At 30.1% G+C, this 122,962-nt stretch overlaps 9 protein-coding genes across 9 annotated transcripts; 6 read left to right on the forward strand and 3 right to left on the reverse strand.

Moving 5' to 3' along the window:
* The first annotated feature begins 6,408 nt into the window (after positions 1-6,408).
* Positions 6,409-10,127, forward strand: LOC126897886 (uncharacterized). Its single transcript, XM_050671829.1, has 3 exons — positions 6,409-7,090; positions 7,343-8,254; positions 9,913-10,127. Exons 1-3 carry the CDS (start codon positions 6,409-6,411, stop codon positions 10,125-10,127), a joined length of 1,809 nt encoding a protein of 602 aa, XP_050527786.1.
* Positions 10,128-19,764: 9,637 nt separating this feature from the next.
* Positions 19,765-20,327, forward strand: LOC126897888 (zinc finger MYM-type protein 5-like). The gene is made up of 2 exons (XM_050671830.1): positions 19,765-19,793; positions 19,868-20,327. The coding sequence occupies exons 1-2, from the start codon at positions 19,765-19,767 to the stop codon at positions 20,325-20,327; spliced, it is 489 nt and encodes a 162-aa protein (XP_050527787.1).
* A 145-nt stretch (positions 20,328-20,472) lies between these two features.
* Positions 20,473-22,581, forward strand: LOC126897889 (uncharacterized). The gene is made up of 2 exons (XM_050671832.1): positions 20,473-20,782; positions 22,055-22,581. Exons 1-2 carry the CDS (start codon positions 20,473-20,475, stop codon positions 22,579-22,581), a joined length of 837 nt encoding a protein of 278 aa, XP_050527789.1.
* Positions 22,582-28,170: 5,589 nt separating this feature from the next.
* Positions 28,171-30,104, forward strand: LOC126898806 (tigger transposable element-derived protein 4-like). The gene has a single exon (XM_050673173.1). It carries the CDS (start codon positions 28,548-28,550, stop codon positions 30,039-30,041), a length of 1,494 nt encoding a protein of 497 aa, XP_050529130.1. The 5' UTR covers positions 28,171-28,547; the 3' UTR covers positions 30,042-30,104.
* Positions 30,105-34,375: 4,271 nt separating this feature from the next.
* LOC126898855 (uncharacterized) lies at positions 34,376-38,673 on the reverse strand. The gene is made up of 2 exons (XM_050673261.1): positions 38,582-38,673; positions 34,376-34,887 (listed from the first exon to the last, which is right to left on the reverse strand). The coding sequence occupies exons 1-2, from the start codon at positions 38,621-38,623 to the stop codon at positions 34,414-34,416; spliced, it is 516 nt and encodes a 171-aa protein (XP_050529218.1). The 5' UTR covers positions 38,624-38,673; the 3' UTR covers positions 34,376-34,413.
* Positions 38,674-45,080: 6,407 nt separating this feature from the next.
* LOC126897890 (uncharacterized) lies at positions 45,081-46,199 on the forward strand. The gene has a single exon (XM_050671833.1). It carries the CDS (start codon positions 45,081-45,083, stop codon positions 46,197-46,199), a length of 1,119 nt encoding a protein of 372 aa, XP_050527790.1.
* Positions 46,200-56,661: 10,462 nt separating this feature from the next.
* Positions 56,662-57,048, reverse strand: LOC126897891 (uncharacterized). Its single transcript, XM_050671834.1, has 2 exons — positions 56,826-57,048; positions 56,662-56,750 (listed from the first exon to the last, which is right to left on the reverse strand). The coding sequence occupies exons 1-2, from the start codon at positions 57,040-57,042 to the stop codon at positions 56,662-56,664; spliced, it is 306 nt and encodes a 101-aa protein (XP_050527791.1). The 5' UTR covers positions 57,043-57,048.
* A 3,834-nt stretch (positions 57,049-60,882) lies between these two features.
* LOC126897892 (piggyBac transposable element-derived protein 3-like) lies at positions 60,883-64,284 on the forward strand. Its single transcript, XM_050671835.1, has 4 exons — positions 60,883-61,032; positions 62,111-62,341; positions 62,522-63,833; positions 64,232-64,284. The coding sequence occupies exons 1-4, from the start codon at positions 60,883-60,885 to the stop codon at positions 64,282-64,284; spliced, it is 1,746 nt and encodes a 581-aa protein (XP_050527792.1).
* Positions 64,285-65,890: 1,606 nt separating this feature from the next.
* LOC126897893 (protein GVQW3-like) lies at positions 65,891-66,439 on the reverse strand. Its single transcript, XM_050671837.1, has one exon. It carries the CDS (start codon positions 66,437-66,439, stop codon positions 65,891-65,893), a length of 549 nt encoding a protein of 182 aa, XP_050527794.1.
* Between the last annotated feature and the right edge of the window lie 56,523 nt (positions 66,440-122,962).

Raw genomic sequence — 122,962 nt, forward strand, 5'->3', positions numbered from 1 at the left:
GGTTAAAGCACATCGAACTAAAAATTAAAAAATAATTTTTAGTTTGATGTGCTTTAAAAGCGTGTTTTTTTAAGTTTTTTAAACTATATTTATATTATAGATGTTAGGTACCTACATTTTATCAGCTCAGGAGTCAATGATTTGCATACCAAAAGTGATATTGCTTGAAGAAGTGACTCTCAGCTATCTTATTTCGAGCTATTTTTTATGATGTATATACTAATGATATAAAATGTATTTGAGATTTTTGCTTTTCTTCTTGCTCTGTGAGCACCCAAAGTTATTTTTCATAATTCTAGGTCTAAGAATTTTGTAACAATTAACTGCATCAGTGAAAGTACAAATGTTTTTTATTTGAAGTATATACTGCAAAGTTAAGGATTTCTACCTCAAGGACACGTTATTAACCATTTTTTCCTATACATTTATTATCATTTTTCTAAATACAAGACCAAAACATGAACCACAAATTGAAACACCTGTCATAACGTCATCATCACATTCTACGGAAACTTATACTGATGATAATGATATTTGCAACTTCATAAATGCAAATTTACAAATTCTCAAAAAATTTAAGTTTTAGAGAAGTTATGGAAGCCGCCAGTAGAATATCTATTTTCTTTAAGTGGTAGTCGAAATTTGAAATTTCAATATCGATGGCTTAATCAATATAATTGGTTAACCTATTCAGCAAAACTGGAAGGCGCTTTTTGTAAATTTTGCGTTTTATTTCAATCAGTTGATGGTAACGTTGGATGCGGTAATTATCAGAAGTCTGGTCGGTTGTGCTCCGAAAAATTTTCAACCTGGAAACACGCCAAAAAAATCTTCAATTATCATAAGAAATACAAATATCATCTAAAAAACATCGAGAAAGCAGCGCTAGTCAGGAAAAGTAGAAAAAATAGATCTACAACTCAATGAAAAAACAAGAGATTATTGAGAACAGGAGAAATTTAAAACGTATTATTGAAACTGTACTAGTTTGTGAAAACAAGGGTTAGCTTTAAGGGGTCATGTTGACAGTGGACGAGTAATAATTGAAACAGAGAGTAAAGAAGATGAAGACCAGAATTAAGAAAACTTTAGAGAGCAGCTGAAATATAGAGCCTCTTGCTACTATGAAAACCTAAAAGAATTTTTGTGCAATAGTAAGAGCAATGCTATGTACACAAGTGTCCTCATTCAAAATGAAATAAATGACATATGCAACAGGTTAATTCTTGAAAATTTAAAGTCACAGATAAAATCATCTTTATATCTTTAAATTTAGGTCGATGAAACTGCTGACATTGCAGGCATTGAACAAATTTCCATATGTATTCGATTTATTGATTTGCCGGAATATACCATAAAAGAGCTATTTCTGCAATTAGTTCCTTTGCAAGATTTAACAGGAAGGGGAATAGTAACTGCAATTTAAAATTTCTTAAATTCATTAGGATTAAACTTGAAGGATGCGATGGAGCCGCAGCAATGTCTGGTAAATTTAATGGTGTTCAGGCACACATTCGAACTATATCTCACAGCTATATATGTTCACTGTGCTGCACATTCTTTGAATTTGACTGTGTTCAATTCATGTGGTTTATTCTTCATCAGAAACTACCTAGGAACTATTGCAAAACGTTATGAATTCTTTAATACACCCAAACGACAATTAGTTTTGAAAAATATTATAGGTGAAGCTGAAGATGGACTCAATCATCAAAAATTAAAGCGCTTGTGTGCTACAAGATGAGTTGAAAGATACAATTCTGTATCACTATTTCTGGAATTATACAATTTCATTATCCAGGCTCTAGAAGAAATCTCAACCGGAGCAGATAAGGAATCATCACAATCTGCTAATCTGTTAGCGTGTGCTATAAAAAAAGATCAGTTTATAATATCTCTTCTGGTAGTGAATCAAGTGTTCAGTATCAGTTTAGTTTAATGCAGATATTTACAACAAAGAAATATAGATTTAAAGCAAGCTGTTTAATTGACAGAAGCAACAATTTCTCAGCTGCTGAGAAATAATTATGACGAGGAATTCAGAGCTCTATTGGAAAAGCCAAAGAAATATTCAACTTCTTGCTGGAACCACCTCGTATTGTGAAATGTCAAACACATCAGTCAAACGTAAGTTCTTCTTCGGCTGAAAATTACTATAGGATATCAATCTACATACCATATTTAGATAATTTCATAAGTAATCTAAAGCAAAGATTTGAGAATCATGGAGAAATTTTAAGCTCATTTCAATGCCTTCTCCCTAAAAATGTAGAAAACTTAACAGAAGATGTTTGTAAGCAATTCAGAAACCTTATGACAGTATACAATAAAGATTTAAATGGCTGTTGGGATGAGCTCAAAACTGAACTACCATTTGGTATTCAATGTTAAAAAAAATTGAGAAGCTACCAAGTGAAGTACTTGATACACTAAAAATATGTGATGAAAAGATAACACCCAACATCAACATTTTGCTTCACATGTTGTTCGTGCTACCAGTATCCACGACAGAAAATGAGCGAAATTTTTCAACTCTAAAGCGATTGGAGAATTACTTACGAAATTCAATGTCTCAGGATCGCCTAAATGATTTGGCTCTTTTAAATATCTACCGGGGATTAACGCCTTCAATAGAGTTTATTTTAGATAAGTTGTCAGAAAAGCCAAGACGACTGGAAATTTGAGTAGAATTAAGTTTATAGTATATTGTTTTGTCAAAAATATAGTTTATCGTTTTAATTTTCTTTCCTTGCGTGAATCCTCCCCCCAAATTTAATTTCTGTGTACGCCACAGGCAACACTGGATATTTAAACATGCAACTCCAACAGATGAAAAAAGTCGAAATGTTAACGCGTGGTTGAAAAAGCATAGACATTCAATGCAACCTCAGTACGGAGACGTAGAAATTGAAGAACTACTGAGAATTTTAAACTCATTAAAATTTACAGACATATTTGTAAAAGAGTTACAAAAAAGTGACATTTTACAACAGTATATGCCACACGTAAATGTCATTAACATGGAAGATATTGGGTGCCCTCGTATAACATAACTATCAACAAATAGTTTTTATCCTTCATGTTTATTTCATATGAATTTAAATCCAACTTATTGTAGTTTTTATAAAATGTTTATGTTAAGAAATTGGTATATTAATAATTCTTAGTACTTAAAATATTGTTAAATTACACACTAATTAAATAATGTAATAAAATTGTATGATATATTTAAAAATAAAACTTATAAATAACATATAACATGTTTGTTGTTAATTAGCCTAAAAATTCATATATAATTAATTTGAGCATTATTATTGTGCTGAAAAAAAAGGATATAGTAAAGAATATTAGTACCACTTTACGTATAGAGGTATAAAACTATACACAGGTATAGTAATTACAAGTCATTAACGATAGTTTTTCATATACATACCCTATACTCTGCTCTAAAAATTTAATATTTTCAATTGTATTAATGGTGCCTATACATTGAAAGACTTCAAATATTATGCAAATCAAGTCGATTTTTGTTTGTAAATGTGTTGTTGCTGAAGCAGACTAACGGGAGTTATTTATTGAAAAATTCGTACAGATACAACCGCGAGTTCATGATGACGGGTATTACTATGATCCATTGGAAGAAGAAGAAATTGTTTTTTTATTTTTAGATGATGATTTATCACCAGATGCTGAACGAACCTATTCTGATCATGATCTAGAACTCTTACCAAGCAATTGATCATCAATGATTCCATTTAGAGATTCATTTTCGCTGCAATCATGGGAGTTGGAAGTATTAGAAATGCATCAGAACAACGATTCTGACAGATTTGTTAGACGTCATTTGTTTAGACCTTTATCAAATTTGTTGGGTCGGCTCACAGAACCGAACCGTCTGGGCGACTTGGTCCGTGCAAATTTTTTCTGTTACACTTATGAAGAGGTTACACTCGCAATGAATAAATGGAGAAGAAATTATGTATGGGCTAACTACAAAAAGGTTAATATTCGAATGGTAATGGACGGAAGAGCTGTGTCAACTCACTTTTTTGCGTGTAAAACAACTAATAGTCAATGTGCAGAAATGATAGAGGTAAAGGATCATCCTATTGAAACCGTCACATTACATAAAGAGGTATTCAGGCATGAAAGTACTCTGCTTGAAGTATGTGACTTCAAAAGGTGTGCATACTGTCTCAAACGATTACATATTTGGCTAAATTTTAATGATGTACAAAATATAATACGGCGTTTTGTCAGACCTGTCGACAATAACGATGATAACTACTATGTAATAATGTTGTTTGATTATTTATTTTCGTTTAATGAATAATATAAATATATTTATAGATAATTTTTTTTTTATTTAATATAATATCAACAATACATTTTTTATAATCATTATACTAAAAAAAAAGTGATAACAAGATCGGTAAATTTTTCTTAGCATTTTTTGAATTAAATAAAATAATTAAGTGTACTTTTTAATTTATTAACTCGCAGATGTATTCACGGTCTTTTGCTCTAACATTGTGAGTCAATTCAGTTCAATTTTTTGCGTATTAGTTCATAATTACCAAAATTTATATTACACAAATTGTAAGTACTTATTATTGTTATCAAGAACTCTCTCGTGGCTCATCCATTTCACTTTTCCTATCAGCTGTTATCTTGGTGACTTTAACGGTGGTCCACCAATTGACACACTCAAACTCTTTACTTTAAAACACATCGCTGTAGTTTAGGTTGCATTTCACTAACATCAGGATCTTCTTACGCCAATATACTTCCAGTAAAGATGACCTCTAATTCACCTAAAACTTCACAAATTTTAACCCGCTCTGCCTCTAATTCGTCTGCCAAATCGTCTAAAATACTTTCATCTTCTTCCACTACCCTGTCTTTGGAAGATTTTCATAAAACAATGAATGAGCTGCGTAAAACTCAGGAAGAGACTCTGTCTCAATGTAACCTACCGTGTCAGTCCCAAAGTAATAAATTTGCTGAGCTTAAGGCTGCCTTAGAGGTCTTAACTTTACAAGTTGCTGACCTCAAATCAGNTCAAAGTAATAAATTTGCTAAGCTTAAGGCTGCCTTAGAGGTCTTAACTTTACAAGTTGCTGACCTCAAATCAGAGAATACTGTTCTCAAAAATAATGTTGCTGACCTGACAAAACGTGTAAATTCCATTGAAACGTACAAAAGTAGTCCTTATTCTAATGATGATAGTGTCCAAGTAATACTGCAAGAAATCTCGGAAAGGGAAAAATGTTCTCGTAATATTATTGTTAGAGGANAAAACGTACAAAAGTAGTCCTCATTCTAATGATGATAGTGTCCAAGTAATACTGCAAGAAATCTCGGAAAGGGAAAAATGTACTCGTAATATTATTGTTAGAGGAATACCTGAATCTCCCTCTAGCTCATCATCTGATCGGATATCGAGTGACTCTTTGCGTCTGTCTGAAATTCTTCAACCCTTTCTTCCAGCAAACTCCTCAAGTTTAAAATCAATTAGACTTGGCAGGCCTAACGATAGGGGAGCTCGCCCACTTAAGGTATTTTTATCATCTAAAGAAATAGGAATTAAACTAATATCCGACTTCTACGTATATAAACGCAGTCATATCGCAAATAATTCAATGAACACAATATCTGTTACTCGTGATCGAACATCTAGAGAACGTGAATCTATTCGTCGGATATATAATGAATTTGATAGTCGTAAAAAAATGGTGAGACCAACATCATGATTAAGTATAAAGATGGCTTTCCTTCAATTGTAATAGCTTCTAGGTCAGCTCATTTTNCAATTAAACTAATATCCGACTTCTACGTATATAAACGCAGTCATATCGCAAATAATTCAATGAACACAATATCTGTTATTCGTGATCGAACATCTAGAGAACGTGAATCTATTCGTCGGATATATAATGAATTTGATAGTCGTAAAAAAAATGGTGAGACCAACATCATGATTAAGTATAAAGATGGCTTTCCTTCAATTGTAATAGCTTCTAGGTCAGCTCATTTTGGTAGTACCTCACTGGTCCAACCAAAAAACTAAATTGTTGTCTTCATCGTTTGTGTTATAATTATTCTTTTATCTCGTCAACTATTCAGTCATCTGTTGATGATGCTACCTTACTACTTGGATGCTGTGTTAACCATTCATCGACAGATAGGTTATTGATTAAATGCTGTCGCAATTGTCATGCCGCTACGTCTTCTTTTGATATGTTTTTTTTGGAATTCAATAAATTTATAAATAAAATGAACAAATCCGAAAATGTTAATTTTGGATACCATAAAATACATAAGAGCAATTGAAATATTTTTTACCAAAATGTACGTGGCCTAAAAACTAAACTTATAAATCTTAAAACCTCTATTCCTCTCTTTCACATGTATGACATTTTAGTCCTAACAGAAACTTGGTTGTCCCCTGATATCTCTAGTAGCGAACTTGATTTTACTGGTTACAATATAGTGAGGTTTGACCGAAATTCTAACAATAGCTCTCACTCCCGTGGTGATGGAGTACTCATTGCTTTTAAGTCCACATTTAAATCACTTCCTTTATCCTTAGATATCATTAATGTTGAACAATCATTTGTCCTATTGTACATTAATTCTACTTCCTTATTAATTGGAGCTGTGTATTTACCTCCGCAGTCTTCTTCTTCAGTTATTGATGCACATATTCTTTCAATTGAAACCATTCTCTTAAATTATAAGCCACAGTTTGTTTTTTTGTGTGGAGATTATAACATACCTAATGTTACTTGGTCTTCCGATAGTTTAGGACTTTCTGCCTCTGGCAGTTATAGTTCAATTTCTTCCTCTCTAATAGATTCTTTCTCTTATTTCAACTTTTTCCAGCTTAACTCCCATCCTAATAATCATGGTACAATTCTTGACCTTATATTTTCCAATTCTAATAATGTCACAGTAAACTTATCTTCAGAGACACTCGTATCTCCAGATCCCTACCACCCTCCTTTAGATATTAATTTTCCTTTTCAAACAACATCCTACACTGATAATACACACACTTACAAAGATTTTAAATGCGCCGATTATACTAGTATATCTCAATTCTTTAATTCCTTCAACTGGGAGGCTACCTCCATCTTTACTCAATCAATGATGCTGCCTCTGTTTTTAATGATGCAATCTTAAATTCCATTAATCTTTTTGTTCCAAATAAAATCTTTAAAACTCCCAAGTTCCCTCGTTGGGTAACACCCGCTCTAAAAAGACTTATTTTTCAAAAAAAAACAAGCTCATTTTAATTTTAAGCGAACAAAAAATCCCAATGATTATTTAATTTTTTCAGAGTTTAGAGCTAAATGCAAGCGTATTTCCAAACTAAATTACCAGTCCTACATCAATTACACTCAAAAAATACTTGCTCTTAATCCTTCTAAATTTTGGAAATTTACCAAAGATCTTAATAAACACTCTTCCATTCCTTCATCTGTGCATCACAATGGTGTAACCTCTTCCTCACCTACTGAATCCGCTAATCTATTTTCGAACCACTTTTCTTCTGTTTATAAAACCTCTCTTTCTTCTATTTCTGATCCGACTATTTATCCCGTCTATCCTTATAATCTACCTGCAAATTGTCTTTTTTCTATCGATGATATCCAAACTCTGTTGGGTTCTCTAAAAAACAATGTCTCTAATGGTCCTGACGGTAACTCAGCACAATTATTATATAACTGCCGTCTTTCTCTAGTATACCCTATATTTTTGCTTTTCAGGCGTTCTTTAGATGAAGGTATTTTTCCTGGAGTATGGAAGACTTGTTCCATCAACCCTATATTGAAATCCGGTGATCCGTGTCTTGTCTCTAATTACCGGCCAATTTCCATCCTGCCTCATATTGCCAAATTATTTGAATCTCTGGTCTATTCCAGTATAAAGCGAAGTCTTAACCATATCATCATTGATAAACAACATGGCTTCTCTCCAGGTAAATCTACCGTATCCTGCAATTTGTCCTTTACAACTTTTATTTTAAACAGCTTCGAAAAAGATTATCAAGTTGATGCTGTCTTTACGGACTTCAAAAAAGCTTTTGATACAATTGACCATCGTCTACTTGTATCTGAGCTTAAAATTCTTGGTAATGGTGACTCCTTACTTTCCTGGTTAGAGTCCTACCTTGCATCAAGAAAACAATATGATTTTGTCAATGGTGTTAGGTCCAACATTATTGAAGTTCCTTCGGGCGTCCCCCAAGGTGGACACCTCAGTCCTCTGTTGTTTATTATTTATGTAAACTCTATTAATAATTACCTTTCTAATTCCCATGTCCTCTTATTTGCAGATGACATGAAAATTTTTACAAAAGTAGCTTCTCCCTTTGATTGTTTGTTATTGCAAGCAGATCTTAATTCTTTTGTTTGCTGGATTAATCGGGTTAGCCTCTCACTTAATATAAGTAAATGTTATATTATGACATTTACCAGGAAGCGCGCTCCTATTTTATACTCCTACTCACTAGATAGTACACCCGACTCCTTCGCTATCTTTTGACGTTCATATTAACTTTATAGTAGGCAAAGCCTTAAAAGTTTTAGGATTTTTAAAACAACATACTAACCTCTTTACTTCTCCACATTGTTTACGTTCCCTCTATTTTTCACTCGTTCGCTCTAATTTAGAATACGGAGTGGTTGTCTGGCATCCTTATTTAGCTAAAGATCAACTCCGTATTGAAAGAGTACAGAATCGTTTTGTATCTTACGCCGCTTATTTACTCAAAATTACCCACTCCCCTCATGATTATTCCATTATTCGTTCCACACTTAATATCCCTACTCTTAGTTCCAGGCGATTTGATGCAGACCGATCATTTATCGATGCTCTCCTTAATGGTCTAATTGATGCACCAGACCTTTTGTCTTCTATATCCTTTCGTGTTCCATCCTATCCTACTAGAAATGACTTTCCCTTTCATGTTCCCCCTCATCATACCTCCTATAATAATAATAATCCAATACACAGAATGCTACGCTTTCTCAATAATACTTAGTTTTTTGGTTACATTTACTTTTAAAAAAATTTAACTGTCTTATATTAATTATATATTATATTTATCTTATAAATCTTAATTTATTGTCATCATTATTTTGTTGTCATAGTTTCTTACTCTATGTTTTACATATATGCATGTACATTATTTTTTTTTTTCTTCTTTTTGTTATATTATATTATATATTTAGGTTACCATAATATTATTCCTGTAAATTGCCGTTTGGCGTTAAATAATTAAAATAAAAAAAAATAAAAAAATAAAAATACTAATACATTACATTTTTGTAATCTGTTTATTATTTTTACATTAGTTTATAAGTTGCAACTACAAATCTTGAGTTTCAATGTTGTCTTCATTCCTAAAAAATAATACTATTTAATATATATTTAATAATTATGGTATACGTACTCAAGTTTATATCCCGTCTGGGTCCCGGGATAGAATTGGCCCAGAGCAATCCCTGCTTGTCGTAAGAGGCGACCAAAAGGGTCTGGGGAAGGGCAGCAGCTTTCCCAGTATTGGATGTAGGTGGAGATCAAGGAGATCGGTACAGCTACATACCAAACATTTGTAAGTGAAGATGGCAGTCATCTAAAGGGTAACAAAACTGCGAGGTGGAAGGAAACGGGAAACCATCACCTTATTATCCCTAGTATCTGCAGTTATAGATTGTGAACTCATTGTAAAAGATTCCGGACGTAAACTAGTCTCCCGTTCGGATGTCCTGGTGGAGACTGCCTTGAGTAAAACAAAACAAAACTATAAAAGAGTAGGCACATGGAATGTAAGATCCTTGAGAAGAAGCGGAAAGTTTGAAAATTTAAAACTAGAAATGAGAAGACTAAATATTGATATTATAGGGATAAGTGAAGTAAGATGGCCAGATCCCGGTGATTTTTGGAGTGATGAGTACAGATTCATTCATACAGGCTCGGAAAATGGACATACTGGGGTAGGCATCATCATGAATAAACAATGTGGAAAAAGTGTGATCAGCTACTATCAATGTACAGATAGGATCATCATGGTTAAAATTAATACCAAACCTGCTATTACAACAATTATCCAAATATAAATGCCAATATCATCACACAATGACGAAGAAGTTGATGAAACTTATGATAAAATAGATGGAATAATGACGATGACTAAAGCAGTGGAGAATGTTATAATCCTGGGCGACTGGAATGCAGCAGTAGGCGAAGGGAAAGAAAGTAACATAACGGGTAGTTATGGCTTGGGAACCAGAAATGAAATAGGGGAACGACTAATACATTTCTGTACACAACACAAATTGACAATTGCAAACACTTTTTTCCAACACCATAAAAGAAGATTATATACCAGGAAGAGGCCGGGAGATACAGTGAGATATCAAATCGATTATATTATTACTAAACAACGCTTTAAAAATCAAATTAAACAATGCAAAACTTATCCTGATGCTGATATTGACAGCGATCACAATCTAATTATTATGGAAACAAATCTAAAGTACAAAAATATTAAGAAAAGTGGATTCACAAAAAAATGGAATTTAGAAATGCTTAAAAAAGATGAGAAGAGAATAGAATTTAAAGAGAAATGTAAGAAAGCATTAAACAACATACAAATTGATAATTGTCAGTCGGAGGAATATAAATGGGAAAATATTAAGAAAATTCTAAAGATCCAGACAGAGGAAGTATTAGGAACCCAAAAAAAAGAGCCGAGAAAACCTTGGATGACAGACGAAATAGTTAAGCTAATAAAGGAAAGAAGAAGGTATAAAAATCAAATTAACACTCAAGAACAACAACAATACAAAAGAATACGAAATGAAGTGCAAAGGAAGATAAAAAAATGGCTAGATGAGCAATGTAAGGGAATAGAAGAATTTTTAAAAAAAGGAAGAAGTAACCTGGCGTTTTCAGAAACCAAAAAGCTTTTTCAAGAAAGGAAACAAAACGCAGGTACCCTAATATACAAAAACGGCGAATTATTACTAAAAGCTGATAAAAAGACTAAAAGATGGAAAGAATATCTGGAAGAATTATATGAGGATAATTCAACTATGATATTCGAGGAAGAAGATAATGTAGATGAGGATGATAAAGGTGATTATATCTTACAAGCCGAATTTGATCATGCGATGGACTTCCTTAAAAACAATAATGCGTATGGTGTAGATGAATTCCAGCAGAGTTACTTAAATACACAGACGTAGCTGTTAAAAAAGAACTGTACAAAATATGCAATGTGTAGTGTTTTGATGTTTATATTTATTACAAAATACTACAATTAAAATTTATAATAATTAATAATTTTTAATAATGAAAAATGATTTTATACAACATAAAAAAAGAGTACAAATAAAAAGTGTCACTGGATTGACGAACAGCGTGAGAATAAAAAAAATACACGGAGTGTTATCGTACTGCAGTACATCTAAAATAAAACATATAAACATATATAAAAGTATTCATTGTGACATGTTATTTAACATCTTTGTTAATGCCTACAAATGAAATATATTTAAAGGGAAGAGCCATTAGTGATTTCGAGAAGGGTATTGTGGTACTGATTCCAAAAAAGAAAGGAACGCAAAAATGTGAAGAGTACAAAACATTAAACCTCATCACACATGCCGCCAATATTATCACCAGAATAATCAAAAACAGGATAGATAAAAAGATAGAAGAAAATCTGGGTAAAGATCAATTCGGATTCAGAAAAAACATAGGAACAAGGGAGGCAATTTTAACACTGAGAATACTAATTGAAAAACAAATTAGAAGAAACAAAGATACATTTATAGCCTTTGTCGATTTAGAGAAGGCGTTTGATAATGTAAAGTGGAGTATATTATTCGATATTCTAAAATCAATTGGAATTAAGTATTACGACAGAAGATGCATATATAATTTATACAAAAATCAAACTTTATTAATACGTATAGATGGAAAAGAAGAAATAGCAAAAATTAAAAAGGGTGTACGACAGGGCTGTAACCTATCACCCATGCTGTTTAATCTATATATTGAAGAAGTAATNAAGGGGTGTAACCTATCACCCATGCTGTTTAATCTATACATTGAAGAAGTAATGAAAGAACTAAGAATAGAAGTAAAGCAAGGAGTTAGAATAGGGGAGAAACAATTAACGCTCTGAGATTTGCTGATGACATCGCTTTCTGCGCAGAAACAGAAAATGACCTGCAAAATATTTTAACTAAGATCAATAAAATATTATGGGACAAATATGGAATGCGATTAAATAAAAAAAAGACAAAGGGTATGGCGTGTAGCAAGACAAACCCTTCTCAACTTAATATATACATAGATAACGCACGCATAGAACAAGTCCAACACTTTAACTACTTAGGAAGTAAAATAACGGAAGATGGCCGTTGTAAAGATGAAATTCTAAGTAGAATAGCGCAAGCGAAGAGGGCTTTCCAGAATAAAAAACACCTACTAACCACCAATAGTATGGATTTAGAGGTAAGGAAAAGGTTCTTAAAAATATATATATGGAGTATTGCCTTATTAGGCTGTGAAACCTGGACAATCAGTGCAATAGAGAAAAGAAAACTAGAGGCCTTCGAATTGTGGTGTTATCGTAAAATGTTAATAATTAAATGGATTGATAGAATAACGAATGAAGCAGTATTAAATAGAATAAAAGAAAAGAAAATACTATGGCATACCATAAAAGTTAGAAGAGCTAAAATGATAGGACATCTACTACGCCATGAGAGTATAACAAAAACCGTCATAGAAAGCCACGTTGAAGGCCATATAGGAAGAGGAAGACCAAAGATGGAGTATATGAAACAAATAATAAGTGACACGGGGAAGAATAGTCATAAAGAACTAAAGGAATTGAGTAATGATAGGGAAGCATGGAGAACTGCAGCAAACCAATCTAAGGATGGAAGACTGGAAAAAAAAAACTCAAGTTTATAATTATTGTAAGCGTAGGTCCCCCTGTTGGTCGGGGTTAGAATAGACCATCGGTTGTTCCTGCCTGTCGTAAAAAGCGACTGAAAGGGACTTGTAGTAGGGCAGCAGCTACTACAATATTGGGTGTAGGTGCAGGTAACCTAGAATGGTAGAAACAGCTACACACCAAACAGCAGCCAACAGATACGGGAACTGTATAACTGGTGGCTGCACTGCGATACGGAAGGCAAGGGGAGACCACCGTATAAATCATCCCAAGAAATAGCAATAACATGAAATCTTCTAAAGTGAAATATTCCGGAGGTAAAATAGTCCCCCGATCGGATCTCCGGGTGGGGACTACTGGAGAAGAAGGAAATGTTAAGAATTGGAGAAGAATAGCTACTTGGAACGTTAGAACTATGTTGCAATGCGGAAAACTAGAAAACTTGAAAATAGAAATGGAAAGAATGAAGATTGATATCCTTGGCCTATCAGAAATGAGATGGCCAAGAGCTGGAGATCTATGGAGTGGGGAATATAGGTTGATACACACAGGAACAGCGGAAAATAACCCAGGAATTGGAGGGGTAGGCATAATAATGAGTAAGGCTATTGGGATAAAAGTTAAAGGATTTGTACAGTACAATGAAAGAATAATATTAGTCAAAATCGAAACGAAACCTAAGGATACAATCATAGTCCAAGTTTACATGCCTACTTCTAATAGCAGTGAGAAGGAAATGGAAGAAGTCTACGAAGGAATAGAAAAAGTCATTGAAAAAGTCAAAGGAGATGAAAATCTTATCATTATGGGTGATTGGAACGCTGTAGTAGGAAAAGAAAGCCTAGGGCACATAATAGGAAATTATGGTCTAGGAAACCGAAATGAAAGAGGAGACAGATTAATAGATTTCTGTTCAAAACACAAATTATTAATAACAAATACCTACTTCAATCACCATCCAAGAAGAAGATATACATGGAAAATGCCGGGAGACATAGGTAGATATCAAATAGATTATATTATGGTCAAGGAGAGATTTAGAAACCAAGTAAAAGACTGCAGAAGCTACCCAGGAGCAGACATAGATAGTGACCATAACTTATTAATGATGAAAAGTAACCTAAAGCTCAAGAAAATAGTATCAACAAGAAAAAATGATCGATGGCAAATAAATAAATTAAAAGAAGAAAAGGCAAATGATAAGTTTAAAGAACTTACGAACAATATAAATATAAATGAGAGAACCGATATAAACTATAGGTGGGGTATTATAAAGAGCACAGTGACAGAAGCAGCATCAAAAACTCTGAAAGAAAATAAAAAGACAGTACCTAGGAAAGAATGGATAACAACAGAGATAGCAAGTATGATAGAAGAAAGAAGAAAGCTTAAGAATGGAACTACTCTTGAAAGTCAGCGGAAATACAGAGAACTAAGAAATCGTGTAATACGAAAGTCAAAAGAAGCAAAGGAAATATTTTTAGAGGAAAAGTGCAAAGAAATAGAGATACAAATGAGGAATGGTAGCAGAGATGCAGCGTATAAATCAGTTAAAAATTTTTTTACCGATTATAAACCAAAAAGGGGGGCAATAGAGGATAACAACGGAGTAATTATTTACGAGGACAAACATAAAGGTAACATATGGAAGAAGTATCTAGAACAGCTATATGAGGGACCAGAACTCACGGGACAAGAAATAGAGCATGAAGAAGTAATGGATAATAACTCAAATTATAGTGTACTGAGAGAAGAATTTGATAAAGCACTTAGAGATCTAAAAAAGAAGAAGGCTGCAGGAATTGACGAAATCCAAGCAGAACTTTGGAAAGAATCTGGCGAAAACATGCGCAGTGAGCTTTTTAAACTCATAAAGGAGATATTTAACTCAGGAAAACTTCCTGTAGACTTTACTAAGTGTAAGATTATTCCTATTCCGAAAAAAGCAACCGCAAACAAATGTGATCAGTACCGTACAATTAGCTTGCTGACACATGTGTCAAAAATACTGACAATAATTATGTCAAGAAGAATGGAATATAAGATCGAAGCCATATTGTCAGAAGACCAGTTTGGATTCAGAAAAAACATGGGTACAAGGGAAGCAATACTGGCTTTAAGAATAATTATCGAGAAAAGAATTAGAAAAGATAAGCCTACATACATAGCTTTTGTGGATATAGAAAAAGCGTTCGACAATGTCAACTGGGCAATAATGTTCAAGATGCTTAAAAAAACAGGTATAGAATACACTGAAAGGAGACTACTCTTTAATCTATACCAGAAGGAAACAGCTGTTATACGATTTGGCGAAACTGAGGAAGAAGCACGCATAAGAAAAGGAGTAAGGCAGGGTTGTACTCTCTCACCTAGCATATTCAATGCATACATCCAGGAGGCAATTAACATAATAAGAGAGAAAATACATTTGGGTATAAAGATAAATGGCAGGAAAATCGATATGCTACGGTTCGCAGACGATATAGCAGTCATAGCTGAAAATGAAGAAGATTTGCAAAGGATGCTAAGGTGTATGGAAGAAACTCTGCTCAATGAACTGAGCATGAAAATAAATACGAAAAAGACCAAAGTTCTCGTATGCAGCAGGAGCAATAATATTACGACAAGAATACATCTGCAAAATAACCAAGAAATAAAGCAAGTAGAAGAGTTCGCATACTTGGGAAGCATAGTAAGTAAGGATGGCAGAAGTAAAAAAGAAATAGTAAAGCGAATATGCCAAGCTAAGATAGCATTTAACAAAAAGAGAGGACTTTTTACTTCAAAAAATATTAGCATACGTACCAGAATATATCTCCTGAAGACATACGTATGGAGTATAATGCTGTATGGCAGTGAGACGTGGACGATTGCCAAAGAAGAGCGAAGAAGAATAGAAGCTTTCGAGATGTGGTGTTTCAGAAGAATGCTCAAAATAAGTTGGACGGGCATGGTAACAAACGAGGAAGTATTAGAAAGAATGTCCGAGAGAAGAACTTTATGGAGCAGTATCAAGAAAAGGAGAAATGAATGGATTGGACATGTATTGAGACATGGTGGGTTGCTAGGATTGATTATAGAAGGCTGCGTGGAAGGAAAAAATGCTAGGGGAAGACCACGAATGGAATATATGCAACAAATAATAGAGGACCAAGGATGTACTTCTTATGAAGAGACAAAGAGGAAAGCAAGTAACAGGGAAGAGTGGAGAATTGCTACAAACCAATCTCAGGATTGAATACTGAAGAAGGTAAGCGTAGGTAGTAATACGGTCTTCTGATATAAACCGCTTATTATCCAAACGGTTGTTATTTCCATAGTCTTAATGGTGTATATTTGGTGTTGAGATGATCTGATTGACACATTTTCTCTGTATGTTGTATAAGTTGGGTACTTTACAACAGGACAATAAGGGTCCACGGCCTTCTCATAAATGTTGTTTACAACCATCGTGCCATATGTAGTCGCTGTTGCATGAGCTTTGCGCTTACTGCAGTCTCCTCTTCAGCATACAAACACCGTTTCAGGTCCTCGACTGTAAGATGATTTTTCACATCGTAAAAGGAACTACTTATCCTAAGATTCCACTTGACACGATCTCCCACATCTTCTTCGCTCACATCAGCTGTCTTCAAATCGCATTCAATAGCATCCCTCCATCTTTTTTTTTGTCTTCCTCTAACTCTTCTTCCTTCAACATTCATTTCTATAACTGTTCTTACAGCTTCCGATTCTTCTCTCCTCATAACATGACTAAACAATCTAAGTCTATTTTCTGTCATCTTATCCACGATTGACGCAACACCTATACTTCCTCTTATATGCTCGTTCCTTATCCTATCTTCTCTAGTCACTCCACTCATCTAACTAAGCATTTTCATCTCTGTTACACTTATTCTCTGCTCTACTTTCTTATCAACCGCCCAACACTATGAAACATACATCATAGCTAGCCTCGCAATTTCATTCTAAATTAAAAAACTATAATTAGTATTTATTCATATATTATATTTTAAAATCAAACAACTACTAATCAGGATATAATTAAAGAAATAAGAGTTCATGTTGCTTTTAAAATATTTCACCAATTTCTCTAAAGGAAACACTATCTACAGATTTGCATCGAAGCGTTTCTTATGATAGTGATTTTAATCACTGTCAGATATCATCTNAAAAAAAAAATTTGACCTCTGGACTTGTCTTCATGGTGAAAACGGCTACCGAATGCAATTTTTGTGTGAAAATTTTCGATTTTCCGTTTTTTTTTTTTTACTTTAAAGTGCTATAACTTTTTAAAAAATGTATGGATCAATACAATTTTTTCATGAGAAGTAGTATTTATATACATCTTTCATTGGATATACTTTTTTTTTAAATCAGACTATTTCCCTATATATGGAGGGGTTTCAAATATAAAAAATGCATATAGAAAGTAGAACTTTTTCAACTTAACTTTTGAAAGTGTTCCGGAAGGTCTGACACTTTTATATATATCTTAAATTGAAGCTTGTGTAATATACTTTAATTTGAAAAAAAAAAATTTGACCTCTGGACTTGTGTTCGTGGTGAAAGTTGACATCAAAGTTAATAATATGCTATTTTTGTGAAAAAATTCTTGATATTATATTTNAAATTACGGTTTTTGTAAAATAATTTGTTTTTATATAGATGCTTGATGTCTTTACTTATCATTTGCTATATTTTTTTTGTAAATTTGACCTTTTTTCTGCCCACAGGGGGGGATTTAAAATGACAACTTTTTCACAACAAATTTACTTTTTCTACATAACTTTCGAAAATGTTCCGGAAATACTGACACTTTTATATATATCTTAAATTAAAGTTAATGTAATGTACTTTAATTTGAAAAAAAAAATTTGGACTTGTCTTCGTGGTGAAAATGGCTACCGAATGCTATTTTTGTGTGAAAATTCTCGATTTTATTTTTTACATTTTTAACTTTATAATGCTATAACTTATTGAAAAGTTTAAAGATCCGCACAATTTTTTTATGACAAATAATATTTTTTAATAAACCCTTTTTCATTCGACATACTTTATCTTAATCGAGATATTAATAAGGAACCAGCAGATCAAGTAGCTTTTGGAATAAAACACCAATTTTTTTAAAATTAAACACTGTCTAAAGATTTGCATCGAAGCGTTTATTTTTGATAGTGATTTTAATCACTGTCAGATATCATTATACTTGATCCAACTATACCACGTCACCACTGTGCCGCGACCCCCCTGTGCTGGGTTTTTTTTATATCTGTTTCAGCATGAACAACAACAGCAACTCCAACCCAACACCCCCCACCTACCCTCTTTCGCGTTATGCGATTGATCACCACCAAACGCGATCACGCGCGAACAACCAGCTCGTCAGGACAAATAACGTAAGTATTTGCGGCCTTCATCGTGATAGGCGGTATAATGAGCTATTTGTTACCAATTGGTAATCGCGCCATGCGTATCCGATTCACTGAGTAGACCGACGGCTTGGTGGGGGGCTATTTGACACGGTACCGCGACGTTCTCTATACACGGAGCCCCGCGACCCGTGACACCTTTATCAGCCATCGCCCTACTACGTGCATATGGTAGTTTGACTGATCAACACCGCGTGCGATACGCCACGGTACAAAGTCCAGCAAGTGCCGCACGTCCATCTACGTGACACCGTACCGATTTGATCGCTCGCCGTCAACTACACAGTGCCGAACACGCAGCTACGAACATTTTGTGCCTTTCGTATATATATATATATATATATATATATTTGTCATCTTTAGTTTTACTGTGGTCTTTCTGATATTACGCCTTCCAGGGCAATATAAAGTTTTGTTCGAAACACCAATAAAATATTCCAACGTTCATTTTCGAACCATCCAAGTGTTGTGTTTTCTTTTCTTAGCATTATAACATCCCGCGAGTGCGGCAAAATACCGACCGCAGCAGCTTGTTGGTGGAACATTATTGCTAAATTAGAAATTATTAATACTAGTTTGAGTAATGCTTTAAAAAATTCTATGAAGATAAGAGGAAAAAATTTACTAGAAAATCCAATTTTTTTGGCAGGTTTGTTTACATATTTTGTATTATTATTGCTTATGTATAAAAAAAAAATGTATTTAATTTTTTTACAGCAAACTATTTAGATCCTAGATTTCAAAGTACTTTATCAGAAGATAATAAAATTGAAGCANATCGCACTTCAAAAAAAAAAAGTAGAGTATTACTTGACAATTTCATTTAAAATTAATTAGTTCTTGAAATTATATTTTTTAAATTTGTATATTTAAAAAATTCTGCTATTTGAACAGAAGTAATACATTTGAAATACAATTTCAAACATTATAAAGGTAAACGTCGAAATATTGTATTAAATTTATATGGATTATATATATCGATCAATTGGTTTACTAATTTCCCCATGTTCATTTTTCACTCAACTCGCATATGCACATACACTCGAGATACGCGATTAGGCAAGGCATGTTATTTTAATCGACGAATTTCGTAGAAAAATAGTCAAAATAATAAAACCATTTATTCACCGAAATAACAAACTGTTTGTACCGGTAATTTTTAGTATGTGTTCGTTTTTCGTGGTCGTTGGAGCTTAAATATCGGGTACCAAAATAAAATGAGTGGCCGATTACGTGATAAATATCGAAAATTTAAAAGTAGTGCTGAAAAGCGAAAACTTAAAAATGTTCAAAAAGAGCAGGATAAAATTTTAAAAAACTTTTTATGTAATTTTTTAAAAAAAGATCAAAATGATTGTGTTGCCGGAAGTAGTAGTCAAGTTAACATTAAAAATAACGAACAAAAATTATTGTTAAACAATATTACTATTGAAACAAAAGAATTACAATCCAGTAGCAAGACTGAACAGAATAAAGTAAATGAAAATCTTCAACAACTATCAAAAGATTTACTACTCCAAGAAGATACAGAGAACAAAAAAGTACAGGACGATGAAATTGATTATGACGATCCAGGTAAATGGCAAAATATTACAGATAAATTACGAGTTTATTTAATAGAGAACTCGTCTTCAAAAATTATAAATTATAATTTTCCATCAAACGACGAAGGTAGAAAATTCAGCATAACACATTATAATCGAATAATGGGCAACGGTGAAAAAGTGGTAAGAAATTGGCTTTTATATTCTAAATCTTTAAATCGAGTTTTTTGTCTCTATTGTCGTTTATTTTCTTCAAACTCAACTTCATCATTGGCGTCAGAAGGATTTTTTAATTGGAAACAGATAAGTGAACGTTTAAAAGAGCACGAATTATCTATTTCACATAATATAGCTCAAACACAGCCTTAATTTACTTCTGGGAGATATGGCATCATCCGTACCAGCTGCTATGACATTTTTTGGGGTAATTCAAAGAATTTATTCTATTTTTGCTGCCTCTACTGAAAGATGAACTATTCTTCTCAAATACGTTTCAGATTTTACACTAAAACCAATGTCAGATACTAGATGGGAATCTCGGGTCGAATCGGTTAAGCCTATCCGTTTTCAATTATGCCAAGTACATGACGCTTTAATTGAAATTAGTGAATCAATAAAGGATCCTAAAATAAAAAGTGAAAGCTCGTCATTAGCAAACTATGAATTTTGTTATGACTTTATTTTAAGTGTTGTTATTTNGGAATCAATAAAGGATCCAAAAATAAAAAGTGAAAGCTCGTCATTAGCAAACTATGAATTTTGTTATGACTTTATTTTAAGTGTTGTTATTTGGTACGAACTGTTATCTGCTATAAATAAAGTTAGTAAGAGTCTTCAGAGCAAAAATATGGAATTGAGTAATGCTGTACAGTTGTTAAGTGGTCTTTAGATTTTTTTTTTTAATTATAGTTATAAAGAGTTTGAGCCGTCAAAAATAATTGCGCAAAATGTATGTGAAGACCTTGATATTCAAGCAGTTTTTAAACAATCTAGAAATAAAAAAAAAGTTAGGCAGTTCAATTATGAAAGCAAATATTGAAACGTTTCTACGTTTGTTCTCTTTAAATATGAAAATACAACACAAATTGTTCGACTAATCGATTTGTTCTGATTTATTTTATATAAAGATGAATATATACATATATTAATAAACTAACTACTATATCAGTCTTATTTTAGAAACTATTTAATTTGGGGTGAAGTAGAAGTATAACCCTCTGGATCACGGTTGGTAACGAGTAGTTACGAACACCGTTGCAAAAGGTTAAAGGGATTTTTACAAAAAGACAGTTATCTCGATCACGGTTGATAACACGGAGGTTATGATCACCGTTGAAGATGAACTGTATTGTATAAGTGGTGGAATCTAACCCTTTGGATCACGGTTGGTAAAACGTTTATTACGAGCACCGTTGCAAAGGATTAAAGAGGAATATTTAGGAAAGACTAGCAATCTTGATCACGGTTGATAACACGATGGTTATAATCACCGTTGAAGATTATGACTAGCCTTTAAAGAAAAGAATATATAATTTTGATCACGGTTGGTAACGAATAGTTACAAACACCGTTGAAAATTATATATGTAATAAGAATTAAGATAACAGGAAAAAATAAAGAAAACTTACTCAATGGAAAGATGAATGGATGAAGACTAGTTGGCAATTAATATTGCAATCACTAGTACAACGACACAAAAAGATAACTAATGGAAAAACTATTAGAATTCTTAGAGAAACGAATAATTAATACGAGTAGTGACGGTGTACTTTATGCTACCCGTCACCACCGGGGTAGTGTAGAACAATTGCCCACATATTATTTATTTTTAAAATCTTCTAAAAACAAAAGAATATTTTAATTTCCTATTTTCGAGTTCTCGCTAAGACTGGTATATAAAATAATCATTACAATAAATATAATAAAAAAAATAATAGATAAATACTTTAATTTACATTTTTTGAATAAGGGTTGTCGAACAGCGCTGTCCAGCGGACTTTCTTGCAACTGTCAACCAATGATAAAGCAGTAGCGTAACGCTACAAGATGCACGTCTAAATTCAGCTGAGCAAAAATTTACGATGATTATTTTTTAGCCGTAATAGATCAAGCAATCGTATCAATTAATGAACGTTTTGAACAACTATCTCATCATTCAGAATATTTTGGATTTTTATATAATATTGAAAATTTAAAAACATTTGACAAAGAAACGTTAAGAAAACATTGTATGGATTTAGAAATTTTATTAAAAGATGGTGAAAATAATGATATAAATGGTATTGAACTTTTTGACGAATTAAAAATTTTTTGTAGAATTTTGAACAAACAAATGACTTCTATAGAATGTCTTAATTTAATAGAAACAACATGTGGCTCATTTCCAAACATTTCTATTGCATTGAGAATATTATTGACCCTTCCGATAACCACAGCAAGCGCAGAGAGAAGTTTCTCCAAGTTAAAAATCATAAAAAATTATTTAAGGACATCTATGACACAAAATCGTCTTTCTGATCTAGCAATTATTTCAATCGAACGTGATCTGTGTGAAAATTTAGATTATGACGATATTATTGAAAAGTTTGCCGAAATAAAAGCAAGAAAAATTGATTTTATGTAATTTAAATTGTTTTAACGAAGGTCAGTTTAAATAAGACATTGTTTTTTATTCTTTTAATATTATTAAATTAAAGCAAATTTTTGACTAATATTAAAAAGCCACTGTGGTAACTCATGAATTTTATTACAAAGGAGTCATAAATAATTTTACAATTTAAAATTCACAATAAATAGTTGTTTCATTTTTTTCTTTATAAGTTTTTAAAATTTGTATAAAAACATTTTTGTTGTATTTTTATTTATAATAATGATAAAAATGAAGTGTTGTTATCTATGTTTTGTTGATATAAAATTATTTGGACCTAGGTACTAGCCTGGTACTCCGGCTATTGATGAGCAAAAAAAAAAAATGGTCATTTTTGCCCCGAGCCTCGCAAATTGTAAGGACGGCCCTGTACTGTAGTCTTTCTGATATTACGCCTCCCAGGGCAATATACAGTTTTGTTCGAAACACCAATAAAATATTCCAACGTTCATTTTCGAACCATCCAAGTGTTGTGTTTTCTTTTCTTAGCATTATAACATCCCGCGAGTGCGGCAAAATACCGACCGCAGCAATTATAAAATAAATAGTTCGTAAGGTAGGAAACTACATCTTGGAAATATCCTCTGCGTGTGTACCCACCAGTCGTTAAGTACTATGCCAATTACCTACTGTGTAAGAACATTTATTACTATGTTCTTACCACTTATATTAAATACGTTTTATTTCTATTTATTTAATTCGTAATACATATTAATTAGCATAGAGGGAGATGCTGATGTGACAATTCTACTCGTCTGTAGCCCGGAACTACTGACGTCGAACTAACAAAGGGCAGTTGTGTTTGAGTGGCCGTTATAGACATAGTTTTCAATATTATTACTTTCGTCTTATTTATATTATTTATAACTTAACTTATTTTATTCAACGACCCATCTATCGCCAATTGTCATCATAGCCAACCAACTCCGTCTCACTTGGATATACCTACTAACCAACTGTACTAGGATTCAGGTCAGACGTATTGTACATTACATATAACTTATATTTACTAAACATCTAAAATATAACTTTACTTTGTCGTTGACATAAAACAATAGTCTAATTTTATTTAATAATCTATCCTCTGTAACTAAGGTACACGATTGCCTGTGTCTCCTTCAGGCAATTAAAACTCATTTAAGGAGATAGGGACGATATTTGGGCAGAGATTGGGTAGCTTCCGATTCTTGGTTTTGACCAAGATCCTCAACTATTAAACAAGCCCCTAACAATTGGTAACGTGTAGGTAGTTGGTGTAAAGGATAGTAAAAGGTATATTCAAACAATGTTTAATATATATATATAAAGAGTGATTGAAATCTGGTAAGACACTTATTTTCTCAGAAACTATTGATTATTTAAAATTTTTGTAAAAAGAAAATTTATTAAGTTTATAAAACTCTACAATAATATGAAGTTAAATAAATTTTTTTTATCCCTTCAAGGATAAAAATATGTATTTATAATTTTTTTAAACGGGAACCACTATTTTTGATTTGATATTATGATAGATAAAAAATTACAAACAATTTTGTTTTTTTAATTTTTTTTATCTGAATAATCATTTACGTTTTATAATTGTTTAAAGATTTTGTTTTCCAGAAAAAATATTGTCATTTATTACGTTTCATAATATCGGTGGCAGTGCAACCGGTATTTTTGTTAGATCCTTTAGTCTTACAAATCCATAGACTTAGCTATTAATAATACACCGAAAACCCGGTTGGGTTAAATTTGACCTAAAATCACTTAACTTTAACAAGCTGTAACGAACAAATGGTTAATCGAATAAAAAAAAATATAAGAACAAAATTGTTTGTAATTTTTTTTTCTATCATACTATAAAGTTAAAAACAAGGGTTCCCATTTAAGAAAATTATAAATAAGGGTTTTTATCCTTGAAGGGACGAAAAAAATAATGGTGTGACTACATATTATTGTAGAGTTTTTTGAACTTGATATATTTTCTCTATAATAAAATTTAAAATTCTCAATATTTTCTGAGAAAATGAGTGTCTTAACAGATTTCAAACACCCTCATATATATATATTAACGAGGTTAACTGTGTTCGCGCCAGCCAAGGCTTTACGCTGAGAAACACTAGGCCACCACAGTCTTGTTAATTAAATTTTGAATATAGATAGATATATTCTTATAATTATATTTTGAAAAATTCAGAGTAAATTTTAAGAATATCAATATCAATTATACAGAATTCATCGTAAATATTATTAGTAAAAATATAGTATAATATAAAGAGATTAAAAAATTATAAAAAAGAAAAGTAACAAATCATAATAGACGCAGGTCCCATTGTAGAGAATCTTAAATCCAATAAGCACACAAAAACTAATTAATCGAAACAAACGCAAGACACGATAAACAATTGTTATCACTGAAGGAAGAAATGACCATAAGAATAACTTATCAACTACAAAAGGAAATAAAAGTAAGTGCAGATATTTTAACGCAATGGAGGTATCGGAATCACCATTGTGCAGGAAGTGTGGAGTAGAAGAGGAAGACTCATTTCACATCATGTGCGGATGTGAGCCTTGTCCACACTAAGATCAAACTACTTGAATAAACCATTTCCTGAAAAAGAGGATATTAAAAACCTAAAACCCAGAGAGATACTTAATTTCGCCAGAAAGACAGGACTCTTTGGTCATCTTTAGAGGTGACTTTATGGTTGATAATGTATTAACACTTTGGTGATAACACTTAGGTGGGTAAACCGAATCAAGACAATTCGGTATGAGGTGCGCACAATGAACCAACAGGTCTGAGTGCATGGGCATTATGTCCACCTCAATAATAACTAAAACTAAAACTAAAGTGCAAATATTTATTTGCATGCTTTACTTCATAATATTTTACTATTTCATAACTAAATACAGTCCTACCACGAGATACCCACCATTTTTACCCTCTTTATATTTTAATATACATACCTCATACCTATACCATCTGCTATTAATTTTATCAATCTCAGCTCTTGTTTGACCGAGTTTGATGAACAATACGTCAAAAGATCCCAAAACTATCTAGTCGAAGACATTACCCTCAAAAATTGAAAAAAATTCGCACGTTTCCCGTAAACGGGGGAAACCCGCAATAAATTACAAATTTAAAAATCGCTAATTTTTGACATTTTTTCAATTTTTTTTACATAAAATGACTGTTTGCGCTTAGCAAAGTCTATCTTTAAATTGTGGTCACACTGATTGGTCACCCGCCGCTTCTTTTATCACTGGTCTAATTAGTCGGTCGGAGTAGCGGTTATGCGCTTAAAAATCTACTCTCACATTCTGTTTTAGATTGCCAAGCTGTCCAGTTGATGTTGTTTTATTTTCGATACTTGTGCCTAGTCGCCACTATTTTTAACTAAAATAATTGTCAATTATTATTAGTCAACGCTCTCGCTGTCATATTGTTGGCAATTTTGTAACGGTAATTCACAATAATATTGTAATTTGTAGAAAACTTTGCTTACAACTATTTCCTAACTTAAATTCTTAAATCAAGTTTTAGAAACCTCGTGGTTGATTTCAAATTTCTTATTAAATATTGGTCTATTGGTAATATAAGTTAATTATTACACATTTGTTGTTGTCATATCGAATATATATTGTAATAATACATTAAATAGTCAAGTCAAAATCTTAAATTATTGTTGAAATCATTTACTAGAGTTCTAATACTTCTTGGAGGTGGGTGGTAAACTTGTTCCAGTTGAATCTCAAAATTATTTTACTCATTGATAATACGTTATATAAAACTACCTATAATTATTAAAATCCATTTGTCGATCAGTCGCTAATATTTAATTTTTTGTTCACAATTTTTGTCTATACTCACATTTGTAATCCCTCAACTTAAATTTATTTTGTTTTCTCAGAAACTATATAGTTTCTCAATTTAAACATTCACATTAAACCTCACAAAATTGAATATTAGTTATTGATCTCACTATAGTTCCTTATATGACATACTCCATTACACCTTACAATCAAATAAGTATTAATTCTTTGAGTTGACAATTCATTAATTTTGGAACATTATATTAAAAATTTTAGTTGTAATGCACACATTTAAGCATGTTAAGTATATTTAATGTATTGTCAAATTTACTTATACATGTTGCTTGTGAACTCAATATCAGTTTGTAATTTGTTACTAGTTTTATAAGTCTATTTAATATACTTGCTTTCTGATTGTATGACTAGTTTAAAACAATAGTTTAACGCGTATCCAATAGCACGCACTAGCACTATATATATAATTATAAGTATAGTTTTACAATAACTATAAAGAGAAGAAAACCACTCGTAACAATGCGAACAAAGTAGCTCAATATTACGCGAGTCAATTATGATAGTCGTAATCGGTTGTTTTGTTTTATTTTAAAGAATTACCACAGTTATATAAAGGCACAGGTAAAATGTGATTTTTCCAAGTAGCACCCGAACACAAACTTAAAACTGAGAAAAGGTACACTACAAAACTCTAACCAGTTACGGTGTACGTCGAAAACGGAATTGACCGCAATATCAGTCATCCATATTCGGCGGCGGCCTTATCTCGGTGTCAAGGGCGGGGAGAAAACCGATTGTCATATTAATAGCTGGACGGCTGATATCGAGAGAGACACGGGTGAGCGCCAAACTAGAGCAAAAGGCGGTGCCGTGTCAAGTTTAATAATCATTTTGAAAATGCATATTGTTTTCTAGTGTACAAAATCAACCAATTCACTTGTAATCATAAAGTAACTTTGTTGTCCTAAATGTAGTTATTTACCTAGTTGTTGTCATTCAAAAAAAAAATTATTTACTTATAAGCATAGAAATAAATATCTTTAGTTAACCTTCTTTCTAGCTGTTGTCATTTAAATTTACCCTCTGTACAGTCCACTAAGAACATACAAAATAAATTTGGTAATTGCATCAGTGCCAAATATTGGTTTTACTTGTAATAGTGATACAACTGTTCACTCAGCGTTGACTTCACTCGAACAATTAAACTTTAAATACTCAATTAGTCTGTCAGTTAATGTAGTGCGCCTACAATGACTAATAAAATATATATTTTTTTATAGATATCTTAGGTATTTACCTATTTTTTGATATCTTTTTGTGAACATTTGACTCCTTACCAGCACATAGGAATGGTTTCAAAATGGCAACTTTTTCACAATAAATTAATTTTTGAAGATGTTCCAGAACTAACACTTTTATATATACCTTAAATTAAAGATTATGTAATATATTTTATTTTGAAAAAAAATTTGACCTCTGGATTTGTCTTCATGATGAAAATGACTACCGTCATTCCAAAATATGCTATTTTTAACACGCTTATATTAGTTTCACCTGTATGTATGTATGTTTGTAACTCTCAAAACGCCACGCGTTATCGCATATTTCGTCGTCTAGACTAGACTGTCATAACGCATTCAGCCCACCCCACGCCTCGCTCATCCTACGCCGGCAATACTATTCCTGTATATATTTATTTTTGGTTATCGTACCCGTACACACGTGCGTGTCATCAATATTATATATACAGTGAAATTCGCTTATAACGATGCCGTATACAACGATAATCCGGGTAAAACGATTCCAAGCGATGTATTTGGTTGGTTTTATATGTTATGTGTAGTATTTTTATTCGTATATAACGATATCGGTTATAACGATAATCCGGATATAGCGATGTTATTTTAAAACGAAAATTGGTTTTTATTGATCACCTATAGCGATTAATAATACAGTATTGTAGTAGTAAATTTGATTTCGTCCAAATCGATAATTCTTAATCTTATCTGTAACAGATAATGTGTCTTGTACGCCCGTACTGTATACAGCATACGTTTCTTACTCGTTTAGTCGCCGTTTTGATTGCTATCCGTTTAGACACGTTCCGAACTCCGTAGATAAAAATGTCAAATAAAAGAAGACGCTGTTTCACTATTGCTGAAAAAGTGAAAATAATTGAACGCTTAGAATGTGGTGTTTCTAATAAAGATCTTTGCCAAGAGCTAGGAATTAGTCAATCAACACTATCTACCATATGGAAATCAAAAGACCAAATAAAAAGCGTTTTTCAAAAAGACGTGACATCTAACAAAAGATTAAAATGTAGCCAACATCAAGACGTCGAACAGGCTCTTTTGGAATGGTTCAAAATACAACGATCTAAAAATATTCCAATAAGTGGTCCGATACTTCGAGAAAAAGCGACCGAATTCGGGAAGTGTTTTAATAAAATCGATTTTCAATGTTCTTCCTCTTGGATTACCCGTTTTCGTCAAAGACACAATATTGTTTTTGGAAAAATAAGCGGAGAATCGTCAAGCGTTCCTGTTGGTGTTTCGGAAAATTGGCTGGAACACGTTTGGCCTAATTTGCGTAAAAATTATGCAGATTGTGACATTTATAACGCTGATGAAACTGGATTGTTTTACCGTCTAACACCGTCTCAAACATTACGTTTTAAAGGGGAAACATGCAGTGGTGGTAAATTATCTAAAGAGCGACTCACGCTTCTTGTAGCCTCTAATATGACTGGTTCTTACAAAAAAAAATTGTTAGTAATTGGAAAATCTCAGACTCCGAGATGTTTTAAAAATGTCAAAAACTTGACAGTTGACTACAAAAGCAATAAAAAAGCATGGATGACCGGTGAAATATTTTCCGACTGGTTAAAAGAATGGGATAAACAACTAGCAAAGGAAAAACGACATATCTTATTGACTGTAGATAATTGTCCGGCTCATCCTCCTGTTCAAACTGATTTTATAAAGTTGGTTTTTCTCCCTCCAAACACGACCTCTGTGTTACAACCTATGGATCAAGGTATTATAAAAGCATTAAAAGTGAAATTTCGGGAAAAACTAGTACTCAAAATTATTAACCAAGAGGAACAGGGAAAAGATATTAAAATTTCAGTATTAGATGCAATTTTAATGATCTCCGATGCATGGAATGATGTTTCTACCACAACAATAAGAAACTGTTTCCACCACGCTGGATTCAAGGCTTTGGTAAACGACGAAACAGAAGTAGTAAGTGAAAATCATTTGGACACAGAGTGTTTTTCTGAAGAAAACATACAAAGTTTTGCGGAGGTTGACGATGCTCTTTTGACCAATGAAGAACCCAATGAAGAAGAAATTGTCAAGTCTATTTTGAATGCAAATAATGATGAAAGTGAACAAGCTGACGAAGAGAGCGAAGAAATCGTATTCAAATTACCATCTATTTCGGAAATGTATTTTTATATTGATCAGGTGCGTACTTTTGTTTCGGTAAACAGTGACATAAATACGCCAGAAGTATCAATGGCATTAAATAATATTTCTAATTTTGTTAAAAAATCTTATTCAAATTATAAACAAACTACTATTAAAGATTATTTTTCAAACAAATCGTAAACGTATACTATATATGTATTATAATCTGTACATTTATTAAAATTTAGTACCTTGAATGTTAAAATGTGTTTAATAAATCAATTTTTCAAAAAAATTATTTTTTTTTTATGATCCGGATATAACGAAGTTCGGTTATAACGATCAGATTCCCTAGGTCCCTAGAAGATCGCTATAAGCGAATTTCACTGTATATATAAATTTTTATTTTGACTGACCATTATCATCCGCGTGCATACGGCTTACGTATATATTCTTACCGCCGTTTATACCTCAGGTATAACGTTAGTCCGACCCGCCCGCCAACAAAACACGGCTGTACCTAATGCATGATACGTTTACGTACTTAAGTCGCTTTACATGTATATATATATATTCTAATTACTATTAAAAATATATATTAACACACTTTATTCTTATTTAAAAATATAGAACTCATTCATTCGATTACAAAGGATGAATCCAGTATCGTTATTTTTCGTCACTACCACCATGTTCCGGCAGTGGGTAATTTACGAGTCTGCTGCTTTCCTTGGATGTGGGAGCCGTTTCTCAGACTCCCTCCCCGGAATCAAACCCTGATTTCCCGTTACCCGTTACAACCATGATATTGATAGTAACTACTATCATAACATGAAACTAAAAAGTGAAAAATAAATATAGTTTTTTTAAACTATATTTATTTCATTAGGGCTCTAAAAATGTATCATNTATTTATTTCATAAGGACTCTAAAAATGTATCATTGTAAAGAGGCTTAAACAATAAGCGTTTAATCGCATGCGTACGCGTTTGAAAAATACGGAGATTAATCTCTTGATATTAGTTCCACAACTTAGGTATGTGGACTTTGGAGAGTGATACAACAGAACATGGTAAAATATTAAAAGAGATAGACCAGGGCTTTTTGGAATACCCCTTGGACTATATCAAACCGGTTCTTAAGAATAACATTCCCTACAAAGTGGAGATCACTATACGTAAAGAATGGAATATTAACCACCTGACTGAAAAAGGAGGATTTAAAAAATATTTTTAACTTATGCAATTAGTTCGATGTGCTTTAAATGCGTGTTTTTTTTTTGTTTTTTTAAACTATATTTATTGTGTTAAAATTCTGGATTTTGTATTTTATTTTAATTTAAAATAACTGACAAGAGGAGTACACATATTTTCATAAATATTATATAAATAAAATTGATATAGCATACTTTTTTACTTTAAAATGCTATAACTTTTTAAAAAATTTTTGGAAAAATACAATTTTTCATGAGAAGTAGTATTTATATACCTCTTTCAATCGACATACTTTTTTTTTAAATCGAACCATTTCCCTTTATACAATGGGGGTCAAAACTTTAAACATACGTATTTAAATTAGGACATTTTCAATTTAATTTTTGAAAGTACTCCGAAAATACTGACACTTTTATACATATTTTAAATAAAAGCTTATGTAATATACTTTAATTTAAAAAAAAAATTTGATTTCTGGATTTGTCTTATACAAAATATATGTTTTATACAAAATTATATATTGCAATTATTAATTTATTCAATGTTAAAAAAAAAATTTTTTTAACATATTCATTATAAATGATTTTTAATATGAAATCTACTATTATAATAATTTATTAAGTATTATAATTTTTAGCTTCGATGCGATGCTGAGAACGTATTAATTTTACTATAATATGTTTTTATTATTATTATTATTTTTTTTTGTGTGTCTGTGAACGCTCAATCTCAGCTCTCGCTGGACCGATTTTGATGAACAAGACGTCAAAAGATAACAAATCGTATCTAGTCAAAAACATTACCCTCAAAAATTGAATAAATTTCTCTAGTTCCCCGTAAATGGGGGGAAATCCACCCAAAAATTACAAATTTAGAAATCGCTAATTTTTGACATTTTTTAAATTTTTTTTACCTAAAATTGCCATAACATTTTTAAAAATGACCGAATCAATAAGAATTTTATTTTTATAAATACCTGAGGTATTTACCTATCATTTTGTATACTTTTGTGAACATTTAACTCTTTACCAGCCCACAGGAAGGGTTTCAATATAGTAACTTTTTTACAAAAAATTAACTTTTTAAAGTTAATATTTGAAAATATTCCGGAAAGACTAACATTTTTATATATATCTTAAATTAAAGTTTATGTAATATATTTTATTTTGAAAAAAAAATTGACCTCTGGATTTGTCTTCATGATGAAAATGACTACCGTCATTCCAAAATATGCTATTTTTGTGTTAAAATTCTGGGTTATATATTTTATTTTATTTTAAAATACCTGATAAGGGGAGTACATAAATATTATATAAATAAAAAATTAGCATAGAAAGTAAAATTTATTTAAACTTTTTTGCTTTTTTTAAGTCGTGAAAATAGCTTTGAAATTTGAACTAGCTAACATAGCCAATTTTTTCATCCGACGTTAACGACCTACGGTTGCTGAGTCGGTTAAACTTGTGTTTTACGCACTTGGAGTACAAGGTTCCAACCCGCGTATGGCAATGAATTTTTTTCTTTATTCTTTTTAAGTTGGAATAAATTTTCAACTGCTTTGATTTTTATCTCATTTAGATTCAATAACTTCAATAAAGATCAAGGATCCCATCACTGTAGTCGCCCCTTGCGAGAAGAAATTTCTTATTCATATTAAAATTATTTTACTATATTTTAGGTTTTAGCTTTGATAAAAAGCTGAGAAGGTATTTTTTTGTGACTATTATTTATTTTATTTAACTTGACCTACATTTTTCAACGATACGTCAAATTATAACAATTAGTTGAAGATATTACCCTCAAAAATTGAAAAAAAATTGTAGTCAATCAATAAAACAGTAACTTGTCCCATATTCTCCATACACAAAATTGAAATCATTCATTTCTAATGTTTTGAAAGTATTAATTGACGAATCTAGTTTGATATAATAGGTTTCAACTACAAAATTAAATCATTTTACTTTGTAATTTCATAATACTTTACTCTCTTTGTGTGTGCTACTACTAGATTATAATATTCCAAATTTTTTGTTGACATGTTTTATATAAATCATTTCTAAAAATAAATGATTGTTAGTTTCTCCTGAATTAATAATGGATTTTTACAATTAAAATCAAATTTTATAATACGCTCAATTGAGTAAGTTTTTTTAACAACTTTGTTTAGATTGATTTTTTTAGTTAAAATAAATCATTAAAATTAATTAAGTACTGAATACTTCAATTGTAGAATCTTTTTAAACACCAAAAGTTACTGGGAAATGATTACTATTATTTCTATTTCAGTTATCTATTACGATAAAAATCCAATAAAATATTGAGCTTTTCTGATAAATTTACTATAAATAATAATTATAAATTTTCTTGACTGCATATTAATCTTAACAATAAAATATTTTAATTCTCCTAAATTTTTTTATTTTACGATGTTAATTTCAAACTTGCAAATTGAGCTAAAAGTTATTGTAATAAATTAATTTATTTTTATTATAAACTTTCACTTTAAAGGATTAAAAAATATGTCATTTTCCTTATTTTTTACATATTAATAATCAAAATCAGTATTAATTTCAAACAATTTTATTTTTTTGTTATTTGTAAATACTTATTTTTTAATAATATTATTAATATTAAAACTTAGAAGTGATAGAAAAAGTCTAATTGCACATTTGAAAACATCGCAAAAAGTTGATTTAGAAAAGTATATTTTTGTTTCTGATGCAAGTTCCTTGTAGTCCAGTGTATAAAACTTATAACTTTATTATAAGTAACAAACTTTTTTTATTAAAAAGTATTGCGTCTAGTTCTTAAAATTTGTATACGCGTTAAAAGTAAAGAAATATACAACTACTTTATTATTTTTATAATATCTCCGTAAAAATTACAATATTAAATTAATGAATAACAATTTCATGCTAAATTTAATTACTAAAATTATTCTTTATACATATAATATAATTATAACTCAAATAACTAATCGGGATAAAATTAAGTGAATAAGAATTATTGTTTTTTTTTTTTAAATAATCTACCAATTTCTTAAAAGTAAACACTATCTACAGATTTGCATCGAAGCGTGTGTCTTATAATAGTAGTTTTAATTACTGTTAGATATCATCTATACTTGTCCCAACTATGCCACGTCCATACTGTGCTGCGACCTCACTGTGCTACCGTTTTTGTTTATTACATGTCACTTAATTTTTTTGTAAAAACAAAACGCATAATTTTCTAAAATATTAATTACGTAGCTATCAATTAAGATTGTATTTTGAATTACATAATTTATTAAAATACTTAAAATAAAAGAAGTAATTACGATTAGTTATCATACATTTTTATTGATTTATAGTTTAAAATTATTTATTTTTTGGTTTTAATGTATTAAACATATTTGTAGCTACAAGTTCTAAATCAATACTAGACCCAGATGATTTTTCTCCATTATGTCTTTCATGTCTGCCTAATACTATTTGCACGGGTTCAATGTCACTATTAGACTGGTTATATCTTCCTATTTTCTTTTCTTTTATTTGATGCATACGAAACAAATATTGACCATTGCGTTTGCTTACCTTCAATGTTGGCTTATCCATTTGGTTATTAAAATTTGGATTTAGACTTTTTTGAGCATCTATAGATTGCATAGAATATTTGTTTGGTTGATTTAAAATTATTCGATCGTTAATTCTCCTAATTTGTTTTGTATAAAGTTTGTTAGTTTGAGAATGTTTTTGAACTATTTCGTGATGTAGATTTCCATCTCTTTGCTCTGTTTCCATTAGAATTGCCACCTGCTTCTGAATACCGCCTGGTTTCCAATTTCTGTTAAACTAAGTATAAAATAGTAAAAGAATATTAATAATATAGTGTTTATTGCTCTTAGAAAAACCTATTAACATATAGTTACAATTTATAATATGTAATTAATGTACCTACATACTGTATCGAGTTTATATTTTGTATAACGCAATACGTACTTTTGTAACTAAAATACATTATAATAGAATTATAATAAAATAAATGTGTTAAAATATTGATGACATAAATTAAAAAAAAAAAATGTTTCACGAATAATTGCAAAGACGTACTTATAAATTTTAAATATTAGGGAAATTTCATTTTTAATATATTATTTTATATTTGAACGATGCGGCCTATTGTACTAACGCCTATTATATAGCAGTTTTCATATAATTCCACATAAATAATTATGTTTCTATAAAAATTGTTTTTCTTCTTCTTTTTCCTTACCCTAATCCCAACTACTTGGAATCTACCAACCATTATTCTAAACTACCACTTGACGCGATCTCCCACATAATGTACACTCACATCAGCCACCCATATTTATCATTCAATAACATCCCTCTATCTCTTTTATGGTCTACCTTCAACATTCATTGCTATAACTTCCGATTCTTCTCTCCTCATAACATGACCAAATCCTTCAAGTCTATTTTCTTTCACCTTATCTACGATTGACGCTACACCTTTACTCCCTCTTATATATATATATATATATATATATATATATATATATATATGTTTGTTCTTTATCCTATATTCTCTAGTCACTACAATCATCCATGTAATTATTATCATCTCTGCTAAATTCATTCTCTACTCTACTTTCTTGTCAACCGCCCAACACTCTGAACTATGACTGTATTAACTACAGTCTTATTTTGTCAAACTCGTACTATTATGTACTTTGTTTTACTCCTATTTATTTTTAATATCTTTTCTTCAAAAGCTGATCTCCACACCATTAATCTTTGATTAATTTCTTCCCTATTGTCACCTATTAATACTTTAGGGTCAATCCATACCAAATCATACAGAGTGGTCGCGCGACCATTTTAAATTTTTTTGAAATTTTTACACGAATTGTCTGGTATTTAAATAAAAAAAATTTTCAAAAAAAAATTAGGTGAAAGTAGATTTATGACCTGTCAAAATTTTGAAATTGCATTTCTTAAAAATATTCCTGAAATAAATATATTTATTTATACTAAAAATTTGAAATTTCATTACTTTTTCATTACGAGGTCTACTAACATGTCTATTAATTAACAATAGGATTTTTTAATTTTTAATTTATTTTTTTATGTAATTTTGAAAAATATTTTTTTTTGTTTTTATTAAAAAATAACATTTTTAAAATTAAAATTATTGATGAAATACAATTTTTTTTTACATCATATTAACATTATTCAGTATTTTAATTTTATTGTGTTTTAAAATTTTTGAATTTGGTCTTTTTTTAGTAACACAAGTATAAAAAAGTTCAAAATTCTAAAATAACGATTTTTAGGCAACTTTAACTTAGTTTTTCTCCTGTGGGACAGAAAATTAAATCATAAAAATTTCACACAATATTGTTACACATGTTGACTTTCTATGATAAAAATTTCAACTTTGGAATTTTACCGAAACCAACATAATCCGTAATGATCTACTTTATCAAATCGCGGTAAATGTATCAAACAGAAATATGTAGTTGTAGATGTTTATATTTAGATGTATCATTGCTTTTATTTAGTTTTTCTTTTTTGGATCACTATTAGATAAGTTTTTTCTTTAAAAGACTAGTGATTTACATAACTAATAGTTTTAACTCGTAAGTGGAATGTAACGTATATTATCATGTTTAGTTTGCCTCATTAAACATTTTTAATTTGCTCATATTCCTAGTGCAATTCTTAAAAAAGTCGAAGAAGTATCTTTTAATTTACGTGCTGAGTTAGAATCTATTCCTAAATTTATACCAAGCTCTAAAAATTTTCAAATTTCTAATTTATCGGAAAATGACGAATTAATTAAAAATTAAAAGAACAGATGATTGTTTCTTCAAAAGAAGATAAAGTGAAAATTATTAGTTTATTGCCCAATTCGTGGTCACGGGATAAAATCTGTAGAGAGTTTAATGTCTCTGAATATATAGTTCGAACAACTCTTGAGTTAGTTAAAAAAGAAGGAATTTTACCTCAACTTCAAAAAAAACTGATAATGTTATTAGTAATGAACTAATTGAGCTCGTTTTAAAATTTTATGACAATGATGAAAATAGTAGGATCTGCCCTGGTAAAAAAAATTATGTTAATATTAAAATAAATGGTTCAAACGAGCAATATCAAAAAAGTTTATTATTTTGCAATTTAAATGAGTTATATGTGAAATTTAAATTAGTGAATCCCAATTTGAAAATTGGAATATCTAAATTTTATACACGTAAACGTAAGTGATGTATATTGTCTGGATCTTCTGGCACATATAATGTGTGTGTCTGTGTTCACCATCAAAATGTAAAGCTTATGGTTGAAGGAGCTGATTTAGAAGCTGGTTATAAATACTATCTAAATTGTTTAGTTTGTAATATTGAAAATTATAATTGTATGATGGGAAAATGCGTGATATGTTTGAATTGTAGTGACAGTGTAAAAAAATGCTTTATGACAAATTAGATAATGGTCTAGAAAATATTGTATATAAACAATGGGTTAGTACAGATAGAGGTGATTTAGTAACTAATATTTTACCTGTTGATGATTTTATTGATTCATTTAGTGAAATATTGTGTAATTTAAAGATTCGTCATTACATATCAAAAATTCTAAAGAAAATTTATCAATAACAGATTGCATAGTTCTAGCCGATTTTTCGGAGAATTATAGTTTTATCATACAGGATGAAATACAAAATTATCATTTGGCTAATAAAAAGGCTACCATCCATCCTTTTGTTTATTATTACAAAGCTGATGTTGAAATTAAATGCTGATACTTATATGTTATGATAAAACCACTTTAAACATAATGTTAAAAATAAATACATAAATACCGGTATTTTGAAATTTCAACATTTTGACAGGTCATAAATCTACTTTCACCTAATTTTTTTTTGAAAATTTTTTTTATTTAAATACCAGACAATTCGTGTAAAAATTTCAAAAAAATTTTAAATGGTCGCGCGACCACTCTGTATGATTTGGTATGGATTGACCCTATATCATCAGCTAACAACATACACCACGGCAACTGTCCTTGTATTTCTCTAGTAATTTCATTCATCATTACAGAAAATAAGTAAGGGTGTTTGGGCGGGCTGCTACAAACTATACCAACCCGGCACCTATAACTTTATTTATAAGTGAACTGTATAAGGAAAAGATAAAGGATCTTCATACCAAAACGCAAAAACCCTCCCTATTCGGGAGTAGTGAAAGTAAGGGAGGAAGAGAGTTGTCAATTGATGCTAAACTCAACAAAAGACTTAAAGTAGAATCTTGGTGCACTTCTAGTCTTGCTCTAAATCCTTCTGTTACTCCTCCCACACTTTTTACTCTGATATCTATAATAGTCCTCTATTTTATTAATATATCTTTTAGAGACTCCTTTATTCATTAATGCTTATTTAAAACCTCTTTCAGTATTCTATTTTACACTGTTTTTCAAATTTATCAAAATTGTATTTGAAGATTTAAAAAGATTTTTGAATACGTTAGTAAAAAATAAATGCTCTTACTTGTACGTTTCCACTTTTCTCAATTGTCCATAACCATCCCATATTTTTTGGAACTAATACAGGACATTGAATACAATTTCTATGACCACAGTTTATACCTGGGTACACTGTGTGTGCTATTTTAGTAGCTTTTTTTGAAAATGTGGAAGAACTTTTATTAGATTTAGTCGAGCCGTAATATTTTGAACTTTTTCGTTTTTTAATTTTTTTGGAAGATTTTTTTGATTTAGAATTATTATTTATCAAAAGTTTTTCATTTAATTTAAGTGAATATTTTGATGTAGTCTTAGAAGAATGTACATTAGAAAGTAAAGATTTTTCCACTAAATTTTCTGTTTTTTGTTGCTGAACCTCATGGTTGAAAAAATTATCTGCCACTTTAAAATTCTGATCAATTTCTAACTTTTCTTGCTTATTGCATAAACAAAAATTATTCTTATTATTTTTCGCGATATTTTTGTTCAAATAATTCACAGAATGTAGAATAGAGTTTGAAGATGTTAGTTTAGGGCAAATACACTTTTTATCATAAATTTCTTGACCTCCTTTTTGTCTATCAACATGATGTTTACTTTGATCAAATTTGAAAGATAATTTATTATTATACAGGATTCTTTTAAACTCATTTATCAATATAACACAAGAACAACGATTGATCTGCTTTGTATATGATTTTTTTAACCTGAATATTAATAGAATTTGTAACACATGTCTTTTTTTTTTACAAATATTATGATTGAAAATAAAAATTATATTTATGTATATTCTAAATAATAATAATTTTTAACTGTGTAATCAAAATTTGCTAATTTTTTAAGGAATTATTAAAAAAATTTTATTTTTGTAATATGAAAAATTTCTTATTTGACAATAAATTCTATAATTTTTTTTTTTATCAGATTATTTATGTTCGATAGCTAAAAAAAAATAGATTGAACTAAAAATCTATTAATAATAATAATAATAATATAAAATTAATAATAATATCTATTAATAATATATATTATTATATTGTCATGTTAAAAATGGTTTCCATTTAAGAAAATTAAAGTTGAAGACTTATTGAATGGAATAGATTATGTAATTATAAGATTTATAAATTATTTCGTAATATAATAGTATATAATATATATTATCAGAGGATTTAATATAAGAGATTATATAATGGCAACGCGTCGATAGACGGGAAACAATGACTAAATGTTAAACATTTATACAAAAGGCTGTATGAGTGAAAACGACTTAATCGAGAAAGGAATGTGGCCATTTTGACCTTGTACTATACTAAAATAAATGAAAATATATTTTAAACTGTAATCTTAAATGCGCTTAATTAGTATTACTTTACCCAGTGTATTGTTTAAAAATACTAACAGTATTTTTTATCCCTAAAGGAAATTGATATTATTTAACTATTTAACTCCGAAAAGAATTTAAAATTCTCATTTTGTCAAAAGAATATTAAAATCAAGATAACATCATTCTGAAAATATTTCTAAAGAGTTATTATATGATTCTAAAATTTTACAACAATATTACTAGAAAATTGGTTGACCTCACTTCTTACGTTGTAAAAGTACATTAATACTTTGAAATATTACTTTAATATTATATACTTACGCTATGTATAATAATTTTCTAGTAAAGTTGACATAATATTTTAGAATCATTATGGATCATATAATAATAATAACTTAGAAGGGGAGGTTATGGGGACGAGATCACCATAGCTTTTTTTATCTTCCGGTAAACGCAGCGATCTATTGATTCAAGCCAGTCAAAATACTTTTTTCTTAATTTTTATCATTTATAAAATTGTATAATAAATAAATATTTTTATTTTAAAAGGCAATTTAAGAGTTTTTTATCCGTTTAGTGTGAATATTGGTAAAAAATTCAAAATAAAAAACTTTATACTCAATAAAGTTTAGATTTATATGATTTTTTGAAAATTTCTAAAATCAATTTGAAAAATACGTTATTTTTAGGTTTGCTGAATATCACCTTACTATGTGACAAACATTACACCAACAAATGTATACAAGGGTGGTCCTTATTTGATCAAATTTAAAAAATGGCATGGGAGAACTCTACATTTTATTCTAATGTTTGTTAATATGTTAGACTGATAGTTGTTTCAGCTGGTGATAACTCTCTACTCTAGCTGTTACGTTTTTGTTTTCATATTTCTCTCGCTGTCCGTCGTCTTCATATACGAAACGATCGGTTTGTCGATTTACTGACAAATTTAAGATTGACAGATAAATTGATAAGTGCGTGGTAATCTTGTCATCAAGTCGACGATTGACAAAGTTATACTTTGGAAGTATCGACTGGTCGACTGATAAACAGGTTGATACATGTATATATGTGTGTGTGAAGTAATTGATAAACCAACGTGATAATCCTTTTATTTTTGAATTAGTATTAATAGTAAGTTAATTGTGTGCATTCAGACGGTGTCATCTTTTATTAAAAATTAACATTTTTTTATTGTCTTTTAATGTAATTGTTTTCGAAATGACATTCGAATCGGGCAAACAGTTTTTAACAGAATTCATAGAAATTTACGAAAACCATCCAACTCTGTGGTAGATAAAAAGCAATAAAAATAAACATTTAAGAAATTTGGGGTTGGATGAACTAATGCAAAAATACAAAGATAAATATCCAAAAGCTGATCGTGACTTTGTGAGAAAAAAAATCATTAATTTAAGAACAAATTTCCAGCGAGAACTTGCAAAAGTAAAAATATTCAAACACACAGAAACATCACCAGACAACATATACATACCAACTTTATAATATTTTGATTTATTAATGTTGACTAGTGAGGAAGAAACTGGAAGAGTTGGTGTATCAAGTTTAAGTAATGCAATTGTGAGTAATGTTTGTACTGTTTATAGTTATTTTATTTATTTATTTATTTATTTATTTATTATAAATATTTATTTACAGAACGTTGATGAAAATGATACGGATATGCCACCTGGATACGAGTCTCCAGTTACTCCTAGAATAAATTCAGATAATTATGTGGAAAACTTTGTTACTCCGTTATCAAAAAAACAAAAAAGGAATTTCGTTGCAAAATAAAATGGAGTTTGTCGACCTTGTGAGTGAAGCATTGAAATCTATTAATGAACCAGTTAAAGAAGACGCCGAGTATTCAATTGTTGGAAAACGTTTTGCTTTGCAAAATGTGTCAAACTGAATATACTATAACTGAATATCAAACTTGGTAATCCTTCTGAACTATAGAAGTTGATAAATAAATCGACAATTTTGAAGTTCCGTGTATGGCAAATTGTAGATTGTCGATTTGTTGATCAATTTAAATTTCAACTAATCGACAAACCGATCGTTTCGTGTATGGGGGCCTTTGCGACCGTTTGTTCTTCCATTGTTTCTTTGTTATTCTCGCAGTCTTCGAGCACTGTCCTAATTTAACCTTATTCTACAAACATTTTATATTGTAAAGTTGAAGTTTGTTTGAGTTTTTTTGTTTGTTTTCCTTTTTGTCTGTATACTTGAACCGGCATTGCACCTTAATTATAACATCTAGCTTGTTATTAATTTAGTAATAATTTTAACAATTTGATTTATTATTGTTTATTTATACACCTCTTCTTCAAACAAAATCATATACAAAAAAATTTAGAATCAACTGATCGAACGTCTTTTCTCTTGTCGCCTATGTTTGGATAGGTTGGGTTAAATCTTTAACACTATTTGAATCCTTATCCATACAATGTTAATTAATGACCATTTGATTGTAAATATAATTTGAGTATAATTACAAGTTTATATAATGACCAAAATGTAAAGTACTGCATGCAAAATACTGTATTCTACACCTTTGAGTCACGTGAAGGAGTTAACCTAGAATACTCAAAATTTACCTCAAATTTTTTTTTACTACATTGAACAAAATGAGTTGTCCTATTCGATTTTTTAAAGTTGGTCAAATAATGAGCATCCTAATATATACGCATACAAAAATAAATCACGCGACATAGAATTCCATAACATTTTGTTTTTTTTATTAATATTATACACAAAACCTTTAATATATATATTGCTGTGCTACTGTTTAGTTTAAATTGACAAATTAAACTATAAACAGTAGCACAGCAAAATACATTTTTCTGGTTAATAAAATTATCTAAATTATAAATTATGAGCTTCATTATAAATTTTTGTAGTTCATTAGACATAATTGGACGAATATTTTTCATTTAAAATAATTACATTACTACATTTTTCAATATCAATTTCACGCTAAATTTGATCACTGTAATTATTCATATGCAGTTCAGTTCTATCTGTCGTATAGAACACATGTGTGTGTAGTGATTACTCGTAGTGTTAAATCGAATCTTATATCTTAGTCTTTGTTAATAATTTTATTTATATTGTATAATAAATGCTTAACATGTCCAGTAAACCGGGAACACCGTTAAAAAAATCAACATCGCCTAGTTCACTTCAAAAAGTGCTTTGTTTAAATGATATAATGAAAATGCTTAAATCAATGAAATCGTCCCAATACACTAAATTCAAAACAATTCAAGAGAAATTTATAAGCTAAGTGTCTTGAATAACTCATTTGAAAGCATAATAACATCTTTTAATAACCTTGTATCTGAGAATAAAATACTCAAAGATGAATTGAACAACTTACGTGACCGTGTATCATTATTGGAATCGTCAAAAATAACGACCAATATTGATATGTCCTCATCTGAGGTAATTAGGGAGGCTCAGTTGTGAATATCAAAAAGTAAAAACGTTGCGGTCTTTAATATGGAAAAATCACCAAATGAGACTAATGATAGTTCAAAAATGTTAGCAAATGATTTAATATCTCATTTAAACCTAGATTTTGCATAACATTAGCCAAACGTCTTGGCAATGCACAGTCTAAGAAACGGCCACTTCTTATTCAATTTGGGAATGAATCGGAAGCTTTTACAATGTTAAAAAACAAAATAAAACTTCAAAACACAAGTATTGTGAGTTAGTAATGGAAAAATATATTGATTAATGCCATCTAACTTTACTTCATCATTCACAATTGAAAAGTTTGAGGGAAGAGTTATTCCAGCGACGTCTTAAAGGTGAATCTAATATCGTTATTAGATATGTAAAAGGTATTCCTTCGATCCAGTCAAAAAACTAAAGTACTCCCCAACGGTTCAAAATATTAACCACACTCTTCGTATTCTAAACACAATTATAATTTAAATTTAAATCATCTGCATAAAAAAACTAAAAACTGTATAGATTGTAATAAAAAAATTATAAATAATTATCGGTCTCTTTTAGGTTATTATCAAAATGTACGTGGTTTACGGACAAAACTAGCAGAATTAAAATGTAATATTCCGCTATGCAAAGTCGACTTTTTTGTATTAACTGAAACGTGGCTAAATGATTAAATTTTGGATTCAGAGCTTAGCTTTGATAACTATATAGTCTATCGTGATAAAACCAGTTCATGTTTGAGAGGTGGTGGAGTAGCAATCTGTGTGAATAAATGTTTATTTTCAGAAATCATAAAGATCCCCACTGATAATGTTGAACAGTTGTTTGTAACTGTAAATAGTGGTGGTAATTTAAAATATATTATTGGTGCATGCTATATACCACCTGGAAGCTCAGTTAGTTTATTCAGCTCATGCTGATACTGTGCAGTCTATTTTATCTAGTGTTGTTTAAACCTACTTTACTTTTATTTTAATGGGAGATTATAACTTAGGTCATACAAATTCTATAATGATGACCATAGCATGATTTACGATGGCGCTCAATCAGTTAAAGTAGTTGTTATTTATGAGTGCTTTTCATCTTTAAACTTATATCAGGTCAACACAATCCCTAATATATAAGATTCATATCTGGATTTCATATTTTCTATTACAAATTTGATCACTGCCAATACCTCAACAGATATATTGGTGCCATTAGACCCATACCATCCGGCTTTGTTAGTTGAGTTACAATGTAGTAATAATTATCAGCATTAATGCCCCTTGAATTGGTATTACAATTTTAAACGTGGTAATTATTGTCAAATGTCTTATTATTTAAGTTCTATTGACTGGTCATTTTATATAACTATGATGACATTAATAGTGCGCTTGATAAATTTTATGAGATACTCTTACATTCTATTGAGTTATTCGTTCCTAAAGTTTATGCAAAGTAGTTTCCTTTCCAAAGTTGATTTTCAAAGGAACTTTGTCAATTTATACGTAAAAAAAATGCCCTTCACAAGTTTTTCAAAATTAAAAAAGACCAATCAATATACAATGAGTTCTCAGCTATTAGATCTAAATGTAAAAACCTATCAAAAAAATGTTATTCAGATTATATTAACCGTGTTCAAAATAATTTAATTGTTAACCCAAATTACTTTTGGAAATTTGTCAAAGATAACAGAAATAATAACTTACTTCCAAACTCTATGCATTTTGGAAATATAAAGTCAGACAATATGATCAATGTGTCTGAAATGTTTAGTGAGTTCTTTGCTTCTAATTATTCTGTTTCGAAACAAACCGTCCGAACAACCTATCCTAGTATTATTTTACCCTCCTCGTTTTGTATAGCCTCATGTGAGATCCCGGTTCTGAAATTGTTTGAAGAACTGCAACGAAATACGGGCACTACTTACGGTCCTGATCTTATCCCTGGTATCATTTTTAGTTCTTGTTGTTATCCGCTTACTCGTCCAATCCATTTTTTGTTTTCCTTGTCATTGTCTTCGGGTGTTTTTTCAGTACGATGGAAATCAAATTATATTACCCCTATTTTTAAATCAGGTGACAAGTCTGATGTGAGTAATTATAGACCTATTTCTAAATTAAGTGTGCTGCCGAAAATATTTGAGAAACTTCTAGAGCCCGAGTTATCATTAAGTTTTAAAAACGTGCTAAATAACTGCCAGCATGGCTTTCGTAGTTCTAAATCAACTATTACTAATCTGCTTGTGTTTTATACTAATATTGTTTCCACTGTTACAAATGGTGGTCGAGTAGATGCAATTTATACTGATATGAAAAAAGCGTTTGATACAGTAAATCACAAAGTATTAATTGATTTATCTCCATTACTTTTCTTAATTTTCATGAACGATCTTTCTGATGTCTTTCAACATTCAAGCTATTTGTGTTTTGCCGATGGTGTAAAAATTTATTCTAACATTCGTAGAGTTCATGACAGTCATAATCTCCAAGCAGACTTGTGCAGATTTTATAATTGGTGTGTTGTTAATGGTTTATGCTTGAATGTGTCTAAATGTGCTCAGATCACTTTTAGTCGTAAGCGTTCATATGAACTATATGCATATAATATAAATAGTATTAATCTCATAAATATTCCTCATATTAAAGACTTAGGTGTAATTCTTTCTTCGGATTTATCTTTTACTGAACACATTTCATTTATTTATAATAAAGCACTACGGATGTTAGGTTTTCTTAAGCGAAACTGCTGGGAGTTTTCTAATCCTATTTGTTTAAGAGTTATACATTTTTCTTTAGTGCGTTCCATAGTCGAATATGGGTCAATCATTTGGTTACCATATCAAGCTAATCTTACTAATAAACTGTAAAAATTACAAAAACGTTTTCTACGTATGTTAGTAGTAAAAGTAGGAAAATACGATATTAATGAAGTTGATTTAAATTTAGTAGCTTTAGATATTGGACTAACCAGTTTGAGTAAGAGGCGGAAAATGTTTGACGTTAGTTGGATCCATAGTTTATTAAATAATAAAATTGATTGTCCAGAAATTCTTGATATTATTCCTTTTAATGTTCCTTCAGTCCATTTACGGTCTCAAACGATGTTTTATGTTTCTCCTGTCCAACAGAACTATAATATTTTTGCTCCAGTCAATCGTATGTTATTAGAATGTAATGAAGTTAGTCATAAAGTGGATTTCTTTTTTAATTCTTTAAATATAATAAAAAGATCGATTATATAGTTAAGAATCTTTACTTATATTGTTTGTTTTTATAACTAATTGTATGTTCCAAATTTATTGATGTCTAGTTTAAGTTTTATTAACTGTACTCTTGCCCTTTGGGACGTTAATTTAGTTAATAAATATATATATTACACTTATAAATCATAAAACTTGTAACCAGGATAAAATTAAAAAAACTCAAATTGATGTTTCGATCCTCAGATCTTTATTTAAGCTTCATCGACTATTATAAAAAAACTATAGTTGCCATTTTAATCACTGTTAGTTATCATTTTTACTTGACCTAATTATGCCAAACCCAACAGTGTTTTTTGTTGTGAGTTTATAAATACATTAACTGGCAATACATAAAGTATATCTATTGACAGTCATAATTGACAATAAACACTCTATGACCGTGACATCTATATCATAAAAAACCAATTGGCTACCTGTATTTGTAATCCCTTTTGTATAATATATGTATATTAACTAAAGAAAACCAAAAAATCAATGTTTCAATTATATTTATTCTGTCAGTAATTGAATTGATTATGATAAAAATATCACTCTATATATAAACATATTTCTCGATAACATTTGAAGGGTACAGGGGAAAAACGGTATTAGTCCATTTTTGTTCAGGAGTGCAAAAACAAAGTTTATAGACTTCTACGCATCTAATATTAAACAAAAAAATACGCTTTATGAACTATTATTTTATTAAAATGTATTAACTTTGAAAAGTTATTGAAATAATTTGAAAAATTGTAATGATTATTATTGAAAAAAAAATAAAGATAAAGAGCATGGACTTCAATCTTATTTCACAAGTAAATCTGGATTATTATTTGACACGGCCACGGCGTTGTCACACGTTGACACCCCGCGGTCGTATCAGCTCCTTCTCAGCCACCGCTTCACTGTAAACGCGTTATCGTCGTGGTGTAAAGTCCAACAAATGCCTAGCGTCGAATACCCCGCCGCAATAATACGTCTAGTCAGTCTTCTTCGTGACACCTTTCACACCGATATACGCTGTCCACCGGATCAACCGAAACACCACCGCGATTTTGATTGACTTTTATTTTCTTTGTCAACGATTATTCAAAGTGATACTATTATTATTATTGTTCACATATTATTTTTGTGTTACAACTCTCATTCATTTCTTTATTAATCGGCTCGACTCCAAGTAGAACTGCAACCGGAGTTTACTTCATTTCTCACCATCTTTTACCTTATCATCTTAATAAGAAAAAAAATACACATTATTTTTCAACTCATACAAAAACATCAAATTATTTAAACATTTTTTTATTTCATTTTCAGCTTCATCCAAAGGAATATTTTTCATAAACTTGTCTTCACTGTTTTGAATACCTTCGTCTGCCTTGAGATTTGCATAGAATTTACGTTATTCTTCTTTCATTAAAAAATATTTTATTTATTTATTTCAATATTTATTTATTTTTGTAATATACAAGACACAATATAACAGAAAAAGAAAAAAAAAACAAATAAATATTGAGTACGACACAGACGGCAATGAGTACATAATATAAATACAAAATATCCAAATAATTAAATAAGTACAGGATACATAGAAGTTTAAATTATTAACATACAAAATTAATAATTAAAATCGCTACAAATAGATTTTAACTTGGTTAAATGGTTATTAAAGAAATCAAAATTTTTAATTAAATTGCAAAAATGTAGCATTCTATTGACCGGTGAATAATAACTATAATTCTGACGATATAAGTTAACATAAAATAAATTATTAGATCGGAGATAAAAATTAGGAACATTAAAGGGAATTAGACTTAAAATTTCTGGACAATCTACATTATTATTAAGGAGATTATAAATCCAAAAAACATCATTGCATTTTCTCCTGTAAGCAAGGGAAGTTAAACCAAGAGAGATTCCTATTTCATCGATCAACACATTATAATCCCTAGACTTAAAAGAAATTAAGTGTAAAAAACGTCTTTGTATAGATTCTATTCTATTAATTTCACCTATTTTATATGGACACCAAATAATAGATGCATATTCTAAAATTGATCTTACCAAAGAAATGTACAAGGTTTTGATACACAAAATATTATTGAATTCATTACAATTTCTTCTCAAAAGCCAAGTGTTCGTGAGGCTTTATTGTAAATATAATCTATATGGTTAGAAAAAGATAAATCGCTGGATAATATAACTCCTAAATCTTTAATACTATAAACATTAAGCAAATTACAACCATCAATCGTATACTGATTAATATTTACATTTTTAGAACGAGTAAATGTTATCTGATGACATTTATTTGTATTAACTACTAATCCATTTTTTTTACACTATAAACTGAATTTATCTAAATCTGATTGTAATTTACCATAATCATCAACTGATTGAATGGTCATAAATAACTTAAGATCATCCGCAAAAAGCAGATAGTTGCAGTGTTGAAAAATTCGACATAAATCATTAATAAAAACGATAAAAAGTAAAGGAGACAAATGGCCACCTTGTGGTACACCTGAAGTAACATTAATTATATTCGAAGTAAAATTACCTATTTTGATTTGTTGATTTCTATTTTTGAGAAAGGAAGAAAACCACGCAAGCATTGGATTACCTACACCCAAAAGTCTTAGCTTTTTTAACAAAATTGAATGATCAACTTTATCGAAAGCTTTTTTGAGATCAGTATACACAGTGTCTACGCGGCCTCCAGAGCTTATATCGGATATTAAAGTAGTGTAAAAAATAAGAAGATTTGTTATAGTTGATTTTGATGAACGGAATCCATGTTGATTATTAACTAAAATAGGTTGAAATGTATATGCAAGCTTAGGTAGTAATAATTTTTCAAATAACTTTGGTAAGACATTAAGCTTAGATATGGGGCGATAATTAGTTACCTCACTTCTATCACCAGATTTAAAAATAGGATATATAAAGCTAAATTTCCAAAGATCTGGAAAACAATCAGATGATAAAGAAAGGGAATAAAGGAAGTGAATCGGCCGGGCAAGAGCACAACGACAATTATTAAGAAATATTTCAGAAATTAAATCAGGTCCAGTTGAAGTGCTATTTTTAAGATGAGAAAGACCTTCATAAATATCTGATAAAGATAAATCACACTTGGAAAAATCAATTTTATCACCTTCGTAATTATCCAAAGACAACGGATCAGTATTATGTGCTGAGAATACTGAACCAAAATATTCACCAAAAATATTAGCAATGTCTCTCATATTATCAAAGCGCGAATTCTCGTACTTCATTACATTAGGTAGTCGGTTTACATTTTTACAATTCTTTATATATTTCCAAAAGTATTTAGGATTATTTATTAAACTGTTTTGAACTTTATTTAAATAATCAGAATAGCATTGCTTAGATAAAAATTTACAAGTTGCACGGGTAGATGAAAATTCATTATAGATTGACTGTAATCCATATTTTTTAAATTTTTTATGCAAATATTTTTTTTTGTGTATAAGGGACTTTAATTCTTTTGAAAACCATAGTGGAAAAGAAGATTTATAAGAGTAGATTTTAGGCACATTAGCATCTAACACTCTAGAGATTATTTCATAAAACTTACTTAATGCTGAGTTAATTTCATTTAAATTATAAAGACAAGACCAATCTACATCATTTAATAAATTAACTAATAAAGGAAAATTAGCATGGTTAAAGTCATAATACCATGTATTATTCTTATATCTTGAATTATAACTATCATAATTGTATAAATTACTAATTAATAATGATGGATGATACCTATCGGGAGAAACTAAATTATCATTAGACCGAGATACCAGAGTTGAATTATTATTAACAAAAACTAAATCTAAAGAATTATTAAAGTCGTTTAACACAGTATTATTTTGATATAAATTTAAAAACGAAAATTTGTTAAAGATTATATTAGCACCTGGTAGATTATGACCAGAATATATAAGACCAGTTTTAAATGAAGTAAATCTTTATGCTTCGCATTTTTTATGACAAGTTTCCCCTAATATATTGGTTTCAAGGCAAAGGTTTCTGTTGGATACACATCGGTCGAATATGCTGTCAAGAAATTGTTTTGTGATTATTCATGTTATCGTTGTGTTACATCGAGTTATTGTCGATTTTCTCTCTGTGTCACTACTGTCACCGCCATCTTAACGCTTTTTCTGCTATAAGCTCTATGGCGTTTTGCGAGCCAGTAGTTTTGTATTCGTTTTGTTGTAAAAGAAAATATCACCTTTGCGATTGTCCTACTCTGTGCGCTCAGTTTATCGCCATTGAGTCTATATATTTTCTGAGATACATCACAATACTGTTGACAGCATATTGTACACATTGGTCAGCTACTTGCATTCGACTTCAATTGATCCTTTCAATATTCAACATTATCATCAGCCGTTTCATTTAGCAGATAAGTATAATGCTTGTTCATTTATCTTTCTAACACTGACTTGTATAATTTATTATTTACTTAAATGATCGCCTTAGTGGCATTAGTATTAAGTGCCCCCTTCCCCCATCCACATTGGTGTATATAACATTTTATATTTCTTGTATAATACATTTAATTGTTATAATTATATTTTGTAAAATTCATTCTATATTCAAACATACAGTCCACTCACCTTATTACTTTTCCTCTACATAGCTAAAAACTTAAGAAAAAACAAAACCACGAACGTTAACGAACCCGCGTGAATACCACCGGGCGCTGCATTCAAACAGTTTCAACGATTTTGACGTGTCTTTTTTCCTCGTATGTTCGCTTTTGGGATTATCATAGTGCTAGCACACATTCCACTGTAATTATCTTTGTAGAATATAAGTGTACGGGACTCTATGAAATTCAATCACTCCGATAGGTCTTGTTTTGAGGTTACTTTTTTTGGAATAGCGTGATTGCAAGTGCTCCGTCCAGTTTTGGAATATTATATCTTTTTCACAATCAATTACAGTGAAGAGTGAAGGTTCCATTCGACTGGATAACAAAACCTCTCGCCAGTCATCTGGTGATTCGGTGTAGGAGTTACAATTTAACAAGATTGGCCTCGTATCGGTAAAACTGTTTTCACGAGATCAAAACGATCATTTTGAGTAACAAGATAATGGAAAAATCTGAAAATTGTAATGTTTTTATTTTGTCCTACGCAAGAATCGCAGAATTATCTGACGAACTTGTTCCTAAAAAAAATTTCGTATATAAAATTATGGAGCAAACGTCATCTGCCTCTGTCTTCGCGACAGATTCATCGTACGTGTAAAATATTGACTGTCCGCTCGAAAGAATATGAACATTAAATGTAATAAAGTTTAATTACCGTCTATAGTACACATCGTTGGTAGTTATATTAGGAGTGGGTAAGTTTTTTTGATAATCAATACTAATAGCTTCAAGTGTATCAGTTCGCATTATTTTTTCCTATAACTTCTTTTTAATTTGTAAAATTATTCAGCTTTTTCTAAATGTAAATTTTTTTCCAAAATTTTTTCATTCAACTCTTTTTTGATTTCAGTATGCACAAGTGGTGCTGACGAAGGGGTTACATTTTTAAGGTTTTCCGTAAGAGTGGCAATTTCAGCCTTTTGAGAATCCCATACACTGCATGTATCTTTACGAGGATAGCCGAAACTAATATTAAATTTTGTTTCAAAAATGTTATGAAATGATTCATATAAAATTTTATACTCAGATTTTTTGTTTACAAACATCGAGTGCAATAATTTTTATGTTTAGAGTTTCAGATAAATATATTTTTTTTTAATCTTTTAAAGAATAGTGAGACTTGTGACCTTTCAATGATTTTAGAAAATCATCTACTTTGTTAAGAATTTCATCTGAAAGTTTTCTGGGACGATTTTTATGTTTTCTCCTTTTTTCTATAGGTATGTTTCTCGTAATTGATAACGATTCCCTAAGAGTTAGTACGCGTTTCGCAGTAATACCATACAAAGTCATAAATGCTTTTATGCAGACTGGAGTGTCTTTGAACTTGTCATCGCAAAAAGCACGCACGCGGTAGGTATAACTAGCCGAATTGCACTGAGCATTATCGTCACTTAGTCGCGTCTCCTGCGCCTCTTCATAACAGGTAATACTGAAATAAGTCCGCAAAGGTATTTACTCTGGTTATTTTAGTTCTCTAGACTATTAAACTCTCTAATGATACGACACATTTCTTCATCAGAAATATTTTCGAAACAACGATAACGTTTACACTTACAGTCGGGTCCTAACTCATGTGTTGTAGCACGCAATTTTTTCAAAACATCCCGTTCTTCGCCCATTTTCCGCTCTTTTCTTAGATGGCCATTGCTCAATGTTAATATCATCATGAAAAACTAAATTTACTATCCATTATGAATAATTAAGAAATAAACACAAGAACTAACTGCCGATTATAGCGATAACAGCAAAAATAGTGACAAAAATGTAAAATCTATTATCGTATTTTGTATATTGTACGAAATACGTTACAGGAAAATACATGGTACAATAATTATAAATTACCAAATTATCAAGATAACGTTATAATACCACAGTATTCTGTATTATTATTGTAGTAGATACAACAGAAAGGGAAAAGATAAAATTTATTATTAATATTAAATATATATATTTAATATAAATATTTCGGAGTTGGTCTTCAAACTATTTTCCCCATAATCGCACTGACGACAATCTTTCTTCTCCAGTACATCTAATCTTTTCTATTTTATAACAGCGGACTGAAAGATTTTTTCACTTAATAGAATTCAAAAGTCAACACTACTCCTAATCTGCTATCAAATGATACTATAAATAAAAATTGATAAAATTGGACTACTACCGTTTTTCCTCTGTACTCATCATTTCTGAAATGTTATTTTATAAAACTAAATATATTATGATAAAAAATCATTTTGTATAGTTTTTTGAACCAAATAATTTTTCTCATTATCAACATTTTAAATATTTAATAGTATTTAAGATTCTGGGTGCTTATCAACATTATTTATGCTATATTATTTACCCATTTTTTATTTAAATATAATTATAGAAGTAGAAACGAAATTCGAGTTTGTAACGTCACAAATTCGAAGGTGGACCGTTTATGATTTTTTGTTATGTCTACTTATTTATTTTATCGCGCGAAAGAACCTTTTTCTGACACAGCGGTGTCAACCACTCATTATTTTGCCTCTGACCGCTAGATAAGGCGATAAAAGAGAAATATAATTAAAATCGAATTGTTTATCAGTATTGATCCCTTCCAAAAAGACTGGCCGTTATCGATATGAAATTGCCGTTAGATCGGTGTTGACTCTTCTCTATTCTTTCTTCTGTCATTGACCGTGCTGGGGTGCACACATTTGTTGTTTTATTGATATATTTTTCAATGATGGAGTAGAGCCGCCAACGGCGAACGGCCAGATCTTTTCAGCGAAGCATCCAGACCATCGGATGGGTCTCTTCGGAGACCGGGTATCGTTTTTTTTTTTATATTATATTTATGTAATGAGCTATATTTTATTAATTATTTTATTTCATTTTATTTTATTGTAAATTAACTTAATTTTGTTTATGTGTGGAGAGCACGTGTTTCCCTTTTCTTCTAGCCAACGCTAAGGAGCGAGTGTCCAGACCGCTCCTGGTGTTCTTTATTAAATTCCGGTTAACATTAACGGATGTGTTCCAATACCGTCCGTGATGTTTGTAATATTATTTGTATTGCCTTTATTTGTAGACATGGTTTTTGATGCATTCGCATTTTTGTCCATGTTTAACTTAATTTTCTTTTTTTAACAATTAAATTAAATTTCCTTATTAATTTCAACTGTAATATTTATTTTATTGCGCGAGTAACTTAATTACTCGCGTGTATTTCATTCCTATTCCTTAATCTAAACACGGGCTACGGTATGTTTTACATATCAACCACATACAACTTTGATTGTCATAATTGTGTTCTATAAACCACGAGGCATTATAGNTGTTTCTATAAACCACGAGGCATTATAGTAATTTATATATAAAACGACATATTAACTTAGATTATACTTTTAATTCACTTAAAATTAAATTCCACCTATGGTCCAGTAATCATATCTGATAGGTATGACACCTCGCCTAGGTGGTGGCGACCCTTGCTACTCTAGCTAGTCGTTATGCAAGTGGCAAACCACGTTGTTGTTACAGGCCGAATTACTAATCTAAAAAGCCCGCTTTTTATATCAATATATCAAGTTTAGAAATATAATGGAAAATATGTATTTTACGAATGACCTCCAACTTATTAATAGTGACATAACAAATTTCATTAAACTAAACTAACTAATATCTAGAGTTTATTCTGAAATTAAAGTCTATTCACTTTTCTTAGGAACATTTTTTTGGAGAAATTAGTTATAACATATTTCTAAAGTTATAAATAAATTAGTTTTATAATCGGGTCTCAAGATATTATACAGATCCCATATTATAACATTCCTTTAATTATTATGTTTCATTATAACATTGTATACTAGATATATAAAAAACCAAAATAAACTACCGAAGGAAATTTATAGCATTCTAAAATGTTTAAATGGTAAAAAAATAAATCTTCTGAAGCCTTATTAATATTATAAATTATTAAGCACTTAATTTAAATGCAGGAAATTTTTTATATTTATACATTATATTATATTATATTTTTAATTTTATTGAGAAATAATTATAATCAAGATAATAAATACAACCCTATTAAAAAAAATTAAATTTCTCACTTTTCACAACTTAAAAGTTTTTTGATATCAAAGTTAACGTTTGTTTTATAAATTTCTTGGCAATTGGATGTATCATAATATGTCATTAGCTGTTTAGATTGACAATGTCGTTCCTCAACTGGAAAGTCAAATGAGTTTTCCTTTAAAAATATTGGATTTGGTATATTTTTTTCTAGGTCTGGTAAACATAAATTTTTAATTCGACCTTCTCCTTGTGGTCCATGACATGTGAGTTTTAAATAAATTGCAATTTTTCCGATTAATTTAGTATTATCCATGCTGTTTATATCATATACTCCTCTAGTATGATGTGAATGTTTGGAGAATCCTTTTTCATAAAAATGATGAGCTACTGCGTCAACAAAACTAGAATATTTGTTTAAATATATTTGCCCTTTACCTATTTCTACCCATGTGCTATTATGATTTTCGTGTATTGTAAACTCTAAAGGATTTCTAAAAATTATTTAAAGATTTATAATTTTATTTTTTAACTACACTTCATGTTAAAAATGTAAAAATCAATATTTTAAAAAAATCGCCAGATTGATGACTTATATGCATTTATTAATTCTATTAAGTTAATCTGAGTGACCATCAGCCAGTTCAAATTTTTAATAATCAACTTGATAACTTATAACTGGAGGTCACAGTGATGGAATTACCGTTTTTCAAACAGTTATATAGATCTGATCTATTATGAATTTATAGTTTTATTCATTTTAAATTTTTTATCAATGTCCTCGTGCTAAAACGACTTGAAAATTTGAACTAGATTATTTATGTCCTGGCTAAAGCAGCAATCTATTGTTTATTTGGTAAAGCATCTACCTCGGTACGAGGTTCGAACCGCATGTGGCTAGTTGACTGTTCTATTTTTTTTATAGTAGTTAAATAATTCTATAATAAATAAATAATATTTTAATTTTAACATGACGTTTAATTATTTTTCCACGTGACCAATAGGTGGCTACGCTAGCCTAAAAATAATAAGGACTAATTAAGTTAGTTCAAATTTTCAATGTCTTTTTTTTTCGGTTTAGGTGGACAATTGTCAAATAATATAATGTAAATGCAACTATAAATTCAATGTAGATTAGATTCATATAACTTTTTGAAAATAAGTGATCCCATTACTGCGACCTCTCCTTTTTAGTAATGTGTTTTTCTATTTTATAGTTTTTAGCCCGTTTAAGAGGGATGGCCCCCTAAAACGATAAATATTTCTGCGTTACTATAAAATCCTACAAATAAGCTGTTTAAACTTTGGGTCCTTCAAAGTGGATCAGATGAAATTTATTAATGCATAGCTCTGATAACCAGTATTAAATTAAATTAATGTAATGATTTTATAGTATACATACATCTGTATAACTTTTATAAAATTTCTTGGTACGCTAGCAAAAACACAACTCATTCCTATTAATTAAATAGTAAATAATTAATAATATATTACATAATTACATATTGTAAAAAAGTATCATTATCATTTACCCCTATTCAGTGCATTTCTTTTTGACATGCCCTGAGAATCTATATGTTTGTCTGTTATACACATATTTGGTACATTACATACAGGCATTTTTTCTACAATGTATTTCTTAGCAAGACGATTAGCAATACTTATCAATGAATCTTTGGGTTTCAACCCGTCGTAGACTGTCAAACAAGATGTCTTTTGATCAGTTTCCTCTTTGTTAGTAATATCCATATCAAGCACATTACCTAGTCTAAATTTGATCAAAACTTTTGGTAATGGTTGAACGAAAAATTCTTCATTCTATAATAACAATGCAATATATATTCATTGGCTCTTAATTGGTGTTCTATTTTTGTAATATCTTATGCGATTTTATAAATATAACAAAGTTATTTTCGTAGTATTTAATCAAAAATAATAATAAAAAAATTATAGAAATATAAAATAAAGAAATAAATTATTAACGTTGATATTCGTTTTCAACATAAAGATTATTTAAAGTTCGAATTTTTTATTTTTCATATAAAAGTACATTACATAAGCTTTAATGTAAGATATATACTGCCGGCTAAAATTATTAGATCACACAATAACTTAAAGATTTTTTTCAAATAAGATTTGATATCTTGTTGGTTTTGAGTAAGGAATATAGAAAAACTCCGATTATCTTATTATACGCAGTGTTGAGAAGGAACTGGTTCCAAAAGGAACGGATTCCTGGAACGAGTTCTTTTTGAAGGAACGATGCTAGGAACTGCTTCCTTTTAAAATAAAGGAACGAGGAAAATGAACAAATTCCATTTTTTAAGGAACGTGAACGGAAATTACAGTTCCTAAAATTTTTTATAAACATGTTTTAGTGTAGTTTTCTTCGTATCTAGACATTAAAATATTAAGGTATTTTTAGTTGACTTTTGACAATGGAAGTCCCCTATATACCCAGCCGAGATCGTAGGCTGTTTAAATGAATCAATTGACTATAAATAGAGTTATTATCACATGTAGGTATACAGTAAATATTTAATATATGTGTACATATATTAAATAATGCACCGAATATTATCGTCGTTTCTTGTTAACTAATTTATGTTAAAGGTTTTGGGTTTTCTGATTTATTATTTCTAACTTATATGTAGACAATAGACATTGGTCGCGTTGACACAAGTCGTTAGCATTTACTACCTGCTTATAAATATAATTTTCGAATACTTTTAGATAAGGAATACTACAAATTTGTTTTGTATTCGACTGCTGATGAAAATCATTGATGACCGTTATCATGATCTCATTACCACAATTTTTTAAATAACTTGGTTACATAAAAGGAACGAAGAGTGGAACGAGTTCTTATTTGGAGGAACTGGATCTGGAACAAGTTCCTTCTTAATATAAAGAACTAGGATCTGGAACGAGTTCATATTTTAGAAAATGAACGGGGAACGGAACGAGTTCCATTTAAAAAGGAACTTTCCCAACACTGATTATACGCCATTATATTGTAAAAAAATAACAAAAATAAACTTTCACTAAAAAAATAACAAAATCCTGAAAAACGAAATTTTAGTTCACCCATGAAAAAAACTCTCAATACCTAGTGTTGCCACCCCTCGCTCGTATGACAGCTTCACACCGTCGCCTCATGCTTAAAATAAGCTCCCTTATGTCCCCTTGATCGATGTTGTTCCAAATCTCTGAAATGGCATTAGTAAGCCCGTCAAGGTCGCTCGGAGGATTTGGGAGCGCTCTAAATCGCCTTCCGATCATGTCCCATACATGTTCAATGGGGTTTAGGTCAGGACTATTAGCTGGCCAATTCATGGTCTCAATATTTTCACGACGAAGAAAATCTTGTGTCACCCGAGCTGTGTGTGGCCGTGCATTATCTTGCATAAAAATGAAGCCAGCACCAAAGTTTTCAGCATATGACACTACATGAGGTTCAAGAATGTCCGACATGTATCGGACAGCATTAATATTACCCCTCCGAAGCGCCACGAGCTCCGTACGTCCTCCCAAAGAGATGCCTCCCCAAAACATAACACTGCCTCCACCATGACGAATGTCTTCAATGAAGTTGCACTGTGCGTACCGTTCTCCAGGTCTCCGATAAACTCGAACGCGTCTATCTGAATGGTACAGGGAAAATCTTGACTCGTCGGTAAACAAAACTCGATTCCAATCGGCCGGCTCCCAATTAACATGCATTCTTGCAAATTGAAGTCTGTTCCTCCGATGCCCTACGGTCAAACGCGGCCCTCTAGCTGGGATCCGTGACGTCAGGTTTCTTTCCCTTAACTGTCTTCTTATCGTTCTTGAGCTGATTTGGATTCCATAAGTCCTTCTAGCCGAATTTTGCACCTCAGGAGCTGTTAATGTCCGGTTTCGAAGAACTTGTTGAACCATGTAGCGATCCTGGGCGGCATTGGTAACGCGTCTACGACCCTGACCTGGTCTTCTGTGATGATTACCATTCTCTCTATGTCTTCTTAGAACATAAGAAATTGCAGATTGGGTCACGCCAAGCCTTTCTGCGATATATCGCTGACTACGACCTTCCTCCATTAATGTTAACGCCCTAACACAATCCTCCAACGATAATGCATGTCTAACTCGACCGTGAACATTCATTTTTAAGTTTTAAAGAAAAATAAGGAAAACAAAATCAGTGTTTAACCGTTTAAGGTAAAATTAAAACTGACCTGAAAATATTCAAACTGATAATTCTTTATTACAGGTAAAGAAACTGCGATAAAAAAAAACTTGAAATGAAGTTTAGTTAACAAACATGATTGCTGTAGATTCAAAGAAAAAATAATTCACCTGCAAAAAATTATCGACAGAAATTTTAATTCGAATTTCTTTGGTGATCTAATAATTTTGGCCGCCATATATAAGAATATAGAAAAAGTGACAGAATTGATATTAGAAGAAAAAGTGCTGAATATAATAAGTGCCTATGTACCACAAGTGGAATGTAATGAAATAAACAAGGAAGTGTTTTGTTAAGAGATTGATGAGGTGATGCAAGGGGTACCTGGCAATGAGGATGTGGTGATAGTTGGAGATATGAATGGAAAGTATGCTTTAAGTAGGAAGAATGAGGCTGGAGATAGAATCATGGATTTCGCAGTATCGTATGATCTTGTTGTGGTTAATACTTATTTTAGAAAGAAGGATGAACATTATATAACTTATATGAGTGAGAGGTGTAATATAGGTCATTATTTTGTAAAACTGAAAACGAAGCATTTTTGTAATGTTTGGTTTAATTATGAATTTCTTGATCTATTATTATAAAATATAATGTAGTCTATTATTTGTCAACCTAGAAGTAGAACACTTTTGTAATATTTAGATTAATTGTAATTCCCGAATTATTGTTACTAGATCAGGAAGTAAATATTTATAAACATTTTTGAAAATGATTACTATATGAATTTTATAAAAAGAAAAACAAAATATTTTAGTATATAAGGCGAAATGGAAAGAATTAAAAAGGAGGAGAGAGAGAAGACCTCGGGAGTACCGAAGGTAATCTCATTCCGCGTGATACGTTTGTGACATTAAGTTTTCATTTTGTGTATTATTTATTTATTGTGTTTTAAGTGTATCATTATTTTATATTTTATTTTGTATGATTATATCTTTATTAATTACATTATTGCGTTATTATTGAACTGTTATAACTATAAGTTAGAGCAAAAAGACTGTTCCATATTTAAATACAACAGAGGAATAGATCACAGATCGATTATTTTATGGGGAAGAGAGAGAGTGTAAAGTGAGTAAAACACTGTAAAGTTATACCAGAGTGTAACTACATAACATAGACTGATGGTAATGGAGTTGTTTTGTACCGTAAAGAGAATATATAAAAATAGAAGAAACACAAGAGAAAAATCGAAGATCCGGTAGTGGAAATTGAAAGGGGAAAATGAAAAAGAGTTTGTTAAGACGGTAAAAGAGATGACGTAGTAGAATGTCGAGGGAGACATAAATGATGTGTTGGATAGATTTGCTAGTTGTGTAAAGAATACTGCAAAGGAGATTGTTGGTGAGAGTAGGAATAGAATGCTAGGAAACAAGGAAACTTGGTGGTGGGATGAGGACGTTCAAAAAATCATAGAAAGTAAAAAAAAGCAATTCAAAGTATGGCAGAAGAGTAAAAGGAGAGAAAACCGAATGGAGTATAAACGCTTGTGCAAAGAAGCCAAGTGTGCAGTAAGTAATGCAAAGTTTAAGAAGTATGATGAGTTGTATGATAGTGTAGGAACAAAGGAAGGCGAGAAAGAAATCTATAGACTTGCAAAGATAAGAGAGAAAAGGTTGTAAGCTAAACTAATAAACATCAGCCTCACTTTACAAGGACCCCAAGAAGGGTCCACCCTGGGCCGAGGCAAAGCCGGAGCACCAGGGATTTTGTACCTTATTCTATGGGGAAAGGTAATGAAGAATAGTAATTCTTTTAGATAACAATGATTAAAATTTATTAATTATTACAAGTTCAATTTTTGTTTATCATAACAACTAAACTTAATAGACAATTAAATTTTAATAATAAACAAAATAGATCTATATATATATATATCCGAATAAACCGAAGTATGTTAAATAAAATACTATGAAAATTAAACAATGGTCAAGGATCAGAAAAAAAATATATGAGTAAAAGGTAAGTAAGGCAATAACAGAAAGAAAAACAGGAACCTTTAGATAAACCCAGTTGATATGATTTTGGCCCAATAAATGATCTTTTAGGTACATGCAACATTTTACACCCATAAAGGTAAAACAGTGAATGGTGATTGATTGCTTATATATAGAGTTAACCCCTTTCTGCATATGGTCCCATTAATGGCACAAATTAGTTTTTCTTATATATCTCGTTCAATATTTGTCCGTTTGCGTTACTGCATGCATGGTTGAATTTGGCACAAAAAACTAAACAAATTTGATATAAGACTTTACTATCTAGTGGTAAATGTCTGTACTATAATAATAAAAATCGAATAAAATATTTGATACGGCATTATCAACTTTTCGCGCGTTTTCAGAGCTTGATAACATGATTTTTGAATCACTGATTATCAAACAAAAAAATACTAGTCAGTTGGATTTTTTCTGCAGATTTCAAAAAATGTAAGTACGTCCTTGTAGCATAAATAGTTTTTAAAATAAATCGAAATTGAACTTAGTGCCATATATGGCACTACGCGTGATAACAGTTCAGACAATTTGTGCCATATTTGGTACAACATGCACAAAAAGTAGTGTTTTAAATTTTTTTTTTTTTTTGCAGAACAAAAACGCTATGTCACGTAGAACAGTTTTACATACAGTACAAATACCTGAAAGAAGTGACTGTAGCTCGGCATCAGATGATGAAGATTTATATCAACCAAAAAATATATTAGTGTATGATTCTGACAGTGAGGTAAGTGAAGTCAATGATGACATACTCGTAATACCCGATTCTGATGAAGAACCTGATGATTATGATGATATTCCACTTGATGTTAGATTGAAAAACGTAAGAAATGAGCCACTTTTGTCTAATAAGCAAGCAAATAAAAAAACTAAACCTATTTGGACCGAAAATCATCTTGAAAGACCTGAAGATCAGATTAAATTTTTAGGAGATATAAATTTACCTACTAACATTAAAAATATGGTATCACCATACGAGTTTTTTACTGAATTATTTCCTAAGTCACTCATTTCATTTATTGTTGAACAATCTAATATATATGCCAGTCAAGTACGTCCAAATAAACCAGCCAATATCAGTATAAAGGAAATGGAACAGTTTATTGGGATATGCCTTAAAATGTCTATTGTACACTTACCCTCTACTAGACATTATTGGGGCGAACTGGGCATTCCATCAATATATAATGTGATGCCTCTCAATAGATTCGAAGAAATAAAGAGATTTCTCCATTTTAATGATAATTTGAATTTGCCAAACAATACTAACAATAATTATGATAAATTGTTTAAAGTCCGTCCCCTTATTGATGCAGTTAGAACTATATGTACCTCTATTCCAAAAGAAGAGTACCTTGCGGTGGACGAGCAAATCATACCCACTAAATCCAGATCATCTCTCAAACAATACAACCCTAAAAAACCCCATAAATGGGGCTATAAAGTATTTGTGTTAAGTGGTTTATCTGGATTTAGCTATGATTTTGAAATTTTTGCTGGTGCTCAAACTAATATTATGCCTGATAACTTGCCTTCATTCTCAGTAAGTAGCAATATGGTTGTAAAAATGGCTGCATCAATACCAAGAAATTGCAATTACAAGATATTTTTTGACAACTGGTTTACAAGTATAGACTTACTAATTTATTTGGAGAAAGAAGGTATTCTTCCCCTAGGAACTGCTAGATTAAATCGCTTAACTGGATTAAATATGCCAAGTGAAAAAGATTTTAAAAAAAAAGGTAGAGGCACTTTCTGTGAGAAACTTACAACAATTAATGATGTAACATTATCAGCAGTTTCGTGGTACGATAACAAATTAGTGAACATGGTGTCCACTTATGTTGGAAGTCAGCCAATTGGGGAAAAAAAAATATTTTTTAGAAGTGAAAAAAAATACAAAATGGTACCGTGCCCCAAGGCAATTGATACATATAACTCTTATATGGGGGGAGTCGATTCAATGCTAGGCTACTACAGAATAAGTATCAAGTCCAAAAAATATTATATCAAAATATTTTTCCATGTTTTGGATTTGTGTGTGGTGAATGCATGGCTGCTATATCGTCGAGTTCATACCGATAACTCTTATTTACCACTAGTAGACTTCAAACTCTTAGTATCGGAAGTTTTATGTGAAAAACAAAAAGTATCACCGAAAAGGAGAGGGAGACCAACTTTAGAAGAAAACACAACTGAGTATATGTATAATGAAAAAAAACGGAGGAGAGGTCCTTGCAAGGAAATTCCTGAACAAGAAGTAAGACTGGATGGGTATGATCATTATCCTATTCATACCAACAATCGTATAAGATGTAAATATCCTGATTGCAATTTTAAGACTATGATAACCTGTCAAAAATGTACAATACCTTTATGTATAAACAAGGAGAGGAACTGTTTCCTTCTTTTCCATACAGTTTAAAATATGCCATATGTATTACAAACATTGTTTAAATTTTTTTGTTACAAGATGTGTGATTGTTATTTTTATATAAAATTTTTTAAATTTTTTTGTTACAAGATATGTGATTGTTATTTTTATATTAAATTTAAAAAAAAAATTTTATTACTAGATATGTGATGGTTATTTTTATATATGTTTTTATATAAAATTGTTTAAATTTTTTTAATTACAAGACAAGTGATTTTTATTTTTATACACAATGTAAAAAATATAGTGTGTTATAGTAATGTAAGTATTATTTCATAGCTGCATATGTCCCATATATGGCACATAATAGTGCTGTATACTCTAACGCATAAGATCCAAATATGGCACATAAATATTTTTGGTGCGCATTGTTCCATTTTTGGCACACATTACTCTTTAGGGTTTTTTAGGATCAAAAATGGTCAAAAAATTTTTTTTTAATTTTTTCATGTCACTATGACCCCAAANTCAAAAATGGTCAAAAAAATTTTTTTAAATTTTTTCATGTCACTATGACCCCAATCTACATAGATATTTTTTTTTGAGAAAAACAATTAATTCATGCAGAAAGGGGTTAACTGTCTACAAATAAACAGGCTTCAGAACGGCCTTTGTATTTTATGAGTTGTATAATTACACATAATCAGTATTTAAGAGTTCATTTCAGAACGACTCGACATATCAAATATTAACTGGATCAAATAATTAATTTAATAATGTACCAACACGAGAAAACACAAAGAAAATAGGGTATTCTCCACATAAGTGTAGAGGAGCCATTGAGATGTTCACCATATCCACTCTGACCACACCCGAGTACCTGTCAACTCACGTAAGGTGAAGAAAGAAAAATTAAAGAAACAGAAAGAATTGACCATATAACATAATCTAAGATCATAGTTACAATCCATATAGTCATTAACTAAAAAATAAGAGCATGACGAAATAGCTCATAACACAATGAAGTAATTTACATATGCAAGACAAAATATAACAAACAAAAAAGGAACAAATATACCATGTTATAATAATTCGTTGTTGAATGCCCAAGAAAATGTATTGGTGTTGATGCCATTATGATGGCCAAGCCAAATTGAAAAACTTTACTCCTCCATCACGGATTCGTAACACACGTCAAAATATTGAAGAGACGATGCCATTGATCCAAAACGAAGAAGAAGTAGAGAAGAAAACGAATGATGATGATTGAGAGCTTCTTTTTGAACATAACCGTGATTTTTTTCTTATGTCGGCTTGATCACTCATGGGAGAGGGTACTTGACAGTGTGTTCATTATTATGGTATTTAGAATGAGAATCACAGGTGGTAGGAAACATATCAATTTAATAAATAATTATGTGTGTACAGGATTTGTATAATAAGTAACCGGACTGACCTCATAAAATTTTTTGTTACTGCAATATTTACAATTTTCTTTCAGAAACTTTCAAAGTAGTCCCCATTGGAGTCGATGACGCGTTGATAGCGGTTTTTCCAGTCCTGGAACGCCCGCTGGAAGTCGGCAACCGGAATGCTGTCTAGAGCCCTCGTCGTAGCGATTTGAACGTTCACCAGAGTCCCGAAACGCGTTTCCTTCATGTCTCTCTTTATCTTGGGGAACAAAAAAAAGTCGGGTGGTGCCAGATCTGGGCTGTAGGGAGGCTGTGGCCACGTCGTTCTCGATTTTTTGGCCAATTCCTCGGTAACAAGCAGGCAGGTGTGCGACGGCGCGTTGTCGCGATGCAGGATCCATGAATCGGCAATCTCCGGACGGACTCGGCGAACCCGGGCAGTCAGTCGTCGGATCACCCCTTTGTAGAACTCGCTGTTTACTGTTTGTCCTGGCGGTACAAATTCTTTATGAACAATACCTTTGACGTCAAAAAATGCGATGAGCATCGACTTCACCCTCGATTTGCTCATCCGCGCTTTTTTGGGTCACGGCGACGCCAACGTGTGCCATTCTGTACTTTGCCTTTTTGTTTCAGGGTCGTATTTAAAAACCCATGACTCATCTCCTGAAATAACACGGTCCAAAATTTCTGATTCAGTTTGCAGTCGATCAATCATTTCCGAAGCGACAGCGACGCGACGTTCCTTTTGCTCGTCCGTGAGAACTTTGGGCACGAGCTTCGCGCAAATTTTTCTCATGCCCAAATCGTTTGTAATAATGTTGTGCACGGTCATTTTGTCAATGCCCACCTCATCGGCGATCATCCGGATGCTCAAACGACGGTCATTGTTCAAAACATCACGCACTTTCTTCACATTTGCGTCCGTGTGAGTGGAAACTGGACGGCCGATGCGCTGCTCGTCATGGACGTCTTCGCGGCCGTCCCGGAAATTTTTGTGCCACTCAAACACTTGAGTTCTGGATAGGGCATCCTCACCGAAAGCCTCTTGAATCATTTTAAGAGTTTCCGTGGCGGTTTTTTTTAATTTCACACAAAATTTGATGCTAACACGTTGCTCGATCGTTCGCTCCATTTTCACTCCGACGAGGTTTTTCAACATGCACTGCGCTCTCGGGCTATCCTGTCTCTCCAAGTGCTTGGAGGCAACTGACTACTGGTCGGCTGGCTTCCCTAGATCCCCCACCACCACCCAAGCACCACAGACCGGCTAGCAGACGCTTTGTTGGCGCGGCGTAGGTACAGTCCGGTTACTTATTATACATACCCTGTATGTGCAACATTGAACCTACAGATGTACGACACGCACTGTTTGAATACAGTTACCTGTGACCTGATACTCATGATAATTTTATTACGTTACAAGGTCTAAAGATTATCATTAAATAAGGTGTATAAAAAGTGTTGATAATAATGTACTCTCGAGTGATGATGATGTGAAAAAAAGGCGGAAAGAATATTTTGAAAAATTATTGAATGAGGAGTACCCAAAAGAGACAATAGAGAATATCTCGTGGAATGAGGGACCGGTAGATTTTATTACGAGGTCTGGCTATTAAATAACAAGACTGGTTACGAAAAAGAGTTTTATTATAAAAATTTTTCTACATTCGAATGCTCCCCTCCCCTCACTACACATCTTTCCATACATTTTTTCCATTGATCGAAGCAGTACTGGAAGTCTTCTTTAGTGAGGGCCTTTGGGAGCTCCACAGTTTTTTGTTTTGCCGATTTCATAGACTTAAATCGGGTCCCTTTCAAAGCAGATTTTATCTTTGGAAACAAAAAAAATCGCACGGTGTCAAATCTGGCGAGTACAGCGCGTGTTCGAGCACTGGAGTACGTTTATCGGCCGTTTCTTAAGAACCCGTTCTCGCAGTGTTGCCAAAACTGACAAATAGTAACTCTGGTTGACAGTCTGACCCTCCGGAATCCATTCGGTCATCACAATACCGTTAATGTCGAAAAAAACGATCTGCTTTGACTTAAATTTTGATTTGGACATACTTGCTTTTTTGATTCTAGGCGATTAAGGTGTCTTCCAATGCATCGATTGCCGCTTTGTTTCAACATCGTATTGAAAAATCCATGTTTCTTCGCAAGTAATAATGTTTTCCATCAGTCTAGGATCGTCTTCTAACATTTCAAGGAAATCTGAGCAGACCTGTTGACGCAAGAGATATTGGTCAGGAGTCAGGTTTTTTGGCATCATCTTCGCACAGACTTTTGTCATATTCAATTCCTTGTGTAAAATTTTTCTAACCTTTTCTCCTTATCAACGTTTACGGCCTCGGCAATCATCCGGATGCTCATTCGACATAAGCTTTAATTTGATATATGTTTAAAGATTGCAGTATTTCCGGAACATTTTTAAAAGTTAAATTGATAAAGCTAGTTTTTATAAAAAAGTTAATATTTTAAGTCCCCCTGTGAGCAGTCTATGTATTTTATTTTCAAAAAAATGATACCCAAAAAAGGAAGTATCTAAGGTTTCAATAAAAAAAAATTAAATTGTTTTGTTAATTTTTAAAAAAAGCTATAGTAATTTTAAGAAAAAAATAACGAAATTTACCAATTTGAAAAATTATAATTTTTTTGGAAATTTTCCTCATTTACTGAAAGAACATTTTTCTACAATTTTTAAGGGTAATATCTTCAACTAGAAACGATTTGTGATCTTTTAACACATTGTTCATCAAAATCGGTCCAATGAGAGCTGAGAAACAATGGCAATAGACACAAAAAAAAAACACATCAAGCTAAAAAAACCCAGCACAGTATGGACGTGGCATAGTTGGGTCCAGTATAGAGATATCTGACTGTAATTAAATGCACTATCATAAAAAACGCTTCGATGTAAATCTGTAGATAGTGTTCAATAACAAATAATTGGTGGATTTTCCAAAAGCAATATGATCTCCTATTTCCTTATTTATACCATGATTACAAGTTTTATGATTTATAAGTGTAATATAAGAATAAATATTTATAATAGCAATTAAATATACTTTGAAATTGATTTAATAATTTAGTATTGTAATTTTCAGGAAAAAATTGTAAAGTAGTTATTAATTTATAATTATATTAAGTTGGAGGTTTTGATATAATACTAATCTGCAATTAGAGTTTCGCATATGGCCTAAATAATAACAAAATCCTTCTCATTAATATAAAAAATTATAACTAAAATTATTAACTTAAATTATGTATGAATAATCAATAAATATATTTTAATTAAAAACAAGTTAGAAAAGTTCTACTTTCTATTTGAATTTTAAGTTTTGAACTCCTTTGTGAAATAATCCGATTTAAAAAAAAAAAAAAAACCCAGCACAGGGCGGTCGCGGCACAGTGGTGACGTGGCATAGTTGGATCAAGTATAATGATATCTGACAGTGATTACAATCACTATCAACAAAAACGCTTCGATGCAAATCTTTAGATAGTGTTTAATTTTAAAAAATTGGTGGATTATTCCAAAAGCTACATGATCTGTTATTTTCTTATTAATATACCGAATGAAAAAGGGATTATTAAAAAATATTATTTCTCATAAAAAAATTGTGTTGATCCATACACTTTTCAATAAGTTATAGCATTATAATGTTAAAAATGTAAAAAATAAAATCAAGAATTTTCACACGAAAATAGCATTTGGTTTCCAATTTCATCATGAAGACAAGTCCAGAGGTCAAATTTTTTTTTTCAAAATAAAATATATTACATTATCTTTAATTTAATATATATATAAAAGTGTCAGACTTTCCGGAACACTTTCAAAAGTTAAGTTGAAAAAGTTGTTATTTTAAATCCTCCCTGTGGGCTGGTAATGGGTTAAATTTATAAAAAAAAATATATTAAATGATAGGTAAAGACATAAAGCATTTATAAAAAAAAAAATTATATTAATTTGTTCATTTTTGAAAAAGTTATGGCAGTTTTAAGTAAAAAAATTGAAAAAATTTCGAAAATTAGCGATTTTTAAATTTGTAATTTTTTTGGAGGTTTATCCCATTTATGGAGAACGAGGGAAATTTTTTCAATTTTTGAGGGTAATGTCTTCGACTAGATACGATTTGTGATCTTTTGACGTATTGTTAAAAGAAGTCGGTTCTATGAGAGCTGAGAAAAAGTGGTAACAGACACAATAAAAAATAAAAAACACATCATAATAAAATTAATACATGCTCAGCTTCGCATCGAAGCTAAAAGAAATGTAATGCCTAAGTAATACCAAAATCCTTAAATAGAAATTTTACTTCTGAATCACATGTAGCCTGTTGGTTATAATTATTTGACAGCGTGTTATTGGCTATTATGTGGTTAGCAGAAAAATAAATCTGCCCAACAAATAGTTCAATCTCATAATGATCAATTCTTTCACTGTCTAACAAACTTTTAATCATTGTATATCATTAAATCATTATATAAAAAATTATAAATTTGTATTGAAAATTTTTATTTAAAAATATTATACATGCAGAATAAAGTTTGATTAAAGTATTTCAATTATAATTCTAGCCAATAATAAGAATTTAATTATTTCATCATAAACAATGATTATGCCCTTAAGGCAACAGTACAGTAAGCGATATACATAGTGTATGTATAGAAACAAAGTAACTTATTAAAAGACTAATTATAGAAACAAAATAAAATCAGATATAATACAAATAAAAAACTAATATTACATACATAAGATATTATGAATCAAATTTATTACCATGTGTAGATCATAAAAAGATTATAGTGTAATGAAAAAAATTAAATTAATTTATTTTGTTACATAGTCATGCGATATATCGACGAACTATAGCTTTGCATATAAGTGTGTATATAAAGATGGTTTACCACGACTGCTATACTTGCCAAGCCGTCGGACCAGTATACTAGTACGATTATAAATCATTTGTTAGTTTTCCGCGGATTGTCAGTAAATGTGACGCAAGTTAAAGGAATTAATGACTCGTCAAATGTATACTTTTAGTTCATTGATGCACACTTGTGTACTGGTAGTAGAGTATTTGATTTTAGGGTGGCTATCGGTAATATACTTTTTCTTCTTTATTCACATATAATTTTACATATAGTGGGGTTAAAATAATTGGTTGATTCAATTTAATGAATGGTTGTAACATAGGAGTAAAATATTTTGTAGGATATTTTATGTTATAAATTCAATTTGTAAATATGTAAATTTGACACGGCCATGGCGTTGTCACCCGTGGACATCCTTTTCAGCCAACGCTCCACTGTATACCGGACCGTTACACAAACGCGTTATCGTCATAGTGTAAAGTCTAACAAATACCCAATATCCATCGGAATAATACGCCGTTTTCAGTCATCCTATTGCACCTTCACGCTTCTTTTGCGTTCCATAAGTATTATTAATTCTTACAATACGGTTTCACTTCTCAAAGAATTGTTATATTTTTGCGATATTGTTTTTTTTTTGTGCCATAAGTAATCTTAGTTTGTTTTGGTGCTATATAACGGCTCGACGTCAATACCGTGATTACAAACCAACAATTATTCCTTTATTATGCTCGGCACGTTAGTGTTACCTGTTAAACTAAATGCATCGTAGCAGATTTTAATACAAAAATAGGGTAGGAAATTATATACATACCAACAATAGGAAAACACAGTTTGCATGAAATAAAGAATTATGGGGACCAAAATTATAAAAAGAAGTTATAGAAATAACGAAAAACTTTTTTTGGAAAAAGCTAACGAAATTAAAATCAGATTTAAGACCAACTAAATAATTATGATAAGCGAAGATGGGTACACTTATAACAGAAAAAGCCAAAGTAGCCAATGAATTCAAACCCGTTCTTGAAAGAATGCTTAAATAGTCGACCCTTAATGAGTCATGCGGAAAAATAGATTATATGTATAGTTGAACAATATATAGAGTAACCTACAGATGAATAAATTGAACAAACGATAAATATGCTTAAGAATGGTAAAGCACCAGAAAAGATGGAATTGCAGCAAAACTTTTGAAAAAGGAAAGCAGAACTAAGGAAATTGTTTAATGAAGCCGATATAGTAGGTGTTCTTAAAAGTCAAATATTGAGTTGAGCAGAATATGAATAGTGAGAGGAAGATGGTGATATTTTAGAAAAAAAAATTCTAAGTGTTCAAACATTTCTGAGTACTTTATTCGTTGTAGTTGGCTTATTATGTTTATTTATTTAAAACATACTAAATCACTATTTATAAAAAAAATATCTTCATTTTTAATATTTAATGGTTTTATTTTTTATTTATTTAAATTAAAACTTGAATATATACGTTGGTATTGGTAATTACAGAAATATATTGCTTTATAATTAAATAAGATTTTTAAATTAATTGTAATAGATTTATGATTATTCTAAATTAGCAAGAATTTGATTTGAATGAAAACTAAGTTACAAATTTGGACGTTAACTTTTTTAAAGCTGACCCTCCTGATGTTATGGATAACTATAAAGATTATATAATACGTCAAGAACAACAAAATATAGTTAATCAAATTAGAATAAATATGTGTCAAGAGGATAATTATTACTTGACAACTCATAAAGAAGTACTTAAATATTACATTACTATCTAATTTATAACGTGATTTTTTGTTATTCTTAAACCTTTCAGATTTGTCTCTTCAATTTTTTATTGTGTGATTTTTTAGAATAGTTTAATAATCGATTTTCATAGTTATTTATTTTTTTATGTATCAAATAATCATTTGATCCACTTAATCAAGTGGAAAACATTTGCAATAAAAAACATTTGATTAGTATTGTGGCTTCTATTCTTTATCAACATTCGGTAATGGTAAAGTTGTCCAACTTTTAAAGTTCATTTGCAAAAAAAATTATAGGCACATTGTATCTTTATACAAATTAACAAATTATATTTTTATCTACAATTTTTGTATAGATACAACAGTGAAATAAAATAAGTAATCCTTAAAAGCTCCAATATTGATTAATTTTTTGAAAAACATTTCATTCGCAAAAAAAAGTTTGGAAAACGATAATGAAAATTAAAATAAGCTTACAATATAATTTTTTATTTGGTCAAAAAATGATAATTAAATTTATTTTAGGACCTCTTTTTCGTAATCATATTTTTATTAAAATTTATTCATTATAAATGGATAACATTATGATTTAATTTAGGTAGAGGCTATAGTAACTTTATTAGTGCAAGGAATCATAGTAAAAAAAACAAAAAACCATGTAAAATATGCTATTCAAATGTTAAGACAACCTAATATAATTAAACGTATCAAAGATTTTAAAAATTCATCTAAAACGATTGAAAATAATTTATTAGACCGTGATGATAAACTTTATGCATTTGACAAACAAAAGTTTAAAGATAGCAAATCACTAGAAGACCAATTAATACAGTTTTTTAAAAACTTAATTGAAAAATTAGTGCCGCACAACTTAACAAAAGAAAATTAGCTACAACACAAACAGTTTTTTGGACAATTTGAAGAAAAATTGTATATGATAGAAACAGTTGAATAATAACAACGAACAAGGAAATGTTTATTTAATATGTTTTATACAAAATTATATATTGCAATTATTAATTTATTCAATGTTAAAAAAAAAATTTTTTTAACATATTCATTATAAATGATTTTTAATATGAAATCTACTATTATAATAATTTATTAAGTATTATAATTTTTAGCTTCGATGCGAAGCTGAGAACGTATTAATTTTACTATAATATGTTTTTATTATTATTATTTTTTTTTTGTGTGTCTGTGAACGCTCAATCTCAGCTCTCGCTGGACCGATTTTGATGAACAAGACGTCAAAAGATAACAAATCGTATCTAGTCAAAAACATTACCCTCAAAAATTGAATAAATTTCTCTAGTTCCCCGTAAATGGGGGGAAATCCACCCAAAAATTACAAATTTAGAAATCGCTAATTTTTGACATTTTTTAAATTTTTTTTACCTAAAATTGCCATAACATTTTTAAAAATGACCGAATCAATAAGAATTTTATTTTTATAAATACCTGAGGTATTTACCTATCATTTTGTATACTTTTGTGAACATTTAACTCTTTACCAGCCCACAGGAAGGGTTTCAATATAGTAACTTTTTTACAAAAAATTAACTTTTTAAAGTTAATATTTGAAAATATTCCGGAAAGACTAACATTTTTATATATATCTTAAATTAAAGTTTATGTAATATATTTTATTTTGAAAAAAAAATTGACCTCTGGATTTGTCTTCATGATGAAAATGACTACCGTCATTCCAAAATATGCTATTTTTGTGTTAAAATTCTGGGTTATATATTTTATTTTATTTTAAAATACCTGATAAGGGGAGTACATAAATATTATATAAATAAAAAATTAGCATAGAAAGTAAAATTTATTTAAACTTTTTTGCTTTTTTTAAGTCGTGAAAATAGCTTTGAAATTTGAACTAGCTAACATAGCCAATTTTTTCATCCGACGTTAACGACCTACGGTTGCTGAGTCGGTTAAACTTGTGTTTTACGCACTTGGGGTACAAGGTTCCAACCCGCGTATGGCAATGAATTTTTTTCTTTATTCTTTTTAAGTTGGAATTAAATGAAATGTACAAATCTCAGCTCTCATCTCTATCACCAAATAACGGCTCCCTTTGGAAGAAAACTAAATCACTATTAAAACACAAATCAGTCATGCCTCCCCTTCAACGTCTAAACAACACCCTAGCCGTCTCCACTCAAGAAAAGGTCGAGCTACTTGCTGAACATTTCGCCAATGTCTTCAAGCCACACTCAATCCTCCCGGACACCACACACTTAGATCTAGTAAACCGATTTAACACATCTCCACTACCCAGTCACCACTACTTCCAGCAAAACCCACCACTTCCAAAGAAGTGTCATCAATCATCAAAAAACTCAAGACCAACAAGTCACCTGGACATGATCTTATTAGTAACAAAATAATAAAAAATCTACCGCCCAAAACAATCATACTGCTTACATATATTTACAACGCGATCTTTCACCTTTCTTATTTCCCCCCTAAATGGAAAACAGCAATTATTATCTCCATCTTAAAACCTGAAAAACCCCCAGAAAAGTCGACGTCATATAGACCAATTAGTCTTTTACCAGTTCTCGGTAAAATCCTCGAAAAGCTTCTCCTTAGCAGACTTCTCCCATTAGCGCAAGAGAAAAATACCATACCTGAATTTCAGTTTGGTTTTCGACCAAAACATGCCACATTCCATCAACTCCACAGAGTCGTAGATACTATTGCTACATCTTTCGAATCCAAAAAATACTGTTCTGCCGTATTCCTCGACGTCGCGCAAGCATTTGACACGGTCTGGCACACCGGCTTACTATATAAATTAAAAAATATATTTCCTGCACCATACTTTCTACTACTCAAATCATACCTTGAAAATAGGTCTTTTAGAGTCAAACTTAATTCCACACTATCCGATTATCATAACATTCAAGCCGGAGTCCCCCAAGGTAGCGACATTGCTCCTTTCTTATACATCATCTACACAGCTGACATTCCACATACCGCAAACACACACATCGGAACATACGCAGATGACACTGCAATACTAGCTGCCGATCATGATCCGCATAACTGTAGCAAATTTTTACAATCTCACCTCAACATATTATCCAAGTGGTGTGACACCTGGAAAATAAAAATCAACGAACTAAAATCTACCCACATCACCTTCACCCTTCGTCAAAATGTCTGTCCTAACATAATTCTCAACAACACTATTATTCCACAAGCAAGGGAAGCGAAATACCTGGGCTTGCTATTCGACAGAACGCTCACATGGGGTCCTCATCTTAAAAGTAAACGGAAACAGCTAAATACTCGTCTTCATCTAATAAGACCGCTCATCCAACACAACCAGCACATATCCCATCGTCTACTTCTTTACAAATCCCTCCTCCAACCAATATGGTCATACAGTATCGCGCTCTGGGGTGTTGCAAAGCCGTCTAACATAAGGACAATACAGGCGTTCCAGTCTATTTGTCTCCGTATGATAACCAAAGCACCGTGGTACGTCACCAACAACTCCCTCCACGAAGACCTCAAAATAGCTACAGTTAAAAAAACTGCACACATATATTACAAAAGACTACATTCCAAAATGCAATCCCATCCAAACCGTCTCGTTACTCAGCTACATTCAACAATTCTTCCGGGCAATCCAAACAGACGCCTCAAACGCAACTGGTCAAGAGACCTTCTTAATATTATTTATACCACTCAAAATTAATAATACACAGGTGGCTCTAATGTGAGCTTCCTCCTCGCCGCCATATCATTGTCTATTTTATTCCTATTCACATATTTACTTATTGTACATATAGCTGTATAGATTGTAAATTTTCTAATAAACGTTCTTAAAAAAAAAAAAAANTCAGTTATCTATTACGATAAAAATCCAATAAAATATTGAGCTTTTCTGATAAATTTACTATAAATAATAATTATAAATTTTCTTGACTGCATATTAATCTTAACAATAAAATATTTTAATTCTCCTAAATTTTTTTATTTTACGATGTTAATTTCAAACTTGCAAATTGAGCTAAAAGTTATTGTAATAAATTAATTTATTTTTATTATAAACTTTCACTTTAAAGGATTAAAAAATATGTCATTTTCCTTATTTTTTACATATTAATAATCAAAATCAGTATTAATTTCAAACAATATTATTTTTTTGTTATTTGTAAATACTTATTTTTTAATAATATTATTAATATTAAAACTTAGAAGTGATAGAAAAAGTCTAATTGCACATTTGAAAACATCGCAAAAAGTTTATTTAGAAAAGTATATTTTTGTTTCTGATGCAAGTTCCTTGTAGTCCAGTTTATAAAACTTATAACTTTATTATAAGTAACAAACATTTTTTATTAAAAAGTATTGCGTCTAGTTCTTAAAATTTGTATACGCGTTAAAAGTAAAGAAATATACAACTACTCTATTATTTTTATAATATCTCCGTAAAAATTACAATATTAAATTAATGAATAACAATTTCATGCTAAATTTAATTACTAAAATTATTCTTTATACATATAATATAATTATAACTCAAATAACTAATCGGGATAAAATTAAGTGAATAAGAATTATTGTTTTTTTTTTTTAAATAATCTACCAATTTCTTAAAAGTAAACACTATCTACAGATTTGCATCGAAGCGTGTGTCTTATAATAGTAGTTTTAATTACTGTTAGATATCATCTATACTTGTCCCAACTATGCCACGTCCATACTGTGCTGTATTAATTTCATTATTGTTTTTATATTAGTTGTAAAGTACGTATGACTTAATACTAGCAATATCTAGAATATTGGTGGGTTCAGTGCATATGCCCTTAATTTTATTATAAGCAAAGTGCTTATTACCATTCGTTTGCGTAAGGCGCTGACAAATTAATGATTTTTTTTGTTTTTTAAATGAATATTAGCCTTAAAAATTTTATTGCATTAAATAAAAATTAACAAACAATAAAACCCTTTTGAATATTAATTTTTTAGTCAATAACCATAGAAATAAATTAATTCATATAAATACATGAATAATATATAAATATAGTGTTAACAAAGTTAATTTAAGAAATCATGGAGAATCATAAAATTTTAAATTTAGATTATGTTTTACAGAAGTGTTCCTGGTGTATTGAAAATGCAGCCAACGAATATCGACTTTCTATGTATATTGAATATATCATAAATGTATGTGGTGAAAATTTTGTAAGTTAAATCGAAATTACTTTCGTTTGTTGAATTTAGTTAAACCGGTAGGGTTGAACGTATTTTTTTGCTAACAGCTAATAAGCTCTCTTTACTCAGCCATAATAAATGAAAGGGTTGTTAGCTTATGATAAAGCAGTTAGACTAAAGGTAAAGAGACCATAAAGATCTTTTTTGACACCAAACGCATTTTATTCAGAGAGTACTCAGCCTTAATACAGTATTGAGTTCTTTATGCATATATCGACTATTCGTCAGGAATATTATGGATAACCTTTCGGTACAAAAACGTTAATTAAACGTCTCTTCGATGTCAATTCATGTAGGTAGGTGCTAGCATTTGGGGATTAAACCCGAAATCAGACTGATGGAGCAATCCTCTAAAGTGCTACCTAAAAACTGGTATAGAGAACAACACAATAAAATTTGGAATATATTTTGTAGTTCCCAGAGAATCAAAAATGTTTATTAAGAATCCCGGTCTATTACTAAGGAATTTTAATAACATGACTAGATATCCAATAAGCACTCTGACAGGAATACTGACACATCTTTACTTAATGGGGATGACAAAATCGCAACTATGTTGGAAGTGCGGAATAGAAGAGGAATATTCATTTCATATTATGTGTGCATGTAATACCCTGTTCACATTAAGACCTAAAATTTTTAAAAGACATATATAAGTGTAACCCCCGTAGAACGTCCTATACATAAATATATTGTTTTAGGTATTCAACAATGGTAAGAACACTTCAGTGGAAATACTCACCTGAAGGAACTGAATTAATACTCAATATAATCGAATAATAACAACTAAAATTTCTTTGTAATATTGAATTGATGAATATTTTATAAATTAATAGTCCGTTACTCACGAATGTAATCACACACATTGTTAACAATTATGTTGTGACACATTCTCGCGTTACACAAAGCCTCGCGACCGGTGCCATCTTTATTAGCTGTCGATATCTAACACATTTTCATGTCTGAGACGCATCTAAAATGTGATCGTATCAGTGCCAAAAACTAAAATCTATTCGCATCGTTCTCGTCCGACGTCAACGCACCACTTTCATTTTATTTGTTTCGTTTTAATTTCTTGTGAGCTAAAATTAGTGTATACGTATTTATCAATCGCTGTATTATTCTGTTACTTTGGTTCGAATAAACGGTTCCACAATAATTCTTTTCTTTTTTTAATTTACTTGTCTACCATTTATTTCACTACCTGTTCACACGTAGCACAATAGAAATACAAACGGCCGATATTATTGACGATCATATACGAACACGCGTATAAGTGCGTATTCTCGCTATTGTTGACATCGTATTTTCGAATAACAAAAACAAACACTTACGTTTTCATTTTTGTTATGAATTGATCACATTCTACTTCATTTGCCGTTTTTAGTATTGGAATCACTACTATTGTTGTATGTTCTCTTGGTCATTCTCCTGAATTAAATATTTTCTTTACTAATTCAAACATTTTGAACTGCATTTTTTCTCCCGCTTCTTTTTTAGCAACTCAATGGGTATTCTATCGACGTTCGGGGCTTTTTTGTTGGAAACATTTTAAATGCAAGATCGAATTCCTCCCTAGTTGGAATCTTTGACTTTTTCTGCATTCATATATTGTGGTTTGTATGTTCCCTCATAGAGTTCTGAAATATATACCCACCATCTTGTTAATCTTTCTCCATTTTTTTTATATCGTTTCCAAATTTGTCCTTTATGTTTTTTTGCGTTTCTTTGCTTACTTTTTTTTGTTAACTTTCTGACATGTGCATGGATTTTGTCATGTATACCCGGATATCTATATGGCTTCTATACAGGTCTCCTGGACTTGATCATGTCTACTGTCTTCTTTTGGGCATCTTATATCATGTGTTTATTATCATATATTTTTCTACTCTACAAAAATCTATCAGTCTCTCCCCTCTATCGTTTCACATTACTAGTCCATATTATTCAACAATATTATCATCTCTGCCTTTTCCAACAATAGCGTTCCAGTCTCCCATTATTATGACATTGTTTTCTGCTTTCGCTGCCTGGTAATATTTAATTTAACCTGAGACATGAAATATTTTTTCCAGCTATTTTTTAAGTTTCTTCTATATATTCTCTTTTTAAATCTGATTATCCAACTCAAGTTGTTAATTATCGCCCTATTTCTAAACTTTATCATTTATCAAAACTTTTCGAATCCCTTGTCTTTCAATCAATTAATTCCAGCACCAATAACTTTCAAATTGACGACCAACATGGTTTCCGTTATGGCCGATTTCCAATAACATATAATCTTGTATTTCAATCGTTTATTACTGATTCGTTCCTTGTCCATGGTCAAGTAGATGATGTCATTAATACTGATTTTTCAAAAGTCTTCAATAAATTTATTCTTAATATCCTTTCAGAACTTCTATTCCACAATGAATTTGGTGAACCACTCCTGTTGGTTAATTTCATATTTAACTAAAAGAAAACAGTGGGTTCAAGGCTACAAGGCTTTGACTTCATATTGAAGAATCATGTTGCAAGACTCTCAAAACTATAGGTTTTAATCAAAAAACGTTGGAAGTATCAGAGTTCTCCTATAAACATTTTAGTTAAAGACGTTTTGAAACTTTTCCGAATAACGAATCTTATACAGGAAATGAACCTGTCATGAGTGGTTCCTAAGAATTGAGTAAAATCACTGCTGGGAGCTACTTATGGAGAGTAGCCAATAATTTTATGTTATTAAGCAGTTTTTATGCTAGGGTGTCATTACCAGATTGTCTTTAAAATTATAACCAAAAAATGTCTGCTAGTTAAGTTAATGTTATTTTTTGCAGGCATTAAACCAATTATCGTATGTATGTGATATCATTGATTATTTGTCAAAAAATATTTCATCCAATACCAAATATAGTTATTTTCTAAAGAATATATTGTTTCGCTGTATGCTACCTCCAAATGTTGATAGAATTTCAGAATACTTAGATGGAATATCAATCTTAAACAAATTTTTTAATACCTTAGGTAATTTTGTACTAATTACATTTTTTATTATTTCTTTGTGAAGCTGATTTAAAATTTTTTTTTAGCTTTAAATCTATATTTATTACATAATAATGATGAGTTTCGATCCATTTTTTTTGGAGTTATTCAATCATCATTTTTAAGGAAACTAGACGTCTCCAAAAATACTGTAACGTTATCATGTTTTTACGAAGCATTAGAACTCAGTAATCTTCCAGAAACTATTATTAAGTTATTAATGTTAATTTCAATTCAGACATTCCAAATGGATCTCTTGAAGTTAGCCTTCAACATAATTTGTGTGTCTAAATTATCAAGTAAATTTTGTGTTGTTGCCAGAGTACTAAAGTAAATGTTAGTATTTTAGAAATAGCGGATTTTATAGGCATAAAGAATACTGACAGAGCTATTAAATGTTAAATGGTAGCAAAAAGTAAATAAAAAAAAAAAAAAGTTTATTATCATAATTTTAATATAAATAATTTTCCGTACTTAAACATATCGTACGAATCGCAGTTCCGTTTTTCTACTAGATAACGATCCATGCCATGTAGGGACTGTATGAACCAGTCATGATAACCCCGGTCTTCTTATTAATTTAATTTAATCTTTTTAACTGATCACGGTTGATAGACTACTAAAAATGTAAAATATCGAAAATTTTCACATAAAAATAGCATTGGGTAACTATTTTCACCGTAAAGGCAAAATATAGTCCGAATTTTTTTTTTACATAATAAAGTATATTACATTATCTTTAATTTAAGGTATATATAAATGTGTCAGACTATCCGGAACACTTTCAAAAGTTAAGTTGAAAAAGTTAATTTTTTGTGAAATAGTTGTCGTTTTAAATCCTCCCTAGGGTTAGGTAAAGTGACAGATTTATAAAAAAAATATACCAAATGATAGGTAAGGACTATGCAGACACAGATTATGCATCTGTGCATTTATATTGATTTGACCATTTTTAAAAAAGTTATGGCAATTTTAAGTAAAAAAAATTTCAAAAATTTCAAAAATTAGCGATTTTTAAATTTGTAATTTTTTTGGAGGTTTCCCCCATTTACGGGGAACGAGGGAAAGTTTATCAATTTTTGAGTGTAATGTCTTCGACTAGTTACGATTTGTGATTTTTTAACATGTCATTGAAAGAAATCGTTTCGGTGATAGCTGAGAAAAAGTGGTAACAGACACAAAATAAAATACATCATAGTAAAATTAATACATGCTCAGCTTCGCATCGAAGCTAAAAAAAAAAAGTATTCGGAATAAGTATTTGAATATTTATTTTTAAGAATTCCGAACACTGTGAAAATACAAAAAATTGTCAAAACTATTATTTGAATATTATACTAGACTGATTATCAAAGTATAATATTATTTTACAGCTCTAAAAATGGTTAAATGTAATTCAATTGATGTTTTTGTGAATTTACTCAATAATGATTTTCTATTGATTCCTGAAAAATCAAATGCACATTTTCTAGTCTGTAAATATATATTTTTACTCTTGAATAAAACAATATCTATAGTCGAGCAATCAAAAGTCTGTGACCTGCCTGAAATTTCAATAAAAAGTATAGAGTATGTTAATAATACTTTTATTATATCTCATAAAGATCTCTTAATAATTGAAATTTAAATTAATACTATAATGTATATAAACATGTTATGACTTAATTGCCTGTTGTTGGTACATATTTAGATAGGATATTTTAACAGATGTTAAAAATTTAAAAATTTTTTAATATTTTATTTAGAAAAAAAAATGAATTCCAGTTTATAATTTGTGATGTAATAAATTGACTCAATATTATAAAATCTAACAGGCACTATGTTAATTATATAATTTATTTGTGACGCATCTCATAATCAAATATAACTACTAAACAATTGGTAATACAATATTATTATGTGAGGGGCGTTAATTTCACGATGAATTAAAATCATTTTTTGAACATTAAAATTCAGTAATTTAATTATATGGTCCTTATTAATTCAGTCGCACGTTCGTTTTTCATATTTTCTCTTGTTGTACAATCATTATTAGTCGTTTATTATAAATTGTCATCATATAAGAAGTCGCTAGCTGACCTCTGCAGTACCTTTCTACAACTCAACCGGTCCCAGGTGTCTATCAATTTAGCATGCATTGATGTCGGCGTTGTTTTCCCCTTCTGGTTCAATTGTGTTGTCGCTATTGTGTGGTCTAGCCGTTTGGTTCAAATGTTTTTGATTGATTCGTCGAATCAATCTCTATAACCATTCTACTTTTCATTTTTTTTGAACACTTAATATTTTCATGGCTGGTTAAATTTTACTTTTGGCCCTGGCAATCGAGCTATAAGCGAAGACACATTTGTTTGCTACAGCTTGGACATCACTTTATTATGATTGTGGTAACTATGTACAACATTTCTTTTTTTTCTTTATTTCATCCATTAAATTTTGTTTGTTTGTTTAATCAATGGAAACGTCTTTTGCAGTCTTAAAGCTCGGTATTGTAATAAACAAAAAGAAGTAAAAAGGATATGGTAGCAAAGGGATGTTGTTAGGTGTAAAAAGAAAGAAATGTAACACAGGTGGCCAATGAGGAAATAATAATCGTAGCGGGTGTAGTGTAAAAAGGATGAGCAGCAATGGAAAGTAAAAGTGGCTATAGATACCGGGCAGTGACTACAATAAAATGAATTAGAAAGGGATCTTGGGGCATGTATGCTCGCGTAAAGACATCTATTATGTGAATGAGATGGAATTACAAAGAAGGGTCACTACCTAGCTCCTACACAGAAACGCGTACGCGAATTTCTGGCGAGTCACAAATATCGTATTTTTAAAAAAATATTTTAGTTTATTCTCAATGACCTATCTTGTTCTAATTGTTTATTACTAAAAATTCTTCAGTAAAGGATCTATTATAGACTTATTATATAAACAAATGTTTCACTTACCTCTGACTATCCTGATAAGGCAGATATTCTCTTGAGATGTATGATGTAGTTGATGTAGCAATTATCGATGTATACGTATACGCATTAATGTACGCAATTATATTTATACGGTCTATGTTATTATTAACTCGCGTATAACTACTTTTCTAGTATAATTCTATATCTAATCTACCCAAGGTGAAATCTAAGTTTATTATAACTCTGTTTTTTGTAAAACCCTTTTGTATATTTATGTAGTATAGTCCTTATGTAGTATAAACCTTGTATGTGGTGTTTTACCTTAATATATTTATTATTTAATAATTTATAAAACAAATAAATAAATTCTAAACAACATAACTGTCCTGTGCAACAAACTATTTCCAAGTGGCCTACGTCTTTTCAGTCGTCCAAAGAGTGATCTAGGGTAGGTGCGAGCTCAATTTCGGTTCTTTGCACAATAGATTATACTAGTGTCCTACACTCCGATTGCCCGCACTGTGGCTGAGATCAGACTAGCTAGTCGATAAGTGGAGAGACACTTTGTAGTTGTTTAGTATAATATTAGTTATAAATATATATTAGTATAATATTAGTTTTTAGTATAATATTTCGACTCCAATTTATTTGTATTTCGTAGCTGTATATACCAACGCAAGATTTCAAGTAATATCTTTGTCTTTATGCAAAGAGCCTTATGATATGTGGCTTACTTCTTTTCAATCACCTGTAGGACGACCTAGGTTAGATGCGACTGTACTATAGATTTATGCATGATAAGTTATGTTAGTGTCCTACACTCCGATTGCCCGCACTGTGGCAGAGATCAGACTGGCTGGTCGATAAATGGAGAGACACTTTGCAAAAATGTTATGATTAACTAAAATTCTAATTATGATATTATTGTACTAGTACCCTGTCCAGCCAGGTTGTGGCCCTTCAATAAGTAATAGATACAATTCAATCAAATTAAGTACCTTAAAATATCTAATGTGTATTACAAAATAATATTAATAAGTAATGCGTTATAAATTATATAAGTGTCCTACACTCCGATTGCCCGCACTGTTGCAGAGATCAGACTAGCTAGTCGATAAGTGGAGAGACACTTTAGAGAATGGTTATAATTAGTTGGAGTATTAACTATAACATTATTGTGCTAGTACTCTGTCCAGCCAGGATGTGGCGCATCAATAAGTAATAGAACACAATGCAATCTAGTCGTGTAACCTTTTAGTATGCTTATATATATATAAATGTAGATAAAAAGAAATAAATAAACATCAATATTTTATATGTGTTAGAATATTTATATCACCAAAAGTATTCGACCGAAAATAAAATGTATAATATTTTCAGTAATTACGAAAGAGAGTAAAAATAGTGCAGATTTTATATAGAACTGTAACTAAGAATGAAACATAAACTCATGCACATTCACTTTTTGTATCTTGGTTGAGAGTTCCAGAGAGCAGTAGATGCAGAGATAGAATGGCAAGGCGTCCCAGTGTCCGCTAGGGGGATGTTCAGAAACCGTACATAACCGCCGTAAGAGAACCATCCGAATTTTGGGGAAAATGGCCTTTTTATAGCCCGCAAAACTGGTTTAGCGATCTCTGGTGAGATTCTTGAAATATTTTTTTTGCTGTATTTGATTGGTTAATGTGATAGAATCTTTTACGTGGGCGTTTTATTGAATGCGTAAGAGGGTGGTTAAATCTTGTGTAAGGGTATTATTTTATTATTCATCTTATCCACAGGGGAACACTGATTTGGTGATATATTTTATTAAATATAAGTATTCATTATTACATGTATTAAAATGTGATACTACAGTATAAAAGGCCTACATTCCTATTGACCGATGTCAAATTGTCCGTTTGAGCATTATTGCTATAATAATAATTTTATTATATTAAATATTACTTACTAAATAAACTTATAGCCTTTGGTTCAATAGATCATAGCTAGTTAACTAACAGTGAGCTTGTTAACAATAAATAAATAAATGAATAAATAAAATTCCAGACCTTTAAGATTTCTTCGCAATAAAAGATAACTCTTCTCGTTATTTCAAGCAAAAGATCTGGTAGATCTGTCGTCTGATCACATTACTGTGTTAATAAAAATAACTTCGAATGACATTAAAAAATCATAAGTTGAAAGGTTACATATATATATATATATATATACATATAATTTCCTCTCTATTTATTTATTCTTTTATCTCATAATACACCAGGTGAACACTTGTTTATAAATATACAAAAAATTAAGTGGTAAATAAAAAATCGGCAAATAATGGAAAGGCTAATTGATTAAAAGCCACGATGAGAGAAAACCCAGCATTGAACGAGGACTGGTTTTAGATTTAGTTCATTTATTGTCGAAATATGACCCTATTTTAAAAATTCACTTAGCAAATGGACCCTAAAATGCTTTATACACTGGTGTAAAAATTCAAAACGACATTATTATCAGCATAAGCAACATCATATTACGAAAAATAACACATTCCGTTCAGAATAAATTTGTTTCAATAATGGCCGACGAAACAAGTGATTGTGGTCACCATGAACAAATGGCAATTGTTTTGAGATTTTTTGATGATAAGCTTAATTCTCCAGTAGAACTTTAGTTGCTACTCGCAGACTATCGTCTGTGGACTCCCACGCTATATTAAATGAGTTAAAAATCGTTCTTTCAGTTTTGAAAGTAGATTGGAAAAATGTGTTATCAGTTTTCATTGATGGGGCGGCTACCATGTCAGTGTGCGTATCAGGAGTTCAGACAAGGTGTAAAAAATTAAACAGTAATATTATGCATGTGCATTGTTACGTGCATTGTTTAAATCTAGTTTTATTTTATGCTTGTACACTAGACAATGGAAATAGATTAATTTTTGTTTTTTTTGGGATTGTACAATTTATTTAAGTCAGTTTTTCACGACACGCAACTTTTGAAAAAATATCAGGAGAGATCGGTTCAACATTGAGAAGTTTATAGTCTCTTTCTATGACTAGGTGGGCTTTTGTCGCATAGAAGCTGTTGCTGTGATAAAAGTTAATTATTTGTCTATCCTTAAAGCTTTTACTGAAATTATTGACACGATTAAACAAAGTGATGTTTAAGTTAATGGAATTGGTTTATTACATTAAATAAAATCTTTTAATTTTATATTCGAGTTAACAATGATGCACCCCATATTTCAATTAAAAGTTAAAATAAGAAAATTGCTGCAAAGTTCCCATATTAATCTCATAAATGCTACGACCAGCATTAAGTATTTTCAAGCAGCATTTATAAATCTAAGAAATGAGACGGAATTTCAACAAATATTTAACAAAGCAATAGATTTGTGCATAGAAAAAGAAATAGATATTCCATCAGTTAATTAATGGAAGGTATCAAGTCATTTCGATGAATGTGTCAAAACACAACATTATTATGAAACTAAGGAAGAAGAACTACGAAGTTTGTGTTTTTATCAAATTTTAGATAACATGAAATGATTGTTATATTTAAGATTTCAGCAGGAAACAATCAAAATTATAAATGCAGTGGGAAATCTCTTAAATATAAAATTAAATAAAGTAGAAGCAGCTATTTAAGAAGAAACATTTAAAATTTCTCAAGATGATTTAATGGAAAAAATTAAATCGTTAAAAGCATATATGACAGTAATTACTGGAAATTCAGCAACGACATTAAGTCGATGGATCCAATGGATCCAAGAAAATGAAAAATACAAAATACGGCTTTCAATGTAGCAATTTAAACTTTTTCTGTCATATCCGTAACATGTTTCTCTTGCGATAAAGCATTCTCTAAATTGACTCATGTGAAAACAAAGTTAAGGTCTACTATGACCAGTGGCGGATTTAACAATTCTCCGCCCCTATGCAAAATTTAAATTGCCGCCCCTGTCAGAAAAAAATAACTTCCACATACTGGGACGAAACTAAAGGGGGGAGGAGGCACGTTGTCCCTTTAACCTTACCCCAGTGCTCGAGTTGGCGTACATTTTTTTTTGAAGACCTTTTTTTTGTTCATCATTATTTTATTTTTCGAAAAACAAGCAAATAAAGAGGTTTTTTTATTTTTAATAGTCAGTTGGCCAAATGGACTTGGCTGCCCCCCTAAAAAAATTACAACACTACGACCCTATCTACTTAATAAAATATCCTTTAATATATTTTTTTCTCAATATCTAATATGTAATTATTTTTTCGTTTAAGATATTTAAAAAAAATATGAATTTATTATACATTTGTTAATTTTTATTAAAATAATGTGTGTATGAGAATAATATTTAATAAGTACAAAAAAATGTCATAAAAGATTTAAATTATTTTAAAGTTTACAAAGTTTTTTTTCTAGATTTTATTATGGAAATTCATTAATAATGTCTTAATGCTTCAGTTAAGTCACTCTCAATAGTTAACATTGCCAAGGAGTTTAATCTTTCTTGCAACATAGTTGATCGAAAATAATTTTTCAATCTCTTTAAAACCGAAAACGAACGTTCGGCAGTACAGTTAGTGGCTGGTGTTGAGATAAATATTCGAAAGGTGATTTCAATATTTGGATATAGATCTTTCATGTCACGCTCATGAATTACTAGCATTAATAAAAACGGTGTAATTTTTTTTTCATTAAAAGTTATAATAAGATGAGAACGAAACTGTAATAGTTCATTTATAAACTCAATTTTTTCTAAATCTAAATTGTAAACGTTAAATAGTTCATTTTCTTTTTCCACTATCTCAGAGTCTTCTAATTCACGAAGTTTGGTAAAAAAATCGAATGGTTTACTGAATATTTCATATGCTTTTCGTCAATAACTCAATTCGGTAGCTAATCTGTCTAGTATGACATAAAAATTGTTAATTCTAAAATTGTCTTTTGCCGATATATCTACATGACCATCTCGAGTTTCATCATGGTGAACTATTTTTTTTCTTTGTATAACATTTCTAAAATAAGTTTTGTTTTTTACTTTGCATAGTACTTTTTCTTCGTATACATTAAATGAATCTCGTTGTGAGCCTACTAGATGAATCAATGAATCATACAATTTGAGGACTGTAAAGATATCAATGTTAATATTCTGTAATTGTTTGCTTACAGCATTTAATCTGTGAAGTAGAAAACCCCACAAGAAAGCCAAGAATGCCATTTCCAACTTTTCAAGTTGTATTCTAAGTCCTCGTGCTTCACATATTGTTTCGATTGCTTTAAGAACTTGTACTATTTCATCCCATGATTCATTTAAGCTGATACATGCATCATACCTTGACGACCAGCGCGTAACTGAAAGACTTTTTACCGTTTTAACATTTGATTTAAAATTCACCATTTGTGAGTTGACGCCGAAAAAAAATGATAAACATGTTGTAATAGACAAAAAAACTTGACAGATTCATTTGAAGCTTCAACGGAGGTGTTCCCAATAAATTTAAAGAGTGCGCTGCACACGGTATGTAAAAAGCTAACGAATTGAGTTCTCTTATTCTTGCATGTAGACTTTTATAGGGCCCCGACAAGCTATTGGCACTATCGCATGACAGACCCCGATAGTCAGCCAAATTGATTTCAAGTAATTCCAACATATCAGTAACAATGCTTGTAAGTTTTTCAGATTTATGACCTGCATTATCTATAAAACCTAATAATCTTTCCATGGCATTCCCGTTTTCATTAACAAAACGTATAATAAAAGATAACTGGTAGACATGGGAAATATCGGGGTTGAGTCTACAATAATGGAGTAGTATTTGCTTGTTTTTATTTGAGTGATAAGTGTTTTTTACTTTGTTAGATATGAGTTTAAAAATTTCCTCATATATTGTATATGATAAATACGATGTATTTCCACTCCCAGAATTTTGAAATCGAGTTACATGTTGAGACAAAAACGGATCAAATGAAGGATCGTTTGAATAAGACATTGATAATGACTCGAAACCTGTACATATTTCATTTTGGGGGGTAGACAAAGAATGACAATGAATGGCAGAAGAGGTTGAAGTGTTATTAAATAATCTAAAAATATCTATTAGTTTCTATAAAGCGAACATTTTTGCGTAGAAGGCTACACTCTAGTATTTATTATATATATACATGTATAGTATTGTAGAATATACATTCTCTAAACAATAACATAAGCTATAATACAGAGTGTCCCATCGTGTTTTACTCAGTTGAACTATTAAATTGATATTAAATAGAGTAAAACACGGTGGGACACCTGTATAGTACAATCATCGCGTCGTCCTCATTATCAACGAGTTCCTAGGAAAAATTAATATCACATTGCTAAAAATAAACGAATACAAAATCCTCATACGCCGTTCAAAATTTTGTAGTAGTAAAATAAATTAAAAATTAATAATTTTATATTATAAAAACTAAACCAATATTCAACAAAAATTTGCCGCCCTATGCGGCCGCATAGGTTGCAGTGCCTTTAATCCGCCCCTGACTATGACTATGCTCAGTGATGTACCATATTCTCATTATTGATTAATTTCGGAAAAGAGTAGTGTGCTGATTACATTAAAATAATTATTTCTAATTATCCTATTGTAATAAAGTTAAAAATATTCATTTCAATATTATGATTGTTTTATTTTCCCGACCTAAAAAGAAAAAATTTATAATTTTATAACAGTTTCAATGATAAAAATTATAATCGGTTTGAATAAATAATAAAAGACGAAATAAACTCGTGAAATTAAAAAAATATCACATTATTTGTAGGTTTTTTCGGTTTTCTTGTTATTTAATCGTTTAAACTAAAAATAAACTACATCGCAGGACTCCCTGTAAAATTACAATACAAATTGATGGGTCACTAATGTGAAATTTTTTTCCAACTTTGAACCCAAAGTTCAGGGAAGGGCGCAAAAGTTACAAAAAATCGAGTGACCACTCAATTTGTATGAGAATTTTGCGGGAAATATTGTGGTATGATTTATTTTTAATTTTAGAGAAATTTGGAGGGGCGTTATTCCAAAATTCCTCCAATTTTGGAAAAAAAAAAAAAAAACGAGGTCCTATTTTACACTTTACCAGGATACTCGCCCTTACATTACTATGGTTCGAAAGATTTACACTCTGTATATTATAATAAAAGTTAATATAAAAAAAATATGTACATTTTTTTCATAGTCTTTACAATGTCCCGTCGTGTTTTACTCAGTTGAATAACTATTGAAATAATAGAGATAACAGCATGCGGGTTTTTTCACAATATTCCCTAACAATTGAACTAAATTTATTTTAATTAAAAAAAAAATTTATTCGAAAATTAAAAAATTAATTTTTTATTTTATGTGATATTGAAATTTTTAAAATAGCCATAACTCCGCTATTTTTTTAAAATAAATTTTGATGTGTTAATAACAACTTTGGGATTAATACTTGTTGAGTACAAGATTATAACATGGAGTGGAATATAGCGTGGTTGGGAATATATTTATAACTACACACTATTACAAGTTATACCCACCCGCCCCACATATAACCTCGTAAAATTCCCGAAAACCCATAAAATGTCCAATAATCCCATGTATATTACAAAAAAAAACAAAAAGTTATGGCAGTTTTAAGTAAAAAAACCCAGCACAGTGGGTCACGCCACAGTGGTGACGTGGCATAGTTGGATCAAGTATAATCTGACAGTGATTAAAATCACTATAAAAGAACGCTTCGATGCAAATCTTTAGATAGTGTTTAATTTTAAAAAATTGGTGGATTATTCTAAAAGCTACATGATCTGCTAGTTCCTTATTAATATCCTGATTAAGATAAAGTATGTCAAATGAAAATGAGATTATTAAAAAATATTATTTCTCATAAAAAAAATGTGTTGATCCATACACTTTTCAATAAGTTATAGCATTATAATGTTAAAAATGTAAAAAATAAAATCGAGGTTTTTCACACAAAAATAGCATTCGGTAACAAATAACAATTATATTATTTTAAATCCCCCCCCTGTGGGCAGATAAAGGGTCAGATTTATAAAAAAATATACCAAATGATAGGTAAGGACATCATGCATCTGTGCATTTATATTGATTTGGCCATTTTTAAAAAAGTTAAGGCAATTTTAAGTAAAAAAAATTTCAAAAATTAACGATTTTTAAATTTGTAATTTTTTTGGAGGTTTCCCCCATTTACGGGGAACGAGGGAAAGTTTATCAATTTTTGAGTGTAATGTCTTCGACTAGTTACGATTTGTGATTTTTTAACATGTCATTGAAAGAAATCGTTTCGGTGAGAGCTGAGAAAAAGTGGTAACAGACACAAAAAAAAGAACGCATCATAGTAAAATAATAGTGGAGAGCGGATTTAGTTGTTACAATTTGTACATTTTTAATATTTAGAATTTCACATCAATTATTATCTGGATGAATATTCATCCATTTTATGCAGTTAATTCCTAAGTCTCAAACAAATATATATAAATAAATAAATAAACAAACATTTTTAATCAAAGAAAATAATGTTTTGATTCATCAAATCAAAAAGTAACAACTTGTCCCGAATCGTGGTAAATGGTTACATACTAGGGGCAAGTTGTTATAATATTCATTTTTATTTTATTTGATGAATATTATTCGAAAAAATAACAAAAAGTCATAGTACAAAGTCTTATGGTAAAATCAGTCTTGCGTATAACAATTTTAAAACTATGTAACGAAAAGTTAAATATCCTTTTAAACAACTTTTTATAACAAAAAAACAAACTTTAAAACCATATAAGAAAAAAGTTAACAAGAGGCTTATGCGTTACTATTTTAACAATCTTATTTAACTTATTTCATGCGATATCTTCAAAATCTTCATCAATATCTAAAGTGCAATTTTTGCAATTGTAGAACAATTAATCACCTACTCCAGCACATTTATCATGAGCCCACTTTTTACAAGAACAATTCAACCCATCCTTCTCCTTTGTGACTTTTTGAATAAGCTCCAAGACATATTATACAAAAGTAATCATCCACTTCTTCAGAACATATTGCGTTAGACTTTTGTTTTTTGGTTAAAAATTAGATTTTTTATTAGTTTTAGTTTTTTTTAAATCTAATTTCTTTTTACACTTCAATTCTTTTTTTCTTCTTTGTGCATCACGGACGTCTTGTTCTTGTCTTAACTTCTCTTTCTCGGGTGTATCAGTTAAAATTGTTCACTTCATCTTCTATCTTGTACGATTATTTTTCCTTTCACCTGCTTTGCGTAGAGGTCTTATGTCTTCAGGAGTTACTGAAATATGTATACTAGTGGATTGTTGTAAACATTGTAATGTATTAGTTGTTAATTGTTGAATCAAATTAATATCAATAATACTATCTAAAACATAAGTGGTAACATCATTTGCTTTCGCATATTCATGTCAACAACTTAACGTCCAATGGAGTAAGACCATAATAGATTCTGCTACAACGAACCAAGTAAGTAGATAAAGCAGCTTCTAATGTTTCTGAAAATACTTTCCTGGGTTTCGCAAATACAATCAGTTTACAATTGGTTTTCAAAGGTAGATTGGATTGCTTTTTAATGTATCTTTGAATAAAATTTATTTGGTACTTTTCTGCAGCATTTCTCAGCGAATTTTCCTTAGATAACATATCAGCTGCAGCATTTTTATATGTATCTTCAGATGTTGTACCTCGATTAGATTTTTTTTTTTGTAATTTCTGACCATCTAAATGAAATAAATTTTATATATTTCATTACATGTAAATAAAAATTTAATTTTTTTCTAGTTGGGGCTAATTGATATAGTGTAACAACTTTCCCCTAATCAATTGTAACAACTAGGCCCCATACAGAAATTTTTTTGTTTACATCGTAATCACACAAAAGTAAATTGTTATTTTTGTAATTTTTAAATAGAAAATGAAAGAGTAATATCTAATGAAAATATATTTAATATCATAAATATCTTACTTTATGTCTTTGCTCCAGAAAAAAAAACAAAATGACGATTAGAATTTACGATTGAAATAGATAAACATAAAAATGTGAAATTATTTTGATATTGATAACATAAAATCTATATCATCACAAAATATTTGACTTGGAAAATCATTTCATAAAAGCATGTGGTTGGCACGGTGCTACCACAATTTAAAGATCAAAATATCTTTATTGTAAAATAACTTTCCCTCGTAACAACTAACCCCGCTCTCTCCTACCTTCAAGCTTCGCGTCGAAGCTAAAAAATATTCTTCGGGCAAATGCAAAACTCTGAGTCTGTCTATTCCTGTCGCAGTAGAAGAAGTTACTTGGTTTGCACGTTGTATATAACAACGGTGGAGCTCCATGAAAACCTAGGGGCAATCAACTATTGGATAGTTTCAATAACCTAAGACGTCTAAAACGCGTCAAACCATAATACTTGATTTAAATTTATAAATACTTATTTAACAATTTAAATTTTATTTTATTATTACTAGTTTAATTTAGAGATAACTTTACTGAAAGTATAAATTCCATTTATGTTGTATTTATATGTATATCAGTACAGTATCAGCACTAAACCGGTCCCCATCATAGTGATTGCTCGGTATTAATATTGCTGATTTAAATAATTATTTATCTTTATTGCTATAGTGGTCGTATTGTTAGTAAGTTAAGCTTACACTTTGTTTATATATATATATATATATATAAAGTGAATATATATATATAAGTAGTTCATTATTTAATTATACTATTACTTACTTTTGTTCTATTATTTTATTTTATTTATATAAAATTGATCGGCGTACCGCTATGTTTTCGTAAGTGTTATTTGTCGTTCAAGGTCGTTAGTATCCACTTCTTAATCTAAGCATACACAATATAGTAGAAAGCTACAGTTAATCAATTTACCACCGCATAAATAATCTGATATATTGAATTTGATTATCAATTTATAAGGTGAAAGTCGCACCAGATAAATGTTTATTATTCATATCACAGATAAGATAACTAATCTAGGTTCATACTGTAGTCTATTACATTACTAAATTAAAGTTTATGGTGCGGATACCCCAGGGCCGCATTATTGGGAAATTGATTGTATACATTTATAATATTATTAAGTATCATCAGTGTTAAATCTTATACAAAAAAATTTCTCTCGTCAAGAAATAGTAAAGAATACTGGCTTACAGATATTATGAACGCCCTTAAGGTTATGCGTTCTGATATTCAATCAATCAGTTCTAAACTTTTAACCCAAGAAGATACTTCGTCGGCTATCTTAACCAGAATGGATTCCCTTTCTCGTGAAAGGATTGCTCTTAAAAAAGAAAATTATTATTTCAGAAATTATATTGAAACTTTAAAAAACAGTCTTAATAATCCTATTTTATTACAAAATCAACAGAGTGATACTCTTAGTGTGGATTTTGTCCGGGAGATTGAAGAAAGAGACTAAGTCTCAGAATATTATAATTTTTAAACTTGAAGAATCTAATTATGATGATAAAATGGCTACTGATCTCATCAAGACTCTACTATTTCTCTGTTACTCGACTTGGGAAACAGATAAATAAACAAGCAGTATTAACGGTTCTGAAGTCCTTGATTGCTTCTGACCTGACTTTTTATCAAAGGTCACGGTTGTCGTCGTTAAAAAAAGATAGGGATAAAAGAAATGGTCTGGATGATGGAAACTGGTTCATTAAGTATGTTCGTGGTTCACCCACCTTGGTACAAAAAAACCTTGGCTCAAGTACATCTTTATCACATAGTATAACAAATTTCTTAAGTGTTAATAATAAAGTAATTTTAAGTAAAAATTTTAAATATAATCTTTCTGGTTTTTATCAAAATGTTCGTGGTTTAAAAACTAAACTATTTTATGTTCGTCTTAATTTCATTTCATTAAACCATTATGAATATTTTGTATTAATTGAGACCTGGTAAACAAGCTATGTAAATAGTAACGAACTAGGAATGATAGTTTTTTGTGTATCGTAAAGATCGTAATAATTTTAATTGTTTATATACAAAAGACGGTGGTGTAATTATAGCTGTTCACCAGAAATTTTCTTCTACTTTAATCCCCTTACCAAATTCTTCTCTTGAATGTTTAGCTGTCTCGATTAAAACTTTGAATTCTAAAATTATAATTGTCTCCATTTATAGCTCTAATAGCTCAACAGAAACTTACAAGAAATACTGTGAAGAAATTGAGTATTTGAAATTAATGATCCCCAATTGTACTTTTATAATTATGGGCGATTTTAATTTATCTGGCATTAATTAGTTAAATGACGAAAAACATACAATTATATTTGGTCTTTCATATCTTAAGTCTTAAGTATTATCAGACAATTATTTTTGAAAAATTATTTAATTTTATTAGTAATTATAAGAATAATATACTTGATTTAGTGATTTCAGATGATGGTAGTTTACAAATATCAAAAAGCTCCTTTCGTATTGTTCCTATAACTCATCCACCATTACAAATTGATGGCCCACAAAGTGTATTGTCACGTGTCATTAATTCCCAACCTTTAGAGTTCAATTTTTATAAAGGTAATTATGTGGCTATGAATGCTTATTTATGTATTATTGATTTTTAGTTTTCTATCGAATGATACATTAAATTTCACAGACGTTGTTTCTAGTTTTTATAATATTCTCTATGATGTTATTGATATTTTTATACCTGAGTTTACTGGTCATAAATCTAATTTTCCTAAGTGATACAGTAAAGATCTTAAGACTTTAATTTTGAATTAAAAGAAATTTAATAAAAAATATAAGGCTACCAAAAATGATAATGTATATAATGAATTTTCTCGTCTAAAGAGTTTATGTAAACAAGAATTTAAAAGGTGCTACTCCCATTATTTACAAAAAATACAAGCAGATATTTCCTCGGATTCTACATCTTTTTGGCGTTATATTGAAGATCAGAAATCTGATAATTGTCTACCTGATACAATGGAGTATAAAAAAAATTTAGCAATTGGTGGTTCTGGTAATCAAACATTTTCAAAGAATTTTTTAGTTCAAATTATTCCGATAGTTCACTAATTCTAATTGATATAATGCAATATATTAAATAATATTGATCTATTTGATTTTAAAAGTCTGTCATGCTTAATGTAATTACTTTTTCTACTTTATCTGTTTTCTCTTAAGTAAAATATTCTGACTTACTATTGTTGTTTTATAAACTGTTGTTATAATTTTGTGTTATTTTATACTTAATTAGTAATTTTGAGTAATGTTACATATCAAGTGTTAATACTGTTATCTAATTATTATATTATATACTGTACTTGAGCCCAAATCGTTAACTTTAAATAAATAAATATCAATTAATAAGTATAATGTGTATTTATTAATTATATATATATATACATATAATGACATTTAAGTGTATTGGTTAAGATTCACGATCGTTTCAATAAAAAGTGCCTGAGGATAATTAAAAGAAAAAAATTGGAAATAAAGTATTTTAAAAATTTTTTATTTTGACATACATTAAATTGCCATTTTACATTATAGAAAAATTATGAAATACATGTTTTCTATATTACATTACCTTCAAGGATTTTAATTTGATATTGGTTTAATGTTGTCAAAAGTTCTTAAACATGTTCGAAATAAAGTTAAAAATATTTGTATGTGGTCTCTCAAATACTTCCTGTACTTAGATTATTCATAAAATATTAATAAAAATCATGCCACAAAAACTCTATTTTATTTTGTTATATATTTTTCAGGATCAAGTGGTTTGAAAATTCCATTTTTCTACGGTAGCATATTTTGAGATATTTTTAAACAATTTTTAAAATTAAGGGGATTTTTCAAATTATAATGATTGGTTTAGTTTAAATAGATTGAAGTATACCAAACATATCTTAGATTTTAGGTGTACTTTGTTAAATTTTGAACCAAATTATAAATTTTTAGTTCGGGTGCTAATTTTGGGAATTTTAAATTGTAAACGGTCAAGAAGGAATGAGCAATCAATGTCACTATTAATGAGTTTATATATAAACACTAAATTTTGACTGTTTCTTCTATAACTAAAGTATTAATATTAAAAAACCCTAAAACTCTATCGTAACCAGAATGGGGTATCCTTTCAGCCTTACATTTAAATAATAAATATTTTAGAAAATTATTTTGTATTGAATCTAAGTCATGAATTTGAGTAAAAGAATTATTAAACCACACAAGTGAAGCATATTCAAGGCGAGATCTTACTAATGAAAAATAAACTGATTTAAGGGCATCTGGGCAAAAGAGTTCGTGGCAACTTCTTTTCATGAAGTATAAATTAGATGTAGCCTTTATTTTTATCTCATTAATGTGTGCATTAAAAGTTAGTGTTGTATCAAATGTCACTCCCAGGTCTTTTACATTATCTACTCTTTTAAGAAGATGATTGTTTAAAAAGTATTCCTGCAGTATGGGTTTTTTTTTAGTGTAAAGGATAAGATAGAGTATTTATTTGTATTGAGAGTCATACCATTATCATTACACCACAAAGCGAAATTATGAATATCAGTTTAAAAGAAAATAGCATCGGAAATAGTGTTAATGGGCATAAATAGTTTCGCATCATCTGCTAAGAATAATATTTTTGAGTATTTCAATACATTTACAATGTCGTTTATAAATATAAGAAACAAGAGAGGTGATAAATGATCACCTTGAGGAACAACTGATGTTACTCTAATAACATTAGACTGGAAATTTTTATATTTTACAATCTGTATTCTATTAGTAAGAAATGAATTAAACCAAAATAATAGAGGATTTAGAATACCAATCAATTCTTATTTACTTACTAGTAATGTGTGATTTATTTTATTGAATGCTTTATCAAAGTCAGTATAGACAGCATCTAGTTGAGAATTAGATTCAAAAGAGTCTATAATAGTCTGCTTAAAACCCGTAAGATTTGTAACAGTTGATCTTCCATTACGAAATCCATGTTGTTCGTTTATAAAAACATTTTTGAACATTGGTGTAATTTTTTGAGTAATTATTTTCGAAAAAATATTCGCAATTAATGAAATTTTTGATATAGGTCTATAGTTATTAATTTGTTCTCGGTTACCTTTCTTAAATATGGGATTGATAAAAGATGATTTTAAAATATCTGGAAATACACCACATTTTAATGAACTATTAAATAAAATTAGTAAAATAGGTGAAAGAACAAATGAACAATTTTTTAAAAATAAAGCATCTATACCATCAGGTCCAGGACTACCATTTAATGAACTTAATTCATTAAATATATCAGATAAACTAATTTCAATTTGATTTAGGCTAGACAATAATTGGGGACAGTTTGAAGTGTTAGGAGAAAGATTATTTTGAGATGTATATACATTGGAAAAGTATTTACCAAATAAATTAATGATATCTTGACCGTTATTAGCAGATATATCATCTAAACACATAAAATTAGGTAAATCGTGATTTAGTTTTTTCTGTTTAAAAAACTTCCAAAATTCTTTCGGATTTGTTTTGATAGAATTTTGAGAATTATTTATGAAGCTAAAGAAATCTCTTTCTCTTGCTTTTTTACATTTAGAACGCAATTTTGAAAAGATAGTAAAATTAGTAGGTAATTTTGAGTTTTTATAAATGTTATGGGCATGTTTTTTTATCTTTAATTAAATTTTTTTAATTTTTACTTAACCAATACGGGTAACGTGATTTGAAAATAAATGACTTTGGTATATATATTTCAATAACGTAATATAAAATTGAGTAGAAGTTAGAAAAATTGATGTTAATATCATTATGATTTAATAACAATTTACAGTTATGAGAGCCTAAATAATTCAAAATAGGATAATAGTTACCTTTTTTCCATACATAAATTGGTTCTTTAAAATTCAAGTAATGCAATTGATTACAGGTGTAGTAAATATTTAGAGGTGGATGAAGTTTATCGATTATTGCTATTGGGTTTATGTTTTTTTCGATTGCAATGTTTTGATAATTTGAAATTACTTTATCTAAAGTAATACCATTAATATTAATAATACTGTTAAATTGTAGTAGGTTTAAGTTAAAAATTTGTTCATTAAAAAAAATTTCAAAATCACAGAACGTGGCAGAAGGTAGATTATAATCTCCTAATAATATAATATTGCAATTAGTGTTTTCTAAAAGTAAATTTTCTACACTAGAAAAGTGATTTAAAAAAATATAGTTTAAAAAACTAAAAAAACACGCTTTTAAAGCACATCGAACTAAAAAGTTAAAAATAATTTTTAAAATAATTATGAACAAAAAATACTAGTTTTATTGTGATAAAAGCGTGGGGCGCTCAATATACGAAAAATATGACACAAAGCACCCACGCTTTTATCACAATAATACTAGTATTTTTTGTTCATAATTATTTTAAAAATTATTTTTAACTTTTTAGTTCGATGTGCTTTAAAAGCGTGTTTTTTTAGTTTTTTAAACTATATTTATTTTTTACTTTTTAGTTTCATGTTATGATAGTAGTTACTATCAATATCATGGTTGTTACGGGTAACGGGAAATCAGGGTTCGATTCTGGGGAGGGAGTCTGAGAAACGGCTACCACATCCAAGGAAAGCAGCAGGCGCGTAAATTACTCACTCCCGGAACGTGGAGGTAGTGACGAAAAATGACGATACGGAAATCATCCCTCGTAATCGGAATGAATACTTTATATCTCTTAATTAGAATAAATCGTGTTAATATATTAATTTTAATAGTAATTAGAATATATATATTTATACAAATAATGCGACTTAACTACGTAAAAGTATCATGCACNAATAATGCGACTTAAGTACGTAAACGTATCATGCACTAGGTATAGCTGTGTTTTGTGGGCGGGCGTGTCGGACTAACGTTATACCTGAGGTATAAACGGCAGTAGGAATATATACGTAAGCCGTATGGTACGCGGATAGTATTGGTCAGTCAAAATAAAAATTTGTTTATATATATATAATATTGATGACAAGCACGCGTGTACGGGTACGATAACTAAAAATAAATTTTTATAGGAATAGTGTGCCGTCGTANAAAAATAAATTTATACAGAGGAATAGTGTTGCCGTTGTGTGAAGAGCGAGGCGTGGGGTGGGGTGAATGCGTTATGACAGTCTAGTCTAGACGATGGAATATGCGATAACGCGTGGCGTTTGGAGAGTTACATACATACATACATACAGGTGAAACTAATATAAGCGTGTTAATAATTGCTTATTAGAACGTACAGGCATATATACCGCACCAATAATAATACATTCTTTACCTAAATTTATTAAAACAAAAACTTGTTCTAAATTATTAATAGAAGTACAAAGTATCCTAGAAAATAGTTTTTTATTAACAGCTATTAGAACTCCTCCACATAAAGGCACTGGTGTTAGTGTTTCTGTCAGCTCTGTAAACATTATATTGTTGGAAACCCATTTCTGAGGAATTAGTGGCACTTGAAAGCCAAGTTTCAGTTAGAATGTAGAAATCAAAATTTGAGGACGATATTTGTGAATTTAATGATGATAATTTATTATTAACACTGCGTATATTTTGATAATAGATGTTGAGAGACAATGGAGTTGACTTAATGCGTTTTTTGTCGAAGAAACTATTTTTGGTTCATTTTTTATGTACTTGATTATAATATTACTTTCTCCATTCTCTCTACGTTGACTAAGCTCTTTTCTTAAGTTTGACATTTGTTCTCTTTGAAAAGCAGTTCGATCAGACGAAAATTTTAGTTCTTTAAATTTTGGGTGTAATTATAATTTCGATTGAGAACGAAGTAAAGTAAAAACTTCCACAGGGTTTGGGAGAGTTAATTTTAGTGGATGGAATTTATCTGATGGTCTTCCCAAACGTGAATAGTTTACTGAAAGTACGTTTAAGCCCATTGTGTTCATAATTTCATTAATTATGTTACTCCCTTCAGTTTTAAATTCTGATTTTTCAGTAAGACTAAATAAGATTACATTATGAGATCTAGAATTTCTATCTAAGAACTCAGATATAATTTTATTTTCGAGAGAAGATTCGTTATTTTCAAGTGTTTCAACTTTATTTTTTAAGGTAACTAGTTCACTTTTTAAATATTCATTTTCTTATGTTAGAGTAGAAACACGTTCTAAAAGCTAATCAACATTTTTCCCAAACCGAGAAAATTTTTCATTGATTGAAGCTATTAATTTGTTTTGAGATGATTTTATATCATTATTAGATGCGATAAGAGCGTCCAGTTTATCTTCCATACTTAAAACGGAATGGGAATGTAGAATATAAAATTAAAGATAATGTGCAGTATAATATAAGGTAGACGATTGTTCATAAACTATTGACACTGTGACATTACAATAGCGAATAATTATTGCAACGTGCCTTGTTACTTTTGGTGTTCCGGTATGAAAATGAAACAGCTGATTACAAGGTTTAGAATGTGAGACGTTTGATAAGCAGTAAAATGATCAAGATTTAGTTGTTTTAGTTTTAAAAATTATTAGAAAACTATTTAAAGTTCAAATAGACAAATACAATCATACATAGATCACAATAAAATAAAGTTAATGCTGAAAACTGTTAAGAAAAATTCACTTTCGTTAAATTACGAAATAAAAACAAAATTAATTGTTATAATCACATCTGTTATCACTGTAAGTTATGTGACAATTGTCGCGAGATTTTGGAGTACATCAACTATCAACGACTCAACATACATTAACTACAACATTTATGACTTCTATTTTTTTATCTTAACTTGCTTTTAATGTATAATTTTTTTTTAAATCCTTCTGTAGTCCGACAATACTTTGTCTCCCCAGTTGGCGACCCTCTTTTATATTTTTCAATGCGCCATGAAAGGTTGCGGTTTTATCCGTTGTGCCCAAGTAATTAAATTTTTTTTAGAATATTTGTAACCTTTCAATTTTATAAATTAAATATTTGTAGCCTGTGTAATAAATTAACCGTATATCGGTAGTTTATAACGATAAAATAAAATTAACACAAAAAGTAACAATATAAAGAATATCACATAGCGACTTTAGTTTTATTAGAACAAAATTTTAAAGGACATTAATAAAGTCTCATTTACAAATTATTGATAATTAAGTTATTGTGTTTTAAGAATTTTAGTTTTAAATATACAAAATGAGATGAAAAAAAATGACTTAATAAGCAATAAGTTAAGAAATGATTTTTTTTTCGTACTACTGCAAGTTATAAAAAAAATAAAGTGGAGTTATAATGAATTTCCGACGACGATAATGGAATGTAATTATAAACTACTATAAAGAAAAACCACCATGTTACAATTAAATAAATTGTTCAAATATTCAGTTATTGTTGAGGTTTGCTTTTGGCCTGAGGTGAATCATAATAAAAGTTGGATGAATAATGTGAAATTTTATAAAAGTTATGAGAACGGTATTTTTAAAATTATTAGTTTACAAACTCTAATACAAATAGTTAAAGAAAATCCACTATCGATAGAAGTAAATATGAAATATGTGTTTGAATTTTGAAGTGTAAATTTATGTTACAATCTTATCTGTTTATTAATAGCTTAGGAATTTGGGCAAAGTTATAATAGAAGGAACTAATATATTGTTGGATATAGAATATAATATGAAAATGTATGGAAATAATGCTTATAAAATACTAACCGAAATAATAATACTTTCAAGTTACTGTTCAGGTTTATCTACAGAAATATTCATCAATAACAATGGATGCACAAAGTATGATTTTGTAATTAACTATTATAAATTTTAAGACTAGTCAATATTTTTGTATGTCAAAGACGTATTTGGGTATCACAGTTAAATTAAATTAGAAATATATATTTAAATAAAATTTTAATAAAGTATTCAAATATAATTTTTTTTAAAAAGTATTCCCACTTTTTGTTACAATTTTCAGTTTAAGACAAAATCGTAATTTTTTTCCTCAAAGGGACTTTTCATGCTCCCTTTTTCTAAAAATTCTATATATTTTTCTAGAACAGTTTATTAAGGAATAGAATACTAAAATAAATATTACTAAAAGCTGTTTAAGTGTTTTCCCAACTTTATCATATGTTATAATCTTATCTGAGGGACGGTATGGATAAGTCGGTAACGCGGCAATACAACATGCGCATTGCCTCGAATTCGAAAGTCGGTCACGTACGAAGGCATTTATCTTTTTTTCATTATCATTTATTCCCAAAGCTGTCATCGATGCCTTTATCAAATAATAATTATCTAACACTTGTTTACCAATAGACGCGTGCGTTTTAGCGTATTCTTCTTCACGCGAAAGTACAATAAGATTAGTCAAAATCTCATCCTGTTCAATTCGAAAATCCGTCATAACAATTTCAATGTCTTTAATGCGCGTTTGAAGAACGAGTTTAGCATCCATATTTTTTTCAGCATCATTGACTAAGCTTAACAGCGTTTCAATATTATTAACTTGTTTATTACGTTTAAAAATATTACGTTTGAGGGCGCGCTCCGTCCGTTCGGTGTCACCAACTGTCAATGGCATAATGACAACAAATTATATACTGGCTTTCGTAAGTAAGTTTTATATTTAAGAAATGAGTACTACTGAACTAATAAAATCAAAATAAATAGTAACTGCCAACCAAGCTAAAAGGCACATAAATTTACAGAAGCTACACGATCGATAAAAATAATTGATGAAGATAAACAGTAGTAATCACACTAATAGCCCGGTAGTAATTGTTTACCTAAATCATTATTATTGATTATTAACTATGTATATACTATGATTATACTTATGAGCGATAAAAATGAAATAACTAACGATAATAATCTACACACTATTAAAATCCGATAACGGCACAATCAATTATATACCGGTTAACATATATAACTATACACAACAAATTATTTTCCCGATCACACCGATAAACGAGCTTGATTTTTTCCCATAATGTTGAAAATTTTATGATCAGGAATTAAGAACTTCTAACCTTTGAACGTTGGTAGTATGCGGTGTTTTTAATTGTTGATAAACAGTACACCCCACCAGTATGATAATAGAATAGAAGAAAACAATAATAAGTTAATTATATGTGCATTAAGGAAATTACTGAACGCTTATTATAAAAATAATTTAAATAAACGACAAAACAAAATTACTAGGATCAATATCGCGGTATGAAGGACCAAAATGTTTGAGTGTTCCTTTAATTGAAATTTAAAAGGATAACACGACAAGAAGTAGACAATAGAATATGGAATATTATTAATATTTCTATATAATCATATTATACAAAACATAATATGTCGCTAAAATTAATGTTAGTAAAACTTAACTGTAATTAAATATATACATAGTTACATTAATTTTTAATTTAATAGTAACATAAAGTAACAAAAACAAAGGCGACCTGTAGATCCACAAATGTCAGTGACCTGGTTTACGGCTGGATTGCGAGTTACAGGCGACTTGCTACATAAAGCGTTCCACAACGTGAAAAATGAAGGTATCTCGTCCGGCGATGGCGAATTTTTGGCGTATGCGAAGGTAGGCACGTATACACCTTTTGAGGTGCTTCAAAGAGCACAAAAATAATAAAAAGAAAGAAAATGAAACGATAATATATCATTCAATTTAGTATCGACGATACTCGACCGAGCGTTTTTAATTGCGAATACAATAATAATAACTCGTTTTAAAGAGTCGCATGAAACTCGTCTAATTATCCCCACCAGCGGTCAATCACATACTGATGGGGCGGTCACGACAAGACACCATATATCTGCATACGCATCAAGCTATTTTTTAGAATAAACTTTAAAGAATAATTTGGTAAAAAAATTTCTTATTAATGTTTTGTAATTAATTTTCTGTAACATTTAAAATTTTGTAAAAATTCGAATTTTTCTGTATTTATTCTATGGCATCAAACAATGGCTATGTTTTATAAAAAAGGACAGAAGAAAATACAATGTTTTCACACTAAATATGATATGTATCTGGATTTTTCCATAAAAATTGATAACGTTCTAATGACCGGCTTTAACTCAAATATAAATATGAACAATACTTATTACTTAATTAGGAGTTTTATCTCTTTAGAGGTAAAACTACTTATTCTAACTAAAATTAAAATTTATTCAAGATTAATTCTAGATTAATATTATACTAAGTATAAAGTCTATTGTATTTACAAACTTGGTATTAGTACGATGATAAAAAATTTGATAAGGCAATTATTATTAGTTATTCTCACTCAAATGCGCAAGTAATTTTCTGAAAAAAGTTACACACCAAATTATAGTAATTATGAAAAAATAGTCTTTTCTTATGTCCTTTTCTCAACACGTATTTTAATGTTTAATACCGTAAAATAATACATAAAAATTAATATTTTCACAAACCTTAAAATACTACAAAATATTTACTACTAAATATTAATAAGATATTTTTTTACCAAAATTTTTCTTAAAATCTGCTCTATAAAATAGCTATCTTAGATTTTTTTTTTACATTTTATTTAAAGTTTAAAATTAATTTATAATTTTAATATAATGTAAAAAATTGAATTATTAAGATATAATTATAAACCTTTTTTTTTTCCTTTATTATATACACAATCTGTTCCCTATAGGTACAATAAGAGTATTAGCTAAAATAATTATAACATTGAATACTTGATAAATAAATAAAAATAAAAGAAGTCACCAATTGATGACTCTTTTAAGTGATTGTTTTTTATTTTTAACTAAAAATATGTTAATAGATCTCTACACCAGTTGCGCTTTAAGTAATCTCGGAGGATTACCAGGAATAGCATTAGTTGAAAGACATTTTATTAGGGGATTGGAGTGGGAGGCTAGTCGAGTGTGGAATCTTTTATAATAAGTTATTGCTTCTTCTTTAACAGTTTTAATTTTTAAATCAGAATGGAGGGTATAATTTGATACGTATGAAGGGGAGTTAGTTAATTTTCTTAAAGAAGTATTTTGAAATGCCTGAATACGATTTATATTAGATTTTTTAGCATTTCACCATAGTTGTAGACCATAAGTCCAAATGGGATTAATAAGGGATTTATACACTAAAAATTTCATATTTAAGTTAGGATGTTTATTATTAATTAGTAAAGTTTTAAGCATACGAAATCTAAGGTTTAATTGGTGTCTTTTTGCACGAGTATGATGTGCCCAGGTAAGTTGGTGGTCTAGGGTTAAACCAAGATATTTTACAGACGAAAAAGATGGAATTTTAATACTATAAAGAGTAACACTTGGGGACTGTCCAAGCTTAAGAGTAATAGTTGTGTGAATTGATTTTGCTTGATTGACCTTAAACCTCCAATTCTTATACCATACTTCCATTAATGAAAGGTGATTTTGTAAGTTATACGATGCAATAATGGGATCTGCATTGGTTGATAAAATTACTTTATCGTCTGTATAGTCTGCCACTAATGTGTTAGTCGTGGTTGGTTGATCTGAAATGTATATGTTATACAGTAATGGGGAAAGGATGCCTCCTTGTGGAACACCAGCTCTAATTGGAGCAATATTAGAATATGCTGATTTATGATTGACTTGAAAATATCGATCGATTAGATATGACTTAAGAACAATATAATAAGTAGGGGGCAAAAATTTTTTTAATTTGTATAGCAGTTCCTCATGCCATACTCAGTCAAAGGCCTGTGTAATATCAAGAAAAGCACAGGTACAATATAATTTTTTTACAAGTGCATAAGAAACTGAGTCAACTAGTCTATTTACTTGGTGTATTTAAGTTGTCAGTGAATACTGGGCCATCCTCTATATATAATATTGATGACACGCACGCGTGTACAGGTACGAAAACTAAAATAAAATATTACAAGAATAGTGTTTACGGCATTTGGTGAGCGGGGTTGGATGAATGCGTTACAACAGTCTAGTCTCAAGGCCACAGATGACGGGATACGCGAGAATAATAACACGTGGCTCGTGGAGAGTTACAAACCAACATACACGTGAAACTAATATAAGCGTGTTAAAAATATTGTTGATTAAATGGAACAATGATTCTGTGGTGACCATTGCCACTAATAATTGTATTATTAAATATCTTATGAACGCAAAAAGATATAACACAAAAGAAAAAATACTATTTCAGTTCTTAAAGCCAATTATAATAACCGAGTGAAATCAACACATGGAAATTGTTGATTTAAATGATAACGGAATATGTTATTATGAAATCAATATATAAAAGAAAAAGTTGTGGTTCCCTTTCTTTGTGAATTTTATCGACTATGTAATTGTAATTTTTTAGAAAATATACAATGTATCAATAAAATAAAATCTCAGTTAATTTTCTAGTCTAAACAGCAGTTGCATTTATAAAAATGAATGAAGATTATATTGAAGATCAATACATAGCAGGACCAATTAACTAAATAAACTTCCTTGCAATACAAATTATGGACGACTATTTAAAAACGCATTACAATTGGAAATTAAAATTGATAATGTCGATCATGTTTTAGTACAAAATGAAAACAAGACGAGAAGACGATATAAACAGTATAAAATCAACACTATACACAAGTGTATCAAGTGCCCAGTACATCATTACGCAAACTCCGGAAAATGTAAATGTCATGATAAATTTACTAATGTAATTAGTAAAAAAAATAGAATAGAAGTAGAAGTGAGTAGAGTTTACTTATTAATGAACAATTTATTCGTGATCAATTAAAATAGAATAAAATAACATTGAATATTACAATAAATAACACACGAAATAGAATTCAGCTCTAGTATACAGACTTAGGTTAATGCGTAATCCAAATAGGGCGCACAGGTTGATACACCGAACACAAGAAAAATAAACGGAAATCGAGTAATATAAGTTCGCAAATTAACAGTGAGGAACTGTGGTATTGTGGACTACTCGGCGTAGAAGCGAATATCGTAAACTACTTATATCTATATTAGTATATCTCAAGATATATATATGTATATATATCTATACCACGTTAGGTACGCAGGAAAACAAAAACGTTCCTTTGAGTCGCGGAAAGACGACACACAAAAAAAACTTAGTCGGTAAATCGCACCAAACGCAGCGTAAAAAGCCAAGAGCACAAAAATATCGGACAAAACCACTCAAGGTTTACGTCGGAAACGCAACAGAACGCAATATCGGTAATCCATATTCGGCGGCGGCCTTATCTCAGTGTCAAGGGCGGGGAGACGACCGATGACAACCGATTGTCATATTAATAGCTGGACGGCTGATATCGAGAGAGACACGAGTGAGCGCTAGCCTAGAGCAAAAGGCGGTGCCGTGTCAAGGTTAAGCTTTAGGATTAAACTTAGAATAAACCGGTTTAGACTTAGAATACTATTTGTAGTGTCACTTTCACATATCAAACGACGACTGACTGTAGGAGACCTACAGTGGGAGTCCTTTATCCATGGTTGCCGTAAATTCCTTGGTTTTTTGTGGTTGGAGCTCATTCTTGTGTTCGACGACAGTCCATGTATTCTATACTCTACGCAATTACAAAATAATATTCAGGGATTCTTAACAATACATAGTTAATTCACATCGTTACATATACGCTTAATTTTATTATAAAATAAAACTAAAAAAGTATTGTTTATTTATTTTTTTGACAACACCACTGTTATTGTTAATGAGTATACACTAAAGTAATAAAATGTAGTGAAAACATAAAATAAGTTTTTTTCCTAATCTTGGAAACTAATAGATTAATTAAATATCTCTTCTAACAATAGGAATATAAAATTTGTTTTTGTACAATATTACAGAGTAAAAATATATGACTAAAATGAAACTTTGCTAAACCAAATCTTTACACTGATTTTAAATCTGTTAGAATTTTATATAGAATTTCTATACCCCTAACCCCCTCCCTGCTGCGCGCACTCCGCGGGGCACTACCACCCACTCCATCAAACATACAACGTAAGTATTGCGGCTTGTTATTGCGCTATGCGCACTCTAACATATTCGACCAAACACGGAACGCCATATGCGCTATTTCATTTGATTTCTAGAGTACAGCGGCGGCTTGGTGGGGGGGTATTTGACACGGCCACGGCGTTGTCACACGTTGACACCCCGCGGTCGTGTCAGAGCTCCTTCTCAGCCACTGCTTAACTGTAAACCGGACCGTCACACACACGCGTTATCGTCGTGGTGTAAAGTCCAACAAATGCCTAGCGTCGTATACCCCGCCGCAATAATACGTCGAGTCAGTCTTCTTCGGGACACCTTTGACACTGTGATACGCCGTCCACCGGATCAACCAGAAAACGCCACCGTGTTTCGATTAACTTTTATTGTTTTCTTGTCAACGGTTATTTCACAGTAATACTAGTGTTATTATTTATCATTTGTTCGCATATTATTTTTGTGTCGCAACTCTCTTTTCACTTCTTTTATTAAACGGCTCGACGCCAAGTAAAACTTCATCCGGTGTAACTTCATTCATCATCATCTTTTCCTTAACAAAACATATATAAAATCATTATATATTTTAATTTAACCTATTGTAATTTTCAAAAAAATGTATGTTTGTTGTATGACAAAAGTCATAGTCAATTGAATAAATAATAATTTATAATTATATTTTTTATTATTATTAATTTTGATTATTAAATAGTAATTAAAAAATAATAATGTAAGAGTTTTAAATACACGTAAATATTAATCAATAAATATAATTCAATTCAAATGAATAAATTTTATTTAATGAAAAAAAAAATGATTATTTTTACTCCTTCATAAAATATGAACTACACGCAAAACCTAGCACTGAACGTTAAACCTTTCAAAAATCTCTTTCCTTTATAATTTNAACATATATAAAATCATTATATATTTTAATTTAACCTATTGTAATTTTCAAAAAAATGTATGTTTGTTGTATGACAAAAGTCATAGTCAATTGAATAAATAATAATTTATAATTATATTTTTTATTATTATTAATTTTGATTATTAAATAGTAATTAAAAAATAATAATGTAAGAGTTTTAAATACACGTAAATATTAATCAATAAATATAATTCAATTCAAATGAATAAATTTTATTTAATGAAAAAAAAAATGATTATTTTTACTCCTTCATAAAATATGAACTACACGCAAAACCTAGCACTGAACGTTAAACCTTTCAAAAATCTCTTTCCTTTATAATTTATATACTCTTACTCGGTTAATATAAAAATATATTTTATTTATTACTATAAAAAATTTAACAAATATTCCGTAAAATTAATAATTTAAAGAGAAAACAGTGAAAAAAAAAGCAAAAAATTTCATCTGTCGCCGAGACTCGATCCCGAGTCTGGACATTTTGTGGGATCACGTATAGTCCACTGGACCATAACACGGGTTCTTAACCGGAAGAAAAATGACCCCATTTAAGCTAATTAAAAATTTTCAAAGTCAATTTTCTCGACTTAGGGGGGGCATTGGCAAAAAATTCCAAATACGTCTGATTCTGTATTCAATATAGATTAGATCTATATAAATTTTATGAAAATCGGTGACCCCATCACCGTGACCTCCCCTTGTAAGTGTGTTAACAGTTATTTAGGTCAAGTTGCGTGAGACGGATCGTGCCGCCGTTTTTGTCAACAATGGACATGTATGATAAAATAATTACACAGCCAAATCAAATTGTAATTGATCAAAATATTTTGAATCAACTACAAAGTGAAAATGAATCATTAAGAAAAATGGTAGTAGAGCTCCAAATGAGTATTGAGCAGTTGAAAACTCAACAAGTTAATCAGCATGTGAGTAGTATACATGATCATAATGAAAATAAGAATTTTATTAGTGATAAACCAGGCTTTAGCTCAGATGCTTCACGTAGTTCATCAAAAAAACAAGTAAAAGAAATAGAAAAAAATTATTAAAACTAAATTTATAAACCACCTCCAATAACTGCCAGTGATGTTAAAAATATCAACGATTTAATTTCTAATTTAACTCACGAAGAAGCCATTGGTCATGAGCAACAGATAAAAACTATTGCTAACGGCTACCACTAGTTCAGACGTACTTGAAAAAATATAAAATTGAGTATCATAGATATCAATTAAAAACAAAAAAAAAGTTTCGTATTGTAATCAGAGGATTACACCCTGACACTGAGGTATGTGAAATTAAAAGAGTCCTAGCAGATAATGGTCATTATGTAAGTGATGTCACTAACATCCAAATTAGGAAAAAAGTAAATCCTAGTGACAAAAATAGTGAAAAAACAATAATAAAATTACCGTTACTTTTTGTAGACCTTGATCCTCGAGATAACAATAAAGATATATACAACTTAAATAGTTTATCTTATCATAAAATAAAAGTAGAACCTCCGAAGAAAAAAATAGGTGTGCCACAGTGTAAAAACTGCCAAGCCTTTGGATAATCTCAAAATTATTGTCACAAAAATCTATCTGTATAAAATGTGGTAAAGAACATAAAACAGAAGATTGTCCAAAACCGAATAAATCAAAGTCGAAATTGGCCAATTAAGGAGAATTTAAGAATTACCAAAAAAAGCTATTATTCATCTAACTCATATTTACAACGCTATAATACGCACAAATTGTATTCCAGAACAATAGAAAAAGGCGCAAGTGATCATGTTGCTGAAACCTGGCAAGCCCTCAGAGCAACCTTCTTCATATATGCCAATATCACTTTTACCCAGTATGACTAAACTCTTAGAAATGCTTCTTTTGAAGCGCCTCAAACCTTTAATAGAAGAAAAAAAACTTATACCCGATCATCAATTCGGTTTTAAAAACAAATATTCAACTTTAGACCAAATTCATCGTGTAACAAATAAAGGCCTGCTTATAAAATTCCATGAACATCTACCAAACTCATGGTGTACACTATTCGAGTCCTATTTGACTGAAAGACAGTTCCGCGTCATACATGACGAAGCTTTAATAAATTCGAAAAACATAGCAGCCTGAGTTCCACAAGGTAGTGTATTGGGCCCTATATTGTATTTACTTTACATTTCATGTTTGTAGATGATACTGCAATATTAACAACTAATAAAGATCAACAGATAGCGCTTGATCTGATTCAAATAACCTTAAACAACATTTCTACGTGGTTGAAACGTTGGATGATCAGGGTTAACGATGAAAAGTCAGTGAAAGTTAATTTCACGTTACGTAAAATAGGTACAATTCCAATATTTCTGAATCAACAAATAATCCCACAAAGAGATTCGGCTAAATATCTAGGAATGCGCCTTGACTGCCGCCTCAACTGGAAACATTGTGTACGCCAGAGAAGACTGCAGATAAAGGATAAAATGCGCGGACTCTATTGGTTAGTTGGAAAACATTCTGAGCTATCACTAGAGAACAAACGACTGTTATACGTAGCGATCGTAAAAACTGTCTGGAATTATGGAATTCAATTGTGAGGTTGTGCCAGTAAGTCCAACATAGATGTTATACAACGTTGTCAAAATATCGCGATTCGTACAATCGTCGCGGATTACAGATTCGATATAAATGATGTGATTCATCGAGATATGATGTTACCAAACGTAGCAGATGAAGTCACTCGGTTTGCACGTAAGCATATAATTAGGTTGGAAAACCATGAAAATATAGCGGCTATGCAACTATTGGACAATTCCAATGACCTAAGACGTTTAAAACGCGTCAAATATTATTAATTATTATAATATATTTATCAAATATATTTCATTTTTCCCTGATAAAATAGGTTCACTAGGTAAATTACTAGAGCTGTAAAAAAATTATCAAATATATCTATCGTTCATACATATAGATTTAAGGGCAGATAGGCTCTGATCTTGATATCTATCATAACCTTTCTAACTGGGAACCCAACTTTTCTCTAGTATTTGTTTTTCAATGATAAAAATACAGAAATAATTTAATAAGCCATTATGATGATCGTTAATCTTAATTTTAAGTTAAAAAAGTTATTTTTTCAAAAACAAGGCGCATTTTAAAATCCCTCTTGTTTTCAAAAAAAAAAAAAAACAAACAAAAGAAAGGGATATATCTAAGATATTAATAATAAAAGTCATAATTGTTTTGAGATTTGTTCAATTGACGGGGAACGGGGTAAATTTTTTCAATTTTCGAGAGCAATGTTTTCAACCAAATTCGATTTGTAATTTTTTGACATATTGTTCATTAAAATCGGTCCAGTAAAAGCTAAGAAAAGTTGGCACAAAAAAAAACACATCATAGTAAAATTAATTTCTTCTCAGTTTCGCATCAAAGCTAAAAAATCTTGAATATATTAAAAATGAGCACAGGAACAATAATGAATTACGAAGTGAAAAAATTTTTAAGTTGGGACACTATCTAATATTTCCCTATCAATGAAAAATTGATATGGATCTGATTGAATTACAGCGATCGCTATTATATCAATAAATAATATACTTACTTTGAATTTTTATTATATCTTTTTAGAACTAATTGACAGGTAATTTTTTTTTTATTAGAAAATGTTTTTTTATTATTTTAATTACCCATTTAAAAAACCTTGTACAACACCACACTTTAATAATAATTTTAGCCAAAATGCTTGCAAATATTTCGTACAACTCGTGACATGCAGTGCAGCAGTAGATACGACAAAATTAGTTTTGCTTAATTCACTCTAAGCACAAAGCATAGTTGGGGATACATTTTTGATTTTTTTTAATCAAATCACAAATCAAAGGACTTAGCATGATATCTTTATTCACTAGGAGAAAAGCAGATATTATAATGTCATCTGGAACGATATTTAATAAAAATTCTGAAAATTAATAACAATTCAAACATTGAGTGCCGGCATAATAAAATTGGTCCGCACATGTTAGCAAAATTATTTAAAGAAATATTGATAACATTTTCGGCGAAATATCGAGCCACACCGCACGCCGCATCATCATATGTCAATATTTTTAAAATATTAGTAGTAGCACTAGTCAAAAAAATCTACAAAAGTGGTCTAAAACATATCTTAAAAGAATGCATTTTACTCACTCTGTATTACATTTAGAGCTTCAACACCTATTACAAAATTGAAAGAGGACAATATTTCGAAGAAAATCTCATAGCCATTTTGGGATTAACCTAATATTAAGCTTGATAATTGAATTTGAAAATGTACTTTTTTATTAAACTTCAATCAATTATAACTCCTTACTTATACAATGTATCCAAAAACGCATAAGAGATGATCTCCAAAATATTGTTCTCTTTCGTTTTTATAATGGGTGTTATTGTTCTAAGTGCAGTACTTAGTGTGTAAAATGCATTTTAAAAATACATGTTTTTACGCTCTAAAATTGACTGTATAACGTCCTCTTAACAACTTTGTTTTGATTGGTTCATTTAGTTAAAGTAAATCATTAAAATGAATTAGGTTTTGAATATTTCAATTGCAAAATCTTTTCAAACACCAAAAGTTACTAGAAAACGATTATTATAACATCTATTTAAGTTATCTATTATGATAAAAAATATTGAGCTACTCTGATAAATTTACTATAAATAGTAATTATAAAATTTCCTGACTGCATATTAATCTTAACGATACAATTTTTTCAATTCTTATAAAATTTTTTATTTAATGAAGTTCATTCAAATTTGCAAATTGAGCTAAAAATTATAGTAATAAATTTATTTCTTTTTATTATAAAGTGTCACAAAAATCAACTTAAAAGGATTAAAAAATAAGTTAAATATGTCATTTTTTTATTTTTAACATATTAATAATCAAAATCAGATTTAATATAAAACAATTTTTGTTATTTCTTAATATTTTTTTTTTATTTGAAAAACATATTTTTTAATAATAAGTAATAATATTAAAGCTTAGAAGTTATAAAAAAAAGTTAAATGGTGTATGTTTTTATTTTATACCAATATAAACCTAATATTTTATCAGTTGAATGACTACGATAGAAGTCTCACTTTATTTACGCGTTCTCATAATATGCACCGTTTTTTTTTTTTTAATTGAACTATATTATATAAGCTTTAATTTGAGATATATATTTATAAATGTGTCAGTATTTTCTGTTCATTTGCATAAGTTACGTTAAAAAAATGAATGGTAGTTTTAAGTAAAAAAAGTTTTGATTATGTCGAAAATTACTGATTATAAAAATTGTAATTTTTTTAAGAATTTTCCCTATTTACGGAGAAAGAGGTAATTTTCTCCAATTTTAAGGGTAATATCTTCGTATAGATACGATTTGATATATCGTTAAAAAAAAAATCGGTATGGTGAGAGCTGATAAAAAGTGGTAACAGATACAAAAAAAAAAAAACACAATAAAATTAATTAATTCATTCTCAGCTTCGAAACTAACATTGAGTATTCTTAAGATATAGCATATTACGCTAAATAGTACACACATTAATTTTTATTATTCCGTAGATTATTTAATTTGATGAAAATGTTACATAAAGAAAAAAACTATAGTGAGTTTATGAGGAATTGTATTACGTTGATTGGAATACTTTCCCAGGACAAAATTATAATTGCCAGGATGATAAATTTCCTTAAAATTGATTTTTTAATAATTGGTAAATTTTTTATTTTAACACGCTTATATTAGTTTCACCTGTATGTATGTTTGTAACTCTCCAAGCGCCACGCGTTATTGCATATTCCGTCGTTGAGAATAGACTGTCATAACGCATTCACCCCATCCCACGCCTCACTCACCACACGACTGCAACACTATTCCTATATAAATTTATTTTTGGTATCGTACCCGTATACGCGTGCTTGTCATCAATATTATATATATATAAACAAATTTTTATTTTGACTGACCAATACTATCCGCGTGCCATACGGCTTACGTATATATTCCTACCGCCGTTTATTAGGTATAACGTCAGTCCGACCCGCCCGCGGCCCAAAACACGGCTATACCTAGTGCATGATACGTTTACGTACTTCAGTCGCTTTACTTGTATATATATATATATATATGTATTCTAATTACTATTAAAATTTATATATTAACACGTTTTATTCTAATTAAGAGATATAAAGTATTCATTCCGATTACGAGAGCTGATTTCCGTATCGTCATTTTTCGTCACTACCTCCACGTTTCGGAAGTGAGTAATTTGCGCGGCTGCTTCTTTCCTTGGATGTGGTAGCCGTTTCTTTGACTCCCTCTCCGGAATCGAACTATGATTTCCCGTTACCCGTAACAACCAAGATATTGATAGTAACTACTATCATAACATGAAACTAAAAAGTGAAAAATAAATATAGTTTTTTTAAACTATATTTATTTTATTAGGGCTCTAAAAATGTATCATTGTAAAGAGGCTTAAACAATAAGCGTTTAATCGCATGCGTACGCATTTGAAAAATACGGACATTAATCTCTTGATATTAGTTCCACAACTTAGGTATGTGGACTTTGGAGAGTGATTCAACAGAACATGGTAAAATATTAAAAGAGATAGACCAGGGCTTTTTGGAATACCCCATGGACTATATCAAACCGGTTCTTAAGAATAACATTCCCTACAAAGTGGAGATCACTATACGTAGAGAATGGAATATTAACCACCTGACTGAAAAAGGAGGATTTGTGATATATACAGATGGATCCAAAAAATCAGGACAGGTAGGTGCTGAAATTTAGGGTTTAAAGCCACGAATAAATGTCAGTATGTCATTGGGCAAAACACCCTCTGTTTTCCAAGCAGAGATGATGGCGATACTGGTAGGGGCTCAGAAACTGCTAGTATACAAAAATAGGAAGATAACTATCTTAAGTGATAGTCAAGCGGCTTTGAAAGCACTCTGTAACGATCAGGTGAATTCAAAGCTGGTCCTCGAATGCAGGGAAACTTTAGAATCACTATCGAGGTTCAACAAAAAGTTACACTAACGTGGGACAAAACGGTGTTACTGGAAATGAGAATGCTGCTTTCTAGCCAGGAAAGGAGCAGAGAACACCTATGTTGGACCAAAACCAGTGGTAGGACTCACTGAGCAATCGCTCAAAGCGCTACCCAAGAATTGGAGCAGAGAACAACACAGGAAAATCTGGAAGTACTTGGTAGTACCTAGACAATCTAAAATGTTTATCAAGACCCCTGGTCTATTGCTGGGTGATCTTAATAGCATGACTAGACATCAAATAAGCACCCTGACTGGTCTACTGACAGGACATGGTCACCTGCTTAAACATCTTAACGCAATGGGACTATCGGAATTACCACTGTGCAGAGAGTGTGGAGTAGAAGAGGAAGACTCATTTCACATCATGTGCGAATGTGAAGCCTTGTCCACACTAAGATCAAACTACTTGAATAAACCTTTTCCTGAAAAAGAAGATATTAAAAACCTAAAACCCAGAGAGATACTTAATTTCGCCAGAAAGACAGGACTCTTTGGTCATCTTTAAAGGTGACTTATGGTTGGTAATGTATTAACACTTTGGTGATAACACTTGGGTGGGTAAACCGAATCAAGACAATTCGGTATGAGGTGCGCACAGGTATTAGTGCATGGGCATTATGTCCACCTCGATAATAACTAAAACTAATCTCTTAATATAAAACACCTGCATTTAAATTGAACCATTCACAATACGACGATAAAACTCGTGTTACGACACATCCGACCGCTAAAATTAAACAATACAAATCGCATGTTATCATTCACGCGAATCGATTAAACGCCGCGATTATTCAATTTATTTTCGTGTATTATTTTGGATACATTTCCTTTTGTGTCTTCTATCTAGCATGTCTTAGAAATAGAAAATTTTATTAATTCCATATATTCGGAAGAGTCAATTTGCAATAAAGGTAAGTATTAAATAAAGTACATAGATATATATAAATAAAATTACTGCATGTATTAAGTTTAATATATTTCAATTTATATAATTACTGTATACTTCAAACTTGAATATTAATAGGAAAGAATATTATCATTAGTATAGATCTATAGTTTTATATAGAAATTCATTTTGGAGTTATTTCAAATCATAAAAATTAAATTTCGTTGAACATTTTACTTAAATTTTTTTATTTTAACTTTTTGTGAGAAATATTTCATTGTATTAATTGTTAAAAATTAGTTAAACAAGTTAATTTATAGTGTCAATTAGAAACATTTTGAGATCTTTTGACTTGCTGTTAAAAAGGTGCTAAGAAAAAGTGGTAACAGCCACAAAAAAATTTAAACGATTTTTACATCCCTATGAATGTTTATGATTGTATAATTAGGTACCTTCTTTTTTATTATTATACTTACAATATACAATATCTATATAACAAAGTCATTTCAGAAAATATTAACGTAGTTTTAACATATTATTTTGATTTCAAAAGAGGTAATCCTAGAGAAAATTTTTGAGAGATTGTGGATTGAATTTTGTCAGTTAGTGATAAATTTTCGGTCTAATTTATTTCAATGAGGCAAAGTCTACATTATAAACAAATACTTAATAATTTTTTTAAATACTTTCAAATTTCTCATGTTATACTGCATCATATTTTATAAGATATAATTTATCATATAAAATATTAAGTTATAATACTTTTATATATTTTTTTAATTTGTATGAAGATCTAACAAAAGTTTATAAATATAAAAGTATATATATAAAGTATTTAAACAATTTTTGAGAAAACAATACAAGAGTAAGAAAACATTTAATACATTTTTTTTACATAATTTTGTCGAGCTCTTAATATACGATGATTGAAAAACCTCTTTTCGTTATTTAACAATTTTCCTGGACATATATTTGTTCAAAACAAAATATTCATAACAAACAATTACGTAATGTTAGAGTGTACGTTTTTCGTTTTCGGGTAATACATTTTCAGATGATTCGTGAGCGTAAAGCTTTTAACTGAATGCTAAATTTTTAAATATATTACAGTCGCTATATTTTCCATAAGATTAATCAATAAGAATCAATAATTCGAAAACAATAGTTGGCATCACAAACAACAAGAAGTACAAAAGAATAAAATTTTTTGTAATTAAAGTATAGGTTCTCTTCTTTCTTTCAAAATTAGGAAATTGTGTTTTTGAGATTCGATGCGAAGCTGATTTAAATTTGCAACTTTTTTAACTTAATTTTTGAAAATGTTCCGGAAATACTGCGTCCTTTAAACATATAACAAATTTAAGCTTATTTTATGTACAATAAAATGAAAAAAAAAATTTGTCCCGACACCTATCTTCTATGCGCCATATTCAAAAATATGCTATTTTTGTGTTGAAATCCTGGGTTTTGTATTTTATTTTATTTTAAAATATCTTCTAAGGGCAATACACTGATTTTCATGAATATTATATAATTTAATTGACATAGAATAAAGTTCATAAGACATAAGAAATTAAACTTTTTTTGTTTTTTTAATGTCGAAAAAGTAACTTTTAAATTTGAATTAGCTCAAATTACCAATTTTATACGTCAACGAAAGCGACGAACAGTTGCTGAATCGGTAACACTTGTATCTTTCACGCTAAGGGTACGAGGTTCGCATCCGCCTGTGGCCATTAATATTTTGCATTTTTTTAGATAGAAAAAAATATTCAACTTCTTTAATTTTTTTTTCATTTAGAAACAATAACTTCAATAATTATTGATGATTCCATCAGTGTAGAAGAAGTCTTTTATTCATGTTAAAATTATTTTACTATGTGTTTTTTTTTTGAGGTCGCGATTTTTTTTTCCAACCCTCACTTAACCTACTTTTTTCAACGATACGTCAAATGATTACAATTCGTATTTAGTTGAAGATATTACCCTTAAAAATTGAAAAAAAATCCCTTAATCAAATAAGTAGCTTAACCAGCTTTATTCATACAAACAATTAAAATCATTCATTTCTAATATTTTTGAAGTAGGGTAAAGCGGGGTAAGATGGTGAGGTTAAGCTTCTACGATTTTTCCTGACTTCTACGAATGAATATAAATTCTAAAATTTGCATGAGAATTACTTCTTTATATAGCCTATCACTACAAATTTTTTCAAACGCTCCTCTCAACTTCTTAGGAGTGAAATATGAGTTTTCCTAAAAATTGTCATTTTCGTCATCTTTCCCACTTATGGGGTAAGATGACGAATGGATTGGGGTAAGACGACGAATTATACTTGAGATTAAATAAAATTATAAATATAATATAAAAAATTAGTATTAATCATAAAAATAACTTTAATAACTTTAAAATAACTTTTTATCAACATAAAACATATTATGTTAAAATATTAAGTATCAAAAACAAAACTTAAACAAAAACTTCATAAAATATTTCGACTTTCTTAACATAAAAATTAATATGAATAGAAACTTTAAAGTCAGTAATCACATTATTAATTGGTTAATGTGTTTACTGATTGTAAAAAACCAATTTACGCTTCAATTTCTTTTTCTGTGCCGTTTGTTTTTTGTTTGCTTTTTCAATTAATCTTTTATGTCTCATCAGCTCTTTTTCTTCTTGCTCCTTTTTTTTCATTTCAAGCGCTTCTTTTACAGGAATTCCCGACAAGTTCAATGATGGTAATTTCTTCCTTGGCTTTCTGACATTTTTTTTTATTGTTACTGGAAGTAGAGGAAGAAATGAAGAAGAAGACGGTGTCGGATCCATAGATTGGGAGCATATATGCTGACGTTGAAGGTTGGAATCATTTATAGAAGTTGGGGTTGTAGTTTGTATGTCAGTGGCTAATGATGATTGAAAGTCTTCATTTGTAAAAATATTACTGTCGAAAGGCTCAATGCCCGTTGCTTTGAAAGCATTAACAGCAGTGCGGAGAGTAGCAACTTTGTGATAAGCGTTACAAAATATCTTAGGAATATGTGTTATGCTAATACAACAGCTGGGTTGGATACCAAAAAATCATCAACTGCTTGACTGTAGGCCGTCTTTAAAGGGCCATAAAAACCCACATCTAGGGGTTGTAATCGGTGGCTAGTATGAGGTGGAAATCCGAGCATAATAATTCCATTTTCCCTGCAAAATTGAATAGCTTCAATGGTTACATGAGAGGCATGGTTGTCCATGAGAAGCAGAAGTGGATGTGTAATACTTGGGAGAGCATGTGATGCAAAATGTTTTAAATAGTTAACAAAATTAGTAGCTGTCATCCATCCTGAAATATGTGGTACTGCTACTGAGCTCGGAGGGGCACCTTCAAAAAATCTTGGATTTATTCTCACCCTAGGATAGATAAAAAATGGAGGTATGTAATTTCCAGTAGCGCTCATGGCGCACACACACGTCACTGTGACCCCACGTTCGGCTGACAAAATTTTTATCACTCGGCGAGTACCAATGGAGCTGATGACTTTTGGTGTTTTTGTTGCCACTGTGGAAAATCCTGATTCGTCAACGTTGTAGATTTGTTCAGCTGTGAATGAGTATTTTAATCTGATTTCTCTAAGCAACTCAAAAAAATTACAAACGTTGACTCGATTAAATGCCATGAGTCTAGCAACTGATGTAGACTCAGGTTTTCTTAATGTTAACTTGCATTCTTTCATAAAATATTTAACAAAACTTTCACCAGCAGTTTTTTTTTCTGTATTAAATCTATGGGCCACTCCATTTTTTTCAGCATAGTCATAACATAAATGAGAAAACTGTTTTCGTGTTAGACCATAAGCTCTTTTGTCAATATCAATCACGTATTGTTTCAACTCCTTCATTTGTGCTTCAGAAAAAGTTTTTTTATACCTCCCTAAATTTTGAGGAAAATCCACATCTATTTCTTTTCCCTCTGAAATATGAACTCGTTTTTTAAAATATCTTCTTAGAGTAGACTCGGGTATATTATATTTTATTGCAGCAGCGTTCAGACTTAAAACATCTGCGACATCTGATATAGCAAACATCATGTCTTTATCTTCCCAACTTTTCCTCTCACTTGTTCTTACATATTGCCGTGGCATATTAGTACTTAATTGACGTTATAATCAAAAGCCACTGTGAATTTATGACCAATTTTAAATTATAAATTTATTTGATAAATTTTATTAATTGCTATTTATTACACTATCATATTATACATTTTTATAATCACATTAATAATACTTATAATAATAATATTAATATTATTGTTATCATTATAAATAAATTAACAGAAATTCGAGTACTATTAAAATAAAAAACCCAGCACAGGGGGGTCGCGGCACAGTTGTGACGTGGTATAGTTGGATCAAGTATAATGATATCTGACAGTGATTAAAATCACTATCAAAAATAAACGCTTCGATGCAAATCTTTAGATAGTGTTTAATTTAAAAAAAATTGGTGTTTTATTCCAAAAGCTACTTGATCTGCTGGTTACTTATTAATATGTCGATTAAGATAAAGTATGTCGAATGAAAAAGAGTTTATTAAAAAATATTATTTCGCATAAAAAAAATTGTGTGGATCCATAAACTTTTTAATAAGTTATAGCATTATAAAGTTAAATATTATATAAATAATAAAATCGAGAATTTTCACACGAAAATAGCATTCGGTAGCCATTTTCGCCGTGAAGACAAGTCCAGAGGTCAATTTTTTTTTTTTCAAATTAAAGTATATTACATTAGCTTTAATTTAAGATATATATAAAAGTGTCAGACCTTCCGGAACATTTTCAAAAGTTATGTTGAAAAAGTAAATTTGTTGTGAAAAAGTTGTCATTTTAAATCCCCCCCTGTGCGCAGGTTAAGTGTCAGATTTACAAAAAAAATATACCAAATGATAAGTAAAGACATCAACCATCTATATAAAAAAAAATTATATTGATATGTTCATTTTTGAAAAAGTTA

Source organism: Daktulosphaira vitifoliae, unplaced genomic scaffold, assembly GCF_025091365.1.
Source record: "Daktulosphaira vitifoliae isolate Bord-2020 unplaced genomic scaffold, ASM2509136v1 Scaffold_2, whole genome shotgun sequence".
NCBI lineage: Eukaryota > Metazoa > Arthropoda > Insecta > Hemiptera > Phylloxeridae > Daktulosphaira > Daktulosphaira vitifoliae.

Bases quoted from the DNA above. Each gene is read 5' to 3' on its own strand.
- LOC126897886 (XM_050671829.1), top strand. From the start codon at position 6,409: ATGTATGACATTTTAGTCCTAACAGAAACTTGGTTGTCCCCTGATATC. The intron at 7,091-7,342 runs GTATATCTCAAT...TAATTTTTTCAG, and splicing joins TAAATGCGCCGATTATACTA to AGTTTAGAGCTAAATGCAAG. The intron at 8,255-9,912 runs GTGGACACCTCA...TTGATATTATAG, and splicing joins TCCTTCGGGCGTCCCCCAAG to GGATAAGTGAAGTAAGATGG.
- LOC126897888 (XM_050671830.1), top strand. From the start codon at position 19,765: ATGATTGTGTTGCCGGAAGTAGTAGTCAA. The intron at 19,794-19,867 runs GTTAACATTAAA...ATTACAATCCAG, and splicing joins TTGCCGGAAGTAGTAGTCAA to TAGCAAGACTGAACAGAATA.
- LOC126898806 (XM_050673173.1), top strand. From the start codon at position 28,548: ATGTCAAATAAAAGAAGACGCTGTTTCACTATTGCTGAAAAAGTGAAA.
- LOC126898855 (XM_050673261.1), bottom strand. From the start codon at position 38,623: ATGGGATGGTTATGGACAATTGAGAAAAGTGGAAACGTACAA. The intron at 34,888-38,581 runs GTAAGAGCATTT...TTTTATACTTAG, and splicing joins AGAAAAGTGGAAACGTACAA to TTTAACAGAAATTGGAAACC.
- LOC126897890 (XM_050671833.1), top strand. From the start codon at position 45,081: ATGATCAATGTGTCTGAAATGTTTAGTGAGTTCTTTGCTTCTAATTAT.
- LOC126897891 (XM_050671834.1), bottom strand. From the start codon at position 57,042: ATGGATATTACTAACAAAGAGGAAACTGATCAAAAGACATCTTGTTTG. The intron at 56,751-56,825 runs GTAAATGATAAT...TTTAATTAATAG, and splicing joins AAGAAATGCACTGAATAGGG to GAATGAGTTGTGTTTTTGCT.
- LOC126897892 (XM_050671835.1), top strand. From the start codon at position 60,883: ATGCTAGGAAACAAGGAAACTTGGTGGTGGGATGAGGACGTTCAAAAA. The intron at 61,033-62,110 runs GTAAGTAATGCA...TTTTTTTTGCAG, and splicing joins GCAAAGAAGCCAAGTGTGCA to AACAAAAACGCTATGTCACG. The intron at 62,342-62,521 runs GTAAGAAATGAG...TTATTTCCTAAG, and splicing joins TTGATGTTAGATTGAAAAAC to TCACTCATTTCATTTATTGT.
- LOC126897893 (XM_050671837.1), bottom strand. From the start codon at position 66,439: ATGGAGCGAACGATCGAGCAACGTGTTAGCATCAAATTTTGTGTGAAA.